The sequence below is a fragment of the Microtus oregoni genome, unplaced genomic scaffold, assembly GCF_018167655.1.
Source record: "Microtus oregoni isolate MIOR12 unplaced genomic scaffold, Mior012 000036F_ref0000092, whole genome shotgun sequence".
In the NCBI taxonomy this organism is placed as follows: domain Eukaryota; kingdom Metazoa; phylum Chordata; class Mammalia; order Rodentia; family Cricetidae; genus Microtus; species Microtus oregoni.
In genome coordinates, this window is record NW_024543095.1 from 24,011,887 (window position 1) to 24,156,065 (window position 144,179).

General features: G+C 44.6%; 1 protein-coding gene across 2 annotated transcripts; it reads right to left on the reverse strand.

The window, feature by feature from the left end:
• Window positions 1-5,655: 5,655 nt before the first annotated feature.
• Lifr (LIF receptor subunit alpha) lies at window positions 5,656-106,780 on the reverse strand. 2 transcript variants are annotated; one of them, XM_041631034.1, is made up of 20 exons: window positions 106,667-106,780; window positions 41,657-41,817; window positions 38,985-39,099; window positions 36,632-36,762; window positions 31,508-31,671; window positions 29,369-29,543; window positions 27,060-27,314; window positions 24,115-24,244; window positions 23,574-23,743; window positions 21,577-21,722; window positions 19,571-19,733; window positions 19,190-19,260; window positions 18,115-18,328; window positions 15,392-15,571; window positions 12,513-12,614; window positions 11,785-11,952; window positions 9,943-10,104; window positions 8,828-8,921; window positions 7,530-7,608; window positions 5,656-7,148 (listed from the first exon to the last, which is right to left on the reverse strand). In XM_041631034.1, the coding sequence occupies exons 2-20, from the start codon at window positions 41,793-41,795 to the stop codon at window positions 6,525-6,527; spliced, it is 3,282 nt and encodes a 1,093-aa protein (XP_041486968.1). In that variant the 5' UTR covers window positions 41,796-41,817; window positions 106,667-106,780; the 3' UTR covers window positions 5,656-6,524. The 2 variants fall into 2 exon arrangements, with proteins under 2 accessions (XP_041486968.1, XP_041486967.1); XM_041631033.1 differs by lacking the exon at window positions 106,667-106,780 and adding an exon at window positions 66,632-66,873.
• Window positions 106,781-144,179: the final 37,399 nt, after the last annotated feature.

Here is a 144,179-nt window from a genome sequence, read left to right on the forward strand (position 1 = left end):
AAGATTCAGTAAGCTGAAATTTTAATGCCTTCCCAGAAACTCCTGAAATATTTGGCTATCTTGGGAGATAAATTAAAATCCTTGCTTTAAGGATCAGCACTTTTCTCTCTCTCCTCCTCCTTTGCTAACGCTGGGCTCCCATTTTCTAAACATTAATTTTATTTATTAAAATTTAAGGTTCTCATTTATTAAATCTGTTTTTTTTTCTCTAAAAATATAAGCCTAATTTAACAGAGCAATCAGAAAGTGCAATCATCAGAATGATGATGTCATCATCAAATACCAAAATCACAGCTAGAGTTTATGTGACTATTTTAGCACCGCTGTGATTTTTATGAGATCAAAACAAAACAAAAAACAAAGTGAAAACCACTTTTCCTAGATGTTTGAGCACGAGAGAAAACACACCAAATCAATAACGTCCACATTTACCAGGGTAAGATGTAAGAAAATATATTTATTTCTTTCCATGACAATACTATGATAAAACTGTTAAATACATGCATCTTTTAAAAACAGACATAGGTAACATCTTCATAGAATTAACAGCCAAGCAATACTAGTATTGTATTTATAGTGTCTTAGTAATAGGTTATTTACATATTCTATGTTCTTGTGATAATCATGTTTCCCAAAACACGTGGAAGCTAAATTCTGAAATTAGGATATAAAATGTTCAAATTTCTCATTCTAACAGCAACATCATATCCAAAATTTCACAAGGCTGGAAATACTTTGGTTAGCAATCTCTGTGAGTGCTGTTTTATTCCATATGCAAGTCAGAATTCTGTGAGTCACGGAGACACACATCAATCTGGTTTGCTTCCCATATACGCATTTTTAAAAGATTCCTTAGAGGATGAAACATGACTTTAAGTATTGCACGTCATAACTGATCACTTGTGTGAACACAAAAACGTCTGTAGTGGTGGCTCGACAGGAAACGGAAAGGGGAAACTGAGGAAACTGTAAAGTCTGTCTTCTTCCAGCTACACAGACACACCTGACCAAACGAAAGTTAGTAAACAGCTACTATTTACAAAAACCTAAAACTATTCAACATAACACCATCTTGAAAAAAAAAAACATTCACTCTACAAACCTTAGACAAAAACTTCTATCTGTTCACAGTATGTGTATTTTGTAAACAGTAACGCACTGTAATGCAACTCTGAAAGGAAAAAATGGCAATTTCTTTAGTGTTACAGGGATAATGGCTTATGATTAACTAATGAAAGGTCTGGTTTAAAAAAATTGAAAAAAACCTCTTACTAAGAACACTGAGGACTTGTAGATGACTTACTTTACCTTTGAAGATGTCTGTACGTTGGAACCATCTCAGACTCTGCATATCTGCTTCTATCCAGAACAATCTTTTTGGAATGACTCTGAACAGGATGTAGTTCAGCAGTTGCTCCGTCTCAGGGTACCCCACCATCCCTCCCCCACCATAAGGAGCTGAACAGGGTTTTCTCTTCAATGCTTCACCGCGGTATTCCATACTTTCTTACATAACACATTGGAAGGAAAATTAAACAGAAGGAACAGTGGCTAATAATTGGCCTACCAGGAATGGACAGGTGACAGCCTGCGAGCCGACGGGAAGACTCATCTGAAAGCTGTTATTTTGTTCTGTGAGCACCTGCCAAAGTACCACGTTGTCCCTGACTTAAGGAAGACTGGATGATCACCTAAAAATATTTCGATATTTGAGGATATGCTACTGGAATATCTGGAAGCAGGTTCAGAAGTTGAAACTGCCCATTTGAAATGGAATAATTAACAGTAAAAGTGCATATAAGGAAACAGAATCACTTTAAGTAGTCACCCAATTAGACACACCCACTATCTTAGGCATAAGTACAGCAAAGAGTCTGCAATAGTTTGATTTCTTCTAAAGTTCTAATTGACTAGCACAAGGGTGATCTTGAAGACACATATGGATGTAATAAACATTCATTGCCTCATCAATTTTTCTCAGCATTTTTTTCATTTTTAAGGGATTCAGTTCCAGCTACCAGAAAGTAATATAAATTATTATGGGTTTATATCTAGTTAATGTGCAATCAGTTATGGTTTATTTATAATAAAAGCATACCACAGTTAAAATTTAACTTTGGCAAATTCTATTTACACCTTGGACAAAAATTATCATTCATGATGCAAGGAGAACAGGCACTACTCTAGTTAAAATCGAGGGGATCCAGTCATAATCTAATATCATAATTAGAAACATGTGGCTAACTAGACCAAATAACAACCCCAGAAACTCTAACAAGATGAAAGAAAACTTGATATTGCTCAGCTGAATGCCATTCTCCATCCTTTATGCCTGCATTTAGAAATAATTCATCTGTATTATAATCAGCATGAACATGATCATGCAATTTACCAAGATAAAAGCAGCAATTGAAAAGGAGTAAAAAAAAAAATGTAGCGACTCTAGTTTAACTGAGAGGCTTTAGCAGTATAAATAGCACTGGGGCAGAATCATGATTCAGGCTAAATGAATTTGAAGGCAATTCTAGGGTTATATCTAAAAGATTAGTGTCCTGTAAGTTTGGCCACACTTCTCCCCAGCCCCCGGCCTTTGGGTACAAGAGGAAGATAGGTATGGCAGCATGAAGCTGTCTCAGCAGAAATATCAGTTCAAAGGAAATGTCTGGAGATATCTCACAAAGAGAACGAGTTCTTCTGTTAATCAATTAAGCTCTCACACATGGCTCGCCGTAACATATGCTAGGTTGGTACAAACGCGTCTCCAGATGGAAAACTCGTTGGATAAAAGCAAACTCCACATGGTTCCAAGTATGCTGACAGTGTCTAAAGAAATACCTGCTGCTTTTCCTCCAACTGTGGGGCTGCTTCTACTGTGTACTCAAAGCGCTCAGCTATATGTGAGCTACATCTTAATCTTTAGCATCCTTCCAGACAGTTCTGCTGAGTTTGTAACACTCGGGAGGGACTCCATGCACACAGCCACTGGGCTGCCGCTGTGTGCCTGGCATTAGCAGCTAAGGACCCTTTCCCCATGCTTCTTCACTTGGGAAGCCAAGGATCACACTTCCAGAATCCTTTGAGAAAGCATTTCGCTAATTCTAACATACTTTGAAACAGGAAACAGCAAAAGTTGCCTTAGTGCAAACAAAGAAGTTTCACCAGATTAAATGCCTAACCAGTAAGAAACTTGGAGATAATACTTTCTGCATATTGACATATTAAGGGGTACTTTATAATTGAAAAAAAAAATACCACAACATTGATTTCGAATTCCCATTGAGAGGAGAAATTCTCTAGCCTTTCACTAAATTACATTCATTAATTAACACAGAAAGGACTGTGATATTTGATAAATTACTGGGACAGGGGAAATTTCTAACAAGACTTCAGCTCGCAAGGTCTGAGAATGTGACTTTCTGCTATTGCTGAGTACGACAGTGCTCCGTGTTCTGAATGCAAGCCTTCAGGTTCCGTGAACCATGAGAGCAATGCTAATATGGAAAACGAGCCTGACACTTCCTCCCTCCAGCTTCCCAATGAATGGCTGCTTCTGTTGCCAGCAGCGGGAACAAAAGCACCTCTATCACACAGCATAGGCACACACTCAACTTTCTAGATACGCAGTACAACCATCTCAAATCCACTGCTAGTTCAATAACTGGGAGAATTCGGAAGCTACAGAAGTGCTAATTAACGTGGCACACAGCTCACAGCTCTCACGCCAAAAGCCGAGTTAAGTATTTAAGACTAAATTAAAGATTGAAAATGGCCACTCCCAAGTATTATGATTCCCCCCCCCCCCATCCACTGCTCACTGGGGAATCGGAGTGAAACAGGCTTACAGAAACATGCCCTGCATGTCCCTTTCTCCCCTGTCCTCTCCCTGCCAGGCTTCTTCTGTGTGCACAACTCAGCAGGAACTGCAGAGATAACAACACCGCCTGGAGATGTGGCTATCTTCAATCCAATGGGAAAAGACAAGGGACATCTGCCTCAGCCTCAGTCCCCAGCCATGTTTTCCTAAAATGATCTGCGGGTACCCCCCGCTTCTCAGTGGCCTAGCGGTCCTGGAGACTGGAATTCAAAGGCAGGGTAGGATGAGCAGTGTTCTAAATGTCCCTCACGGGAAAGAGGCCTGTTTTGATGATAAGTCCATTTCCTTGTGTTCTCAGGTTGATGTAGTTCAGAAGGATGAGCTACTACCTTCCCTGACACTCACCCCCATTAGACGGAAGATGAAACTGATGAGCTTCAGTGGGGAATGAGGCATAGGCTGAAGGGGAGCAGAGCAGAGCATTAACAAGATGTGGCACGGGAGGAGGCAGCGTGGCAGGGGAGGTGGCAGCCAGGGCTCAGAGCGGCTGGGTGGAGCATCAAGAAAGGACCCAGAGCCGGGCGGTGGTGGCGCACGCCTTTAATCCCAGCACTCGGGAGGCAGAGGCAGGCGGATCTCTGTGAGTTCGAGGCCAGCCTGGTCTACAAGAGCTAGTTCCAGGACAGAACCAAAAGCTACGGAGAAACCCTGTCTCGAAAAATAAAAAAAAAAAAAAAAAAAAGAAAGGACCCAGAGAGGGAAGGCACAAGGAACAAATTAAACTGTTTGGCGATGACTCTAGCTTGGAATATTTTTTATTACTGAAAATTTCTAAGAGTTATTATCTACCTTTTATTTATTATATAAATGCATAACTAATTGATTTCACTCCACAAACCATCATATCACGAAGCTCCAAAATGTAGCTGCAACCTGGGGTTAAAAACAGGATCATGCACTCATTATCTGATTTTATCCCTTGTCATTCTGCATTTTTTTCCACATGACTTTTTAAAAGAGAAAATATGAGACCAGGCATGGTGGCGCACACCTTTAATCCCAGCGCTCAGGAAGCAGAGGCAGGTGGATCTCTGTGAGTTTGGGGCCAGCCTGGTCTACACAGTGAGTTCTTGGACAGCTGGAGCTACATAATGAGACTCTGTCTCAAAAAAGGAAGGAAGGAAGGAAGGAAGGAAGGAAGGAAGGAAGAAAGGAAGGAAGGAGTAAAAGTAAAAAGAGATTAAGAACTAAAAAAACCAATACACTATCTGCACAGTTTGGGGGACTTCAGATGATACAGAACAAACGCCTACTCAGGTGTTTCAAACTCACATACTTACACACTTGACAATAAAGGGCAGAGCAAACACAAACACACAGCATACACTTAGGTTTTTACTCTGCTTTTCTGAGACCCTCATTCACTGTACACATTGCTGATGAGAAACCAGGATAGATGGAGGGTGCTGTGCTCAGACCCGGCTCTTCACAGCTCACAGGGCAACCACAGCCACGACCCAGCAATTCCGTAAGCGTTACGACTTCTATTAAAGTCACCATTTACTAGCTGCTCTGGGGAGAAAGGATCTCCCTTTAGGTTTAGGCTTACGGATGTGAAGATTGGGTCTAAGAGGCTGGACCACTAATTGCCTGAAGGAGGAGGGGCTGGGGCTCGTGAGCAGGAGAAAGCTACCGAGAGACCCCAAAGATCATCATTCGCTACTGGTCAGGTGGACGGCAAACCTTCTCAGGGGAGCGGAGCCGTATCAGAGCTTGGGGTCAGCATGCACCAGTAGTTAGCTCTTAGTAGTCATCTTACATAGTAACTCATCACAACTATGTACTGGTGAATAACGCTGACTTTGTTCTTACAAAGCAGACACCATAACACAAAACAAAAATGCAGAGAAAATCTGGAGCTAGTTCTAGAAATTTCCAACATGAGGACAATGGGCTGCCCAACGGAAGCCAGCGTGCCAGCCACGTGACAGGAAAAAGGTTTTCACACCCTGCTAAAGCAGGACAGTGTGATTCTGATTCTGGCTGGTCAGCGTCACACTTGTTTTTCCAAGTTTGTACCCCTGAGACAACTGTTTGGTAACCGTTATACAGTAGGCAGAGAAATCAGCACGCCCCGTCACCTGGCATACCCGACAGGCACAGACATCGGTACACTCTCCCAAGCAGAACACACCAGATAGCGGTTGCTGCATGAAAAACTAGACTCGCTTTTGTAAATGCTGAGGATAGAGGCATCGTAAAAGTTTTAAAATCTGTGTTTGGTTTTCCTCTAGACCGCAGTAAATGTCAGGCGAAGTAGCGTTATTTTGACTTGTCCATTTTTCTTCCTGGCCTGTAAATCCACTTGGAACTCCATAACATACAAAGACGAGAAAACCAGTAACAACAGACAGTTGTTGAGATTTGTTTTGCATATACGAACTAGGCAGAGTTAGTCGTTGAAATCCTTCTGGAGGATTCTTTGGCTCAATCAAAAACAGCTTCAAATCTTGAGTTTCTGTGGCTGAGGTTTCCGAGTCACTGGACTTGGGCTTTTAGGGTACATTAAAAGCGCATTCTCGCTTCTAGTGTCACTTGCCCGGAGGGAAGGTCTCTGGTTCTCCACCTTCGCTGAGTCCCTCCAGGAATGAATGCCCCAGCTACTGCTGGGATGTTGAGATGGCAGACTGCATGGGCAAAGGGTGCCGGGTTAGTCGTTTGGTTTGTTCTGGAAAAAGTTTGTGAAGGACCACCCGCCTCCGTTAGATTTAGGGGAGTCATCATCTTTAGGAGGAATCAAAAACTGCCTGGAATTGATGGAGCATGGACTTCCAAAAGAGACAATTTCACTGTTGCTGTCTGTGGACCTTGGGGAATCCGGAGAGACCAAATTCCAAGTATTCACACTGGCCTGAGGTCTGTAGCCTGCAGCCTTATCGGCTTCGTCTTCCGCAGCTGTGTCCTCCACAGCAGAGTTAATGGGGAGGCGCATCTGCGGCTTATAGCCGGCCACCACCGTGGGGTCACTGTCCTGCTCTTCCTCTGGCTTGGCCTGAGGCTGGTACATGGACTGAACATCGATGTACACGACCTGGGAAGTCCCTCCTGCTTCGTCTGCTGTGGGGTTCGCTATTTCCTCCTCGATGATGGGTGGGCAGTAAGATACAACCACGTGGTTCTCGGGGTCCGGCTCAGAGCTCTCAGCAGGACGCTCGGCCACGGGGGAGATTATTTCTGTATCTTCTATTTTAGGAACGATTGATCGAGATTCCAGAACTTCGACGTTATTTGGAGTACAGGGGTTCATTTCCAATGTTTTGAGAGCACTGCTTCCCTGGAAGTAAGTTAGGAACAGTGGTTAAGACAGTACTACACGCTTCAGCGGGGCTCCTCTGACAGAAAGACTTGTATTTTACTTTTTCCCCCTTCACATCTGTTTATAAACACTAGCCTCAGCAGTTCTGGAGTTCACATCCAGAGTAAAACTACTTCTCCCCGCCCCCCCCAGGTCAATATTTTCCTTACTTTTCATAGTGGTTAAAAAAAAAGTGTGGTATAAACACTGAAGATGACGAACTCTGGACACTCAACAGATGCTGAAGCATGCTACCTTCCTCATACTTCTTTCTCAGGCTGACATCACAAGCTCCTCACAAAAGACAGAAAGAAGGAGCCCTCGGGTCCCCAAATGCAAACACATGGAACGAAGGGTTACCTCGCAGAGGCTCTTCTGAAACTGTAAGGCTTTACAGTTCTCTGGGTTGGGAATATCAGGGTAGAACGTCTCCTTAATCCTTCAAAGAAAGAACGAATCAGGTTTAGTAACTATCATGCGGCAACCATGTAACAGAATGAAGAAGTCATTTGGCTTGGCTGGAGACTGTTTTGGTGACCACGCCAAAGGGCACCCGAGACACAGATGGAGGCTCTCGACCATGGGCCACTCGCTAGTGATCCGACACAGGGCTCCGGTGTGCACGCTGTGGGCCACAAGACGGACCATGTTCAAGCTACAAGACCTTATTGGGTCAAGGAAGTAAAAGTAAATAATTTACAGCGATGGCTGTGATCATGTCTCACTGCCAAGTTTTCACCGTAAACTGGATGAAGCAAGGGACCTGTCGGCTAAGCAGGCCTCTCCTCAGCACAGGGCCTAAACTGGCAGGGAAGCGCTCAGCTAAGGTGGGGAAGCGCAGTGAGCACTTGCATTTTTAAAGCATTAATTCTATTTTCAGTTTTTGTTTTGTTTTTATTCGTTTGTTTGCTTGTTTTTGGAGGTAGAGCCTTAGGGAGCCCAGGCTGGCCTGGAACTTGAGGTACTCCCCCTGCCTCAGCACTCTTAGCCCTGGGATTACAGCCATGAGTCACCTATACCAGATTAAAAAGATAACAGAAAGTATTAAAGGTGACGGGCATGAGAGACTGGGACACTGCCTGCTGAGCTAAAGAAAAATAAAAAGGCTAAAAACTTCAGATAAAAATTCGACATCAGGGAAAACGAGGTTTGCTCAACATCCTATATTCTCACACTTAGAACTACAAAGAACGCCATCATTTGGAGTTCCTGAAGACCAGAGACTATGCGGACCAGTTCCTTGCTTGCCTGGCCTTCTCTCACTGCACTGTGAAACTTTTGAAGCCCAGGCTGGCTTTCTCATGGAAGGGGCATTCACACGTGATACGTAAGGGAACAAAAGAACAATTCTAAAGGGTCATCAGGACCTGTGCCATCTTAATCATTAGGGTCCATCGAATCCTGCAGATAGCCACTGCCAATTTCTGTGTGAAAATATCTTTAAAGCCAATCTGCCATTACTATAAATTATTAGTAAAGACGGCGGGTGGGGGAGGAATGTGCCTTTTTACTCTACGAGTTCTTAGATATTTTCAATCAAATGTCATATTCTTACTTGATATTGAAGTCTGACTAAAAAGAGCATATTTGACCAATCTGCGCAACATGATGGATAATGAATCTGGCAAACAAATGGGTGAATGCAGACGTTCCATTACCATTCTCGCTTCCGATAGCACAGGATGCTTGTCACCACGCCAACAATGACAGCCACGGCCACTGGGATGAGGATGGCGATAATTAATCCCACAGCTGAAAGGAAGCAGTTATAAATATTGAAAATCACCTCTGGAAGAATAAACTTAAATTAGGATTAAGTGTTATTTGAAGAGACAGAAAAAAAAAAATCTAACCAATCCAGGGACACTGAGAAACAGCAGAATTGCTCAACCCTGTCATTGGTAACACAGGGCCAGATGTTTCTGGTGTGAGGAGGGGAGGGAAGGGCTGTCCTGGTCGCGGTGGGAGGCTTAGCCACATCCTGGTCTCTACCCAGGAGATGCCAGCAGCACTCCAGTTACCGTCAAAAACACCCCCAGGCACTGCCAAGGTGTCTTCGAGGGGGCAAAACCACCTCCCACCGAAACACAGCTTTAGTACACCACAGTGTCATGGCGCTGTACTTCAGACCTGGATGTGAACTCCATCCTGGCTGAGGGGAACACTCAAGTTGAACCAGAAGCTCTCCCATGACAGTAAGGGCTACTTGTTGAGTGCCATTTCAGACGTACAAAGTGTGGTGTTTTACTAACCTTTAATGAATGTTCCTTACACACTTCCCTAGACATATTAAAATCAAACTAGCTGGGGAAAATATTTAAACTGAACTTAGAAAAAAAATCCACTATGCATTTACACTTCTAGATTTTGGGTGCTTCCCTAGATTAATTAATTTCTTATATATTCATTGGGAAATAGTTTGTTCAAACTGACAGGAAAACAAAACAAAAAGTCCTCTCGTGACTTTTAACACTCTCCCCATTCTGACATAAAAATACGAAGCCTTAAAGCAATGGTTCTCAACCTGAGGGTCGTGACCCCTCTGGCAAACTTCAATCTCCAAAACATATTTACATTATGATTTACAACAGTAGCAAAGTTATAGTTATGAGGTAGTAATGAAAATAATTTTATGGTTGGGGGGGTCACAGCACCAGGAAGGCTGAGAACCACTGCCTTAGGGCTCGGAACAAAGATGCCTGGGCAGCCCCCAGACGTTAGAGACAGTATCACTTCAATGGGGAAGGCATTTCTAGGGCATTGTGGAACTTACAGTTTTCCTTGGTCACCACAAACATGCTCTTCTCTGGACCCAGCCCTCCATGCGTGTAGGCTCGCAGGACCAGGTGGTAGCTGGTTTTCCCCTGAAGATCAGCAATCCTCAGCGTCTTCTGGGATATGTCAGTGATATTCTTCAGCTTGATGTCAGAATGACCTAAAGCGAAGAATAGTCTCACTCATTCTAAGGTCACTTTAAACACTCGGACATGCAACCAGGCACCCTTTGGAAAACAAGTCTGACTTCTGGCCACACCCAGACAAGGATCTGGGGCCACCTTCCGTTCTATTCCTGCCAGCCACACCATCTAAACTCTTTAAACTCAGGCTTCTCTGACTCTGCAAGGGAACAGCATGGCTTGGCTCCCAGCGACAGTCAAGTTTCCAGGCGTCTTCTTTAGAACAATGCCTGGCATAGGGCGGGCAACCCGTGAAAGTCACTTCAGAGAAAGCCCTGAAACTCAAAGGCACTCAACACAGGCCCTTAGGAAGCAGTGGCAGAGACTGGGCAGGGCAAAGGTGAAGGGCAGTAGACATGACCTCAGTCCTTAGGAAAGGACGCACATGGTGGGAATTCTCAACAATAGGATGCTATGAGGATGCTTTGGGATCACTTCAAAGGGAAGGGTGAAGATTGGTTAACTGTTTCATTCATGAAAGTCGCGACCAAAATAATGTAAGGCGAGAGCTGAAACAGCCAAGCAGTAATAAACAGTGACTGATGAAACGAACCAGGTCCTTCTGGCCCCTTGCCTCCACGGCCACCTAGAAATCAGGGAGCCTTTCTGTAAGAGTTCACCTGGATTTCACAACAGCAAGCTTAGGTAACCAGCTCTTAGCCTATGTTTGTTCAGAAAGGATGGAGGAGGTTTAGCTCCTTTAGACTCACTATCCTTGCCTGTCCCCTACCACATTCACAGAAAAGCATCACCATATTGGGTGAGGGAATTCAATGCTCACATTGCTACAATCACAGAAGATTGGTCATTGATTTTTTTTTAAAAAGCTACTTGGTATATTTGCATTTTTCTTTCCTATTGTAATTGCTTTCTGCCCTTCTTTTGCTTAATTGTTTTAAAATTTCTATGTGCTAATTTCTCAGTTCTTCCCATACGCTTCAGCGAATCCTCAGTACATTTTCCATGTATGGAAGTAACCAACCCTCAGGCTCCCACTTCCTCCTGATGGGGGCTGCTCTTCTAGCCCCTGTGGCATATGCTGCCCTCTCCACTGACCCTACCCCACTTCCCAGCTCCTTTCTGCAAGTTCCTCCTTCTCTTCCAGTCAGTGAAGCAGTCTTCCTTCTAGCAGATTCCAGAGAAAGGCAGTACAGGGGAAGGAAACACTCGCAGCCTTGTATGCCTAGAGAACCTTGGTCCTACCCTGCTACTGTCTGACAGAGAGGCTGGCTGCAGAATTTTAGGCTAAGAATAGCAGTCACCCAGCGTTTTGAAGACATTTCTGGAGTATCTTCCAGTACCCATTGACAGGCAAGTCTGCCACCATTTTGATTCCTGATTATAACTAGGGCTCGGAACCCCTTCTTTGTATTCATGGTTTTTCTTTTCTGCCTCTTTTGTTATTAAATACAAAACCACATTTTAAAAAATGAATAATATCCTATGGTATAGAATATGCCACACTAGCAAGAAGTGGACACCCTTCTGTGGGACTCACAAGGAAAGGATTCACAGTAAGTGATTCTGACTTTTGAAGAATTTACATGCCATTTATTGTACACCTTCCCAGACAGCCTTGGGAACGGTTATTTAGCTATGCATTAGACTTTTCTCTTCATGTGTATTTTAGCACTGTAACCGATGCCGCATTAACTCACCCGTCTCGAAACTCCTTGTCTTAGGTGTATCTCGCTCTCCTTTCTGAAAGTAAAATAAATACCCTCTTAAAAAGCCGCGGAGCTCTTCCACAGGGATGTCTTCCCATTTTACTAAGATCGAATCTGCAGAAGTATCTTCCACAGTAAAATTCGGTGCCACAATTGGAGCTGTCAAAACAAGAAACCACTTGCTGAAGGGTGGGGCACCAGCAGCTTTTGAGGGGGCTGACTTCAGAGACGGCGAACCGTGGCACTAAACTGTATTCTCTACTCCGTCATGAACCCCGCAGGCAATGGGCCAACACTTCCACACTGATGACCAGCGGAGCTCAGGAAGGAATCATAGCCTTGACACACATCCAGGGATAACCTGTGCCACATCTTTAAGTGACCACTCGAACAGACTTCATGCTTAGCCCCCCTTTTTATTTAGTCCTGGATACATTCCCAAGTTTAAGTGTCTATAAACACAAAGCAAGTATTTTTGACAGCCTTGATTTAGCTTTCTCAATGCCAATACTGAAACTGTGAAATAAACAAGTATATTTTTATTGGAGAATAAGTGATTAAAAAATTTAAATTTAAATTTGTGACAGACATTATTTTATCTTCCTTGATCTAAACAACTAAATCAATATATTTTGGAGACTAACTCTTGCTATTTTCCTATTCATAATTTCTCATGTTATCCAAACTTTAAAAAAAAATAACTCATTGATTTAACTTACCTAATTCTTCTATGTATCCAATTATAGAACGCAACAATTGATATCCCTGATGAGTGCACCCATAGAGGTAAAAATTATATCTCACTCCTGGCTGAAATTGATCTGTAGGATGAACAAAATCAGTGAACACTCATAAGTTTATGTAGGTAAGCAAGAATATTTATTCTAGAAGCATAAAAATGGACAACATGATAAAATTTCCCAATCTAATTGCAAACAGGTTTACTGTGAAAACATATTGGTACTTTTTAAATAAAACTGGCAAACATTTAGGAGCATTAAGCAAAACTTGAACACCTTCACTTCTATAGTAATAAAAATCTTCGAGATCGTGAGATGACATTTCTTAGAAGAGAAAAAACTATGACTGAGGTTGACATCTTGTTCTTGCCTCCCAGATGCCACCCAGTCTGTTCACTACGCAACTTCGTGGTCACAAAGTACTAATGAATGATTCTGCTTTCCTCTGTGCAAGAAACAACATCTCTCCCCTAGTCCCAGAGCACTGAAAACTCCACTCCAGCTCAGAACCTCAGGGACAAAGGAACCAGGCAGGCCTTGGAAGTTTGTTTCTCCTCCTAACACTCACTGAGCAGGACTCGCAAGGAAGTATCTTTGGCTTTTTATTATTATTAATTGTTAGGTTAGCACACAGAGTAAGCCATCACGGCATCTTCACACGTTCATACTTACACCTGGGTCTCTTGCCCCGCCTTCCCTTGTGTGCACCCCACCCCACCCCTGCTAGTTTAGTCTCTTTCTTCAACCCATGAAGCACCTTTTAATGTCTCATCAGTTACACAACCCAACAGAGCATGCAAGACGTGAGAAACGCAGACATTCACAGAGCCACATGCCCAACATGGAGAAGCTGGCAAGCATGGGGAAGAAACACGGGCAGGCGCCAACCATGACTCTCATGGGAGATGTATGGGATCTTAAGTGAAGTACCAATCAAGAACACGAAGATCAGAACAAGCCCTCTAAGCGACCTTTGAAGAGGATGGTGAAAAACCATGAAGCAGCTCATCTTGGAAGAGGATAATGCTTTAATAACGTTCTAACAGTGCAGGAGCTATCAGCTCCTGTGTGGAGCAACCATTCCAGTGTGGTTAACGCAATGGCTCCTTAAACCTCATGCCCAAAGAACACCTGAATTCCACAGGTCACAGCGAGATGGTCAACCTCAAAATAACATGCTCTAAAACTGGTTTTTGTCTCTTTTTAACTTTTCTCCCATCACGATTTTTTCTCAAGTGTTTGCTCTGTGCTTCCAAGTACTAAGCAAATACTGATGGAAAGTCAACTCAGCCCAAGTGCATTCTATTGGGGGCCCTTCTTCATTGCAGCAAAGGTATACTTCAGGCTATGGTTTTATACTGCCTGTAAACCCATGCCTTGTTTTATGTTAAAATTACATGCTATCGATATGTCACTTAAAAGGGACTGGAGGGTGGCACAGATATCATGACAGAGAGTGGAGAGCTGAAGGAGAGGAAGCTGCATTAAGAGAAGAACCAGGGAAGGGCCTGGCCCAGAAGCTCAGTAGGGAATAAAAGCCGAGAGCCCCAGCCTTCTGAAGCGTTGAGTAGTCCTGCATTTGAATTCGGGTACCACTACACTTGTCCGAGTACTCTGTGCCTTTGTGTCCTCAGCCACTGCAGAGACCCTGCTCACACACAGCAGCACTTATTACAGTGGCTTCTCCCCATCCCGAGGGACCTCAATCACACCTTGCTCTCCCAGAAACACTGACCATGATGCCCCGTCCCAGGGCATCCCACTTATTCTGAAATCCCAGGAGGGAGAGGAGAGAGCAGAGGCTCAGTGTGAGGCTCAGTCAAGTCAGCCCCACATGAGAGGAATCGGGAACAGGTGCCGGGACGAGGAGGATGGAAGAACGGAGGGCGGCCAGAGGAGAAAGGAAGCACCTCGAAAGACAATCATGACTTCAGTCAACTGCAGAAGTGCCCAAGCAGAAGGGAAAATATCTGAACTCACATGTGGTTAATCAATGAGGGAATTCCCACCCTTTGACAGAGTTTCCAAACAATAAACAAGAAGAACCTGTCTTAGGGAGAGAAGCAACTAGGGACCTCTCACTCTCCAGCTTGCTTCCCCAACAGATGAGGAAGGACCAGGAGCTGGTGATTCAAGAAGGATCATGACCTACAGACCCAAAACTGGCCCAAGAGAACCCCAAAGGTGTAGGCACACACTGGTTCAGCAGAAGGCACGGCAGTACCAAGGAGGGAGGCCTCTGCTTCCAAAGGAGAGCGGGGTTAGTCTGTGGGGTCCAAGCCTCCGTGGGTGCCACACTTCTCAGGCTGTACCTATCATGAAGGGTTGATTGTGGCAGCAAGGCCGCAGTGACCCGGGTCCTGGACAATATAAGGCAAAAAAGGGCACTGACTATGTCGTCTCCTTTCTTTGGTGGTGTTTTCTGTGCTGCTTCATACTTGACCTAACTGTTCTTCCTACTAAAGTCTATTTTATCAATACACGGCCATTTATTCCCTTATCTGCTACTTAGCTATAATTTTCAGATTACAAACAATGCTATCAAGAGCACTTTCGGAGCTGGGTGTGGTGGAGCACACTTTAAATTTCAGCAGCGGGTGAATCTCCGAATTTGAGGCCCTACCTCAAAACACAAAAACAGATGCAGATATACACTCCTCTTTGATGACATCTCTGAGTAAATCCCTGGACAAGGAAAACCCACCTCCAAGGGTTAGTCTTTCCCAGAGACACGCCACAAGCCACACTGAATTAGGATAAATGAGGTCATGCCTGCCGACAGTATCCAGTCACATCTGTGTGGCTTTTAAACCTCCCCTCCCCCCCGAAGGCCTGGGAGAGCCATGAGTTCTTCTTACCAGATTCTATTACAGCCTCGGTGCTGTTTGAAGGAACCTTTATCCAGTCCATGAGGCAGGGCTCAGAACGAGATGAGTTGCACCATTTAATGACGTAGTCACAGGTCATGTTGGGGTCAGAATGCCAGGTGAGGAAGATCCTCTTTCCCATTCCAACAGCTTGTTCTACTATGACGCCATCTTCAGCAAGGTAAGAGAGACATTTTATCGGCAGTCAGAGAAATACCAAAGGGCAAGTCTTAAGAAAATGGACGGTAGTTATAAAAATTATTTCACTGTAGATAATTCTAAAATAGTAGTTGAACTAGATGTCAATATTTAGCAAAGAAGTGTTGTAGTATTAACCTTATTGGAATAACGATAGCATTTACCTTTATCCAGAAAATTAATGACACAGAAGTTGAGGAGAGAAACTGAAAAGCTTCTAGAATCAGGTAGACGCACACTAGGGGCTAGGCTGGCACGGGGAGGAGGACCACAGCATGACCATGTGGGGTGAGAGAAGGAGGCAGGGGGCTGGGGAAGGGCCAGGGGACAATTAACTCTTGCTCTCACCGTCCACAGTGAGCAGAGCTCTATGGGAAAAGGAGCCGCACAGAGGAGGCAGACGGAGCACCCGGAAATGAAGAGCTGGCCATCTGCTTTCCAGGACTCACGCACCCCAACCCAAACACGGGGCTGAGGGAACCATCTAGGGGCAGCACAGAGGGTGGAGAATGGCTGAAGCAGCAGAGTTTGAGGTGGGATGACTCGTGTGGGCAGAAGCATTCCCAGAGACCATGAGATGCTGGGGTGTGGAGTGTGTGTGCACACACTGGGGAGCAAGGGTAGATCTGTGGTTGTGGGAGGATTACCTTACTTTCTGCTAGACCTGGGCCTAAGGGATAAGTGAGGAGGGAGGTGAGGTGTGAGGGACCAGAGTAGAGGGCAGCACAGTTAGGGCCAAGAAAGGGGAATGGGTTCTTACAGGGACACGAAAAGAGAATGACTGCTCCAACTCATTTATATGTAAGGGTCTGGTTAAAGAACAAAACAAACAAACAAAACAACCCCATATAGAGAAAGGATTTTCAAATAAATTTGCGCTCATAAAGCAGCTACTCGTCCGGACGTCAGACTGCTTTCGGGCTCAATGTACCTACAAAGCCACGGTGCAAATGTGAGCTGAGGCTGTGTAGCCTCTGACTCTGGGAGTGAGAACCACGGGCTGCTGATGTCAGTGTGTGAGCTGTGACACAGTTAGATCTGAAACCACCTTCTCAAAGACACACAGAATAGGCAGGGTCAGAAAGCTCCAGTTAGAGACAACACAGTAATTAAAGAGATACAACTGCCGTCTTTAAAATGCCCAGGTCCAAGTGAGGGCTCGCTGGACGCCTTGCTGAGCCCTGCGCCTGCACGTGCCATGCCATCTGCCATGCCCTCCACTGCCTAGGTTTCGGGCTGTGCTGTGGCCTGGGTGTGGCCAAGTCTTTGAAACGACCCTGCTAAACCTTCCTGCTTCATAATTCTCTGTGATCCCCGCCTGGGACAAGTCAATGAACCAGGCCAGTGCCAAGAAACCACCACAAGCGAGCGCTGAGAGACATGCGGGGGAAACCCAACCAGACTGTTTTTCTTTCTGTTCAGAGTGGGCCCATAAAAAGCTGTTCTCATACTGGGGAAGGACAGCAAATGAACTCAGGAAGTAACTGGAAGAAGAGGTGGAAGTGGCCATTTAAAACTCATGACTCAGAAAGCCGTCTAGCTTTGGGGGAAGAGGAAAGGCTAGCAGGTGGTGGGGGTGGGGAATTAGTGAAGGGCACCAGAGGTAAAGATGGTTCAAGTAAGTTATGTACGGATGTGTGGAAATAGCAAGCTTTGTGCTCTTAGTATATTCTTAAAAAAAAAAAAAAGTGCATGTGAAAACCAAGAGGGATTGTGGTGAGTCACTGGCAATCTGTGGCAATTTAGAGGCAAACACTGACATTTTAAAATTCCATCTGCTGGATTTTTTGGTTTTCAAAACCCTTACTAATGAAGCTTTCTTATCAATATGGAGAATTTCTATGTTGGGTTTGGAGCTGGACAATCAGGAGTTCAAGGTCATCCTTTGCTTCACAGCAAGTTCCAGGCCAGCCTGGACTATACAAGACCTTAGCTAAAAAGACAATTATAAACAATGACAACAAAAAAACACACTCAAGGAGAAAAAAAATTATCAATGACCACAAAGCTGCCAATTAAAACAAGTGCCTTTTTCTGCACAATGGGCTGCAAAAAAGGACAGACAACAGAAACCCTTAGACTTGGAAAGAGAGTTTTTAAAAGGTCTTTGACCAGTTTAAAGTATTGCCTCCCAAGATTGCTGCCCACGACCAGAACTCCTCATACTCTGTGACAAGCTAACTAGATACAGTAATTATTATCTTTCACACGTTTACAGGCTTCCAGTCAATACTGAGGATACCCAGGAGGCTGAGGCAGGAGACTCAAGTCTGGCCTGGTTACCTAGTGTGTTCGAAGCTAGCCTGGACCACATAGCAAAATCTTGTCTCAAAACAAAACAAAAAACTACTACCGACTGCAGCCCTCAGTGAGCAGCAGCGGACACTCCTGTACTTGGTCCTCTGTGTGTATAGACAGACATGCTGTCGCATGGGAGGAGCAGGCTCATGAGGGGAGCTGGCAGCACCCACGGTTTCTACTTCCATCCGCTCCTGTACGTTCTCCCGAGCACTCACCGTTCGGGATTTCCATACTGGCTATTTTAGAAGGTGGCGATGGGCCAGCAGAATTCTTTGCCACCACACTGATGATGTAGTCGTTTTTATCCAGCTGCATCTCTGCTCTGTGTTGAGGATCGAGGATCTCAGAAAGGGACTGGGTCTCCTCATTTGATGAGCACGATACATTATAGGAAAGAATCTTTCCATTAGCTTCACTAATGGGCAAGGGCTACAGCAAACGGAAGAACAAATTCTCTCATTAGAGCTTGCAAAAGGGTACAAGGCTTGGGCAAGGTCATCAGGCCTAAACTGGGCTAAGTTCCCAATAAAAAGTGAAAATAGACTATGAAGCTATCAGGAGTGTGAAACTTGAATTTTAAAATTCACTGATGCCATGTTTTTTTTTTTTTAAGGCATGAAAAGGTAAAAAAGAAGCACACTTTTTAAGTACCGAAAATCCACAGAAATGTAAACATTAATATAAAACTGTTCAATTTTTATAATTTCCAGAAGCAAAAATGAAAGACATGGCCCGAAGGACTGAGCCACTAGGGGAAACACAGCAGTCTGGCATGGTGTTCTAGCACATGTATTCTTTCCTCCTTTTATATATTACATGACTGCTACAAAATCACTAGAAAAAATACAAAAATTGAAGGAAAGGGTGGCAAGATGGCTTAGCAGCTAAGGGTGACTGCCGCCCAGCCTGAAGATCTAAGCTTAATCCCTAGGACCCACACAGTAGAAGAAAGAATCCCCACAAGTTTTCCTATGAGCTCTTCACATGCGTGGTGTTATGGGCCTCACAACTATGGGCTCGAGACTGAGGCAAGAGACCCTCTCAACGCTTGGGGAATCAGGAGTGATGGGAAATGCGGGCTTGGAAGACGGCAAACTTAACCAGTCTGGGAAGCCTGGGCTCCTTGTATAGATTTCAGTGACTTTGTATTTCATGGACCATTTACCAGTACAGTTGAATACTACGTAAGCAAGTACAATTGAAAGTATCCACAAAAACCGAGTTACCATTTGTACATTAAGCATTTAAATAAAAAAAAATTAAGCATCCAAGGAAACCATAAATATTTACCTTCCAATAAATAATTAAGTTTTTTCCATCGGAGCTCCACTCTCTCCAAGTATCTGGTCCCCTTAAAGGAGCTAAGAAAGAGATTTTCGCATGAGAATTTGAAGACACAGACTGCAAGGCAGTGGACAGTATCAGCGACTAAAATGGGGTGCTTGGACTTCACTCTAGGGTATCTAGAATTATCCATAAGATGTGGCTTCCATTTCTAAAGCAATGCAACCGAGAAGCACTAGATGAAGCTAAGCTCTCAACTTCTACAGAACACAAGGGCTCAGAGAATGGGATGAAAGCATCCTCATAGTCATGTGACTGCCGCCGGGTACCTCTCTTGTATCCTCCCTGCACCCCGTTAGTGATTAGCCGCACCATCACGTAACTTACTGGCTTCTGAGGTCAAATGTCTCTTTTCATTGCTCCACCTGCTCCACTTCCAGAAGGTTTCAGTAGAACAACGAACCCGAAAAGTGTACACAGTGTATGGATTTAATCTGTCCACAGCCAAAAGGTAGCTTGAATCCTCGGCTCCTTTGATTGTGGCACTCCGCTATTTGAAAAGAAGTAAATATATTTGGGTGCTAATGTGTATATGCCATGCGTGTATGGATATATAATATGTCCATGTGCATTATACTGTTGATATTAAATCAGTCTACACTTGTGATATAAACCAACTGAACATCACACCTGTTTGTAGTTAGAACAGAGTTCAGTGTTTTAATTCTCACGAAATACTACAACAATAGAATTATGTTCCATAGTGAATGAAAATGAGGACATGACCGACCGCTCCTAGGTATGGTTGAAGAGAAGGTTTTTATATTGGAGATATGAGGGGAGCACAGCCAGACTGAATAGACCAGCCATGGGGTTGGGAGATGAAAGAGAAAGAGAAGAGAGAGGGAACAAATCACACAGGAGCTCAGAGAGCATGGAGCCAAAACAGCTGGGTTGCATAGGAACAAGAGAAGCTTATGGCTGGGTCATAAGGAATAAGAGAAGGTGGGGAAGCTCAGGGGCTGGAGAGGCTTAGGGTAGCAGGTGGGGTATGCCCACCAGAGTGACTCTGTAACAGACACTTGTGAGTGAGGCCTGAGTGAGCCTAGAGGCTAGTATAGACCTGGATATGCTAATGGCTTCACAGACATACATTAATGGGGGAGCCGTATGTCTGTTTCTCCAGAGACAAAGAGAATGACTCTCTTTTAGCAAGCAGAAACTATCTCCTTAAATGCCAGTCTTTGCAGAAAGGAATTTCTTGGGACCTAACCAACACATAGCAGCCAATAAAATACTGGAATGCATATTTAATTTAATTATTGAATCTAAATAATAATTGTCAGTTAAATTATATAGCTATTATTGTGATAATCAGTTACAGTTAATAGCTAGTGATTATTAACTTTAACACAATTTGGCAATAAGAGACGAGCTTGGGGATGAAGACATATTCCACGGATAATGAAAATCACCCTGGCAGCAAATGGTACAATTTATGCGTGCATCTATGTCACGTAGGGCCTCTAGTATGGCACTGAATATTTAGAAAAAGACAAAAAAATGAAAATAAATAACATTAAAGTGAAGCAATTTTACACAAATTTGAGGATGAATGTGCCAGGAAAATATCTGAATTCTCAGCTGCCTTTTACAAAGTGGCTTTGCAGGTCATGCTGTGCACTTCTGAATGCTTTTACCGAAACCAGTGAATTTCCAAAGTAATGTTCAACGACTATACCATTTATTTCACAGTTACCACAAATTACAAAAGGGTACAGTGTAAGTCAATCCAATTATTTCAATGTATTAAAAAGTCCTCTTCTGACTTATAATTACCAATTAAAACTTGCTTCCACTGATACACTTAATAATTTTTTTTAATATTTATTTATTTATTTTATTATGTATACAATATTCTGTCTGTGTGTATGCCTTCAGGCTAGAAGAGGGCACCAGATCTCATTACAGATGGTTGTAAGCCACCATGTGGTTGCCGGGAATTGAACTCAGGACCTTTGGAAGAGCAGGCAATGCTCTTAACCACTGAGCCATCTCTCCAGGCCTACACTTAATAATTTAAAATTCTCTTCTACTCTCCTGTGCCACTCAGTCAAAGGCGACATACAGTCAAAGCTAATTCTTAATCACCCAGTTACACGCGAGTATTACAGACTAAGCCTGACGGAATTCTGAACAGCTAAAGTTGAAGTTCTATTCTTTACTGTCCAGTTTTATAATTGTTTCAAGTGCAAATTACAATGCTGCCATTACATTTGTATATAAAGTCTTTTTTGATTTATGAATCCCTGTAATACAGTTTGCTTAGCTGTTTTTGAATAATTTTATTCATAATAACCAAAAGAAAAAGTTTATAGGAGAATCTTACTTACCACTTCTTGTTCTGAATTAGCTTTGCAAATTTCAACTTGACACAAGAGATTAATCGTTGCAAAATTTCCTGGCAAATGCCAGGAAAGGGTAACAACTGTTGAATTGATGTCCTTCACTTTCAATGAAACAGGCACATGAGGAGCAACTGGAAACAGGATTATAAAGATTAATACCTGTAAATGTTCAGGGTGAAACGGTCTGCCCTAGTCAGACAAACTAGAACCAAAGGATGAGTCTATGCGGTAGGGGAAGAACAGCAGAGAGGTACTATTAATGCCTAAACCAATACAGTCTGTGGGACCCAGAGACCTTATTTTTACTGTTACTATGCAACCAGTGCTCTCAGAGAACCAACTGCGCTCAAGGTTGTTCATCCAGTGCTGGGAAAGTTAGGCAGTAGAAGAGCCAAGTTTAAGAGGCTCGTAGTGTTCACAGAGGGTGACAAATACCAAGAGGTACTGACAGCCGTCTGTCCGAGGTATGTGTGCGGTGATGATGCAACTGACACAGGAATTCAGTGTGGTTCAGGATGGGGGGAGTCTTACAACGGCTGTGAACTCTGAGGTCAAAGGAAGAACCATACACAGGGTAAACCAGAAAACCAAACCAAACCAAACCACCACCACCAAAAACAAAAACGAAGGTGGACCAATGCAAGCAATACCTTCAGCTACAAAACGTAGCCTTTTAACTCTGGGATGAAACAGGAAATGATGACAGGATGGAATACTAGATAAAAAAGCAGGGACTGGAGGTGGCTCCGTGGTTAAGAGCACTTTACATTCTTCCCAAGGCCCTGATTTCTGTTTCCAGCACCACACCGCTGCCCACCGTGGGCAGCTCACAACTGCCTATAACTCCAGCTACAGGGGATCTGAGTCCCTCTTCTGGCCTCTGCAGGTACCTGCACATAGGCGGCACACACAGCATATACCTACCCCCATAAACAATACAAAATAAACATGCATTTGGAAAAATGCTACAAAAGTAGCAATGAGGCGCTGGGCCCTCCACCATCCACTCGTGGATGCAGCTCTTGTTCATAGCCCTTTCTTCTGCTAATCTCTGTGAGCTTTTTGGATGTGGATGAGCCTGGCAAGGGATGGCTCATTTGGGCTGACAATGGGACAAACCACAAAAAGACTACACACATCTTATTTCTGTTCTGAGCTGTGTATCATTATTGTCCCCCAAAATAAAAAAAAAATCATTGATATAGGAAGAAATTAGTAACTAAAAAACAATTTGGATGTCTCTTGGGGATATTATGCTAAGAAATGCCAGCATCAAATGGTTATACACGGTGCGTTTTTATTTAAAATACACTCACAATGACAAAATAGGGGATAAAGGACGGACAGCTGTTGCAATCTGACAGAGACAAAAAGACAGAGCGAGAGGGTGTATCTGTGTAAAGACACCGGTAACCACCATCACACTGAGATCCACACTGCCCACACAATGCAAAGGAACTCCTCATGGAAGTACTTCAGCACGTCTGAACACTCTCTAGTGAACGCACACAAAACTGAGCAAAAAGAATCATCTAGGTTAGCGGCCTAGAGAACGGTATGCACCAGTCACCTTCCTGTTCTTGTTGTCACCTCTGGGGAAAGACAGGAAGGTTCACAGAGTTGTAATTCATTATTTTTACAATAACTTTCTGCATCAAAAAAATATTTTAAAGTAAATGTTCTTAAGAACTGTCCAAGAAAATGTTCAGAAATCAAGAATGAGTAGACAAAGCTATGTATAATTTCGCTCTAAATGACTCAAATTTTTGTTTCAATTCAAAATAATCAGCAAATTTAAAGTTATTCATTTAAATGCTTTAAATTAAGATTCTTAAAAAAATAATTATAAAATTGAAAAAAAACGCTAAAGAAAATAACCAATAAACACTCATCCTTATAGCCACCTTTCATGAGTCCCAAGGCTTGTCATGTGTTATTTTTATTGTAGTGATTTTAGACCCTGGCTGGCAATAGCGGCTCACCTCTTTCAGTTACGTTGATAAGTATTACTGATTCTGCTCGTCCCAGTGGGTTGTGACCGGTCAGGGTGAAGTTATAGATTTCTTGGTCGGGAAGTATTTGGAAGGTTAAACGACAGCTTTCATTTGTAAGTGTTTCAAATCTTTTCAGTACGACGGATTTTCCCGAAATGCTGTCAGTCACAAAGAAAAATAATTTCAGGACAGTAAGATGTAAATATAGTGGAGGGAAAAACGGGCAGATTTTGATTAATTTTTATAAAAAGTTCAGTTCTAGACTAATCACAAACTCAAGGAAATGGTGTGTGATACAGAAAATAACCAGGCATAAGCCACTGCCTAGACTATCTGGGGCCCTTCTGTTTGCCTTCAGACAGAAGAGGCATGGCACTGCAACCACACAGGAGCCAGCTGCAGTCGGTCCAGTCACATGACCCCAACACAGCATGCTGGCTTGCATGGCAGCAATGTGCCAGACTCCCATGTCACTCAAGGGGTTCTTGCGAGGTTCCTGCCACCAGCACTCTTTCCCGGGGACCATTACCTTTCAGATAAAATGTAGTCTGTATTTCGTGGGCCCACCAGCCCTGTTGGCCTCCCCGGATTCCAGCTGCAAATAATCTCTTTGAAATCATGCGTCTCACAATTCAGTTTCTGAGGAACATCGGGTGGATCTGGAAGGAAAAGGAGAACAAAGTAGCTCCGTATCTTCTCCCCCAAACTGCAGTTTTACAGGCCGTTAAGTGAGATTTTGCATAACTCTCTTCAAATCATTTGCTGTTTACACGTTTCCTCCTTAGATGGTGCGGCAATTTTCTTATCACTGCTTCTGCAAGCTGTGTTGTTACAGCTCGCACTGCATCAGAAATAGGGGATTAAAACACTCTAGAGAGTGACTTGCAACTCAGCAAATTCCCAGCAGCAAGGTGAGAAATGAACTAAATTTCTTTTTCCTTAGACTCTACTTCAAAGTCTTCCCAGCTAAGCCACCAGAACCTACAGTCTGGAACCACTATCACGTCCCATCTATTTACACACTGGGATTGAGAAAGTTCTGTACATGGGTAAGATTCCTGGCAGATGCTCACAGAAACTATCTGCTCTGCCTTTACTTTGGGGCCGAGGAAAAAGAAAAAGGTCAGGTCTGGAGGAAGATGCAAAAGCCGTAGAGTAAAATCTAAAATCGCCATGGTCCGGCACCTTATTATAGAAACAGATCGCTATAATCATGGGTAACCAAACACAAAGAGACACTGGCCTATCCTAATGCTGTATTTATATAAATACTTTCACTTTCTGTGAAAGTTAAAAACCATTAATCTGCCTGTTGAAATACTCTGCAAAAGTAATTTTGTTTTTGAAGGAAGTGAAGTTTTCAAATGGTACCCAGTTGTCAACCAAAATACATTTTTTTCTATACTCCTCCTAGAGATCCCAGTAATGCTTCAATTTTTATTTATTAATATTGCATGTGGGCCATGGAGCATGTGTAGAGGTCAGAGGACAGCTGGGTGGAACTGCCTCTCCCCTTTCATCTTTATACGGTTCCAGGGATCCCAGTCAAGTCCCAGGACTGTGAGACGAGTGTCCTTGCTTGCTGAGATTTCAGAGGCTCCTCCCATGACATTTTAGCTAATACTGAGGTTGACTAGTGAACTAGACAATTAGATAAACAATGGTGTGCTTATTTTGAAAACTGTTTTAAACCTAAGGCCAAATTACCCACCATTTTATTAAAATTACAAGCTGAAAATCTGGACTACATTTATAGTGATGATTATATTAGTATATGAAGTATGCTTATTAATCTACTTAAAGTCCAAATAATAAGAACAAATAAAAAAGAAACAGGAATATGATAGGAAGTAAAAAAATGAGAAGACAATCTTTGAAATGTACTTATTTTCTTATCAAACAAATTAACTTTTAAAAGAATTAAATTGAAATTAGGTAAATCTAAATATAAATCCCCTATTTTTAATATACCAGCAAATATAAAATACAATTTTGAAAATATTGTTAAGTGGGGCCACGGTGGGACACACCTTTAATCCTACCCTCTAGTGAATGCAAGCTTATCTCTGTGAGTTCGAGGCCAGCCTGGACTACCTAGGAATTCCAGGGCAACTAGGGATACAGAATGAGACAATGTCTAAAAACAAATTAACATAAGAAAACACCAAGTAGCAAGGAATAAATGCAAGATATCAGAGAGCCTGTATTGCTAGAATAGTTCACTGATAGAGAAATCCCTAGAACAGACTAAAAAAACATAAAATCCACTCAAACTGTCTCACACACCTTTAATCATGAGACCCAGAGACAAAACTCAGAACTTACAAACTCACAGTAGCGAAAACAAGGGCATCGTGGCCACAGGTGGTGCCCGCCATAGGGGAGGAAGTAGAAAGTTCAACATCAAAACTAAAAGTCCTAAGCACATAATAATCTGAGGTCATGCCACAGAAGCTGCATGGCAGGCCTGCCGGCCACCGCAACATCGAGGCACATTTTAGGCTGCAGGAGCCGTCAATCGCCTTGACAGAGGTCTCCCTGAGCAAGGGCACCCACGCTGTAACAGAGGTCTCCCCGAGCAAGGGCACCCACACTATAACAGAGGTCTCCCCGAGCAAGGGAACCCACGCTATAACAGAGGTCTCCCCGAGCAAGGGCACCCACGCTATAACAGAGGTCTCCCCGAGCAAGGGCACCCACATTATAACAGAGGTCTCCCCGAGCAAGGGCACCCACGCTATAACAGAGGTCTCCCCGAGCAAGGGCACCCACGCTGTAACAGAGGTCTCCCCGAGCAAGGGCACCCACGCTATAGGCAGACAACATGAAGAATAAGACTTCTCAGCTGTCGTACTGCTGCCCTCAACTTTTTTTTCTTCCTTCCTTCCTTCCTTCCTTCCTTCCTTCTTTCCTTCCTTTCGTTTGTTTCTCGAGGCAAGGTTTCTCTGTAGCTTTGGAGCCTGTCCTGGCACTAGCTCTTGTAGACCAGGCTGGCCTCAAACTCACAGAGATCCGCCTGCCTCTGCCTCCCGAGTGCTGGGATTAAAGGCGTGTGCCACTGCCGCCCGGCAACTATGCTACTTTAAATGCTGGGAAAGATACAGTGTGCTATTAAAATCACTATAATATTTAAACCTGGGTACTTAAGAGTTTACATTAGTTAAGCGGGAAATTAATATGTATGAAATTATTAGGTGTATACTAAGGACTTTGAATCAACTATGACGTTAGGAATTTAAACTAAACCTTAGCTGCTAGATGTCTTAACCTTACTGTGAAACTCAGAACTGACAGCGGAATAGGTAATGAAGGAAATGAGTTCCAGGCTCCCATCCAAGCGTTCTAGAGCCTCTGTTTAGTATCTGCCATAATGACAAGGAAATAAGGAAAAAACAGAACCAGCTGGCGGAAAAGAAATTAAGGTTGGAAAGAGCATCACAGGCTAAGAGGAGCGAGGTAGCACGATATACTTACAGCCTGCAAAGACAACCGTCCCATACACATTATCTTCTGTTGTGAAAACCACATTTGTTCCACTGTTTTCAGAAACGGAAATGTTCTGGATACGGATCGCAACGTTTTCCCCATAAAGATGGATAAGGGGACGGAATGTCTTGCCAATCTGTCCTGACAGCACTTTTGTTGGACTGACACAACAAAATGTTATGTCTGAGCCTGCAAGAATCACTTTGTCTTGAGGAAAAACATTGGTCTCGGAATCAGGAGTCCCTAGAAAGAAACAAGAGGAATCGCAAACATGTCAGATGTCTTTTACACAAAACCACCTCCTTACGACATCACCTCCTAGGATGATTTTTATTTTCATTTACTTATTTACTTACTTATTTTTGTCTCTATTTTTATATGAATGTGATCATGGTATGTAGGTGTGTGCATACGTGGAGACTATGAGCTGACATAGGGCATCTTTCTCAATGTTTCTCCACTTTAGTTTCTGAGATGGGGCTCTCACTGAACCTGGACCTTACCAACCAGCTAAGCTAGACAGAAGAAAAAGCTCCGGCCATCTGCCAACACCCACCCTTGGAGAGCCAGGGCTGCAAATGTCACCATGCCCAGCTTTAAGGTAGGTACGGGGGCTTGGGGTCACAGAACCGCTTGAGTGGCAGGCACTTTACCAACAGAGCCCCTTATTTTTTATTATTTTGAAACAAGGTATTATTCTGTAGCCCGCATTGGCTTGGAATTCACCAGGAAGCCAAGGCTGACCCAAAGATTGCAGCAATCCTCCTGTCTCTGCTGAATGCCACCACACTTGACTCTTAAAATGAGCTTAAACTGGGCTGGAGAGATGGCTCAGAGGTTAAGAGCACTGGCTGCTCTTCCAGAGGTCCTGAGTTCAATTCCCAGCAACCACATGGTGGCTCATAACCATCTGCACTGAGATCTGGCGCCCTCCTCTGGTGTGCGGGCATACATGGAGGTAGAATGTTGTATACATAATAAATAAAGAAAGAAAGATGAGCTTAAACTAGTTCAGTAACACATACTGTGAAATACATGAAGATGTGAGATAATGCAGGTCTCTTGGGTTTCAAAGAAGTAAGAGACAGGCAAGAATTGAAACCGTGGCCTTATTTACTTATCCAGGGACAGAAACAGATCACAGGTCAATGTCAATGGTCATAGGTTAATGTTATATGCACAAAGAAAACACCTAGTTTATTTCTTGGAAACTAATCTGTGTTTTTGGAGCGGATTTACATCTCATGCGCCAACAGGTGGGAGGCACCCCACAGCCTAACTAGCAGCTGGTTCTTTAATCACAGCTCTGCAGGTTAAGGTCAGGGACCCCAGCTCCACACCTAACAGCTGATCTTTATACAATGGCCTCCGGTCACCTTTCTACCCCCCACTCTTCTCTGCCATCTGGCTTCTACCTCTACTGATCTACGGAAGTGGATCACTGGCTCCATGTTCGATCCAGGAACCACTCCTCATTCATCGTCCAAACTCATCCAAACTCCCTGTCTCTTGGGTTCTACCACACTGAACTTTCTGGGCCACTCGCAGCCCTTACTTAGGCCACAGGTCTTTCTTCAGTATTGTTGCAGACAGGAGAGCTCCTAAGTGTAATCTTGGCCTTCAGAACGTAAGCACTTCAGATCATATACACATCTGCGATCCCCGAAGGGGCATCTACAGCGCCACCCATGTCTCTGGATGCCAGACTGGCATTCCCACCTCACCACTCGGTGAGACTGCACTTTCCCAGCCAACCGGTTCTGATAGTTTGCTTCTGTGCCAACAGTCTCTCCAGCTATCCAAAATAACAGACGCTGTTGGCGCGGCTTCTTTCCATAAGCACCCACTCCCCAAATCAGATTCTGCTTCTCACATCCCGTCCCCCTTACTTCTGAACTTAACTGTCCTGAGTTATATTTACAGTCTCTTGCTCAACTGCCACAGATTCTCCTTATTTACCCAGCTGCTTCCGCTCCTTCCTTATCTGATGTTGCTCCGTGGAGTGTCCGCCTGCAGCGAACACCAAACATTTTCTAGACCTCATTTATGGTCACTGACGGCCCCGGCCCCCACTCGCCCTGCCAGCACTGTTCATCCACCTGTTGGAAGAGGTCTGTCTAACTGACAAACGGTTTTCAGCGCAGCTTTCTGCAGCCCGTTTCAGAGTTTAATCCCCAGTCTGGGGTGGCCGCTTTAGAAGACAGCTGCTGGGATTCGGAAAACCAAGAACAAACGCTAACACTTACTCTTAAGTAATCTACCTCACGAGGAACAAGGGTCTGTAATAGTAAGCTTACAAGAAATGTTCTTCAGGAAGCTCCAGGCACTCCACTTTTTAGAGCCGGAGAAACGGTGATGGTTGATGTACTGTCTGATCCCCACAGAGTGAGGAGCGCATTCCAGGGGCAGGTCGGAGGTCCAGCTCCACTGGTGAACTGTATCTCTACCATTCAGTGTCGTGTTGAAGGACGCCTAAAAATAAACACAAAGTTATGCTTCCAAATAGCGGTCCATTCTGCGTGTCTCCAGGATAAACAGCCAGGAAGAACCCCACAGAATATGCGCAGTCAGCCACAGAGCCATCTTATGAAGGCAAAGGGGCTGCACTTTTGTAAAGTGGCTTGCTTTCTCTAGAACAGTGGGTTCTCAACCTTCCTAATGCTGTGACCCTTTAATACAGTTCCTCGTGTTGTGGTGACCCTCGCCATAAAATTATTCTTGTGGCTACTTTATAATTATAATTGGCAACTGCAGTGAATTGCAATGTAAATATATGATAAGCAGGATATCTGGTAGGTGATCCCTGTGATAGCAAAGGGGTCACAATCCACAGGTTGAGAACCACTATTATAAAGTATTAACAAGAAAGTTAGGCCAACACAAACATTACTCAATTATGTTCCCTGATTGACATTAGGTCCTACTGAATTACCATACAGGTGTTGAGACTCGTCAAGGCCTTCAATGAAGCAACTTAAGAAATATGTTGCTATAGAAATGATTTCCATATTTTCATAGAGGAGAACCTGTATCTTGAAGAAACAAAGCCAAAGAGAGAGGGACCACACACGCGCGCGCGCGCACACACACACACACACACACACACACACACACACACGAGATCAAAAGGCAGGTGAGAAATAGGAAAAATAAGGCACCAGAAGACTAGTCTGAAGATCCATTTTCTCAAGAAGAAAGATTCCAAGAAAAAAGGAAAAAACTAGAATGGGAAACCAAAGAAATAAAACAAGTTCCTAGGGAAACAGACGAGACCGAGACTGTAGTGCTCAGTGCTCAGCAATGCAGATAAAGCTATAGACGCACGAGAAAAGAGGGAAGCAGAAAGACAAAGCAGAAAGGGCTCTCATCCTCCACTGGGGCAGTTGAAAACCACTGCTGGAAACCATAAAGAAATAGCTATGTAAGCACGTTATTTGCAAAAATGGAGCTAATTAACGGAAAGAATCGGCTAATGGAGTTAACAACGCAGATGTAATCCTAGAACTAGGAAGACAGAGGAAAACGTACTGCAAGCTACAGCAAAGCCCTGTCTCAATAGACAAATACAGGCAGGCCTGTTCCTAAGGAGAGACAAGCGGGAAATGGGAGGGTGGGCTGTATGGACTGCTGGGGCCTTCTTCTACCCATCCTCAGGCATGTGGGACATCTTCTGGGGCTGTGTACAGCATGTGCCTTAACTGAAACACTACTGCCTAGCATTCCTCTTGCCCTAGCATCCGCGTGACACCTGGCCGACTTATCACACCTGTTCTTCTGTCTTAGAATAAGAATAAAGTGAGTGTAAGTCATACAAAACCACTGAAATATTGAGTCGGGGGAGAAAGAAAAAGTAGTGTATATAATGGTATTTCAGGCTGGTAACCTAAAGCTTACTAATTTCTCAATTATTTTATTCTTATTATGGTTAAATGTTTTAAATATTTATTTTATGTATAATAATAGACAAAGATAAAATAACAGATTGAGTAAAATAAACTGAAAAGAAGCTTTTATTTCATTTATGCAAGGACATGTGCATTTAAAAGGCTGGGCATTTACTGGATCCAACAGGTAGAATTGGGAAATAGTTCTCCCTTAATTTCTCAACTTTCTATTACAGAAGTGATTTTTTTAAAACATTATTTTTATCTTTTATGTTGCCGTTGTTGTGATCTGTGTGTACATGTAAGCGTGGCCATGCACTTGCCACGGTGTACACGGTGTACATGTGGAGGTCAAAGGACAACTTCCAGAGCTCGGTTCTCTCCTCCCACCATAGGTTCCGGGACCAGATTCAGGCAGTTGGACTTGTGCGGCTCACACTTTTACCCCCAAACCATCCCGCCATCCCGTTAATGTGGATGCCACCTTGAAACCTTTAAAGGCTGTGTGGTTTCTTGAGCATCATAGGGAAATGGATTTTTGCCCCAACTTACTAATTTTATGGGTTCCATACGCGGATGCTGTAGAACCTTAACTTCCCAGGTGACCTTCAAGGGGTACGGAAAGGCAGAGCCTTTGTCGGTCCACTTCAGGTATAGCGTGGAGGTCGCGAAGTCAGCAGACAAACTCAAAACCTCGGGAGCATCTGGAATGAAAGCTAAAAATAGGAAAGAAAAGTGAAAACGTTTAGTCAAATAAGCACTATATTTTTCACACTGTACTTCAATTTCTCACTGACTGCTAGACCGGAGTTGGGGGCAGGCTTTTATTTGTACAGCCAGCTCCCAGTGATTAAAGGGACAAAACGTCAGCTGCTTGTTTCAAAGACATATGACACATTTCCTACTGCAGAGAGCTGCAGGGTTCCCACAATGCTCTAGCATCACCTGGTCGGGGACCTGCGAGGAAGCGGTGAAAGGGCTGAACCTTTAAAAACAAGCAAGCAAACAAAGGCCAGCTGGGAAAGGGCCTCTGTGCTCCTGCAGCTTCTCACTTGTCCCCCAGCAGCCAAGCTCCTCATGTGAGGGGCCACTACCCATTTAAAGAACTAAGAGCTGCTCCAAGCTCTGAGTGTCATCAAACGACAGAGCCTATTCAGGTGATTTGGGCACTGAGTGCAGAAGCCAAAGGCTGACCGTGAAGGAGGATGGTAGAGACGGGGCAGCGTCCAGCACGGTGTCCGGGGGCCTGAGACAGACACAAGCCAGTCAGCTGGGGCAGTGATGGAGAAATCTTGGCTAGGTCAAACAGGGCAAAAAGACACTCTGCTCTGAAGAAATGACTGGATCAGAGGAATGAAGGATTCACCAGGAAAAGAAAGAAATAATCAAGATTTCTCCAAAGGGCCCCCACAAGCTCCCAGGAAGCAGCAGAGAGGAAACGGCATGAGAAGCCATGGGAAGACGCCAGCTGCTGGCTCCGGATACCAGCACTAGGAAGAGAGAGATGGGGAGAGCACTCTGCAGCCTGCCCTGTGAGAACAGCCAGCTGAATCAACGTGTGGAGCCCAGAAGAGCTTGTGCCACGGGGCTGAAAAAGGATTGTGGACACAGCTATAAAGGCTGTGTGCGACACAAAAACGCACCTTCAAGGAGCTGGTCACAACAGCAAGCATCCATAGGACAGAGCTCAAAGTCGAAGGAAAAGAGACAAAATGCAGGACCACTGGGCTGAGAAGGGGCAGGTGTCAAATAGTCCACATAAGACAGAGCTTAGGGACAAGGGATGTCAGGGGCGAGGGGATGGTTCTTTTGTATCAGTTGCTTTCGATTGCTGTGTTAAGGCACCACGGTCAAGGCAACCCAAAGAAGGTAGGGTTTGTGGGGCTTTCTGCAGGAAGCTTGGGAAGGCTGGGCCTCTGAAACTGAACTATGGAAAGTCAGCGATAAAGGCTGCTCAAGAACTCGGGCACTTGTAGAGGGAAGCTGTGTACTGGAAGGAGGTAGCAGGAAGAGTAACATGTATGTCTCCAAAACTCCCTACCCACGGGGCATGACCAAAAGCCTCAGATCAGTGAGAAATGAGGGACATGTGTGGCTTTATCTGTGAAGCATAGGCTTGCCAGTGGCAGAAGCAGAGCTACTGATGTTCTTGCAAGCTTCTTCCTCAAACGTTAGGCACGCGAGGATAAGTTAGAGAAAGTCCAGGACGAGTCCTTTCTGTTCTCACCTCAGTCATTTCCGGTGAAACTCAAGGGCCCCTAAATGAAGTCATGGTAAGTGAGAAACCACAGGAGTAAATAAATGTTCAGGGTAAGCTGGCTGGCTGTCAAATACAGGAAAATGGCAGAATAAACCATTATTCCATGTCAGTCTTGGAACCTAAAGATAAGTTTATAAACTTTGATTTTACCAAAATTTGCTGAATACTGTGTTTTACACCAGACTTAATATTTGGAGCTGCAAGTGATCTGGAAAGCGTGGATTTAATGTCTGCGCTATATAACAAAGTCAGCTGCATGTCAGCTATACAGGGGCATGGAGCACGCTCCATGGAGAACCCGGAAGTGGAAGCTGCATGAGAAAGCAAGCACATGGGTAATGAGAGGCACGAAGTGAATCTGGTGCCAAGAGAGGGCTGGTCCAGGTGCCAGCAATACCAGGACTGAGCTAGCAGCAACCGAGGGTGACTGAAAACACCATAGTGTAGTAACTTAAACACGATGAAATGGGCACCCTGAAATGTAGCCATGCTAACCCATGAAAGATGTTTCTTTCCTACAACTAACACTAAGAGCCTTTTGAAAAGCCATATAAAAACCTACTCCTGTATACGCTTCCTAAAATATATACATATATGAACAGAATTTAAATGGAGTCACCATTTAGTGGGAAAGAGAGAATGCCCCAACTAGACACATTGGGTCAACAAGTAAAACCTCTGATGCCAGAAATGGGTTATATCTTATTGAGTCATTGGTCAAAGAAATCCCACACCACCACCCCAAACATCACAGACTAATGTCAACACTATTGGCTACTCTCCATAACCAGATGGTAAGGCCCTATCACTGAAAACACAACCTCTTTAGGTCAGTGAGCATGGGGAAACTGAGCTGTACCCAGCTAGAAGCATCACCACCACTGAAGTATTTATGGTACCAGAAGATACTTTTGCATACTACTGGAGGAAAAAAGTAATCATACATTTCCGAATACAAGGCCTGTGACCTATAACAGCAAGCTACCTGCAAGATATGCTGGCACCACAGTGGCACAAATGTTATTGGAATAACCAAGCACATTTTGATTGGAATTTTAAGGCCTATTCCATGAGATGGAGCCCATACAGGGCACTCTAAACTGGGAGGCAAAGAACTTGAGACTAGCGAAGTCATAGGCCCTAGGGCAAAACCTACTACTATTGTTCTACTAAGGATCACAGCAATAAAACGACATTGCTATACCCATAGATCAGCGCATTGCTTGATAGTCATCAGAAAAGCTTCTTCTTGCCACTGACAGTAATTAACACAGAGACGCACAACTGGACAATGTTCAGAGAGTGAGAGACTTCGGAGCACTCAATTCTAAATGGGATGTCTTTATCAAAGCCCTCCCAACAAGAATCAGGGATCTATGCAGAAGAAGAGGGAGAAAGACTGTAAAGAAAAGGGGGCGGGCTGACTTGAGGAAAACACCATCTTCCAGACAAGACAGAATTGCAGCGTGTATGAACGCAAAGAGCCTGTGAAAAGCACGCAAGAGATCTGCCCAGGTTCAAACCAGACAGAATCCAGGTGGCAGGGGAAGAGAACACCAAGCCCCACTCCTAATCCAGAAGCTATTTGCAATTGATACTGAATGAGAAGGAGGTGACCCTGGGGACATCAACCACATCCCAGAGTAGGCTCCAGGTCCAGGAATGGTTGTCTGAAATAGAATGGCCTCCGTGTCTTTAGGGTTTTTTGTCTTGATTTCTTTTTTCTTCTGTTTGTTTGATTTTTGCTTGAGACAGACATGCAGGCAGACAGACAGAGAACAAATAAGCATGAATTAGGATGAGTAGGGAGGTAGGAATCTGGAAGAACTTGGGGAAGAGGAAAGATGACCAAAATACATTGTATAAAAAAGTATTTTTAAATAAAACATTTAATTATGTATAGCAAAAAGAAAGGAGGAAAAAAGAAAGAAAAAAGAAAAGAAAGAAAGAAAGAAAGAAGAAAAGATCCTTCCTTTCTTCAGAAACCCATGTAATTTACTCTTTAGCAGTGGGTGACTGCAAAACACAGGTCCCTGTTTCCATTGAGAGATGGTGAAGGCCATGATTACAAATGAAAGGATTTAAGAGACAAAAACCTACTGTAACTTCCCTTCTCTGCATAATAGCAGAGCAAGCTGCCCAGGGGCCGCATGGGCTGCAATCTGCCTGTCTTTTGAACTAAAACAGACATCTGAGGACAATTTTAACTTGCGCTCAAAAACTCAGATATATCCATACAGAAAGGAATTTAAATTGACAAAATGACCCAGATAGAGACCACACCCACCCAACCGCTCCCCCCCCCCTCACACACACACACACACACACACACACACACACAGATCAGCAAGCGTGTGCAGGTCAGGAGACAGCTTGTGGAATCTACTCCCTCCTTCCACCATGAAATTGTCAGGTCTGCATGGCCAGTGCTTTACCTCCTTCATCCAGCCATCGGGAAAGACTGTGTCTGGACAGTCTCTTCATTATTATTCTTTCAAACACCTAGGCTGACATAGATCTTCCCCAAGACATATAACCACTCCATGGAACTGTACAAATCAAAGTTAACTTCCTTTTCTTTCCCTTGCCTCTAAGTCAGTAACTTTATAAGGTTCGTCACGTTATTATGACGCCACTCTGTCACGGGTCACACACTAACAAACCTCTTAGCCACCATATGAAACACCCATGAACTGACGTTCCATCTCTGTCTCCCTGGGGTTGCCTCTGTCCTTCCTGTAGACTGGTGGCCAAGGTCCTAGATGTTCACTTAGGAGACTCTGGCCAAATGCCTGTGCACAGGGCAGAACACAAAGTCCCTGCCCCTTCCTTCAAAGAACACACTTCCTGTGGAGAAGACACAAGGTAAACATCTAACTACACACTGGACCGTGAATTCAATTGAGGGAAATTGCCACAAAGAACCACAGCGTGCCCAAGTGTGAGTGAACAGTGGGAGGGGGTCACCTCTGGGGCAGTCAGGCTACAGTCCGAGAACAAAGCACACCCGAGAAATGCCGGGACACAGGAAGGAATGGAGGCGAAGGGCGCTAGGCTAGTAACCACGTGAGGGGGGGGAACCTCAGCTTCATCTACTTTGACTGGAAGACACATTTGCCTCCTTCCTCAGCAAGGACGCTAAGTGAATGAAAGTGGCAACATAAATGAAATTCAAATAATCATAGGTTCGTGCCAGTTCCCCAGCACCACGATATTAACGGTGATTTCACTCCATTCACAATTAACTTCCAGGCGGCTTGGGGACGCACACCTCTAACCTGAATTCTCTGAACCTAAGGCTGGAAATCACAAGCTCAAGGCCAGCCTGAGCTACATGGCAAGTTCTTGTCTCGAAAACAAAAAGCAACTGCCAAGGTTAACAATGAATAAAGAAAAAATTTCTTTTAAATACTTACAAACATCTTTTTCATTCAGGGTGAAATTACTTTGGAAGCCATTCAGGTAATTTACTGTTACTTCATGATCGCCAGGTGAAAGGGCCGCAATTTTGATGTTTGTTGTCTCTAATCGATGACAAGAACGGAGCCTGTAATGAAAGAAACAGAACTTTAAATAGCATATAAAAAGACCGCCATGCTCATTAAAGCCTGATTCAGCAAAATAAGCACTAGACAACGCCATACGCCTTTGTGTAAAGTTGGGTTGTTGTACTATATGCTAAGACCGAACAAAGAGGAGCTAATGGTAATGGTGGGGTTTGGGGAGTAACCAGATTGCCAGAAAGTACAGAGCGAGCAGAGGTCTTAGCACTGCTCCGATCCCGCCTCAACCTGGCCAGAGCAGCCTCAGCTCCACAGGCTGCTCCCTTCAGCACAGAACATCAACACCCAGCGCCTCATGCTAGAGGCAGGCTCAGCAGAGGCTGGTGGAAGATGTCAAACTAGACTAGTGGTCCCTCTGCACATACCTTCTCTCCTTCCCCACAGCTCTGCCTCGACTTAGGGTTTTCTTTAACAAAACTTCATCATTTGGCTTTGGAAGGGCTTCCAGTCCCTTCTGGACCAAAGAGTCTCGCACACCACCGTGATTCTCCGCTCTGATTTCACAGCCCTTTGCTTCCCTATGGGCCATATTCCCAGTCTTATTTTCACTACTAAGAACTTGGCCTCTTGCACCGTAGCCCTCACCCAGGCCTGAGCAGGACTCCTGCTCAACATTTGCTTAGGACTTTGGGCTTGACCCTCCAGGCTCGCTTCTTTAACTTACATCCTAAACCATCGAAATTCTCCAAACCACACCGTTTCATTAATTCATCTTGGCTACAAAGTCTTGCTCTCTGGTCGCAAAGGAGATGGCGCTGTGTCTTCTGTCACACTCCGCGGTCTCCGCTCCCTTCTAAGTCACCTGACACTTCAGTCAGCCAGCAGCCCACAGTTACTGCGGGGACTCGTTGTGAGGCCCTGGTGAGCAGGACTTAAGTTCCTTCCCAGTGTACCACACCGCAGCCAGCCGCCATCCATTACCCACCCAGAGTTCCAGGATCCCCTCCCCAGGACTCTAGCTAAGACTATCCTCTGCCCCTCTGAGAACAAAGAAAAACCTGAAGCAGTCAACGGTTACACACTTCAGGAAGAAAGTCCCAAAAGCCAGCACAGGCCACGTCCCTTCTCTTCCCTTCTAACGACCTCCAAACACAAAGGGGTTTGGGGTGGAAATCCCAGCTAAGCCCGAACGTAAGCAGAAAACAGTCCTTCATTTTCATGAGCAAAACATAGGGGTTTGAAGACTGTTTCTGCGACACCCTCCAACTCCTCTTAACTGATAAATCATCCCAGTGCTTACAATAATACTTGGAAAATGTACCCTGAAGGGGCATAGCGGACTGTGTTTAAACACGTTATGTCTGTTTATATCAGGACCACTTGTTAGCCAACTGGGTCTTGTGGAGAACCTTGCTTTGATTAGCAACGCATTGTCCTGCTGGGATTAGGGGAAAGGGAGAGACACTGTGTAGGCCTCCACTCTCGGAAGATTTGCGTCATGCCCACCCAAGATTTATTCGAGCTATGAGGTGATGTTGAGGGCTCTCCCCATCTTCCCAAGGCTCATTTCAGTCTCCTCCTTAATAACATGGACCCGTTGTTTACAGGACATTGCCTCCCAGCTAGGCGAACTTATCTCCAAGACTCTTGAGGAGCCGGACTTATTAACATCTGAGACAATCTAGCCAGTGTCAGCCTAGGGGTTCTGTTGGACTTCTTAGGAGTCTTCTAAATAGAAAATCATTCCTTCTTGCCCTGCTCGCTTCTTCAAATGCAGGGCTACTCCTCATGAATCACCTTGAACCATGAGATTCCAGGCAAAAGATGCCAAAGGAACCAGACGGCAAAGACAGGCTCATCAATGGCTGTGCCGGCCCTGAGCTGCCGCATCCAGACCACTTCCCCGAGAGTCAACACCTGTGTGTGGAATAGCTGTCACTGTTGCGGGCATTTTCTGTGAGACACAGACTTCAATCTGACAGAGGCAGACACTGGTTTGGCTAGACCCGCAAGGCCCCCTGACCAGATCAGTACACTGTGGGCGGTATTCCACTTTTATACTGCATACAACCGAAGAAACAAACCTGTGGCTAGAAGACGTTGTTTCCATCCGGGCTAATGTAAAATAGAATTTTTAAGAAAGAGAAGACCGAGTGAAAACCTCCTTTGGACACCCCGGAACAAAACCACAAAACTGTCACACTCTACAGTAACCAAGAAGGACGCTCTGGATTACGGCTTCGGGCGAACCCCAGGGTTTCATTACCTGTCTCTAACGCAAACTTCTTTCACGGCTCCAGAGCTGAGCCCCGGGGGCTCTGTCCACGTGCAGTCCCACACCTGCATGTTGCTGGTCGTGCATTTCAGACTCTGAATTGCTCCTAAAGGAGGAAAAGCAGCACAGAGCACACATGAAGACCTCTCTGCGGCATCTGAGGGTCAGTGTCTCGGCGGCGAGACAAGTACTGGGGCCACAGAGGACCACCCTCTTCCATGAAGAAAGGACCCCACTCATAGGATGCTACTTTCTAGCTGTTTTTCTAACTCTGTTTTCAGTGGGTTTTAAAATGAATATATTTTTAAATTTCTTAAGATTATAATTCGACTACATCACTAACCCTTTTCCTATCCACCCTCTAAACCTTCCCATGTATACTCCCCTTGTTCTTTCAAATTTATGTCCCTTATCTCTTCAATTCTTGCTAGTTGCTGTTACATATATTTGTATGCTACATATGTATGTTACATATATTTATATATATGTATGCATATATGTATATGTGTGTGTGTGTGTATGGTTTATTAAGACAGTGTTTCTCTGTCCTGGAAATTTCTCTCTAGACCAGGCTGTTCTCGATCCTCGATCTCACAGAGATCCACCTGCCTCTGCCTCCGAAGTGCTGGGATTAAAGGCGTGCGCCACCACCATCTGGCTATATATTCCCAAGTAATAAGTGCAACCTGCTCAGTCCATGTAATGTTACCTTTACGTACGTTTTCAGGGCTGACCATTTGCTCTGGTTAGTCCCTTGGCACGCTCTTCCCCGGGTAAAGCTATTTCTCCCACTCTCATATGTAGGCAGGAAACAACAGTTCTCTAATTGGACTTCAAACCCACTCAACAAAAGGAAAATCATGCCTGGAACTCTAGCCAACTACCTGGGGCTACTGAACCATGGATCATGTAGGACGACTGACAACAGCCACTTCACTAAACCAGCACAATCCTTAACTACACTCTAAACATGTGTCCTTAGGCTCACAGAGAAGCATAGTTAGTCCTTATCCCTCATCAGGGAAACCTCTCTTTCTAACAGTTGGAGACCATTATAGAAAACCGCAACTGATCACAATGAAGAGCGCTGTGAAACCCAGTGTTAATAGATATATTTACAAAGCAACTCCTACACCTAAGGCTCAGGGATTACTGCAGAAAAAGGGGTGGAAAGACTTTAGAATCAGAGGAACAGGGGTTCGCTGTGAGACTGTTTCTCCTAGAAATGTCAGAAGCTACAGCCATGAGTTCTCATCAACATAGCTGCTTAATCATGACACCAATAGGCATGCTAACATGGCAAAGCGACAGCTGTGAGGTTTCAGCCTTGGACAAAGAACTGCAGTCAACTAAGAAACTGTGTGTGCGTGCGCGCGCGTGCGTGTGAGGAGGGGTTGGGATGTGCTTTGCTTCTGAAATTAAAAGGTAACTAATAAAAGCCAAGTAGTAGAGCAGTAGTAGTGGGGTTAGATTACAAGCAAACTCTTCACTTCCAGAGAAAAGAATTATTCCAGAAAAGCTCTAGGTGTATACCACATCTACAAACCTGCCTAGCTGGGGCTGCTTCCCTGTTCGCACCAGACTGCCCCTCCACGGGAACCAACAATCAATCACTATTGTAAATTACATTCAAACACCATGAACTCACGCAAGCCTATAGAAAATATTCTCTCATGTGTGGGCTGAACCAGTGCGAAAGAAACAGCTCAGAAGACGACAGTCCTAAGAGTCTGTGTCCACACCCATACAATGACACTGCGTGATGGAATATATGGGCAGGGGCATAGGAACCACACAATGAAAAGCCACCCTGGAATGGAGCTGAAAAGAAAGGAAAGGGGCATAGAAGATGGGAAAGGGTAGGAAAAAAGGGGAAGTGGGGAAAGGGGAGGATAGAAGGTGAGGGGGTGGATGGAAAGAGAAACACGAGAAAGGGAAGAGGAAAGCAAGGAGGAAGGAAAAACAGTCTGAAAACTTATCTCATACGCTATAATGTCATGAAAAGGCTTATTATCTTATGTATTACAGGCATGATACTCACTGCTGTCACACATTATAAATTAACATAAAAATCAGAAACACCTTAGAAATGTGCACAGTAGTAACCAGCAGTTACCACAGTCACATTATTTACTTCGTAATCTTGGGGAAGAGATCTTTTTAATTATGTAAACATTATAAAAATAAAGTTGATGGGCAGAATAGTAGCATCCTTCACAGAAATGAGCCAAGCGGTATCTGCATAAACATTCCTAAAAACGTTTTAAATAAGACACGAGAAACACACGAAAAGAGTTTCGATTCCGTTTAGAAAACTTTCTTCAGCCACAACACTTGGCTGGGCGGGGCGGGAAGGGCTGGCTACCGGGACACAGTGGGCATTTTCTGTGCTCTGGATCGCAGCCAGATCTTGATGGTGCCTAGCTTAGCAACTGCACATTGTCAAAACTCAGAGAACTGTATCCTAAAGGAATGCATATCATTGTCTGAAAATTATGCATTATTATTTGTATAGGGTAAAAGAATATTTTGATCTGCCTTTGGTAAAGAGGCTTTTAAAAAGAAACTAAAAACACAGAGGAAAAAGACTGCAGAGAAACAGGACTAGTTTAGAGTGGAAAGTAAACCAGCCTGCTCATTTGCTGCAAGGCTTCCATACTTACCCCTCTTCAGACTACTTGCTTGCACGGTCAGATGCAGAAGCATGAGTGCCGACAGGAGCCACGGCAAGTTTGGAGTCATTCTCCTTCTCTGACTGCCCACCATCCAGGATGGCTGCTTCCACCAGGAGTAAACACCCATGGTCTGTGCTGTGCCGTCAGTCCTAGGATGAGAGAGGAATACAGGGGCTGTCCAAATGGCTCAGACGACACACCTCCCTCAGGGTGCACAACACCAGAAGCTGTCAGGACATACAGCGAAGGGTGCTGCACTCTCCTGGGTGGAGAAGCCAAGCTGGGCTGCTCTGGCTCTCAGACATCAAAAGCTGCTTGCAGATGCTGCTTTGAGGTGCTTGCCACAGCCAGCAACCCCACAACAGGGTAAGCTTCCCGTTCAAGATTACCTTGAACACACATGCATCTCCACACTTCACCCCAACACTGCTAACAGAGGAAAGCTAACCAAAGCACGGACTGATGTAAACACAGCTTAGGTTTGAGCTCTAGGTATTCCACTTTCTGTGCGGCCCCAAATATACTCAAAGGGACCCCAACCAACCTGTGCCTAGGCACCCCTCTGCAAAGCTGAGGTGCAAATGCATTTTCCTACTAAGTTCATTATGAGAAGCAAGGAAGTATAAGCACGTGCAAAGCAGTTGAAATGTGCAAAACTCATGGTCAAGCTATCTGTTTATTGTATTGTGGGGGTGGTGGGGGAGAGAGGAAACAAGAATGACTCCTATTCTTAGTGGCTACCCAACGCATCCCTGGGTGCACGAAGAAGCAGGCAAAGAGATCAGAGGTACAAACTAAAGGACTCAAAGATCTGTTTTAGTAGAGCACTAGTGTGCTTCCACTCCACATGACAAACAGAAGCCTCCTCCCACAAAACAGAACACTGCCCAGGGAGAGCCAGGGCGGCTCGCACAGACCTGGCTGATTCTACTGCTGGTTCACTGGAGCAGCTATGCTCCTTCCCATTTTCCAACAGACGTATCTGACAGCCAACCAGACCCTCCACTGCACCGACGTCTGGTCAGACATAACAGTGCCCACCCAGCTTTACACTGCACAAAAAACCAAGGACCTAAAACATATGAACAATGTCTAAAACGTGAAAGAGGCTCAGGAGAATGGGAGAACAAAAATTATTCCAGAAGAAATAAGGCCAATATGGAAAGCAGCAAAATTCTAAAGATTACCTTTTTCTTTACGACGGAATGGTATTCCATTACAAACACACACACACACACACACACACACACGCATTCAGGCACCCCAAGTTTTCATCACCAATTTATCTGTTGATGGACAACTAGGATGACTGCAATTTTTTGCTGCAGTGAATAAAGCAGCAATATGATGCTGCAAATTCCTCTAAACTAGGGTACGGAGTTCCCTAACTGTGCAGAAGTTCACTGAGACTTCTGTAAGTTCTATAGACCTTGGTTCGTTTCTGTGTGCGGTGCTTCTTATTTGCAACGTTTCTTCTTTTTTATTGGAAAGTTAACACAAAAGGAAAACCAAAAACGTCACCAAGTTTCCTGTGAGCAAAGGGGACAGCCATAAGAACAAGGAGGGCATGCCAGGAATGCAGCAATCGGAAGCAAAAAAACAGTGCTAAAAAGGTATTAGACTGACGTTACATTTTTAAAGATTTATTTTATTATTATCATTATTATTATTGTGCATGTGGCTGCCTGAGGATACCAGGAGAGGGTGTCGGTCCTCCAGGACCTACAACTGCAGGACAGTTTTAAGCTACATGATAGTGGGTGCTGAGACAGGAACTCTGATCTTCCGTAAGAGCCATCAACACTCTTACCCCCGCCAATATTAAAAAATGAGCAATTGTGAAACAAAAATAGAAAAATGGATGAGAGATGGAGACCTGCTAGAGAAGAGATTCAGCTTCTCGGTGACCAAAGCCTGCGAGAGAACGCGTTTGTCACTGACAGCAAAAAGAACACTCTCTCCTTGGCTATAGTGAACACTGTAAAAAACACACAGATGAATCTCAGACACCTTACATAATTATAACCCAAGCACATTCGAGGTACAAGCACAGGCTTCTAACCTGTTTGGCTATTTTCTAGGTGAGTGAACAAGTTCCCTGTCAACTCCAATGTCACCGAGCTCGCTTATTAGCATGAAAATGTATTCATGGAATGTCCACAGCACCCGCTGCTGAGGTTACAGAATCACACAGCTGTGCCGGAATGGCTCAAATCAGCACAAACTATACCCGCCAAATGGCTCAACATATGTTGGGAGAACGCCTCACTACCAGCTTAGGGTTATTCTAGAAGGGAAACTCAGGTTGCACTGCCATGCCAGGAAGAAGGGATGAGAGGGGCTGGGAGGGGGTGGCCAAGGAAGGGCTCAGGACCAGGTGCTGCCAGACAGGGACTCTAATCTTGGCTCCATTACTAATTACCAGTGTGACTGAGGGCAAATCACTTAATCCCTCTGGCTTCAGCTTCCACCTATATAGCCCAGAGGCAAGTTCTGTTTACCGGCCCCAGCAGACTCTGAAGGCTCAGCGGCAATGCTCCTTTCCCGCCAACAGGAGCAAGCAGTGCTGAAGGGTGGGTAGCTGGCTGGCACAGACCTAGCCCAGGGGAAGCCACCTCCTGTGGACTCCTGTGCCTCAGGACGAGGTGATCCAGCAGAGAGGAACCAGCGTGGCATCAACAAGGCCTGCCCAACTTAAAACAGGCAGGGTGATAAAGAAGGCTTCCTTCGTCTTCATACTCACTTAGAACACTGGGATCAAGTTGTGTGGACACCATCACAAGATGCTAACAACACACTCAACTTCCCTTCCAACCCAGACTTACAAGGATCAGAATTATAGCATGCCTAGAACCTTCCAGTGCTTTCCCAGATAAAAATGATGTGAAGAAACATCTCTCTCCTCACTTCTGCCAGAAGCAACCACTATTAGAATTTACTTTGTGACCTGTGTGGTACCCCACACCCATCGCACCCCCACCCCTATTAAGAGAAGAACAAATTCTTACAGTATTTCAGGAGCTAATTTGCAAAGTTCAGAGTGCTAGTTCTGACAGCTACCTCTTGAAGCAGCCATAGGGTTACTGTAAGTATTTGCTGGTCAAAGCAGACGGCATATGGGCAGGCAGGTGGGAACCGCAGTCTCCAGGTAGCTTAAAGGAAGCAGCTGGCAGGCATGGTGTGCTAAATTCATTAGATTTTCAAGATAGGATAGGAATCTGGGATTTCTTATGAAATACTCAAAGTTTTGAAGATAGGCAACTGATTCCTATTTCTGGAGAATTCTAGATACCTATGAATAATATAATTATCTTAAAAGATTTTAAAATGTTCTTACACCCTTCTGTTTAGGACAAGTCATTGTATCGACATGGAAAGAAGAAAGTCTGTATTGCCCTAAATGCACATTCCTTAAAGTGACCCGAGCCTCATGCTCCCTCCCAGGAATATAATGGTTCTGTAAGCACCTCTAGTCTGCCTTGCTTTGCCCTTCGCACTGCGGATTCTGGCTCCAGGTTCGTGAGGTTTTGGACTCACTGCTGAGGCTAATGAGAAAAACGAACCGAGAAAAGGAAAGCGTAAGCCAGCAGCTATGGTCCTAATAGACTTGGTTTAGTTGGTTTGTTTCTCCTGTTTTTATCTGGGAGGCGGCGGGGGGTGGGGAGAGGAAGACAGAAAGAGGAAGCAGTGTGCCTGGACTGCATGCCCATACCTTGCTGGCATCGTGTGTGCCGTGGGCCTGTAGGCCCTTGACCCTGGTACTGCGGGAAGCATTTAGAACACCTTCTCAGTCCCAGCCAGGGAGTCTCCTGCCCAGAAGCATCTTCTACCTCCACCACAGTGAGATACTCCCTTGTGGATGACAGGAGAAAGTACACTGAGCTTGGACTCACTGGAAGGCAGAAAGGAGCACTAGCCAGTCACGGCGATCACAAGGCACCCAAGCGGGGGTGAGGGGGTGTGGGGTGGGGGTGGGGGTGGCTGCCCTCCTGCTCTAGTACTCTCTATGCAGAGACTCTGCTCTGTGGAGCTCATGGAGTGAGTCTGTACATACACCCTGCCCTGTTACCACAGGGACAGGACAGGACAGCCTCCAGGTGTACGCTCAGATGACAGTGTGCAGGAGACACCTGGACATGTTTCCAGAAAGACTGGTGGCAACACACATTGAACTTCTCAGCACTGAAAATTAAAAGAACACTTTTTAAAATACAAATGATTGCTTTCAGACTTCATTTAGAAAGATTGAACTATTGACTGTGGATATAGAAAGCACCGTCGGCAGAGGCAGGCAGATCTCTGGGAGTTCGAGGCCAGCCTGGTCTACAAGAGAGCTAGTTCCAGGATGGGCACCAAAGCTACAAAGAAATCCTGTCTCGAAAAAACCAAAAAAAAAAAGCACCGCCAATAGCCTCCAAAGGTCCATCTTCCATGACGCGTTCTTTGGAGGGTTCTGAAGAACAAAGTTTGCAAAAATGGGGCAGGGAGAGTGAGCGAGGGGAAACGGAGAAGTAGAGATGAGGAGAAGGGTGCTGAGGAAAACATGACTCAAAACTACACTCCATGCCCAGCGTGGATCTCATGCTTCACCAGAACTAAACACTGGAGCCAATGGACCTCTTGTTCTTCGCTGAATTCCCTCTGCATTCTCCTCGTGCCATTTTTACAAAACTCCTGGCAGGAAGAGTGACGTATTCATTGTCATGACTGAGTCCCTGCAAAAAGGGTAGCCCCTGTGTTTCCATAGTCACACCCCTGTCAAAGAGGCACAATGTCTGGCCCATAAGCATAATGACAGGCCCACACGCTGTTCTTATCCTTAGGCCATATGATATCCCAAGTGTTGCCCACACATGGGAAGCGACATTGGAGGCGTGGTTCCCACACCTTACACCAGGACACCCCAGGCACCAAAGTCAACTAACAGGGCTATCGGTGCCTGCCTACCAACTCTAAGAATCTCAGTCTGACACTACTCCGTTTCCACATTCTTTTTCCTTTTGAGTTGACACGCATGACTTCTCCAATCTGTTACTGAAGTTCTAGGTCATAAATACCTATTAAGTGGGTTTTGACCTAGCAATTTTGAATTGTTAGGTAACTTCTGACTAGGTCATTGTGAAAACATTAATAAAATACTCCAGGCATGAGAGTATTTAGGGAGTCCATTGTATCAGACTTTAATCAGCATCCTGCAGGCAGGACAACAATATTAAAATTTAACTTTTGCTATGTTATAAAACACATCCACCATGGTGAATGAATGTAGAATATTCGCCCCCCAAGAACATGCTAGTCTATGATTTAAATAGAATATTTTTATTTCTTGTCTTACTTTATCTCAGTTTCCCAAGAACAGTTTTTAGTACATGTCTTCAAGATTTTTATTTCTCAAGATCTTCCATGCCAAGTTGGCCAATTTTCATTCCACTGAGGCCCTTCTGTTAATTCAAAAGCGTCTCCATTTGTCAGCTCCAGAATACCAAAACAAGAATGCGTTCAAAACTCCTTTGAAGGCTTCTCGGGACCTCCACACACAGCTGGGTTCGTGTGATGAACAAGACCCTTCTAGATGCTTGGCTCTAGGCCTCTCCCACACCACAGTAGCTCCCTAAATACGACATATCCAATGGCTCAGTGCCTCCCCACAACCATGGCCCCTATGGGCATCCCTTGCAGTATCTTCTATGGTGTTCCCCATTCTTCCTGCCTTTCAGGGATGGATGCTCTCTCCCCCTCAAGAGCAATGTCTGTTCACTCATCATTCATGTTGGCAAGGCTCTAGGAGTGACTCAATAAGTAATAATTAACTAGTAAACAATGAACTTTCATTTATTACAGGAGTGAGATGTTCTATTATTAAACTCCCAGGGCTGGGAAGACAGCTCATTCAGTAAAGTACATGTCAAGCAAGCACGAGGACCTGAGTTCAACTCCCGACATCCCCTTAAAAGCTGAGCACAACGAGGCACTCTTATGCTCTCATTGCTGGGGGTGGAGGGTGGCAAATACACTAAGATGCCTGGGGCTTGCTGCCTGGCCAGTCAGCTTAGCCTCATCTGTGAGCCTCAGGTCCCACTGAGAGACAGACACTGTTTCAAAAAGCAAGGAGGCCAGGATGGCCCCAGAGGAGCAAAACCAGAGGTTGACCTCTGGCCTCCATATGCATAACCATGTGTGTGCACCTACACACGTTAACATACAATTAAAGAAACAAGCAAATAAATAACCCAAAGAACATCCTACCTACAAGTGATGTGACTGTGTAAGAAAGCTTGAGAAAGGCTCACATTCAAAACAACCAAGAGCAGAGCAGTTCCTTAGAACAAGTCCAGTCCTCCTCATCCAACCTGCTAGAATCTGCTAGGACCAGAAGTGCTTGAGAGTCTCGACTGTTCTTTCTTTTGCACCTTGGTACTTGCATAAGTACAATGAATTACCTAAGGGAGCCCAAACCCAAACCTCCTTTACACTTTACACAGTCCACGCACTGGGTAGTCTCAAAGTCATTTTGTACAATGGTTTTGGTGACCGGTGTTTTGACTGTGGACTGTCAGGTGCGGAATTCCCCACAGGCAACGTCAAGGTGACATTTTCAGCTACCCCGTCAGTACCACGAATGCCAAGTGCGCGTTAAATCTGCCCCTTCCCTTGCTGGCTCCTGACACCAGCAGGGAGCGCTCCTCCTCGGCTTGCTTGGTGACTGCTGGCTCTTCGCACTCTTTTCCCCTCACTGGGTATTATCCACTCTTGTGGCTTCAACCACCACTCATACGCTAATGACTTCCAAATCTGTTTCACAGAATTGGCCCCTGCCCAGCTACAGACTAACCATTTACCAGACAAGTGTGCGCTTATCTACACAAATCCACTCAAGTAGGCTCCCAAGAAATGTGAAAAAAATACTTGGATGCTTCATATGCACTTGGATGCCTCGGGAGTCCTCAAAACTCCAAAGGAAACACAAGGAAACTCACTTTCCCCCTAGGCATGTTCCCTCAGGCCACGGGCCAATTCAGGATCGCTCAAGACAGTCACTCTTGACTCCTTCTTTGTCCTTCCCATCTAATCACCAATTTTACTCCCCAACACCCCTTATTTTTCCCATCCTCAATTCCTCGAATTTCCTTGGCCACGACCCCCACCACTTCTAGCATAGGTGACTTAATTCATCTTTTAATTCATTTCATGTCTCCAACTAGGACCTCACCAATGCAGCTTCCTCGTGAGATGAAGGGCTTTGCCCAGAAGCTGCAGCTCCCACTCTCCCCTCCATCCCCTTCTCTCCATCCCATTCCCCCTCCATCTCCTTCTCTCCACCCCATCCCCCCTCCACCCCCTTCTCTCCAGCCCTCTCTTTCTAGCTCCAGAGAAAACAGCAGGAGGTTGGCCCACCCACAGGACTGATACTATAGCCAAAGTTACAATGTAATGTCCACACCACAATCTCCTCCACCCTCTCTTTTCTAGGGTCATGGATGCTTCTTGGTTCTGAAGCTAACCCTCTTATCTCAAGCAAAGCACTACCTGTAATTTAATATTCATTTTTCATGTTTTTCACAAAATATAGAGATAATATTCTCCCTGTTTCTACTATCTTTCCTATTGATTTTTAAACTCCTTGAACAGACCATTGCCTTATGACCCTTTTACATCTAAGAGCACTTTATATTCAAGACTTATTTAACAACTGGACCAAATGTATTCAAACGAAGTTCTTAGTAAGGACTTAGATATCTCAACTGTTCCCCCACGGCTCCTTTACATGCCAGAGAGTGAGGTAAACACATACATTTAGAAACAAAATGACAACCTTAGCTCAAATTGCTGTTAGTTTCTTTTCTAAATACAGAGATTAAACCCACTCATAAAGGGCTGCAGGAATTCTGGGAGGAAAATGCTATTACGCAATCATTCTGTGCATTTCCGATGCTGATTCTGGCTATCTCTGCCAGGCAAAGAGGAACTCTGAGTTTGCAGACAGTATGAACTGTATGTACATTATTCAGGGGCAGGCACCTTTATAAGTTCTTTAAATTCCCTATTGGGTTTAATTCTCATGACAGCTGTATGAAGAGTCATTCTCCTCCCTCGTTTTAGAGTCAGACACCCAGACACAGGGAAGGCCCCACAGCTGAGAGGCAGGGCTGGGAAATCTCAGCTCGGGAACACCACACGAAACTGAAATCCACAAGAGAAGAACCAGAGATCCCGAGGCCGGAGTCCAGGGCTCCAGCACCTACTGTCACTAAAATGGTGGCAGCAGGGACAAGACCAAAGACAAAGCTGGACGGTTAGGTCTTAGCTCTCGAATGGCAGGCCTCTGACTCAAGGTTGTCCTTACTTTACGTGCTCCCGGAACAAAGAACAAAGGAAGCAAACACAACCCTACAGGGGCTGTCCTCTTAGGGCACCTTGTCGGTTACCTCGAGCACCCAGCAGCGGCAGACCGTGCTCTCCTTCCACCTTGTTGAGTTAATGCTGTACGAGGGGACTCGTCACCTGCTGCTGCGAGCCCTTGATAATTTACACCCTGATTCGAAAGTCTGCGCCAAGGGGATGAAATGGAAAAATCCGTCTTAGCGGTCCCCTTCCGACTCGGAGCATACTTTTGATTAGTTGAGCTCCTCTCTGAGCAGGTGCAAAGGCGAACACACCCGGAAACCAGACAGCCAAAGTGGCTGTGAGTAGCCAATGTAGTGCGGCAGGGGTGAGCTGCAGCCCCCAGCCTGCACCTCGGTCTGCTTCCCACCAGAGATGCACGGGGCGTCCTATAGCTATGGAGCTTCCAGTGTTTCAAAATCTGAACCTCTGTCTTGTCTCACACAGACTCAGAAGGAAGAGGGATGAAGAGCTGCTGTCCACAGCATAGGCACCTTCACCTACGGACACTGGAGGCCTATCCAGGCTTTCTCCATTCTTGATTAGAGGAAGGGCTTTGCTACTTAAAAAAAAAAAAAAAAAAAGTGAAATCTCCTTATTTCTAAATGCCATTTAGGGGGGAAATACCGCAACACAATTCGAGCCAAACAAAACACACTTCCAGGCCAAAACACTTCGTAGGGAGACAATTAAATGCCTGCCTGAAAATGAAGTGGCAAAAAAACCCCTCTCATCTTAAAATGTAATTGTTCTAATATTTGTATTTCAAATGCACACATACTGTCCTAAATGTGTCTTAATGTTTTAGTACTTTTCTAGTCAAGAATCTGAAATCTTTTACCCCCAAAGAACTCTGTTTGTTTTCCTTTTATTCTCAGACCTCAAAATCCTAGGCATCAGCTTAGACTATGAATGCTTTTCAAAAGAACAAGAGGGCAGGGAAGGGGAGAAGAAGGAAGGGGAAGAGGAAAAGGAGGAGGAAAGGAGAAGGGGAGGAGGGCTTGCTCCACCTTAAATGTAAGAGTGGAATAGAAAAAAAAAAACCCAAAGATTTAGAAGCAATTGGTATTTGGCAGAAATCCTTCAATGAGGGTCATTTTGTCAAGAAGCAGATTGCATAACTGTTTGTGACCAAAGAGGTGACAAGAAGCCTGAAGGCAGGGCCGGTTTATTCTGGCTCCTGGTTTGAGTGTCAGACCAGCAAGGTAGGGAACTCCTGATGGCAGGAACAGGAGGCTGCTGGTCACATTCTGTCGCTAATCAGCATAAAGCTAAAGTTCTCCTAGTCTCCTTTTGCTTCATCCAACCTGAACGAAAACCAGCGCATAGTGCTGCATCACTCCCTTCACAGCGGGTCTGCCCCATCACTTAAACTACTCTGGAAACAGACACAGGCACGCGCGCGCGCACACACACACACACACACACACACACACACACACACACACAGAGGCGTGCACGCACGCACCCCTGAGGTTTGCTTTCTAGGTGATTGTACAGTCCATCGAGTTGAGGATCTGGATTAAGCACTGGAGTGGCAGGGATCTACACCCCAGGGATCCATAGGCCTGATATTGATCATGAATTTGACTACATGCACAAAGTATTGAGAAAGTATTGATCTGGAAGAGAGACTGGGTCACAGTGGCCAGCTGTACCCCTGACCTGACAAACTCTTGGACTAGGAGACCAAGAGGCAGGAAAAGACATAAGGTCTCTTAGGTGAATGAGATCTTCCCTAAGGTCCCAAGGGTGTTTGAGAACCAGACAACTACTCTCAATAAACAGAGCTAAAGACTCCCTTTACCAGCTGACCAGCTTACTTGGAGGGCTAGTTAATGATGCCAAGCAGGACAGAAGGGATAAACAACTGTGACAGATTTCTGTGTGTGTGTGTGTGACATCTTTCATCAATGTGCTGGATAAAGGAAGCCCGCCATTAAGGCTGCGGAAGGAAAACAATGTATAGAAGAGCAAATCCATTCATCGCCTGATGAAGGTTAATATTCCTGAGGATGCCTATGTGTTTGTCTTTGGATTCACCTTATTTAGCTTCTCTAGGAACATGAATTATAGGCTCAATGTCCTTTATTTATGGCTAGAAACCAAATATGAGTGAGTACATCCCATGTTCCTCTTTTTGGGTCTGGCTTACCTCACTCAGGATAGTGTTTTCTATTTCCATCCATTTGTATGCAAAATTCAAGAAGTCCTTGTTTTTTACTGCTGAGTAATACTCTAATATGTATATATTCCATACTTTCTTCATCCATTCTTCCGTTGAAGGGCATCTAGGTTGTTTCCAGGTTCTGGCTATTACAAACAATGCTGCCATGAACATAGTTGAGCATATACTTTTGTTGTATGATAGGGCCTCTCTTGGGTATATTCCCAAGAGTGGTATTGCTGGATCCAGGGGTAGGTTGATCCCGAATTTCCTGAGAAACCGAAACACTGCTTTCCAGAGTGGTTGCACAAGTTGGAGACAGAGACAGAGACCCACACGGGAGCACCGGACAGAAATCTCAAGGTCCAAATCAGGAGCAGAAGGAGACGGAGCATGAGCAAGGAACTCAGGACCACGAGGGGTGCACCCACACACTAAGACAATGGGGATGTTCTATTGGGATCTCACCAAGGCCAGCTGGCCTAGGTCTGAAAAAGCATGGGATAAATCCGGACTAGCTGAACATAGCGGACAATGAGGAATACTGAGAATTCAAGAACAATTGCAGTGGGTTTTTGATCCTACTGCACGTACTGGCTTTGTGGGAGCCTAGGCAGTTTGAATGCTCACCTTACGAGACCTGGATAGAGGTGGGCAGTCCTTGGGCTTCCCACAGGTCAGGGAACCCTGATTGCTCTTCGAGCAGATGAGGGGGGGGGACTTGATTGGGGGAGGGGGAGGGAAATGGGAAGCGGTTGTGGGGACGAGGCAGAAATCCTTAATAAATAAATAAATTAAAAAAAAAAAAGAAGAGCAAATCCAGCACATGTGGTAAGGAAGATGCCAAAAAAAAACCCAATAAGTTAACTCAACAGAACACATGTAACACTGGCAATTTCAGGGTACAAATGAACACGACAACGGTGGTAACACATGGGACACGAACAGATACAGGTTAGGGAAGAAACTGTAACTTAGTGGCCCACACTGTACCATGGCTGCCAAAGTAACAGTCCTGTCCTCCAGGGGTATTAAAATTGGAAGATTCTCTTTTAGTCTAAAGAATAATTACAGATAAAATGCACAAATTATTACCCAAATTATTATACTGTTACTTTGGCAGCCATATTACAATGTGGGCCCGTGTCCTTTATATGAAGCTTCTTGAGACCAGACATAGGGAAGAGCCTGTCCCTGTGGAGTTCAACAAAAACCTTACTCTTAAATGTTCTAATTCATCTCTTCACTCCCTATGTAATCCATCCTAAGGATCGTGGGTAAGTAAGCCCCGAGAATCTCCAAATCACATGCCGAATGGTTCCCCACTACTCCAGTCTCATTTTAAGGACAACATAATTACTGTCTCCTTTGCTGTCACACTGGTACTGGAGAAATAAGACAAATGCCCAGGCTCAGGCTTGCCGAGGCCCTCTCAGCCCTCATTTGCTGCAAGATCCCAGGCAAGTCCCCCAGGGCACACAGTCAGTCTTCCCTGGCCCTGAGGAAGTCCCAGTCAGAGCGTGGCACAAGTTCTTTGCCATTTCCTACCAGCTTCACTCCCTGAACCCCAGGTTTCTTCCACCCCTTCCTCTATGGCCCATGACTCAAGTCCAACAAACACACAGGACTCTGTCTTCCTCTGTCACTGCTCCACCGGGGACATCCTTCCCAGATCTCCTTTTCCATCACTTGTCCATCAGATCCCAGCTCATGTTCCCTGAATCCAACCCTCCGGTGCTCCTGCAGCTTAGTACATACGCCTGCTACAGTCGACAGAAATAGCTCACGAAACCATCTTACTCAGCAAACTGGATACGTTGATGTTTCCCTTAAGGAAAATGTCATCTAACAAATATGACAGTTTTGATATACAAGAACACAGAAATGGGCAAAACATAAAAAGATACTAAATCAGAAGTTAAGAACGCACAATTTAAACACTAAGAGACGTTAATGGACAATAAATTGTGCATATGATGTGCGATGCAGCCCCATGATGGTTTAGACAGTGTTAGTGAGAATGAGGCCAGCCACCACGGGGCCAATGAGGAGAGGCTGAAACCCAGCTCCATTTCTGACAGCCTCTCTTTCCCCCACAGAGCTTGGGGGCAGGGGGATGTCTCTCATGTGTTACTCAATGAGGAAACAAAAGGGTCAAGAGTCTCATGATCTGTAAAGAGCAAAGTCAGAAATGGAACCCGGCTTGTGACCGTGACTCCAAGGTCTGAATTCTGAGTCACGTTATGATGCAACTTTACTTGAAAGCCTTTGACTTGACGATGATGATGGCGGTGATGGTGGTTGTGGTAAGAATGACAAATCATTCTGATAAATCTGATAGGCATTTATTGATCGTTCACTATTTGCTCAGTTCAGTGCCAGGTGTGGTGGCACATGCCTTTAGTCCTAGCAGTTGGGAGGCAAAGGCAGGAGGCAGGAGAATCTCTGTGACTTTGAGGCCAGTTTTGCCTATATGGTGAATTCTAGGATATCCAGGACTACACAGACAAACACTGTCTCGAAACACAAAAATAACAACAAAACAACAGCAACAACAAATCTAGCCATTTCTAGAAACTTTTCTGCAAGGGATATTGGACAAAATGGCAAAGATGTTCCCTGTGCACCTGCACTGTCTATGAGAAGACCAGAGTGCGCATCATGTGGAGACACGGAAGGTCCCACCCCTGTCAGCATTCTGGCCACCTCTTGCAGCACTCTTACGAGTTTCTTAAGAACGCATGCTAGTTTAAGTAAAACCTGCAAGCATTGCTTTTTAAATTGTTCTGACTTTTCCCTAGATGTCTGAAGAGCTCCCGCCTGCCCTCTCTCCAGAAACACAACTTGTTTCTTGCCGGTCTCAGACAGTTTGAGCTCACGCCCCACACAGATGCTTGAGTCACAGTCCCCCAACTTGTTCTCCCCTAGTCTTACCACTATCAAAAAATGGTACAGACACTTTCGAAAAGCGACTTGCAGAAACCACAGGCCAGGCGTGGTGGTCCCTGCCTATCATCTCAGCCCCTGGGAGACTGAGGCAGGAGGCAGTTCAGCCAAGACTATACAACAAGATCCTGCCTCAGCCTTCCCCAAAACAAAGCAAAGGAAAGCGCCCTAGCACTTCTTGATCCACCCCTTCCTGCATGGGAGCCTCCACCTCCTCTGCACACCAGCCTGGTAGCTACAGCCTCATTCATTTTGCAACCAAACACTGCCCACTCTGCTCATTGCTAGTCCCAGTTTCAGCCATGCAAGCCTCTTGCTTGCACTGTTATCCGTCTCTGAAGCAGCCATCTCGCACACTCCACCCTTGCTCCTCACACACTCATTCTGCACAGAGCAGCCATGGTCACCATCCAAAAATAGCCATCAGACCCTGTCACTGTGGATTTAAAACTGGGGCCAAGTCTTATAAACACACTCCACTTTCTCTCCCATGACCCTGGCAGGCTCCGTTCCCCTTCCACACACGCCTCTTCCCTTTCAGTCACCATGGCCTCCCTCCTTCTGTTCCTCATGTGCAACCAGGCCCGGTCCCCCTCAAGAACATGCATATGTTACTCCTGCTGCACGGAACCTCTTTCCCTGGACCTCTCTATAGGTTCTATGTATTGCTCAGGTCTGACTTGGCATTCACCTGCTCAGCAAGCCCTCTGGCATCGCCTAGGGAAAAAAATGGCCCCTAGTGACCTCCCACAAGTCCTGCCGCCCACCCACACAGTCCTCACCCTTCACCACTGAGCCCTTAGAGTACCCATCGGTATCTCGGCATGTTACTGCCTGGTTTTCCCCAAAAGACAGGCACGTGTCACCGAGTGAGAGAGGCCCAGCTCACTTCCTCAGTGCTGAAACCCCCAGGAGTTATAAAAACTCCCCAACACACAAAAAGGTATGGAGGAAATATGTCAAATAAGCCGAATAAATGACTTTGTAAATGTAACATTATGCATAGTTATGCATCATGGAAGACGATTAATTTAATCTACATTTTAAGTCATATTACAAAAGAACTTGGGGAGGAAAGGGTTTACATCACTCACAGTTCCATATAATGGTTTTATCATCAAAAGCATTCAGGACAGGAACTCACCCAAGGCAGGAAGCTGGAGGCAGGAGCTGATGCAGAGGCCATGGAGAGGTGCTGCTTACTGGCTTGCTACCCTTGCTTACTCAGGCTGCTTTCTTATAGAACCCAGAACTGCCCAGCCCCCAGGGGTGGCACCACCCACAATGGGCTGAGCCCTCCCCCAATTGGTCACTGGTTAATAAAATGCCTTACAGCTAGATCTTATGAAGACAATTTCTCAACTAAAGCTCCTTCCTCTCTAATAACTCTAGCTTGTGTCAAGTTGACATAAAATTAGTCAGTACAATGTCTAAATATGCACAGAAATCAATCTATCATCTATAATATCATATGGAGTTACCTCTGAAGGCTGAGACTGAAACCTTAAAAGAATCGGTCTCTAAGTTTCCTCAATTTTTATTAAGTAAGTATATTACCTGTGTCATTTTTGAAGCTTTTTCCACTTTTTTTTTTTTTTTCCTTGAGACAGACGCTCACTATGTGGCACTGACTGACCTGGAGCTCACGATGCAAACCAAACTCACAGAGATCCACTGATCTGCCTGCCTCTGCCTCCCAAGTCCAACTGGGATTAATGGTGTGTCTCCCACACTCTAAAGACAGGTCACTTTCTAAAAACGCACAGATGCATAATAACAACAAACAACTCCCAGTAGAGAAACAGCGGCTAATAAAATGAGCAAGTATTTTTTCTGAATTCTCAATTATGGAACAAAATGATACAAGCTACATTAAAAGTCTTTCATTTCTGACCCAGAAAAGAATTTGCAAGTTCCTGGTAGCTGTGTTTGATGGCTTATGTCCCCCAGGGGTCCACTGTGCCGAGTTCTAAGGTCCTTGGGGCTGGGGATTAGAGAAGAACTTTGAGAGGTGGAACTCAGTGGAGGGTCTTTGGGTCATTTTAGGCGTGTGCTCAGAAGGAACTGTGGGATCCCAACCCCCAGGGGACCAAGCTTATCACACAGATGACAACGGAAGGACATTAATGTCTAAATCACATTTCAGGGGCCATTTACTTCCCAGAGCACCCTGCTGTCTTTCTTCTTGGAGAGTTAAGAGGCTCATGCAAAGCTGGGTGAGGTGGCTGAAACCTGCAATCCCAGCACTTGGGGATAAGCCAGCCTGGGCTACAGAGTGAGGCCCTGTCTCAAAAGAAAACCAAGCAAGCAAACAACAGCAGCAACAACAACAAAATCTAAAAAAAAAAAAAAAAAAAAAAACAACTCATAAAAAGCGCTTTTGATGACCTCTGTCAAAAGCACAAAACAAAAGGCAGACCTAGCTCTGTAGCTTCTTCCACATCATTGTCCTGTAAGCATTTAAGTCTGACCCCAACAACACAGCCTGTGGCACACGGTAAGACAGCGTGCACGGTGTCTCGAAAACAAACAAAGAAAGACAGGGTTCAGGGCTTTGACTGCTGTGAGCTGGAAATGTCCAGAACAGAGTCCTCTCTAGCTTCATTGAGCCTGGCCTTCAGGAAACAGTTGGCTACGTCCTGAACTTAGTCCCGAGTCGGAGTCTTCATAGCGACACAACACAGCTGGCTGCCTACCTGCCATAACAAACTCCTTGCTTCTCACAAGGAGAAATTGTAGAAAGTGACCCCACCCCCAAGGGAAGCAAGCTAACTCCTCTGTTTCCAGAGGAGGAGCAGGGAGTGATATAAGCTGTGGGAAACTGGCATGGATAGAAATATGATATATGATAACATGTTGACCTTGCAGGAGGCCCCTGGATATGTCTATAACCCCCATGAGGACTACAGAATTCACGATGCATAAAATGATCTTCTTTTATTTAGCTATAAGAGGAAATGAAATGTAAGGCCAGCATTTGCCATGAAGGTGACTTCTGTGACTGCTGAGGCTCTGTGCCATCCCAGAACCTATGTAGGTGCGTACTGCGGACCCACAAATTGCACGTTGGTCACAACTGCTACCAACGTTCAAAACTGTCACAGTTCATGAGAGGCAGTGCAGTTTCACGTACTGTCGTGAGAGGAACAACTGCCCTTGTCTCGTGGGAAGATGGCATGCTGGAATTTCTCACTCAGAATACACATACATCCCATGCATCCTAGATTTACGAGGAAACTTATTACCCAAGATAATCTCACAAAAGCATGCACTCTCCCTCACAGTCACAGAAGGTGTGCCCTTCCCAGGAGATGTAGAAGCAATTTTCAGCCTAGAAGCCCAAGAAATTGTCACCTAAGTTTAATATAAGTCATCTGTAAATGTCAACAAGGTGACGTAATGGCGCGGCTGCTCATCCAGCAGGTTGAACAAGCAGACGACAGTGTTTGTGTTCACTCAAAAGTAACATCACGCGCTTCCTTTGGAAAGCACAGGACGGGAGGCCAGGATTTGCGGCTTGCTACCTTGCTACCTTCCTCCAGTGACAACCACTGACTGAGTGGACCTCCTGGCTCCACGGTGCAGTGGTTGCTCCTGTGTGTCACTCAAGGGGCAAGGGCACCTGAGTCCGGGGGCACTGGGGCCTATCCAGTGCCTGGCAAAAACAGACACACCCGCCACTGAATGAGTCAGCTCTAATCTTGAAGAATGTATCATAGGACTGTTCAATACAACTAGAGACGGAAAAAACTCGTCTTCAATTTAAAAAAAAAAAAACGACACCAATAACAAAGACCCAAGGCTGATGGCCTGAATTAGATCCCTGGAACCTTCTGGGCGGAAGGAGAAAATGGTCCCTTGGCAGTTGGCCTCTCCTCCACACCTGCACCGTGGCATGTGCCACCACACATGCGTACTCACACGCAAATACATAAATGCTTTACTTTTAAAAACTCAACAGCCGGGCAGTGGTGGCGCATGCCTTTAATCCCAGCACTCGGGAGGCAGAGGCAGGCAGATCTCTGTGAGTTAGAGACCAGCCTGGTCTACAAGAGCTAGTTCCAAGACAGGCTCCAAAACCACAGAAAAACCCTGTCTCGAAAAACCATAAAAAAAAAAAAAAAAAAAAACCTCAACATATTTCCCAGTGACCAGGAACAATATTGTGTCAGGGTGCCCTGAAATGGCCTTCGTGACCTGGGTAATTTATACAACAACACATTCTACCTAGAAATTCTCTGGTATTAAGAACACTCAGTTGTCATCACCCTATCAGGTTGGGGTATATTTGGCAAACCTTCTCTACTGGTAAGCACCAAGAGCAGGCAGCATCACGGGGACCCGAACAGATAAAAAACGTACTCAAGTTCACACCACGTTGGGAACGGGAATGGGATTTCCTCCCACCCTATAACTGTACCACATGCTCTCAGATACTGGGAATTCAGGGGACTTAAAAGATCAATGGCGCTTCAGTTGCTCCACACAGAAATGATCCCCCTAGCGTCTTTCTATAACGTGGCATGAGACTGACCACACACATAAGCATGCACACACATACTCCAACGCCAGAACTCAGACTGTCCTACACATGAGCATGCACACACATACTCCAACGCCAAAACTCAGACTCTCCTACGCATGCCACCTTGTCCTCTGGCTCGTAGATGATGAGTTCTCAGCATCTGTCCCCACTACGTCACTGTTCCTCTGTTACATGTGAATATCACAATCCATCCTATCACTGAGCATGGAAGCTGTTTCCAGTGTGTAACTTATATAAACAACGTAACAAAATAGTCCGGGCAAATCACGGGGATGTTCTAGGGTGTATATTGTGGGGGAGCAGCCCCTCAGCATCTGTAGGCAACCCCCCCCATCTCCCTTCTGATACATGCCACTAACTTCTTCCCGCCAAGTTGGTGACCCCTGTGGGAAAGACTGGGCTCCCAGCTGGAGCACCCACTCACTGGCGGGGTGAGGCCAGACTATGGCTGAAGCTGGTTTCTATATACATGCTTTTTTTTTTTCCTTCATCCCCTCATGGTTTAAATTCCTAGGGGTAGAAATGCCTGACTAAGGGACAGGGCACATTTTTGAGGCTTTTGATGAGTAATACAAAATTGCCCTCCTGGAAAGTTACAACAACTCAAACATCCGCCAGGAGCATCATGAAACGACAATTTCCACAGCCTGCAGGGTTTGCTAGATTTGATTTCAAATAGCCGAGTTCTGCCCAGGCCATAAGGTTCTAAACAGCAAAATCGCTGATAAGATACATTTAGAAGAAAGGTAAACAATTCAAGACACAGCTACTCAACCTCAAAAGTACCTATGTTTTCAAACAGTGGAGACAAAATGCTGAGGGTACCAGACACCAGCAGACTGACAGGTGACTCCAGGAACATCCAGTGTACAGCCAGGAAGAGGCATGGTGCAGTTACACATGCCGAATTGGACACTGTTAGGGTTGGGAGTTTGGGCTTTAAAACACTCTATTGTTTTTTAAAATATTCTATATAATAGAGTAAAAAAATTAAATGAGAAAGTACATATTCTTTCATATTGTATAAATGCTCTCACAGCTAATGTACCAATCTGACAGGTTCAAAATTCTTTTATATATTTATTTAGCAAATACGGGGTGCCACCAATGGACACTACGCCAGTGCTGAGGACACATGGAAATCGACAGTGGTGAACCCCTCAGGGTGATGCTACTTTAGAATCCTAGGGTTGAGTGAGAGTTAGTACAAGCAGGTTGAGATGAGAGCCGCCAGTGACTGTTCCCAGGCAAACCGTGGCACCTTTAGGGCTCAGTTTCTTTACCTATCAAACTCCAGACACCATCTGAGGGCCCTCTGCTCCTCTCAAGGTGCACTAGGTTGTTTGAACCCTGAATTTATATTTTCCCAAGAGCGTGCATTTTCCTCTCTATCTAGATCTTACACAGGTTCTGCCCTAAAACCATCTGTTAAAACTGCAGTAAAACTGGGTGACCCAGGTACCCTAATGTAAACACGGAGTAAAGTTCCCTGGAGAAGCTTCTCGACTGTTCTCACCTTATACACGGCTATGCTACAAACACAAAGGCATAAAGAATGGCAAAGCGGTGGGTCTCCAGAACTGCTGTGTGGAAACAGCTGGCATCTTGTCATCTGCCTCAGTGTTTACGGTGGCACTCCAGTTGGCCACAGGGGTTAAAGCATGTAGCTCCTGGCAATAGATTCTCATCTCCTTCCTACCCCCACTGGAGCTCAACCAACCCACATAATTCTGTCGACAAAATGATTGCAACTCAACTGCCCCGTTAGCGTTTTCTAATATTAGACGTGGGAAACACTACATCTGTCACCACTTGTCATTTTCCACCAGATGTTCCTGCTACCACTCTTTCAACTGTCCTCCGACCTAGGGACTCCTTGCCGAAGTCTGCTCTGGGGAGCCGACACAGCACCAAGCCACACACACACCTTCAGGAAGTAACACCGCCTCCTAGTGGTCCTTCGAGGCACTACCACTTAGCAAGATCAGTCTCAACTCTAGCTGTGTGTGCTGATTCCAACGGGTTCAGCCTTATAAAACCAAAAGAATAAATAATAGCCAAGATTTTCCCCACGATTCAAAAGTATACTGGGAAACGAAACAAAACAATCCACCAGATAGTTTCCCTCACCTTCCAACGCTAAGTCGCAGGCTTTTGAGCACCTACTTGAGTTTCCTTTGGCTGCAGCCAGAAGGAGCATATGTGGCCATATGTGCAGTCACTCGAAACAATGGAAGACAACTGGAATTCCTGTCCTTCTGCAACCCGTGGGGGACTGCAAGGCAACTGCTTGAAAGTGCTTTGAATTTCTCGGCCTCTACACTCTCCATCTCTCCACCCCCAGCATCGGCTATTTGCCTGCAGTGCAAGCACGAAAACGACCAGAGCTGCTGGGCTAAGACTGAGGCATTTCAGAGTCCATCCTTTTCTTACTGTCTGCACAGCTTGAACCCCAGCAAGTAGGGAAATACAGTTATCTTATGTGGAAGCAAGCTGCTATCATCAGGAATCAGTCAGTCCGGAGGGGGCATTTAAAAAGAAAAATCAAACTCTCCTTCTGCAAGGGTGAGAGAACTCCTAATACCGAACAGGAGCCCAATCGTCAATCTGCAGAGAGACAAGACTCTTGCAGAGAGACACGACACTTATGACACGGCTACAGCCATTGCTTGGCATCAAACCCACTTCCCAAGCTTTCAATTAATATAAAGGAACATATATTTAGAAAGACAAACAGATTAGGAGTTGGGAAGAGGAAATACCACAAGTTCCTGCTATTTCCCAAAATAGAGCAGGCACACACACATTCCTCCGGTGAGAATAGAGTACCTGAGTGAAACACACACTTCTGAACAGCTCATTAGCGATCCGCACACCCGGAGAACCTAAACAGCCACACACGAACAGGCGCCAGAAACTCTTACTCCCATGCAAATGGCATTTCACTGGGGTCAACAGTGAAAATTCGGGCTAAATCTCTCTCGGAAATCACTATGGTTTACTAAAAAGGGCCTTGTTTTGTTTTGTTTTTAGCATTTCCGACTTGGATTTCGTGGCAGAAGAATGAGAAGCAACTGGCTTAAGGCAACAGTTTCAGAGTGTGTGAACTATAACAGACGTGGTAGGTCAAGGGTCAGAACCAAGGTGGAGAGCTCAGATAAAGACTCCTTCCTGACTAAGAATTCTGACTAGTGCTGGATGGTGGTGGCGCATGCCTTTAATCCCAGCACCTGAGAGGCAGAGGCAAGTAGATCTCTGTGAGTATAAGGCCATCCTCGAACCTCGAACACAGAGAAACCCTGTCTCGAACCACCCTCCCCAATAATAATAATAATAATAAATATAATCTTGACCAAAAAACAGGCAAGATTATTTTTTAATATCTTTATCACTTGTTCAGTTATTCAACAAATAAAGCCCAGAGTAGGTGGTGTCTTGGCTGCACATGCAACAGGAATCAGCAAGACCTAGCCCTGAACTCCTGACGCCACCAGCCCATGGAGGACTCTCCCACAGTCTGCTTCTGCCACACAGCTCTAAAGAGAGGCAGCACACCAACCCCAGCAACGTTCTGGAAAACTCCCCTCCTCCCTGACCCCCAGCACAGCACCATGGTGGCCCTAGGTCGCCTAGGTGCCCCCGGCCTGAGCTACACCTCCCCATTCACCAAAATCCTGCTTCTCCTGAGAATTCAGTGCTCAGCTCCAACCTTCCTACACCAATGAGGATCCTCTGGCCATCGCCCCTCAGGCTGCATCCTCACCCAGCTCAGCCATGCTAGTCCATCAGTCCTTGCCACTACCTGGCATCGTCTTCACTGGTCCCCGATTTTAACTCATCTCCACAATCCAGATGGAAACTCATGACAGCCAGGTGTTTAACCTGCACACAACTAAATCTCAGTTCCCTGAAAACTGCCCGGAATATTAACAGAAGGCATATGAACACCCGTTTACGAAGAACAAATAGGGACAGTAGTAACACGTTTGTATTGGCACCACAATGTTAGCTCCCAAATAACAAAGGGAAAAAAGCCACGCCCTAAGTACTAACAGAGCCAATTGGGTTTCAATTAAATTTTGATAGGATCCTCACAGCTTCTGGAAGAAAAAAACAAAACAACAACAACAAACAAAAAAACCCACGGCCTCCACCTATGATCACATGAGGCTACTCAATGTGGTAAGGCTCCAGTGCCAGCATTAGCACCACCTAAGCTCGACAGTTCATTATGCTTCAAAAAAAATCACAAGAGATGCCAAGGACAAATATTTTCAAAAACATCCTTCCCCTAAGAGTTGGCAGTAATCCTTTCCCAGCCTATAAAGGTGTGAAAGCAGTTTATTCACACTGAAGTAGAAGACGGCGTGATCTACCACAGAAAGCACAGGTTTTAACTTAGTGGCGAGCAAACTTTCTGAAACATAAAACCATTCTGTCGATTTAATAAAAGGCATGAGCATTCAATTCATATTCTAAATCATTTAAACTCGTAAGATTGAAGAGAAAAAAAAAACAGGGTCTCATTATATAGCCCTGACTTGGAACTCTGTGGCCTAGGCTAGCCTAGAACTCGCAGAGATCCATCTGCCCCTGCCTGCTGAATACTGGGATTAAAGGTCCCACACCTGCCTTGGTGAATTATTCTTATAATTACACATTTGTTCCTTTCTGTTGTTGAAACAAGGCCCAAGCTGTCATTAAGGGAATGACTTTAGGTCCTACCCATCAAAGCTCTCCTTTCACAGCGAAGATGCCACAAATCCCTGTGGGTCACTCTGGAGTCATAAAAGCAAAGGATATGCACTGGGTAGAGCAGGCATCCACTTCCTGCAAAGGGAAGAAGCAACTCACTGCTGTCTTTGGGCCCTGGGAATAACTAAAATCCACTTAAAAGCCTCAAAAAAAAGTACTTTACAATAATTTCACAGCAAGATATCAGAAAGAATGTATATACCTATCACGAAAAGAGAAACGGAAGTGAATTACGGTTTGTCCTTAATGGAGTTCTCAGCTGCTGTGAGAGAGTGAGGCGGCTTTTCTTCCGGGACTGATGGCAAGGGTCAGGATGTTGGACTCTGCAGGGGGAGGCTAAGCTGGCACAGAACAGGGCATACAATGTATCCCAGTCAGTCAGAAGACAAAGGAGCAAAATGTTTGCAGAGCACTGGGCTATATTCGGAGAGAGAAAGCCAAGGGTCTGGAAGCCTGGTTCTTACTGATGCTATGGGGGCGTGGCGGGGTAGAGGTGCGCTTTTTACTCTGACCTTTCTGTAACTACTGAGTCTTGTCAATATGAAGAGACATCCCCCAATGAATATGACATCTTCACGTGATCGTCTATACTACTACTAACAATGCCCCCAAGAATGAGTCTTCAGAACCAAAAGTTTCTTTAAAAAAAACTCAGCAAAGTTTCACTTGGTTTAATAGCACAGTGCCCGGTTCTCATTTCCCAGAAGAGAATCCAAGAATCCACTTAATTAGCGCCGAGAGCCTTGTGAGCTCACCTAGTACAAAGCAAATACACCTCCGTTCAACTCTGGCAGAGCCAGCAGCTGCCCAGGCCTCCTTGAAAATATACCTCCTACTTAAACTGAGCTTAAAGCTCTTCAGAGAAGCCTCCAAAGGGACACAGTTTCCACCTGGATGTAAGACAGAAAGGAACAAAGAGAACAATGTGGTGTTTTTAAAAGCATGGGCTATGCTGAGTCGGCTTTCCTTGGAAAGCTTAAACTAGAAGCCTCTGCTCCTAGTGCAGTACAAAGACTTCAGGTCCGCATCAAAATAATCGTGTAAGGGGAGGGGAGAGCATCAGCTGCAAAAAAAAAAAAAAAAGCTTTAGTTTTTCATGGTGGAGGAAGGTTGTTTTAAATATAATGTGGACACCACTTTTGCTGAAGGGATTTTTTTTTTTTTTTTTTTTTTTTTTTTTTTTGAGACAGGGTTTCTCTGTGTAACAATCCTGGCTGTCCTGGACCTCTGTAGACAGGCTGGTCTCAAACTCACTGAGATCCACCTGCCTCTGCCTCCCAAGTGCTGGGATTAAAGACTGTGCACTGTCGCAGCCACCGCACGACCTGGGTACCACTTTTGAACCCCTGACTAAATAGTCACATCAACTTGACTCTGAGCAATTTTGTTGAATTAAATATGCAACTGAAGACAAATTGAATGACAAACTTTAAACTGAAAGTTTTGCTGGGGAAAAAAAAAAACCACCGTATTTAAGGAAACACAAAGTAAATGCAAAGAATGTATTTCTATGTAAATGTCAGTCAATAAAGGCACACATGTCCTGTCAATATCTCACTGCTTTAAGCACACATACAAAAATGGTCACAAAGATAACCCAAGTGTAAATGACAGACTTGTGGCAGTTGAAGACGGGGCTGGAATCACATTACTCAGGCTCTCATGTTAAGTTCACAACACATTCTGTGCAGTTTTCTACGCGTCTGAATTCACGATCTGTGCTTTTAGAGAACACATCAGGAATGCCACCAATCACGAAGCCTAACGTTGCTCGCCTACACTTTAACTAGGGGTTTAGGAAGTTTAGCGCCTTCGGACACAAGCACCTAGAAATATAGACAAATCAGTCAAATGCACCATAAAAACAGAAAGGACGAGGAACTACTTTGCGGAGGCACAGAGGCAAGAAATCATCTGGCAGGTCCCAGTTCCAGATGGGGAATTAAAGGTCCTTCCCGTCCCCCACCAGGTCACCTCTGGCCTTGGAACTCACCGCCCTTCGCGCCGCACAAGTTCGGCGCGGTGCAGTCCGCGCCCACGCGGACAGCACGGTTGACCCTCGGCTGGCACGGACGGCGCGAGCCCGAGCAGGGCTGCCCCAGAGCCGGGGACGCGCCCCCCCCCCCCGCACGCGCTCCAGGCTGCCGCGCCGCGCCCCCGCACTCACCCGCCGCTCCCGCGCCGCTATCTCGCCATCCCAGCCGGCCGCCGCCCCGGGGCAGCACGGACCCTGCAACCCGGGACTGCAATCGCGAAGGAGCCGGCCGACGACAGCCACCTTTCCGGTCTCCCTGTCCCCTCGCAGGCAGGCTCCAGAGGCCACCGACGACGGGCCGCCGCTGCCCTCCCAGAACCCCAAGAGCCACCGCAGCGCCAGGCGACGGTAACGGCCGCAGCCACAGCCGAGACGCTCCGGCGCGGACTGCGCGCCCGGGGGCGGCGCCAGCAAAAAAGCTTGGCGGGGGGCGCAGCACCCAGGCCCCGCCCAGGCCCCGCCCCACGCGCCCGTACCCCCTCCTCCCCTCGCCGGCCCTGCCGCGCGCACCGGGCGCGGGCCCGAGAGGGCGCGCGTGAGTCGGAGCCGCTCGGTCGCGCGCGGGCCCAGCGCCCAGGGTGGTGCCTCTGCTGAGACTCGGGTCGCGCCGCAAGCCTTGCAAGGTCACTGAGCCGCGGGTGAGAGCGCGGCGGCCCTGCCGGTGCAAAGCCTCAGGAAAGGCCCGTGGAAACCAGGCGGCCCTGCGGGAACCAGCGCAGCTCCCGTACGTCTGTCACTGCGCTTTGCAAACCTTGCATGGAGGAGGAAACCGGGGTCGCCCCGAAAATGTACACAGACACCAGCCTCTGCCTTAGGCACGTCTGTTGGCTAGATTTCTTTTTATAATTTTGTGTATTACCTAAACTGCCCCGAGGGCCAAGGCGCTGCCGTTCAGGTCTCCTTCCTTCTTGGTGCGGGATCTCTCAGCTCCTGAGGGCCCGCGGGGGCATTCTGAGAACATCCTGGAGCCATCTAGTCTTGCCTCCGAGGCGTGGTGGGCTTATTTGTGCAGAGAAGAAACGGATCCCTTAATGGGGTGAGATTTTTCCTCCGTGCATTGTTCCTATTTCCGCAGTTTCACTTGGCCTCAGTGTTCCTCCTGAGTAAAGCACTAAATGAAATTAGTTGGAGAGGGTTTTGTAGCGCAGAATTGTGGTTTGAAGATGTTTACGCTCTGTGCCGGACGCGTTTGATGGTGTTCTCTTGAGCACAATTAATTTTTGCAAAGTTCCGAAATGTGCCGGACAGGAGCCACTGGCACGCTGTCACAAGGCTCTGCAGACACACCTTTCAAGGGGAGTTTGTTTTCCTCTGTGACTTATCTGATGCACCAAGGCCAAGGACTTTGTGAGAGACCTTTGCCTGAAATTCTAGACTCTAGAATCTAGAGCAATTTGCAAATTGGCAGGATGAAGTTTATTTTCTAAAGTAAATATTCCCTCTTTATAATTTAACTATCAAATGGGCAAGAAAACCCCTGAAAAATGCACTGCGTTGGAAAATAAATTCCTTAAATAATACTGTCTTCCAGAAGATGATCACTAAGAGTGTCCGAGTGGCCACCTCCATTAAATTGTGTAATCTGAACACAAACTGCCTCCTGCTGTCCATATGCCTATTTCTAGTCTGTACTACTCCCGCCCCCACCCCCCACATTTAAGTTGTACCACAGTTGCTTTTCTTTATCCTTATTCTTTCCCACGGCTTGAGAAACTTAGTACTCATATTGGCAAATCCTGTCTTTTCTATTAGACACAGCTCACAGAACTTCTAGGGCCCAGCAAAGGTATTTTCATTTGTTTTGACGTCAGAAGAAGGTTTTAATATACATTGATGTATATGCTCTCTTTGTATTTAAGGCACACAAAATACAAGCATCTCAATCTGGAATAACTATAGAGACTCAAAGATAGCTAGAGCCCACGAAAATCATGGCAAATCCTTTGTTGCCCAGGACTGCGGAATCCTTTTCCATGGAAAAAAAAATTAAAATCCAGACAACATAACAGCCTTATGCTCTTCACCTTATGTAAAATGCTGACCCCTGTGGCCTCGCTTTCTCTACATGTATTCGCTATTTAACCTTCACAATACACCTGTGAACTGGGTTCTGTTCCCACTTGTAGGGGCGGATGCAGCTTTTCACGGGGCCTGAAATGTGTGCAGTTTGGGTGGTCCTCTTAAGAGAGAAAACCAAACAAATCAGCACATCTAACCTGCTCCAGCAGCCCTTAGCACCCGGTGGACATCCAGCTGGAAAGAGACCTCTGTTCAGCCCATAGTGGTTAAACTATCTTACTCTTAACAAATTGTACAAAAATAAAAAAAAAAATTTTTAAAAACCCACATGATCACATAAACACATTGCCAAAGTTTTCTTGTGCAGGTGTAAGAGCTACCCAGAAGCTCGTGCACCACAGAAAAACCTGCCTTGTATGCCCATTTCACGGGTAAGAACTTGGGAATTTGTCACAGCTTGGCAGGAATACCAAGTACCTGCATTGTACTGAGGAATGGTTGGGAGAGCTGCAGTGTGCACACTTCTCCGTGAGAGATCACGGGTTTTATGTTTACACAAAGTAGTAGATAATATTTGCTGTAAAGCAACTGCTTTAGAAATGCGTTAACAATTTTAGATATGGCCAATCCATTACTCATTTGGGGGCATTTGATAAGATTCTGCAATCAGCAATGGTCGGAGTAAATTCTTTTCTATGTGTTGCATAAAAATGTGAATTAGCCAGTATGGATTCTTAATGGAATCACAACTCAGTCGTGGGTGCCGTAGACGGGCACCATTTTTATAGACCTTTCCAGGAGCCAGTTGGTTTATAAATACCACTCCGTATAATATCTATCATTTGCTCTTTCGTGAGATGCTATATGTTTGCTCTTTAAATTGTATGCTACAAAGGGCCTGATGCATCTCCATAAATGTCCGTCAAGTAAATAGTGAAACAGAGATAAATCACATAATTAGAAGTAAAAACGCAGGATATAGGGCAAGCTGAGATTGGATAGGAATGCGGTAGTGAGATACTGAAGTGTAAAGACTCGCTGAAATCCCTCTTATTTAATGACTTTGTTTGAGACTCATACCCTTCTGCCCAGCAGTTGTCTTCTCTGCCCATTCCTCTTCCTCTCTTTCCCCTCCCCGCTCCCCACTCCTCCTGTCTTCTCTATAGGAATTTCCTTAAAAGCATTATGTCCCCCTAATGACCATCCTGGGTCTGGAAGGCTTTGTTCTTTGCAGTGTCGAAAGAGCAGCAAAATTGAGACGCTGGGGGTTTGTTATTGAATCACAGCATCTTGGCCCTTCAGAAGGCGTCTCTTGAAGAATGACCTAATGTGGATAGTGTTTGTCAATCCGCAAGATAAAGGATGCTGTATTCCTGGAAAAAATGTTGGAACCAGATAAGAATCTACAAATTAAGCCCAGTTCTTCACTGGTGAATGAGCAAAATGGGTGAAACCATTCCCCATTGTAAGCCTGACTGATAAATGTGGATTTAAATTGGTTTATTTTAGAGCACAGTTTTGGACAAGATTCAAAACTTTAATTAGATCCCAGTAAGAAGACATATGAGAGTAATCAGCTCATTCGCTCCAGATTTGATATTCCGTCCCCAAAGTGGTTTGGAATGCTATTTAAGGGACATGAAAAAAAGTGATAAACACCATGTAAGAGAGGCTCTTCCCAGAACCCTGTTTCTAATATATTCCCTTTCAGATAAAGGGTTCCAGGGGTGTCACATAACACACTGTGGTTGGTCATCACCTCTCTAGCATGGCCCTGAAGGCATCGCACTTTGTTGTCCTTTTACTGTTTAGACTGTGCTTTCTTCCAGAAAGGACTTAAAGTGGCTTACATAGAAAAAAATATTAAGAAGTATAATAATAATAATAAGCACCTGGTTCAGGTAAAATAATAGCATATGAGCATGAAACTAAACCCCAAGTTTCCCCATAACCGTGAAGTAGGGGAAGTGGGAATTTTCATAATTCTCATATCATAACTCTCCTTGTTGAGTGGAAGAAATCATAATGTCATTTAAGAGAAAGTTATTCCTGGGCCAAATCTGTAAGGAACCCTGTCAAAGGGATTCTGTATACATAATACATAAAAATCTAAGTTAAGAGGTACTCAGTAGCATGAATAATAAAAACCTAGAGACAGATATTGGAGTCCAACCCCAAAACCAGAAAAGCAAAGCAGCCAAGCCACTAGAGAAGTCTTACCTCTACCAAGGCTGGGCGACTGCAGACTAAGCAGACCAAGCAGACTAAGCATACTAAGCCTCTCTTCTCATTTTATATTCCCTCGCGTGCTGGGATTAAAGGTGTGTGACTCCCTAGTACCAGGATAAAAATGTAAACAAATCCACCTGGATTTATTTTTGCGTTGATCTTGTGTAGCCCAGGGTGGCCTTGAACTCAGAGATCAACCTACCTCTGTCTCCCAAATCCTGGGACTAAAGGTTTTTGCCACCACTGCCTGACCTCTAGTGGCTTCTCTTTGTCCTTCTGATTTTTAGGCAAGTTTTATTCACTAAAACACAAATAAAATATCACTATAGTACTCAATCCAGCATTTTGAGCCAATATTTTATACAAGCAGAACAAATGCGTGCACACGCACGCACGCGTGTGAAGGCGCGCACGCACTCACAGACTCGCCACACAGACTTCTGGTGAAAGGCTTAAAATTGGTCTCCTACAGTTTGGTTTTGTTCTCACACTGAAACCAGACAGAAGATATAAATCAAATCTCAGTTTGTCTGATTTCCTTTTCTAAAATGAGAGTAACTAAAAGCAACAATGTCAGAGCGTTGCGAAAAAAAAAAATCAAGTGACTTAATTTCTGTAAAACCGTACATGGCTGTGTCAGCTTTGCTACAGTTTCCTTGGCTAGGTATCGTCCTCTACCCCCCATGCATGGCTCCCACTGTGCACTGCCTCAAACTCCTTCTATAAAATCGACACGGCATCTGTGTCTCGCACAGGCAGTGATGTAGGCTGTGAATGCCACTGTTATTTTCATCTGAGATAAATCCACAAAGGTGATAGAATGCTCTGTTGTCCAGAGAGGGCAAAGTTTGAGGAGTTGTGAGGACTGAGTATGGCTGAAATATCTACAGAACCTTCTCTCCCCACTTCCTTGTGCTGCTACCCAGCACTGGGAGGCACCTAGAGACCAGTCTCTATCAAGCGTCCTACGGCTCAGCTGGGGAAAGTTGACTGCCTCGGGTTATTAAAGCCGACTTCCTGAGACTAGGATTGAGATTCATGGGGGTGGGGGAACACGACACTGAAAGAATGACGGGGATAACTTGGGAAATAAACCCCGCCTGTCTGTCCCCATCCACTCTTTCTTCCCTCAGGGTTCCAGTGAGCCCTGGTCTGATTGGAGTCTTCGTTTCACATCCCCCCCCCACCCCAGTTCTCTCACTTAGCAACCTCGATTTCGGGGTTGCCTCTACACTCACCCCGACATCTGTCTCCTCTTTCTCCTCCTCTGCCTTCCTATTCCTTCTTGGCCAATACCTTCCCTCCCTTTCCCAGTTCTCCCCACCTCATATTCTTTATCTGTTACCCTGAGTCATTTCAGGGCAAAGCCCAGAATGAAAATGGATGCTATCTTACTCCTAACATCAATCATACACTCAGAATCCTGTGCTAATATTCTCAGTCAAGCTAATGGATCCCACAAAAGAGCAATTTGCTCCATTCTCGGTGGCGATATTAAGTCCATTATTTAATTTATTCCTACAGCTACTGCACTCAGAGCCTTGCCAGAGGCGTCTCTCTTACAGACAGAGCAAGAAGCCAGGAGATTAAAGGATTGAACGGAGGTCCAGCGAGAGGTAGTAGGGTAGGTATAAAACCTGACCCAAATTCCCTAAATCCCTGACGATAGTGTTCTAACTAATACAGTTAATTCACAGACTTCACTATTCTGTGTAAAACCAGGCACAGCTGTGAAAGGGTGAGCTTTTGTCTGCAGTGTCTGACCGTGGAGACTCTTTGGTGGTTCCGCGTGTGCCAGCAGGCATGGCTCAAGGTCACTGAGACACTGGGTAGGTGGAAAATAGGCATGAGTTAAATAATTAATTTAAACAACAGGAATGTCCCTCGGGATTTCTTCAGGTACCTAATGGAGTACACCGCCTGGTCCCCTATCGGAAAACAAAAGTGGCCATCACTATGACAGCTCTGGTAAACAGGGACATTTGTGTTGTGGGTTTCCCCCACTGGACCGTAAGGTAACTGAGGTCACTGTTCTCAAGGGACAAGGCTGCAGCTTAGAGTCTCTTTTCTCTCACATGCCCATGATACTTTGTTTAGTCGCTAAACCTTATGCTCAAACTGTGGACCACGCTTGACTGTGCGCAGAACTCCATTCGGATCCACCAGTCTAGCCTTACTGGCTTTAACTGAGGAAAGAAACACTGCTACAGGGCTGACCTCAGGGTGAGAGGTCACTGTTCCCTTATTAACCTGGCATTCTCTTTCTGTGATAGATTTGTCAGAGGTACCATGCTCTTCCCTTACATGAACAGTCAGTCACGAGCTCCCAGAAATAGACGGACAGAGATTTATACACAACAATCAAATTCTAGTACCATTACTATCCACAGTAATTTAGAGGACGTTGGCTAACAGCGGGTCTCAGGCCCTAAGTTGCTGGATAATAATAAAGAGCATTTAATAACAATAATGAACATTTATGGGGCACTTGTGGCCCTGTTAGGTACCAATTCATCCCACCCTCTAGCCCTGGGGTGACTTGTAGGAAAAGTTATCATCTCTTTTGTTCTTGTTTGTTTGTTAGGTGCTTCGTGGGGCAGGGTGTTGTGGCTTTTTTCTATTTTAATTTCGTCACAAAGGTGAAGATGCTCAGTAACTTGCCTGAAGCCACACAACTGCTCAAACCACTGTATTTGTCCCTAAAACTCCCCCTCCTAAAGCCTCCCGAACTCTACCCCAGGAGGTAGAGTGATGGCTGTTATGGCTGGCCACTTGCTTCTCCTGACACTTCTAGCTTCTTCTGGCTCTCCCAAGCAGCTACCTGTACAGGTAAGGCTTTGATGAAGTTGGATTCTGCCTTTGCTGTCCCCCCCCCCAAAAAACGCTCAGAATTCCTTTCCGTTTATCCCCTAGTCCGTGTGTTAATTCCTTGTCTCATTGTTGTGACAGAGCAGCCCGAGGAAGGAAAGGTTTAATTTAACTCATAGTTTGGGGGTGCAGTTCATCATGGTGGGGAATTTATGGCAGCAGAATGCCCAGGCGCTTGTCACACTTCATCTGCAGAGAGTAATGAATGTTCCTGCCCAGCCCATTTTCTTATCTTTGTGCAATCCCAAGACCCAAGCCCAGAGAGCCAGAGCCTACATTCAGGCTGGGTCTTCTGGGTCATCCCACTCCAGCTGACCAATCAGCAAACTCTCTCACAGACATGCCCAGATTGTGTCTCTAAGGTGGTTCTAGATTCTGTGAAGTTGACAATACCAACGGTCCACAGCCCATTTTCTTCTTTCTCTTGGCCTCTCTTGGTACTGCTTTCTCTTGTGCATCCCTGCTTCAGGTGCAGGTGAGTACATGTGATTACATGTTCGTGCAGTGCATGCATGTTGTGTGAGAGACAGAGGTCAACCCTAGGTGTCATTCTGTCTACCTTACTTTCTGAAGCCAGGTCTCTCACTGTGATCTGGAGCCTGTCAATTAGGCTGTACTGGCTACCCGTTGAGCCCCAGGGATTCTTCTGCCTCTGCCTCCTCAGTGATGAGATTACATGTACACACCACCATACTTTATTTTTCCCCACAATTTGGAGTTTTTCGTTATTGTGGCTGTTGCTACATGAGTACTAGCAATCTGACTGAGGTCAGGTGAGGTCCCCTCTTGTACATGGCAAGAACTTTACAGACTGGGCTCTCTCCCCACTCTGGGTCAAAGAGTCTTAAACATCAACGTAGGTGGGCCGCTATTTCTTTGAGTTCAGCACTGTTTCTCTGTAGGACCTCCCGGCTTCCCACATCCATGATTGGGATTTGCCTGTAGTGTGTTCCTCCCTTCTTCAACTTGAAAGTGTCTTTATACTTTGCCCTCAAAATCTGCTCAAGCTGGGGGCATCTCCTTGATGGCTCATCACCTTTAGTGAACTAGTTTGTTCTTCCTTTATGGTGTTTTAATATTGTTATTCAAGTAAGAAGAAACATGAAGGATCAATCCCCAAAATTAACCTAGCATCAATCCCCCCGACAGAGCTAACACAGCAGTATATATATATATATAACTTGCCCTTTCTCCTTTTCTATTGGTGTATCCTGGTTCACTCCTTATCAAAGGAAGTGGGAAGTTACACAAAGTTTTACAAAAAAGTAGCTTTAATCAAAGATCAGGTAACACTGAGAAAACAAACAAAAAACAATTCATAAGCTCTTCCTGTAAGCGGCCTGAGGTGACCTTTGAAGGTGGTTTGCTACCATCTTGACCCAGAAAACCGTACAAAATCATGCAAATCAAGAGGCTCAAACCTTCAGGTTCACGTTAAGAACACCAGTGAAACTGCCCAGGCCATCAAGGGTATGCATATTAAAATCCACCAAGTATCTGAAAGATGTCAATTTAAAGAAACAATATGTGTCATTCCGTCGGTACATCGGTGGATTCAGTAGGTGCCCCCAGGCCAAACAGTGCGGCGGGACACAGGGTCGTGACCAAAAGAGTGCTGAAATTTTGCTGCACATGCTAAAGACGCACAGAGTGATGCTGAACTGAAGCGTTTAGATGTAGACTCTCTAGTCATTGAGCACATCTGGTGAACAAAGCACTCAAGATGCGCTGACAAACTTACAGAGCTCACAGCCAGATGAACCCATACCTGAGCTCCTGCTGCCACACTGAGATGATCCTCGCTGAAAAGGAACAGATTGTTCCAAAGCCAGAAGAGGGTACACAGAAGAAAAAGATAACCCAGAAGAAATTGAAGAAACAAAAACTTATGGCACGGGAATAAATTCAGCAAAAGATAAATGCAGACAAAGTAAAGGCCTTCTGGTTGTCTCTATAAGCATGGTCTCAGATGGCTTGCAAATTGACTCTGGCAGGGGTGTGTTTAACATGATGTGTTTATTACAGTGAACAAGCAGAGAAACAGACTTGTTGGACAACAGCTAAGCCATAGGAAAATGTCTCTAGTTTTATTAAATTAGCGTTTACTGGACAGCTGCCGTGTAGAAGACTATAGGTACAACATCTTAGGTATATGATAAATCTGCCTTTAGGGGTAAGGAAATCTTTACAACTGATCCTAATTAAGCCATAATATTATGCTTAGAATGGTTAATGAGTGGCTAGGAAGGACAATATCCAAATGTTAAGCTATAGAAGTATGTAATTTTAAAAAAATATTTAAGTTGTGTGTGTTACTGCCCATTTTAGACATGTTTAAAATCCTACTGATTTGGGAGGGAGAGACATATCACTAAGTGGTTTTCCATCATGTACATGGAGATAAGCTGTTTTCAGTGCCCTTGACTGGCCTCTGAAGACTGCCCAAACAGGCATGCATATTTTTTTAAAAGCCATATTTTTTGAAGACTGGAGAGAAGGGTCAGCAGTTAAGACTGAGTACTGTTCCTGCCGAGGACCCAGATGACCTCTGACTTAAACTCCAGGGCCTCTGACACCCCCTCTTATTGCCTCCTTGGGTAGGCCATACAATATAGACACATTGGAGCATAAACAAGCATGTGGTGGGCATTTTCTAGACCTGTCAGAAGAGGCTAGCTGGAGCCTAGGAGACATCAGGGGTTAAGGGACATCTTGTTAGCATGAGAATAATTTTTCTTTTCTTTGTATGCCAGGAGTGTTTGAAAGATGAATCCCTCTGGTCCATCTATAAAGAATGGACTATAAGGGTGTGTAAAAGAAACCATTGAGTTCCTGTCACAGTTGTCTGAGGGAGAGTTCGTGCTGGTTCTAATGAACATATTTCTAGGTCCCTTGGAACAGCATCATCATGACTTAACCCCACTCTTCTCTTGTTGCACCCCAGTCTAGATGTCTGTCTACCTGTGGGTTTTGTTCCTGTGCTATATATTATAACTCTTCACAGGCAAGTGGAATTTCCTAGGACATAGTTTCTGAGACAGAAGCTTGGGTAGAGGGTTCCTAGAGAATGTTCCCAGTGGAGACTGTCCTGGAGAAGGGAATGGGGCCGGACGGGGCTGAAAAGGTTCATCAGCAATAGGCAGAGTCTTGAGTTTTACAGCTGAGATGACCCTTAGAGCTGTCCTGGGTCGTGATGAAAGGCAGAGTCCTTCATGCCCCAAACAGTGATCAATCATCCAGCAAAACCCTCAGAGGAAGAAGGCATGGCCTTGGGTGAGGGGAGTTGACAGATGAAGGATCTTTGTTGGCAGCCTTCCCAGTGACTTGAATAGTAAGACCATTATTCTTGAAGGGGAAGACTTGGCATCCATATCATGGCATCTACCACACTGCCACTTTTTGGATTTGTCACTGAAGCTATCCTGGTTTAATTTCTCATTCCTCTCACTTAGCCTGCAGCCTGAGATTCTATTATCAGAGTCACACCCTGTGGTCAAAACCAAGTGGTTCTTTATTGCCCACAGAATAGCAACAAAGTTTATGCTGTATAATAGCGTAGCACTCAGAACCTTCTAGTAACCACACACCATCCACCTAATGCCTGTTTTACAATCTGAACAGGCAAGCTCATTAGCACACCCTAAATTCCCGTGTCCAACCTGAGATTCTTTCCTCCTATTTTATTTAGCAAAATCCAATTCTTTAAGTCTAGCTCAAACACTGCCTTCCTCTTTTGACTGAGCTTCTATTGAATTCCTTATTGCATTTTACCCAGTGTGGCTTGTTAGTTGAGTAAGAGCAGCAACATGTCCGTGTTATTTAATCTTCCTTAGTCCCTAATCTCACAGCACAAAGCAGCCTCTCAGTACAGCAGCTTGTCCTGGACCATAGCATTTTATTTCAGTGTCTACAAGATACCCTAGGAGCGTTGGGAAGGAAGAATTCTAGACACAAACAATTTAGATTCAAATTTGGCTTCATCATTTAATGGGTCTAGAACTCTAAGCAAATTAAACATGTTTCATCCTCCCACCTCTAAAACAATGGTAATAACAAGAGTTGGGATCGAATGAGTTAGTCTAAGTCAAATAGTAAGAGCAATGGTTGCCCTTAATGAACATAGACATATGTTCATTTGTCTATATAGACAAACACTGGAGCAGGGCTGTACCTCGAGAGTACTAAAGGTAGAACCCTTCAGTTATATAAAGGGCTCGCCAGTGTCACCAACAGCTGTAGTCACCCACGGTCTCACCCCGAGTGCTGTTGTTGCTGAGATTCATGACCTCAGTGAAGGGCCCTTTCACAGCTGCTCTGTGGGGAAATGTGCTCACAGGGTTCTTGTTTTCTCTCAGGAACATTCCTTAATGAGCAAAGATATTCTTGCAAAACACTCTGGAATTCTGTGCTTTCCTGGGGCCCTTTCAATCTGGACAGAGACCTGGTTTTATAATGAAGATTATGCAGTTTTCCAATGTGGAAATTTTTTGAAAAGCACAAAGCATCATATTTATAAGCGAATAGACCCACAGACCCTTGCAAACTGAAAACAACCCTAGAGATTTCTTAGTCCAGGGGACAAGAAAACAAGGAGATTAAGTGACTTGCCTAACTCAGACTAACTTGTCCAAGTTCTTGAAGGACAAAATTACTCAATAACATCCATTTCAGCCAAAAGATGCTATTTCCCTCAGTATGTATAATTCGGACCAAAATAGATCTAACTTGTTAAATCTTGTCAGAACAAAAAACGGAATTTTGTTTATGCCTAAGACTTATTGTTTCATTTAAAATCCGTCCTGATTTGGCATAACGTCTTCTTTTCACATGAGGACAAATAATTACCACAATTAGTTATCCAGTTATACCTTTAGTAATTTACCCAAAAGAAATTTGAGCAGATTGCCTTTTATGCACCACACAGTAAGCAAGGAAATGGAAACTTTTTGAATGAATGAACCCCAGCGCTCTTGCAGCAGAGCACATCTGTAGACTCTCTGTGTCTACTGGGTTGTTCAAGTCCAAGGGACGTTAGAACATGGGTTCAGGCTAGGACGTGATCTTCAAAAGATAAGCATTAACTATTATTAGTCACAAAATCAGTGATCAGGTTCGGAGCCTGCTTCCCATCTCCATAGCCAGTTACCATAACACAGAAAATGTTCTCAAGAAACAAATAAATATGGGTTGGAGAAATTGCTCAGAGGTTAAGAGCACTGACTGTTCTTTCAAAGGTCCTGAGTTCAATTCCCAGCAACCACATGGTGGCTCACAACCATCTGTAATGGGGTCTGGTGCCCTCTTCTGGCCTGCAGGCATACACACAGACAGAATATTGTGTACATAATAAATAAATAAATATTTTAAAAAAGAAACAAATAAATAGTTAGCTCTAGTCTCCTTCTTCTCTCCTTCGCCCTTGGGGTTGAGTAATACACAATCCAGGGTCAAATATGAAGCACCACAATTTTGTAGCATAGTGTTGTGTTATGATGTAATTCTAATGAATATGTGGAGATGTCACAATGGTGTATTAATTTGTGTTGGTGGGGGATGTCATGATCGAACATGGAAAGTTTAGGGGTGACACAATGTTAAAAGTTCTTCTAACCTACTTTCCCTGAAACCTTAAATGCTTGCAGGGCTTTGCCCATGATTTCTTCAGACCAAGTTTAATTTTGTGCCTGTAGTCTATCATAAACAAAGCACTGTTTTGTTTGCTAACACATTATTTTATTGCTAGAGGTTAAGTCTCCCTATCTTTTATATTATTAAAGGGAATAAATTATTCAGGCCATCTATGTATGACTCTTATCTGTCCTTGATAACATCTATTAAAGTGCCCCTCAACATCACTTTCCCAAGCAGATCTGAAGGGAGCTCAGATCCTTCCCTTCTGCATTAAGAAACAATTCAGTGCATTTGCCTGCCACCGAGACCTGTACATTTTAGCTCCTGCGTTCTCCTCATCTCCGCTCCCACCATTCCTCTGTAGTCTAGCCCTTACTCCACAGCTGGGTTTGCAGTTTGCAACCTTAGCCTTATTAGTTCACTGGAAGAAAATGAAACCCTAGAGACTGGAGTCATACAGATCAACCCACGAGAGATTAATGTGCAATACACAACTGACTTATTCATTCAAACTAACCAGATGTTTGTGTTGCTTGTCTGTGACCTCTTTTTGGAAAGGCAGTCATTCAGAACTTGTGAGTTAGAATCTGTGCCCAAGCTTGCTAACTGGGTAGACTTTCTAGTGTCTATTCCCCAACAGAAAATTGGGGCTAATGATAAACTTTACCCTCCTGGGTCATTGTGATGACCGTTAAATGAGAGAATATGCCTCTTGAATATTACTTAGACCAGAACCCAGCACACAGTAACCCAGCAGCCACTATTAACTATTGTTTCTAGAATGGAAATCTTCCAAAAGAAGTATAAAGGGGAATTAGTGTCACACATTTAATTTTCAAGATGTACTAATCTTGTAAGTTTACACTAATAGCTTCATCCATTCAATAGTTACTCACTGAAGTAAGTTTGAACATTACCAGAGTTTCTTGGTAATCCCACATCCTATCGTGTGGATATGCAAATGAATACATGGACGGACATGGAGATGCAAAATCTCAAATCCACCTATATTTTCACGCTTATCCAATTTTCTCATCACTCCAGTCTCCAGTCCTTCCCCTGTCTTCAACTTAAAATACTTCACAAGTAATCAAGACAAAGTTCATTGCTTCAAAGCTCTGCCTACCCCTGCTGTCTAGTCTCCCCCTACATGCAGTTTTAACCATATGTCTTCCTCACTGCTACGGGATTAGAGGTTCACGCCACCACACATGGCTATTACAGCTCTTTTTCCTCACGCATACTAAACTCTTCATCTTCCACAGGATTCCCTCAGCCTGTTTCAGTTCCTAGAATCTCTCCCACCGCCTCGCTCCTGGTCCTAATTCCAATCTACTGGACTCAAAAATTCCTCCCAGAACCCTAGGCCTTTATCGTATTTACAATCAAGCGATCCAATGTTACTGTGTTTTTCTTTGGTCAAATCATGCTGAACGAGCAAGAGGACACGGGCCTTTCTCTTTAGTTCACCCAAGGGCCCTACACTTAGGCAGTTATTCAATCTATACTCAAATGGGTAGATTTAACCTACTTAACAGTTTGTGCTTTCTGTAATATGAGGTACAAACTGAATTGGCAGGTGACACACCCCAGTGCACAGTCACATGTGGCAGAGTGAGATTCAAACTCTTGACTTCTTCTACCACTATGTTCTAGGCCTTCTACCACCACCTCCCCAACAGGCATAGACATTTCTACAACCGGCACGTCTACCCCCTGTATTCTCCTTAACATGAACAACTATACCCATCTCTACCCTCAGCCACAGACCTTTCTATCTGGAGCTCTTGATTTTTCTTTATTCTTGAACCTATTCTAACCTTCATTTTATCATATCTATACACATTATTTTATTGTTAGCTTTAATAACTTATTTTTCATCTTATCAAGACATTCCTTCTCTTTCTGTCTTAGATATATATGTCCAATAAAAATGTAGAACTTCATCTCTTGGTATCTGATAGCAAATTCTTCCCAGATCTCCTATAGAGCCCTAAGTCCTTTATAAAAAATGGCTTAGAACTAGAGTGTACTGTGTGTGTGTGTGTGTGTGTGTGTGTGTGTGTGTGTGTGTATCCTTCTGGGCACTTTATATCTCTAGATTGCTTATAATATCTAAGGCAATGTAAATTTTATGTAGATAGTTATTATGTTATTGTTGTTTAAGAAATAATCATCAGAGAAAAGATAATATATTTTCACTACTTCAAAAAAAATTTCATGCTTGTCAGATGAGTCAGTATATTAAACTAGGAAATGCATTGTACCCCATGCCTCTGGATGCCATCTTACTTATGCATGCTCTCCAACTACAGGCTCATTCTGCCCCAGGTTCTGAGACCAATGCTGTCCTTGGGAGAAGATTAAAGCCTCATCTTCTGGATGTCTGAGTGGTCCATTCCCATCACTTTCCCCGCTGCATCTGAATGACTGAGTGGTCCAGTCCCATCACTTTCCCTGCTGCATCTGAATGACTGAGTGGTCCAGTCCCATCACTTTTGCCCGGGCATTCAGAGTAGTAGACCTGGAGGGGAACTTGCTAAGTCCATTTTCCCTTCTCTGGCCTGAACTTATCTCTGTGTTATTTGAGTTCACTTCAGTGAACACAGAAGTTCAGAGGAACATGAAAAGGGAAGAGATGCAGAGCACACACCCTAACCCTGGTCTCTCAGTTCTACTACCTGGTAAACTTCCTCTCTGAGCCTGCCTCCCCATCTCTACTTCAGGGATAATACACCAGGTTTAAGGTTGTGAACATCCAAAGAGCCTCCTTCTGGTCTTAGTCACCACTACTATCCACCCTGACCATCCCCATTTTGACTTATGACTTATTCTGTCTGTTCTTAACCGTCTAGGGCACTCAATAAAAACCTGTTGAACAAACGAATGGGTGAGTTCTATATAATAGCTCAGGCCTGATAGGCTCACAGGAGATGGTGGAGGAGCACAGGGCCTTCTCCTCCTGCTTCCAGAACAAACACAGTTGTAACCACATTACCTCAATATTTAATCACTATACTTTCATTTTGCAGCTCTTTTTCCAAGTTCAGCGCCCATGGTAAGGCCTTCCCTTCCTATCAGATGATGTCATGACTTCCATTGGCTATACTTTTGTATTTTTTAAAATGTCTTTTTATTATGAAATATTTAGTGTGTGTGTGTGTGTGCGCGCGCGCGTGTGTGTGTGTGTGTGTGTACGTGTGTGCATGTGTGTGTTCATGCTTTACTGGCTATTGAACCCAGGGCCTTGTGGAAGCTAGACAAGTGTTCTACTACTGAGCTCTGTCACTTCTTTAAAAAAATAGAAAATCTGTAGAGTACGAAACAATGGGTTTGATTATGACGTTGAAACATTTTTTTTTTTAACATCCATTTACTTGTGGGGGACAATACCTGTGTGCTAGGGCAAACATGTGGACATCAGAGGACAACTTGCAGCAGTCACTTTTCTCCATCCGTCCGTGGGTTCTGGAGGTCAAACTCAGCTCATCTGCCTTGGCAGTGAGTTCCTTCACCTGCCTCCCAGTCTGTTTAGCCCTCATTATGACATTTTAGTACAGAGGTGCCATTGTATTTTGCTTTTGAGTCTGACTACCCTACTCCTTCCCACCACTCCACAGCCACCGTCAGTCTATCCATCAGCCCCAAGTTGTCTTAACTTCCTGGTGCTGACTTCTTGTGTGAAACACCATTTACCTGTCTCAGACTTGCAGTCATTGTTACCATCCACTATCTCCCCCCAATCCCACTGGGTCTGGATGCCACGGCGAGCCTCCTCTTCTAACAGCAGTGCCTCCGTACAGCTTCTCCCCAGTGCAAGGGTCAGCACGACCACTGGTTCTAACGCGATGGGGCCGACATCCCAAGCTCCACCACTGCTTTCTGTCAAAGCCTTGGGAAGAGCCAGAGAACTTGTCCCTCCCTGTGCTCTGTTCATCTACCAAGAGACCTGAAATTGCGACAGGCATATCTTTCCATGCAGGGCTCGCTTGAATTTTCTTGCTTCCACTTGACTGTAATATGAGCCAGCACTCGGAGCCATAGAAACAGGACACCATTCAATAAGCAAACAACGGTAAGTGCCAAGAGTCAACACACAGCGCAGCCTCCAGAGGAGGAGGCTGGGCGTCCAGGTTGGCCATCATTTTTAACACACTGACGTGACATCAGTTTCTTTGGCATGTACTACGGTACCGTCGTGTCGGCAGAGACTTATTGAATACAATAGTTGTCTACGATAAGAAAAGATCAGTAACCACTATTTCTATCTGACATTTCCCTGCATGCCTCAATGGGGAAGTGACTTGAAGTAAAATCCAGATGTAGCCCAAGGCTCAAACTTGTGAAACGTAATAAAGCAAAACTCTGAACACTCGGTTTTTAACTAGAAATGGATCTCTGGATAGAGTCCCAAAATGCTTCCATAAGCAAAACAATAGATTGAACCACAATGCATTTGTCTGGGATAAAATTGAAGCTCACTCATCAGGCTGTCAGGGGAATCAATAATTTGAGCTGACACTGATGATATAAACAGATACTCAAGGCTAGGAGAGTTTTGCAAGAAGCTCAAAGCACTTGAAAACACCAGTTGAAAAGACGATTGTGATTTTGTTTTTTGGACAGTTGGCTATGGTATCCTGCCAATTCTCTCACCTTCCTCTTTTTTTCTTCTAACTCTGGTTTCTAGAACTTTTTTACATGGCAAAGCAAGGGAGAAACAAATCATAGGAAGAGTTAATCATGGATGAGCTTCTCATAGCTCCGAACATTTCCGACTGTATGATGGTCATCTTTTCTCCCTTTCACAGAGCCAGTAGGCCGCTGAGGGCAAGGCCGAATTGTCTGGCTTCCTGGTTGCTTCTGTGTGCTGGATAGTTTTGTGTCATCTTGACACAAACTGGAGTTACATGAGAGGAGGGGACCTCAGTTAAGAAAATACCTCTCAAGACTGGGCTGCAGGCAAGCCTGTAGGGCATTTTCTTAATTAGTGATGGATGGGGAATGGTCCAGCCCTTTGTGGATGGTGCCATCCCTGGGCTGCTGGTCCTGGATTCTATAAGAAAGAAGGTTGAGCAAGCCAGGGGGGCAGGCCAGTAAGCAGCACCACAACAACCACGGCCTCTGCATCAGCTCCTGCCTCCAGGTTCCTGCCTTGTTTGAGTTCCTATTCTGGCTTCCTTCAATGATGGACTATGATGCAGAAGTTTAAGCTAACTTCTTAACTTTTCATTCCCAACTTGCTTTTTGGTCATGGCATTTCACTGCAGCAATAGAAACCCTGACCCAATCAGTCCATAATCCTTTCTTCATTGACTTGGATGTGAGCCGAATGCATGAGACCATATCTTCCTTGCAAAGGAAGAAATGAGAAAGGGCAAAGAATGCTGATGTGCATGGTCACACAAGTTGTGTGTGCATTGTATCCACCGGAGTTATTTTTCTGGACATTCATATGTTGACACTTAAGCTCCAACAACAACTGTGGAGAGTTCAGCATCTTAAACAGATAAATAAACCTCACTTGTGTCCTACTTTATCTTTTGAACACTGACAAAGGCAGCTATTATATTTAGATTCAAAAAGAGGAAATCACATTTTCTTTTTCCAAAAGAGCGGTACTAATTTACATTCCGATCAATGGTGTGCAAGAGTTCCTCTTTCTCTGAGCCTTAGGCAGGGTCTCACATGACTCTGGCTGTCATTAAACTCACGACATAGCCGCAGTGGTTTGAGTAAGAACGACTCCCAATCAGTTCATACATACATTTGAATGCCCGGTCTCAGTGGAACTGTTCTGGTAGGATTAGGAGGTGTGGCCTTGTTGGAGAAGGTGTCCATGCTGTTCCCAGTTAGTTCTCTTTCTCTGCCTCGTGCTTGTGCGTAGGATGTAAGCTCTCAGCTACTGCTCCAGTGCCATGGTGGCCTGCCTGCTGCTATGCTCTCAGCATGGTTCTCATGGGCTCACCCTCTGCCACTGCAAGCTACTAAGCTAAAAGCTTTCCCTTATAATTTACCTTGGTCATGGCAATTGGTCAAAGCAGTAGGAAAAGAAATAAGACAGTAGCTAAGACTGTCCTGGAACTTCTCAGTCTCCACCTCCCAAATGCTGGAATGAGATGCTATATCATTGTGGGTTTAATTTGCATTTTTTCTGTTTGTTTATAGAAAAATATTATTACCCTTTAAAAATGTACTGTATTTTAGGTGTGTGTGTGTGTGTGTGTGTGCGTGCGCACGTGTGTGTGTGTGCACACATGTGTGTGTGAAGTGTGCTTGTGTGTCTCAGCAGAGGTTTGGAGGTCAGAAAACAACTTTCTAGAGTCAGTTCTCTCCTCCTTCTGCCTTGTTTCTACACCATACACTCTAAGGTAGCTGGGCCTCAGGCATCTGGGCAATTCTCCCATCTCCACCTGCCTCTCTCTTCTCTTAAAAGTGCTGGGGACACTCATGAGAACCGCCACATCCAGCTGTTCGCATAGGTTCGGGAGCTTGAACTCCAGTTGTCAGGCTTGTGTCTGAAGCTTGGCGAGCTGTCTCTCGGGGCCCACAATCTACGGTTCTTTGATGGCTAGTGATGTTGAAAATTCATTTTCATATACTTGGACATCTGTCAGTATGTTTTCTTTACTCAAATCATTCGCCCATTAATTTTTTAAAGGGACACACTATGCACATATATAGAATTACCACTGTTTTGATTAAAGTTTTGAAAATATTTTTAGAAAACAAATCCTTTAAAAAGAAAACCACCTCATTTTATGAGACTTCCCAAGTTGCTGATAAAATACCTCAAATATCTAGATCTTCACAGAGCCCCAAGCTGCCTCATGAATGGCTCCAAGGAGTTCCCGTGAAAGCACAAGACACAGCAGGTCGCTCCTGCACCAAGTCACAAATTAATGAGCTACTTCACTTGTCCCCACCTCACCCAAAGTTCATTTCACTGTGACAGGTAAGAGGAGCATGGGCTACAGATAGAAAGGCTGGGCAAAGTTAAAAGTGCTTTCCTAGGAAGAGACCTGCTACAGAGGATCTTGGTTTAAAGCACCAAAGTCAACACAAATCACAACGAGGTCTGCCTTCCTTGGTGGTATTTTTAGAAGTCTTGGTGGCAAACTAAAGGTTCTGACCTTTAGTAATTGACTCCAAGGGACAAGAAGTTGCCAGCGTTTTTCTCCTTAACATTTATACATCCGAGAGGGGAATCTGGCTTCCATACAAACCAAATCATTGTGAATCTAAAACAAGGTTAATATGTATACACATTCAGCATATCTGCTGGAAAAAAGTCATTAGCCACCCTGAAGTAGAAAATGCAGCTGCCCATGACTGCAATTAGCTCTAATTGCAGTCTTTAACAATAAGTTTTCTCTGGTATTTTCCCCAAAAGGGGATCATTTCTCTGTTTTAATTTTTGAGATTATAATATAATTATATATTATAAAAATATAATTATATCATTTCTACCTTCTTTTTTCTTCTAAACCCTCTCATATACTCCTCCTTTTTCTTTTTCAAATTCATGGCTTTCTTTATTTATTGCTGTTACATATATATACACTACATATATATCCTTAATACATATATATTTCTAGATATAACTTGCTCAGTCTGTATACTATTACTTGTATATATTGCCAAAGCAGATTAGGGGAAGCCCACAAAGCCTCAGCCCTACACAAAACTACAATAAAGTAAGGAATGTTGAGAGCAGGGGAAATAGTTTTTTGGGAAAGACCACATGAACTGATTTTCCATTACCAAATGGTCAACCCTGAAAACATGCATGTGGGATCATTTTTTTACTTTGGGTAATTTAGAATAGCTTTTTAAAATTCATCTTACAGAGAATCCTTCTTGGAAAGAGAGCATTCATATGCTTTCCTGCCACATTGCTGATCCAGATAGGTGTGCCGTCACGTCTATAATGAACACCACGCTTACTTTTCTCTCTTATCTCCTATCTTAGCCCATTTCTCTGTTGCTGTAACAAAATACTTAAGATTGGGGAATAGAAAGAAATGAAAAACTAGAGGAATAAGAGTTTATTTGGCTCATGATTTTGGAGGCTGGAATGGCTAAGACAATGGTACCAGCATCCTCTTAGACTCAGAAGGCAGCTTGGTTCTCTCTTCCTCTTATAGAATCACTAGAACCTCATGGGAAGGTGTTGTCACGGCCTCCTCTTATCCTGATTACCTCCCGAACTACTGTGTGAATTTGGAGAGCACATTTCTGATAATTTTGGGGTTTACATCTGAGCTAGAGGAGTCATTTCTACGTAAAAGAGCACCACGATACACCGTAGCTCCGTTCTTCACATTTCTGTAGCCACACTTCTGAGTCTATAGGGCACAATTGGCCCCATTCTGGTCAATATATAGAACATTGCTGGCCTCAGTGATTTGGTGAAGATTGCTTTCGGTCTGAGCCTAAACAGTGAGACCTTGTAAAGGATCACTAACCGCCGTGACTACCACACCTTCTTGCTCCCGTGGGAAAGTCTACAAGAGGATGACACTAGTGGACGACCACAGGGCTAGAGATAGAAGGAGATGCTTGAAGCCATCTTTCGGCTGATTAAATTCAGCTGTGATTGAAGATCTGGTTTCAGCTGGTGACTTAATTCAGCCCTACCTCCCTGCTCCCTATACCCCTGGGTCACTTCCTGCACAGCTTCCCAGACTTCCCTTGACCACACTTAGCACTTCCTAGTACAAATCACTTACCTGGATCATCTCTTGACCACCTGCAGACCATCCGGGTAGTGCACTGTCTGCCTGGTCTCTCTCATATGAGGACCTACTTGCCTTCTCACTTACCGATGGCATCCCCCTGCATAGTAGTTGGACCCTACTACATCCGGCAGGTCTTCCAAAGGTATTTTATTTTATTTTATTTATTTATTTATTTATTTATTTATTTTTGTTTTTCTCTGTAACTTTGGAGCCTGTCCTGGAACTAATTCTTGTAGACCAGGCTGGTTTCAAACTCACAGAGATCTGCCTGCCTCTGCCTCCCGCGTGCTGGGATTAAAAGTGTGTGCCACCTGGCTCCAAAGGGAGGTTTTATCTGTCCTGCCCATTCATTTTAGGTTTTTCCCAAACTGCATGTTTAATTTTTCTCACCACATAGTGGCTTTTTAAGGCAGTCTAAATTGAGTTCCTGTCACTTGTAACGAGCCACTGATCAGACTGAGCAAGGCATATTTAGGAATATATGTGTGTATACATAGACATGTGTGAATATAACAGCAAATAATAAAAAAGGCCATGGATTTGAAAGAGAGAAGTATAAGGGAGGTTTTGAGAGGGAAAAATGTTGTAATTACATTATAATCTTAAAAAATAAAGAAATGATAAAAAAAAGCAGACTGATTTTTTTTTTGGAATGAGTGAAGGACTGCTTTTAAAAATTTCACAGGCATATGTGTGTTGTTTAAAAATATAAAAATATTTTATTTAAAATGTTTTGCACCAAAATGTATTGACTATAAACCAAAATGCTATTAAAGTGAATTATATGCATATGTCGAAGAAAACCCTTCCTAATGCCTCCTTACATCCAAATGGCACCTATTCAAATGCTGGCCTCCTTGTGCTTGTCAAGCAAATGAGTGGCTTTAGAACAGCATTCCCACAGTGTACTCAGCTAACAATCTGAAGTGGTAGTGGCTCTACAGGTGAAAAATATTTAGTTTAAAATTTGCATTCCTTGGCCTTGATTGCAGCTCCACTGGAAGAATGCTTTTCTAGCTATCACAAGCCTGCATGCACTGGGGCTGGTGCAAACCTCTAATGCCAGCACACTGGAGGTGGAAGCAGTATGATCAGAAATTCAAGGTTATCCTCAGCTCCCCAGCAAGTTTCGGATTGACAGCCAATGATACATGAGAGCCTATCTCAAAATAATATTCATATTCTTTGGACTCATTCCAGGACCACTGAATCATCATGACTATAAATTGGGCCTTGGAATATCCACTTTTGACAAAATTCCAAGTACCTTCAAGGCGTGTAAGACTTTAAGCAGCATTTGTGTGTGTGTGTATGCATATTCTTTATGTATAGTATACTTATTCTTTTTCTTCTAGTTTACTTTAAAGTGTCTGATTTAGTTTAATTTTGTTGCTATAAATACTACCCAAAAGCAATTTAGGAAGGAAAGGGTTTATTTAAGCTTATAGACTACAGTAAATCATTGAGGAAAATCAGGGCCAGAACTAAATCAGGACTTAGAGGCAAGCCTGTTTTCTATTCTACATCCCATCCCCTCCATCCAGGGATCGCACTTAACAACTAAGAGGTACAGCAAGAATAATGGAGAAAACCATTTCTTGGTTGGCTGGAGGCTAGCATATACTCAGCTAGCCTCCTTACACAGATCAGGACCACCTGCTTAGCGATGATGCTGCCCACCGTGGGTTGGAGCCTCCTACATCTATCATTAACAAAGATGATCCCCAACAGACGTGTCTACTTTGATGTAAGCAACTTCTCAATGGAGTCTTTTCCTCCCAGATGACTCTGGCTATGCCAAGTTGACAGGTAGACTAACCAGGATGCTGTCCTAACATAAAGAATGGACGTTTCATCATTTAGAGACAGAATGTAAACAGCTCAGGTTGTTTAGAGGTTATTTGCATTAGCCAATGTTGGCTAATATACCTGTGATGACAACTAGCTCAAAATATTAGTGGCCAAAAACTTCAAATGTTTCTTTCTTAGGCATGCTTATATTTCCCTTGTTAGATGGTCTAGGATGAAAACAAAACAAAAAATTAGAACACAGCCAATTTGGGAGCAAAAGAGACAAAGAATAGGTGACCAGTGGCTGGCTCTTGAGGTGTCTACTCGGAAATGGCAGCAGTTTCCTACAGTCACCTTACATTGATCAAATTGGGTCAGCTGACTCTTGTGTTCAATGGAACAGGAACCATAGATAACACTATACACAGAAAAGGGTATACCAGGAAGGAAGAGAAAATATTGTGAAGAGAAATGTAATTGATATCACAAGACTTATCATAAAGTAAGGGGGGGGGATCAACGGTCAGGTAAGTGTAGGACCAGTTACACAATATATTATCGCCAGAGTTGTTGTATGTAAACAAACACAAAAGGCCATAGTCCTGCATTGGAGAAAAGGAAAAATAAGCTTGTTAAACCCTGGGTGTCCTGTTTGTTTCCACTGGATACTTCCAAGGAACACCTCATTATACCCCAACAATGTGAGCTGCTCCAGACTCGGTGTTAGACGCAATGCTGCCTTCTACGAGTAAGTGTTATTGGAAGTCTCCAGCAGTATATCTCATCATAAAGTGTAGCTTTGAGTCCCTCACATCTTAAAAGAAATGTAGCATTCTGATAGGTTTTCTAAAAAGCCTGGGGAATTCTATGCAAATATCTTGAGTATGATGCTAACTAGTTAGAGGCTGTTGAAATTTAATAGCGTTAACGGGGAGCTCAGATGAGGTGAATCTAAAAAGCCGGTTCTTCCGGGTAGGTGAGAGTTCCAGAAAAGATTTTACTTTTAAATCCCTTTTATTACTCTGTTTGGAATTCGGCGATTCCTGTAAATTAAAGCAGTGCACCTTTGTTTTCCCCATTTATGGGAAACTTGACTTTAAAATGCACAAGCAGCTCATAGTTATAAATAGGCACAGAACAGCACTGTGCCACTGACTTCCTGGGTGCTCGTCCTCTGCTTTTGTTTCCCTCCACCCAAGTACCTCCTTACAGCTCTTCTTCTGAAGGTCCACGATGCTTAGTGTTGCTGCTGCCGTCTCTTGGTCTTGTTCTAAAGTTTTGGCCTCTCAGACAAAACTTCCCTGGGTTTTTCTCCCTGATCTACTCTTCAGTAATGAGTTCCTCTAGCATCTGCCCCTGACGCTCTGATGTCACTCTCTGCCTTGGCCATAGTGAAGAAATTGGGTCTGTCTCTTACTTGTGGCTCTCAGACCTCGTCAGAGAAGTCTCTTGGTGCAGCAGGTAGGGCTTATGGGGGGAGACTTAGAACTGGTTGGAGTGCAGAGAGTAAGCGTCCGTGGAGCATCTCCATCACATCTCTTTCTCAAGGCTCAGGACCACGGAGGAAGAGGAGGTAGAAAGATGACATGAGCCAGAGATCTGAGAAGACCAGCAAGGCAGTGGCCCTGCACATGGCAGGACCACTGTACTCATGAGCTCAGCAGCTGTGGGTGTGTCTGCACATGATCAAGACAGTCAATATTGTAGTATGGAGGAGGAAGGGGTTTATGACCCCCCGATCCTGAGGCGCTGTGGGCAGCTGATAACATCCCAGGGAAGAAGTCCATTTTCTTTGAGGGTATGGCTCTGGATAGGTTGACCGTGCTCCAGTGGGTGACCCTATACCCAGGAGCTTGTGCGCAGCCCAAAATAGAGTTGGTGAAGTAGATGGGTTATTTAAAAGAAAACCATGAAGTTATGAAGTTGTGGGGTTGCTAGGGAGGCAGAGTGGATCTGAAGGGAATTAGGGGGCAGAGTGTAGGATGAACATGATCTAAATATGGTCTATTAAACTCTCAATGAATTAATAAAAACATTGAGAAAGAAAAAGGAAGCATTACACCATCTACCTCATGGACTGTTGAGGGGATTGCCTTGGTAAACACATTTGAAACACCTGGTTACAAGGTACGTGTGCAGTGCACAGCACTTATTACTGTTGTAGCAATGTTTCAGCTGATTCTACCATCCTGGTTTATTTTTACTCCTGTTAGAGTTGTCTTCCCAAGACACAAACCCTGCAATATCACTCCTTGGCTTCTGCTACTTTCCTACCATTTAAAGAAGAAAGTTCAAGGTTTTCAGCAGGCTCTTTGGACTATTTAACATTCTATTCCCCAACTACCTCTGGTTTATATGTGACTGCGTACTCACTCTACACCAAATTTATTCTCTGGCCCTCAATCAAATTTCTCACTGTCTTCAGATCCTCTTTGCCCTGCCCTAGCTTTGGGTCTTTGCACTTACTGCATCTATTTCAGTCAGCTTTCTTAAGGCATACTGCTATAATAACCATCCCTATTTCTCTTCTCATGGGGCTTCAACAGAAGAGGTCTAGTTCCTACTGTATCAATCACACTTCTCCTGCAGGCTTGCCTTAGCTCTATTTCACAGTCTTTATTCTGGGAGAAAAAAAAAAGGAAGCCACCCCTTTCTGAAATGGGTTTCTCCTATAGCAGAATGTTCCTAACAGTAACATTGGGTTGTCTTGGTAGACTTTGACGTTTTGTTTGGGAATGCACACACCTCTTTTAACTGATATTTTGTTTGTCCTAAGCAAGTTACAGGACTAACCCTGGCCTTGGCCTTGATCAGGGGTAGGAAATCTAAACCTATCGCAGAGAGATGGAAGAAATAATTAGGAACAATGATATAATAAGCCTCCCAAGCTTCCCGTGCTTGAAATGCCACTGCGTGTCCCTCCTCTGTTAACACTAAGGTTCACTCTTGCCAGGAGGCGCAGTTATCTCACTTGCCTGCATTTGCTTAGGGTTCTGGCCCCCACTTCTAATAAAGTGCTTATCACACTCCACTAAGAATATCTGTTTACATCTCTCTTGTGGGCAAGGATCACTCCTTGGTTTGCCTCTTCTCAGTTCCAAGCATCTCAGAACATGTTGACAGAATGAATGAACAGGGCGGCTTGTGACTTTATCAGGCGAAGCAAAAACACTCTGTGTAAGCAGATGTTTGTGAGTCTGCCCGTCTTTATTCAGGCAGAGCAAAGATACGGAGACTGGAGAGGAAGGCAGTTTGCTTCTTTCTCTCCACACCACCAAATATAGGTGTCATTTTCTTGTTTCCCCTCAAGTCTGTTGCTATGTACCAAGAGCAAACACCTTGGAAAGGTACTGTTTATGCAGATAGCCCTGGGCTAGAAGTATACACTATTCAAATGAGGACAGATGTTGATTCAAACCTGGCTATAAATCAGAGGATTTATGAGACAGATAAGAGCATAAAAATTATCTCAATGAATCATCAGTATCTTGTCTGGAGAACTGGGTTTTTGTTTTCCTTGAAAATACTGCAGGAAACTGCTAAAGTGCTCTGCCTCAAATCTACTGCAAAGTCATCTCCAGCCGGTCCTCCATCCAGTGCCTGTCACTCTTCCCAGAACTGTCCCTGAGCTCTCTGCTGAGTTTCCCCTGAATGTCCTCCTGATCTGCTCTGAGGCTCCCTTTAATATAGAAAAATTTTTTTCTATCATGCATTATCTATCCTCTCTCTCTCTGGCCCTTTTGGCATGGTCCCTGACAGAGTACGGTCTCATCCCACAGACAAATCCAAACTTATGATTGCTTTGCTAATAATTTTTTTTTTACTTTATGATGATATGACAAGCCTTCAGGAGTAATCACACCCCAAATTTTGAATTTTGACTTTTTTCCCGGAGGAGAATAGCATGGTGCTATCCCAAGGCAGAGCAGTGGCGGTGAACCACAAATCCCAAGTCCCAGTGGATCACTAGGGTCAGCAACAGCGGTTCTGCAGCAGGCTACGTGGCCAATGCACAATGCTGGAGAGTTATGTGAGTTTTCAACTTAATGCAGGCTTATAAGACATAACCCTGTTGTGCACTTGGGATCACCTGTGTGAAAGACAACATCACAAGTTCTTCCTTATATATGGAATCTGAGGTGTGAAGGCCACATGCATACATAGATGATAGCATATGTCTAGACGTGGGATGAGGGACAGAGCAGGAGGAACTGGGAAAACATAGGTCAGAGGAAACAGTGGAGCGGGTGAAGGACAAACAAGCATCAAGGGCTAACGTACAGCATGAGAAATGCTGCTAATAAATCATATTATACATGGGAATCGTAGATAGCAAACCATATTATAGATTTTGCTAAATAAGTAGATTTGAGCTGCTACCATCTAGCAAGAGAAAATAACAATGTGGGATGATAAATATAGTAAATTTGTTTCATTGAAGCAACCATATTAACATGTACATATATCATATAACATCGTGTTGCAAATCTCAAATGTAAATAATGAAAATTTATTACATCTTTTTTTTCAGGACAGACATGATGGTGCATGTCTATAATCGTAGAACTCTGGTGGTAGAGGCAAGGAGATCCAGGGTTCAAGATCACCCTCAGCTACGTAGTCAGTTAGAACTTGACCTGTTCTATGTTGGACTATGTTTCAACAAACAAACAAAAGCCATTTAAAACCTGACAACAACAAAAAACGTTAGAAACGTCTCATAAATACTGGATTTCAAAGGAAAAGTTACAGTTAAGTATTTTTTTTTTAATTGTTGGTGCAGAAAAGCAAACACACCAGTCAGATTCAAAGCTCCAGGAGAATTTTAAGTTCTATATCTTAGAAAAACTATTCCACATGCTGATTTAACCAGATCCTCTGAAGGAGGAAGCCAAGTGCACATTGCTCTATTTAATTATCTCAAGGAGGAAAATTTCAGTCTGGTTACTGTGCTACATGTTATGTAAGAGACCATGAGTATCAGAGAGAGAGAGAGAAAGGGTGAAGGAGGTTGCAATTAAAATAAACCTTCCCAGAGCCCTGGCTCACATCAGGGGCACGGCCAGAATAAGCAAGGCTACTGCCTTTTGCCAGGGTCGTGTTTGGAGGTTGTTTTTTATCATAGCCTTTGCTTGAAAGAATCATAATTTCAGTACATAAGGGCTCCCAACGCGCACTGATCTCCATGTGCTTCCCATTAGGGGCAGAAGAAAATGCTGTGGTGACTCCTAAAAATTGGGTAGGGATTTTCAGATCTTCTTCCAACTTGGCAGAAGGGTTATGTGCCAACCTAGACATTGGGACGGCCTGGGTCATCCCAAAGAATGGGGACATGGTCACACAGAGAATAGTGATTCTCTAGATTGATGGTCCTCTCCCCTCTTCCTGCGTCTAGCTGACCTTAGAATGACTGTCTACCTTATTCAACATAGCAGCATATTGGCCATGAGAGCTCTTGCTAGCTGATCCACTGTGGTTTTGAAGTACCCTGAAAGGACCTATCAATTCTCTTGTTCATTCACTCCTTACCAAGGTAGAATCTTTGATTTAACCCAGTTCAGTGAGTCCTCTCTGGACCTCCATCTGCAGCCAGGGAATCATGATAGCACCAAGTTAAATATAACATCAGTGTTCGTTATTCATCCAATACACCTCCTGTTTTCTCACTAAACACTAAATATTCACATCCTCCATGATGATTTATATAGATATGTGCCTCATTGCTCTCTGGTTTAAGTCTTTTATTTCCTGTCAAAATGAGGCAGGATCATCTGGAGCAAATATCTGGAAGCGTACTGGAAGACAGGACACCGTGGAAGGCACAGCAGAAAGATTTCAGCACGTTCTGTAACAGTGCTTGCAACCATCTCTCCCTTTTCCATACCTTGTCAAAAACAAGCCCTGTTTGCTGAAGCCATGGCTGTTTGCATCCTCTGCTACTTGTATCCAAGCACATACCTATCTCATCCACCAAATCTGCTGAGGGAGGCTCCATCAAGGACACTCAGAGAAAAGCCAGGGTTGTCCACTACCAGAATACAGGAATAAGGGTTTGGGAGAGGTAAAAGGTATTCACATTTTCTTGTTTCTTAAGTGCCCCATTATTACTTCTCACGCAATTGGGTAAGCTTTAAAAAATGGAATTCAAAATTTCCATTTCAGGACATCGGTGCTGACACAGGACACACCAACATTATAACTTTATTCCTTTGACCTATGAAAGTTCTAGCAACACTAAATTTTTTACTATCTATCCTACCTTGGTTAGATTTTTCAGTAAAGTTTTGGAGACTATTAAGCCAGGTAGCAGTGCTGATGCCTTTAATCTCAGTACTCAGATGACAGAGACTGGCAGACCTCTGTGAATTTCAAGCCAGCCTGGTCTACAAAGAAAGTTCCATGACAGCCAGGGCTACACAAAGGAATCCTGTCTCAAACAAACAAACAAACAAACAAGAAAAAGAATGTCCAGTTGAGAAAAAAAAATCTCCTTGATATACAGTACTTTGCAGGGCCTAATAGCATAGGCCTATAATCCCGGCTATCCAGGAGGATAAAATGGGAGTATTGAAAGTTTAAGGCCAAGTCTAGCCAGGCATGGTGGTACATGCCTTTCCTGGCACTCAGAAGGTAGTGGCAGGTGAATCTCTGAATTTGAGGCCAGCCTTGCCTATAGAGTAAATTCCAGGACAGCCAAGGGCTACATAGAAAAACCTTATCTCAAAAACAAAAAAAAAAAAAAACAAGCAAAAAGTTAAAGACCAATCTAGGCAAATTACAAATTCCTGTTTCAAACAAAAAAAGAGCAGGAGGGCTAGATATGTAGCACAGGGATAAAGTGTTTAGCAGCTTGCTCAAAGTCCTACGCTCAATTCCATTCCTACAAAACAAATTAATGAGAGAAAATACAGTTTGTTATACCAAGATCTGCATTACCTGGCTCCCAAGATGAAAGCTCTAGCCTAGAATCCTAGCTGTAGACTACTTGCCTCTGGTTACTCAGGGAGAAGATTTAAACAAGACTTTCAAGGGGCTTTTATAATTATCCTTTGCAAATTGCGCTTTATATAAAACTTTCCATAGTCATTTTCCAAGTGCTAACATGCAGGTTCCTATAGGCATAGCCCTTATTTCTGTTGAAAATGGAGAAGCAAAAACTCTCCAAAGTGGTAACATCTTCCTGATGGATAGGTTATGGATGCTTGCTTCTGGAGAATGGCCAGGCTCCAGGCTCCTGCAAACATGCAATTACACTGGGCCCATTGCATCAAAGCCGTTCTGTGCTGGCTCCAATTTTAGACTGGGTACATAGTTTCATCTCTTCCAACACCAGAATGCAAATAGTTCAGAAGAATTGGGTTCAAAAGGCAGTGCATTCATCTTCCTTTAACGATCTCGTTTAGAAACATTCCCACTAGACAGTATGGAAAGGGAACAGACTCATCACGTAAGCATCTACTATTGATTTGACAACAGCCAGCACGGATGGAGTTATTTCTGAGCACTGTGAACACACCATCTCTGTTGGTCTGCACCAGTATCTGAGGTTGGATATTACATCCTGATGAGAGAACGTCAAACATTTAGTGAGTTCTAGGATCATCCAGGGGCCAGACTCTGGGAATGTAGTCACAAAAACCCTACACTTCAGGTCCCCTAGTGGCACCCAGTCTCAACGTGTCATAGGTATTGAAGCCTCCAAAGTCTGGTGGAATGAGTACCATGGTAACGGAGTAAGAGTTAATCAAAGGAAACTTAAGTGCATGTAGGAGGCCCTGGCCTGGATAAGGATGGGGGACAAGGCCTAAGGAAAAGATGTTAACCCCAGCTATTAAAAGTTATAAAGGCACCAGCTCAGGAGATGACTCAGCTGATAAATTGTTTGCTAGGCAAGCCTAAGGAAGTTGGGATCCCCAGTAACCATGTGTAATTGGGATCCATGTGTAAAAAGCCAGGTGCTTTCAGGCAGGTGTTTGTCACCCCAGCACTGGAGATGGGGTCAGAGACAGGCAGATCAATGGCCATTGGTGAACTGATGACCTCCAGGCTCTACGAGAAACCCTATCTGAAAAGGGAAAGCAACGCAGAGTGTGATCCAGAAAGACATCCACTAAACATCAGCCTCTGACTTCCACACACACCCACAGGAGCACACGCATACACTACAAACATCACACATGCACCCAAAGAGCTGTCAGATAAAGAGAAATTGGTACTGCGTGCATAGCAAAAATCTTCCTAGGCAGAGGGGCAAGATACTCTACTGGAGGTAGAGCCTCTGAAGGGCTAGGCTCTATTGTCTAGAGCTAAGAGAAGGAATGGGAGATAAGGCTGGTGAGACCAGTCTTGGGCTGTATCTTAAAGACAATGCGATGTCATCCAAGTTGATGGTGGCTGTGAATATGTGTGTGTGTGTGGGGGGGGGCTGAGAAATTAAGGAACTTTACATGGAGACACTTAAGAGTTGTGAAAACTTAAACTCAGGGGCTTGATTCCTTCTTACTGTTTTCCTCTTCCACACACTTCCATCTTCTTCTAGTCTGAGCAGCTTCATGCCCCAGGCCCCTTCTCACTATCACAACCATTGAAGGACCATCCCAAAGCAAGCAGGCCTGTACCCCCACTAGAGAAGGGGTTTCCAAGGATCCTGCTCCTTTGTAGTGTTTATTATAGAACTTGGAATCTGTACCCTCCCATGTGTGTGTGTGTGTCTGTCTGTCTGTGTATACAGGTATACACATGTTTATGTGGGCCAAAAATTGATGTTGAACAATTTTTCTATATAGCTTCATTCTTTCCTTCCTTCCATCCTTCCTTCTTCCCTTCCTTCTTTTTCCTCCCTCCCTCCCTCCCTCCCTCCCTCCCCCCCTCCCTCCTTCCCTCCCTTCCTCCCTCCCTCCCTTCCTTCCTCCCTTCTTTCCTTCCTTCCTTCCAGCTCACCCATCCAGCAACACTAGCTAGCTGGGAAGCTCCAGGAATCTCTCTGCTTTCACCTTCTCAGTGCCAGGACTAGAAGGTTGTGCCACCACAGCTTTTTCTGTGAGTGTTGAGTATCCAAACTCAGGTCCTCGTAGGCACATGGCAAGCATTCAGTGACTGAGCTATCTCTCCATCTGAGGAAATCGTATTTCTCACCCATTTCCAAATGTCCCAGGACTCATTTTACTTTTCATCTAAAGCAATATTATATAACAGTGACATTTTTTTTTGCAAGTGGGAAGCTGTCTGCCTAATGAATCCCTATTGCCTGGCTGAATGCTGACAGTGTTTACCCGATGTCAGAATCTGGGTACGGATTAGTAGGTTCTGAAGAATAAGGCGCTAGTCCAAAGTTGCCCAAGTACAAAGTTCTAGGCTGAAGGGCAAGAATCTGTTCCCTTGAATGCAAATTGTCAAGGCTCCCCTTGAGCAGTGTCCTCTGACTGGGTACCTGCTCCCAGCAAAAGGAAATAAAAAACAGGTTAAGAAGGGAAGGACCTTAAAAGAAACAAACTTATCTTAGAGAAAACTCTTCTCTTGGGGTGACATGAGACTGTAGCGTCAGTCTCCATGGTTTAAACATTCTTCTGGAACTTGGCATTTATCAATGTACATAGATACGGCTTTCAGAAAGACAGTTTCATCCGGGCGTACACATTTGACCACAGTCACCCCGTGTCTTCCCGTTTGCAGTCACTGCCTCACTGGTCCCCTGCCTAGCCTCGGTCTCAATCCTATTCCCATGTCACATGTGCGTGCAATCCTACGTGTTTACATAAAATCTAGGGTGTGTATGAGAGAAAATGTGAGATTTGTCTTTCTAAACATGACCTGTTTCACCTAACTGGGTCTCCAGTTCCGTCCATTTTCCTGTAGATGGCAAATCTCTTCTTCCTCCCAGCTGAGCTGCACACATATGCTGCACATTTTCTTCTGGGCTAATGTGCCCACTCTTAACAGGGCCACGGGGAGCATAGCTGTGTGGCTATCTCTAACATTCTGACCTAGATTTCCTTGGGTGTATTCCCGGGAGTGGTTACCTACCTCACCATTAAAAAGCCCCATAAAAGTCAATGTGTCCGAGAAAGAAAATCCATTTTTCAGTTCCAGCTCAACCTCATTTCTCTCCTCTACTTTTTTTCATTGTGTTTAGAGCTTTTTATTAAGATATCAAATTTTACTCAGATTTAAAAAAAGTAAGAAACAAACTCTAACAGAAGATTTAAGTTCTAGTGTCTCTTTAGAGCCTTCAAGGTGTTTTAATGAGGCGGCTCTTGGCTTTTCTCCTCTAAAGCTTACTGCATTTTTGTATTGTGTGTGTTTGTTGTGAGGGGCCATGCCTTGGTGCGTGTGTGGGAGTCGGAGGGCAATGTTTGGGCATTGGTTCTTTTCTTTCACCATCCAGGGCCTGAGCACCAAATTCTGCTCCTCAGAATTGTCAGCCAATGTCTTTACTTGCTGAGCCATCTTGTCCTCTGGATCTTGTCCTTTTTCAATGCCCAGGAAAGAGTCACTCCCAACAGAACAAGAGGCACCCTGAGATCTGCCACTGGAGTGCAACAGCTTTCCTTTAGAACTAGAAAGCATTGCTTTTAAAAGCGCTGCAAGAGTCAGGCAATGGTGGTGGACACCTTTGATCCCAGCACTTGAGAGGCAGGCAAAGGTGGATCTCTGAGTTCGAGGACACCCTGGTCTACAGAGTGAGTTCCAGAGGGCCAGGCTACATAGAGAAGCCTTGTCTCAAAAAAAAACAAAACAAAACCAAAACCGGAATCAACAAACAAACAAACAAACAAACGCACTGAAAACTGCTCTGAGCTTTTATTTGTTTCCGAAGCTATCAAACTACGATTTCTAATGCACTGTTATGGATAGGACGTTATCATTGAGGGACCCCCTGAGCTTGATCTCAGTCTGGAAATTGTGTTCTTTGGAATGCTGACTGCACTGTTAACTTTTTCTCTCACTTTTTTTAGAGGTTAGCTTTTCATCTTGTTAGATCATGTTTAAGCAAGAGACATCAAGGCAAAACATTATATTTCAAAGAACTATGGATATAATGACTTCCCTTAACTCTAAAACACAATTAAAAGGGGTTAAAGTAATTATGCATGTTAAAGATAATTCAATTTTACAATAGTCAGTTCTCAAGTAAATAACAAATTATTTAATTTTCAAAGGCCCCCAAAAAGTCTGTTCCTGAAAATGCTATAAAATTTAAATATTGTGTTATTAAATTTTTAAAAAGTGAGGCCGGGGTTAAGGATAAGATTTCACAACCTTATTCCATTAAAGAATAGTATATGACAAATACTGAAGGCGAGTCACAGCTCTATAAAATTTAATTTACTAGTTAGAGTTGGCATATCCAAGGGTCAAAAGCAAAGAGAGACAATACAGGAGGGGGTAGGAGAGTCGGAGACAGAGAGCTCCTCTTTCTTCCACAGCCTTTCCAGGAAGGAGGCAGACCCATCCTTTTATAAGAAAGTCTGCAGAGATAGGGGAAAGTTCCTTGTCAAATCTCTGAGGTCAGTTTGGAACCCAGAAAGGGCTGAGTTTTGCAAACAGGTGTTTTGGGGCCGTTCTTGGTGTTGTGCTGAAACCTCCCACCCTAGCAATTTAAAGAAAAAAGACTTTGTTTTGCTTCGTGGTTTGAAAGCATGGTCAGGCATGGCAGCAGGAGCTCTGGACCACATCGTATCTGCAATCAGGAAGCAGAGAGAGATGAACATGAGTGCTCAGTTGCCCTGCTCTGCCTTCTCTTCTCTTCTCTTCTCTTCTCTTCTCTTCTCTTCTCTTCTCTTCTCTTCTCTCTTCCTCTATTCCTTTCCCCTCCCTTCTCTTCCCCGTTCCCCTTCCTCTGCCCTCCTTCCATCCTCTTCGCCCCATCCCCTGTCCAGGATTGCAGCTGAGGCAGCACCACTTTGGTCCAAGATGTCTACCCTCTGCTATACCTCTCTGGAAATACCTTCAGAGATATGCCCAGAAGACTGAGTCTTAGGTGATTCAAAATGAAGTCAACAATGAAGTTTAACTGTCATGGTAGGAGCAGAGAGACTATCACTTTTCACTATTTAGGAAAATTCTTTTAACTGGTCCCTTTTATATTTACCACATCAAATTCTCACTAGCCCAGAAGGTAGCACTCATATTAATGATTTCTCAGATACTGGTAATTTTTGGTGACACAATTCACCCATTAATTTAACAGAGGTGACTTTGTACATACAGGATCTAGAATTAGTCTGAAAGACTTCCGGTGATTCTTTTCTTCCTTCCTGTACTTGGGATACAAAGATGGGCTTCAGACATTCATTTTCTACTTATGAATTACGTACACATGAGAACAGATTTCATCCTTTGACTGTGACACATGGAGCCAGGTCTTGCACAGGACTTAGGAACTGTGGAAGGATGGGGAAGACTGACCAGGGAGTTGAAAGGATCACACAGACAAGAGGGGAAGTATGAGAAGCTAACAGGGATGAAGGGGAAGAGAAAACAGCTTGAAATACCACATGTATCTCATTACCCTTTCTCCTACTTCACCCATAAGATCTCTTCTTCCCTTTTAAAATCCCCTTTCTACTTTCATAATCTAAGCACACAGATGTACACACGCACACACACTCCTCCACACATGCATGCGTAAACAAACTTTTCAATCTAGGTTCTGCATAGAAAACACGCAGAATTTGTCTTTCTCAGCCTTACTTATTTTGCCCAACTTAATGGCTTCCAATTGCATCTATTTTCCTGCATGTGTGGAGGTTTGACTTTTCTTTATGGTTGTATAGAATTCCGTGTGCAACTGTTGATGGATACATTGGCTGGTTCCATTTTTGTGTGTTGTTGTGAGGAGTTCAACAATAAACACGATGTCTGTGTCTGTCACTGTGTCTGTGACAGGAGTTAGGCTCCTTTGGGTATGTAACCAGGAATGGTACAGGTGGACCTTATGACAGTTCCGTTTTTTTAAAAGGACTTTTGCTGAGGAACCTCTACACTGATTTCAATATTATCTACACCATCACATTTCCCCCAGCAACGACTAAGGATTCTTGTTTTTCTACAACCCCCACCAGCACTTGTTGACTTTTTTTTTCATAGTGATAGCTATTCTATCTAGAATTTCAAAGCAGTTCCATTTGCATTTCCCTAACAACTCAAGCTAGTGGCCATTTGGGCTCCTGCTTTAAACAGTTGTCTATTTATTAACCCATTTTGTTGACTTGTTTGTTGTTTACCTTTGTAATTCTTCATGCATTCTAAATATGAACCCCTGTTACACGTGTGATTAGTAAACATGAAAGTGGCAAGGAGGCTTCAGGATGGGAGGAAGGAGCCCAGCACAATGGAGTCGAAGAACAGGGAAGGACTGTGGCAGAGGAGAGGTGAATAAGAACAACCTATGGGAAAATGCCGTGATGAAACCCATTACTTTGTATGATACAATAACTTACAAAAATAAATAGAACAAACTTTCCTTGTGCTCTAGAGACCCATGTGCCACTGTGTAAACAACCGGATGTCACCTTTTTACCAAAGTTGAAAGTTGGCCTTGGGGAGGAAAGTTATTTGTTGAAGGAGCCCAACCCAGTGACTGTAAATGGCCAACGTGTGTCATGCAGAGGCTTCTGTTGCATCCCTACTATGTGCTGGGCCCTATGAGAAAACAGGGATGAGATGCTGAACAAATGCTCAGATAATTCCTGTTTGTCTGGAGAGAGAGTACTCAGCAGGTAATGGAAGATGGAAATAAATGTTTAACCTTTCGGGGTCTCTGAAGGATTACAGCACCCCCTCCTCCAACCCCACCTCTGTACATGTGGAGTGGGTGGGGAACCTGTTGTGATTTCAGTTTGCCTTCATAATAACACTGCTCTTATTTCACGCAGGGGCAGGAGAAGCAAGTCTTAGAGAGAGAAAGATGAAGCCTTAAGTAAGCAATTGGTGACAGATTGTTGCTCAGACCCCCCAAAGTTGGGAATGAGCCTTTTCGCATTTGGCTGTCACATGTAGCTGCAGCACGCTGTCTCCTTCCACCCAGCTCACACTGCTCCTGTGCACAGGTTTTCTGCTCCTTGCAGAAGACAGAGAGCTGACAGCTCACATGGGCACGCCGGCCAGAGCCAGGCCGCCTGCACTGTGGACTCAGGCTGTGGCCTCGAGCTATGCTTTAACTTCTCATTTGCTCTGTGGGATGGAGAGCCTGGCTTACCAACCGTGTTTATTTCTGTTCAAAGCCTTGGAAATAAAAGGTTTGTGCAGATGTTTCCAGGTTACCCTATAGACTCTTCCCCAGTGTCTGTGGTCAGGGTAGCCACCAGAGTCAGGAGCCATGACTCACCCTAAACTGGATGTTACTGCTTCTTAAAATATTGTCTTGGTCTCAGTCTCGGGAAAGTTGCTGTGCTCCTCACAAACACTGCTAGGCAGGCCAAAGGGATGGCAGGCGTGGGTGGGATTCTGCGAGCCATTCTGTGCGGCCAAAGTTTGTTTTAGCTAGTTTTGTTTAACTTGTTATTTTTAAGACAGCCTTTGACCTCAGGAGAGTTTCAAAATGGAATAAGTATATGCATATGGTCGGAACTTTGCACTTTATAATGGGTGAACCTGAGTCCCCGAGTGGTTAAGTACCGTGATCTACATCAGTTGGCCAAGGGTGGGTGTGTTTAGAACCACCCCCAGCTGTCTGAGTTACAAGCCACAGTTCCTTGGCTCCACCCCATGCCAAATCTTGGGTTCAAATTCTGAAACTCTTCTGCTGTTACGGCTTTTTCCCTTCTCTTCTATCCTTTCTATATGTCAATGTGGTGTCTCAGCCATCTAAAATGAAATGCTATGGCCTTCTATTTATTACCAAAAGTATAGTTACATAACTCTACTGTTTCCTAATGCTATAGCATTTCAAATAGAAATGTTCAAGAGAAGAAACCACAAGACAGGTGTAGGAGAGTACCTTTGGCCTCACATGTTAAAGAACTCCTATAAGACACATTGCCATGTGTGAAAACAGTAGTACATGTGCCCACCCGATATAGAAACAAAACATGGGAGCTGCTTTTATGGTAGATTTTGGAGCAATCGTGTACTTTCTAAATAGGGAAGATTTGAGGGAGGTGGAGGAGATCAAATATGAAGGTTGGGGGAAAGTTTGTGAACTCTATCACAGCATGGGAGGTGACAGAGTTAAAATCTTAAGCTTGAATTGTCCAGTAGAGCAGCTGCTTGCTATGTGAACTATTTAGACTCAAACCATTGCAGTGAAAAAGAACTTAGCAATTAGCTTCCGAGCATACAATTTGTGTGTGCCTAGCAAGTGCTAGGCTGGGCTGCACAGGGATGTGGCTAAGATTCAACCTTGAAGGAAGTCATCTAGAAAAGGGTTAGAGAAGAAGCGTGGTCCAGAAGGACGAGCCCATGGAAGGGGTGCATAAGGCGACTGCTGCCTCCTAGGATCACAGGTTCGAGTCCTCACTACCAAAATGTGATGATGCTAACGGGTGTGACCTTTGGTGGGGGATGATTGAGAAGTAGGGGGCCCTCACAAAGAGGATCAGTCTCCAGAGAGCACTCCCTCTCTCCTTTCTATGAGTTTTGACAGAGAGAGAAGATGGCCTTCTATGAAGCTGGAAACAGGTCCCTCAGACACTGAACCTGCCCAGTGCCCTGATCTCGGACCTCCAAACTTCAGACCTATGGTTATTGTGTAAATTATTGAGCTCATGTTTTGGTTATACTTGGGCAGCAATGTTTAGCAAGAAAAGGCTGTACTTGGCAATGGGGAGCAAGAGACCTTGGCTATGCTGGATTGATCTTTGGGAAGATCCTGAATTGGGTTGGATTGGGAATAAAGACCTTGGCTATCTGCTGTACGCCTTTGGGCAAATCTTTAAAAGTGAGGCCCCTCTGGGCAGAAGCATCCCCGAGACTTGGACTGGTAGATGCTCCTTTTTTGGAAACAGAAAGTGTACCTTTATCAAAACAAGGGAGACAGTACAAAGACCAATGGTTGCCCGGGCCTGGGAAAGAGAGAAAAAGAAGGAAGCGAGTACTAAGTAGAACACACTGGTCTTTAGGGTATGAATTATTCCATGTGATTCAGCAATAGTGCACGCCTACCATCATACACGTATCCAAACCCGCAGCAGGTACATCACAGATGAATCCTAACGTGTACTGTGACCATTGGCTCCAATGACTGGATCACACTATCACAATGTCCCTGCACGTTGTCATATGCAAGCTGTGAAGAGTTCAAGAACACAGAGGTGGGGTGGAAGGGCAGACGAGGACATATGGCTCTTTCTATGCTTTCTCTTTCTTTTTTAAAGGCTGAAACTGCCCTGAGTGGTCTATTAATCACAAATGGCTTAACTGTTTCCCATCAAAATTTACACTTCTGCACAAACAGTAGCATGACAGCAAGATGCAGTAATTCGGTACCGACTGATAAACCTGACATCATCACTTACGGTTGTATAAATATTTGTCAGAGGAAAACACACCGAAACAAAACAGTGCCCTTTCCTTCCAGGTGTCCACAGCCCAGTGTCACTCACTCACCCTTGTGAGCAGAATGCACGCTGGGCTGTCATTTTCATTTGCTTCCTCTTGAGCTCTCTGTGCATGGCACAGACTGTAAAACTGTGTATAGAACCAACCCCCACCTCGTATTACTATCGAGAGTCTCTCTATCCCAGAGCTGTGGCTATGGTGACAATTTCTGGGGAACCAAGGAATGATTGGAGAAAGGGACTGCTTAGCAACACTTACCCCTCAAAGAATACAGTTCAGGACGAAGAAGGAAGACCCACCATCAAAGCTCTGAGATGCTCAGAACTGGTATGCAAGTGTAGATAGAAGTCCAAAGGCAAACAGAGAAGCAAAGACCAGCATAGCATACCTAGAAGGTCATATCTGCAAGGCTGAGTTCTGGGATCTGGAGTTGCTGGCCGTCTCAGGTAGTCTGGTCCTAGGCAGCAAAGGGCTAGGATCCTGCAGGACAGCAGATCTGGGGAGAGGCCGAGGACTAGAGTAAGTTACAGGAGCAGGCTGTATATATGGCAGAGCCCAGAAGCTGGAAGGAAAGAGGAGAAGGGAAACACATCCCAGCAATGACTGGAATGCATCAGCTATGCAAAACAAAACTCCTGGGAAAACCAAACTGAGTCTTGGATTGTGGTTCAAGGAACAAGCCACGGGATAAAGAGCTTTGCCTTTCAGGCCATCGGCTAGCACCCAGCCCAGGTTAGGAGTTAGCCACGTGTTTCAGGTGTCATTGTGAGAGGAGTGGCTGGGGCCAGCCTAGCCTTCTAGTAATCCCGAAAAGAATCACCTGCCACAATAGGTAATCTTAGCAGCCTGATTCACAGAACAAGTGGAAGGGATCTCTGCATTACGATACCTGTTCAATCACAGCCATGCAAGGGAGTCAATCCAGAAGGGCACGGAAGTCATATGGAAAGTTTCTTCTACTTGCAGATAGGCCAGGGCTTCCCAAGCGTATTCTTTGACCACCTGCCTCTGAGTCATCTTGGGTCTTGTTACCCACACACATTGCCAAAGTCCACCTTAGACCAAGTGAATCTGTTTCTTCAGATTGGGGTCTGGGATTATGAGGAACTATAGGGGATTGAGGGCTATGGGAGTCTGGGGAGCATGGGAGCCTGAGGGGTAGGGGAGTCTGATGACCAGGGAAGCAGAGCTGCTGTGTGAAGAGCCATACTCTCTGTAGTGGGGGAAGAGCATCAGTATCACCTAGAGGCCTTGGGCCAACACAACTATCTTACTGTGTCTTATTGTAACTGGCCTGGCAGGAATGAAGACATTCTAAACAGACACTCCTTCCCTTCATTTTGGTTATCAGACCATTGAAACAATGGACTCCAAGAAACTGGGATCTCCCCCACCCTCCCTCCCACCCACCCATGCCTCCCAGGAATCTCATGTATACAGAAAGGAAGTCTAAAGCCCGGGATAGCCAGAGGGGAAACTTTCCCTCAGAAAGAGATTTGTTGAATTGTTTGAATACCTTACGAGGGAGACAGCGGGTCAATGGTGGACGGGACCATATCTTGATTGGCTCTGTTAGCTATAACCCTGGCCCTCTACTCCAGAGTTTCCAATTCAATACCTAGGGTAAGGTCTGAGGACCCACGTTTCTGAGGAGTTCCCGGGAGTTCCCATTGACCCAAGAGCATGCTCTGGGAAAGACTTGATTTAAAATGCTTCTCTTTCCCAGGTAATGTCTTAAACGCTAACATCCTACTTGCTCACACGCCTCACTGAGTTGGCTCCCACTCGCCCTGTTACTCGGATGACTAACAACCATGACCTCTCTCTTACCTTGTTAGATAACCTGTCATTTTAAATGGACAATACCCGAGAGGATTTCACCTTGCCAGGATGAAACCTTGTACATTGTTCTGGTTCCAAATATTTACATTCTGTCGGCCCTGTCCCCCTGTTTGGCAGTGACAGCAACCTGTCCTGTGACGTCTAGGTTCAAAAACTAAAACCCGGCCCTTCCTTTGCTTGCCCTAAGAGACAGTGTGGAAAAATAAAATGCATTTACGAAGAAAGAGGAACCTGTGGATATTCTGAAATTTAGAAAGTGTTATTTTGGGGAGGCTTTCTGGGACAGGATGTCCCCACATCAGCTAGAGGAAGCCAAGCTTTTGATAAACACTATTTTGACCTGCACAGATCAAAGAGAGCCATTTATTCAAGGAAGGGATGGAAGGATTTGATGAGGTCCTTCTGCAGATACCCTGTAAACAGGATAAACCCTATCAGTGAGAGCTTAATCCACAGCCAGGCCACATCCCCAGGAACAATGGAGCGATCAGAACTGTGGGTGTCCAGGAGAGAGGTTCAGTCCAGACAAGATTTTTTTTCTGCCAGGGGAAGACTGTAAACAGGATTAGGCCTAAAGAGATTATCAACACAGTACCAGCAGGCCAGGGATGGAGAGCTTAGTGTTCTATAACGAAAAAGACACAGAAATAGCTTGTAGGGTGAGAGGATTGCAATGCAAGAGGTAAGGATTTTCCCACCTAACTTCCTTCCAGCCAGGATTGAATTGCTCCTTGGATCAGTGGTTCTCAACCTGTGGGGTGCATATCAAATATTTACATTACAATTCATAACAGTAGCAAAATTACAGTTATGAAGTAGCAAAGAAATAATTCTATGGTTGGGGGAGTCACCACAACGTGAGGAGCTGTATTAAAGGGTCACAGCATTAGGAAGATTGAGAACTACTACCTTAGATGGAAAGATATCACAACTATTGCCTTAATTAAAGTGGGAAAGCCAGGTCTTAAAGTTCTCCATCAGGGACACTGCAAAGCCTGGACACACTTTGTGTCAACAGGGTGGGAGGGAGTTGCTAGTATCTAAGGGCATACAACAGGAGCATTCTTTCATAACCTGGGACATCCCTGTCCAACAGATTTCTTCAGCATCCCCACCCTCTAGAGGGATGAAGAAGGAATCCAGCCAGAAAATGATGCCCAGCAACAGGTGGCTGGGAATAGACGAGCACTGTTGTTGGACACCAAGCTGAATGGATGTTACCAGGTCATAACTCCCAAGAAGCTAAAACTGGAACTTAGTTCAAGTGAAAAAGAATGAAGAGTATATGCATTAGCTACAACTATGTGATGGGTAGCTTTAATTATCAGCTTGTCACAAGCTAGAACTACTTTGGGAGTAGAGTCTCAACAACGGATTGTCTATTGTGGATATCTCTATAGGGGACATAGCCACAGTCTAAGGCTTCTCCTGACACTGGCCAGGCAATGCTGCTTCTCCTCGACTCATCTGGAAGTGTCTTTGGTCAACTCATTCACCCCAGGATGCTTGTTGGTTGTTGGTCACCTTGGAGTACCATGTGGTTTCTCCTGGGGCAAAAGGGCTTACTTCTGGGACACAAGGCTGCCACTTTGCTGAAGTAACCTATTCTCTTGCTTCCAGAGAACTCTTGAGCCTTTGTTTATTCTTGGTACCACCCTTAGTACATGCTGGACCCTTGTGACAGGTTTGTCAAAAGCATGAAGAAATGTTCCAGGAAAACCAGCCCCTCTGGGGTAACTATTGATTTTGTAACATGAAAAAGGTGTGGGTTTCAGAGGAGGAAGGATAGGATCTTTTTGTACTTGGTTTCTTCTGAGTCTTGAAGCTCACCTTGACTATGTTCATATAAGGAGTGGGCAGGCATCCCCCCAGGAGCTGAGACTCTGGGAGAGCACACTTGGCAAATGCATGATGGACAAAAGGCAGTGGGAGCAAGTGTGTCATTATAAATGCATTTTAAGTACTTGATTGCCACCATGGTATTTATGGAGCAAGATTTCCTACTGCCTTCTAACCATAAGGATTCCGCACTTAACCCACGACTGCAGTGTCTATTAGCAAACTTCCAGAGAGTTCCACAATCCTGCATACACTGGGCCTGTTGTGCCATTTCTGTGCTATCTGGCACTTTGAAAATCATCCTCAATTTACTCTTTCATCTTCTTTTCCCATTAGGTATCTGTAGCTCTCGAATTTTTGCAGCCTTCTCGAAGATGACTTTTGGACTCCTCGCTGACTTGTGTTCTTTGTTGCGTTCCCTCACAGTTTTGTTCTGCTTTCCCTTCATCCCTCTCCTTCCCCTTTTCAAAGTCTACATTGAACATCAAATCTGGGCTCTCAATTATGGCTGTTTAAAGGGTAACCCCAAATGTAACACACAGTTCAGGAAATCCTTCCTAGTTTATTTTTAGCTCAGTCCTTTAGAACTTAGGGAGGACCATAAGCCAAGCTACCATGGGATAAAGTAACAAAGCGCCCTGGGTTGACGTAAGATGCAAACACCGGTTGACATGAGAGGTAGCATGGGAACCTGCAGCAGAAACCGAAATCAAAACTGAGCTATGGACTGGTTTTCTTCCTCTCTCCAATTCATGTATGGAAACCAAACCCCTTCAAGATGGCATTCTAGTTTTTTGTTTTGTTTTTCCAGACAGTTTCTCTATGCAACAGTCCTGGCTGTCCTGGAACTCACTTTGTAGACCAGGCTGACCTCGAACTCACTGAGATCTGCCTGCCTCTGCCTCTCAAGTGCTGGGATTAAAGGTGTGTGCCACCACCGCATGGTTCCCAGCCCTTGTGGCATTTTGAAATGTGTTAAGATGAGGAAACAGTCAAGCAGGACACAGTCTGGAAGGTCTGCGGCCAGCTGGAGAGAGACCAGGGCCAGGTGCAGGGAGATCTTTTGGCTTCTCACGAACTCTCTCCTTGATTCTGATGGATACTACGGCATTGCCTGGGTCAGTGCACTCCTTATGGGCTCAGTCTTGATATGTATGTGCTGATTTCCAGACAGTTCCTCCATGAGCGAAGCAAGAACCCACGAACGTCTAATAACCAACTTATTAAGGGGTACAAGGAAAAGACAAACTCAATGATAAACAGCAAATCAGATGCCACTGCTGATACAGCTGTCTTCCTCCAGCCATTCTGCCCACGGGTGAAGAACACCAACTGTGCTGCCTCTCTGTGGCTTGTTCTCTCTGACCTACCATGCCAAGACAGTGAGAGAGTGAGAGAGAGAGAGAGAGAGAGAGAGAGAGAGAGAGAGAGAGAGAGAGAGAGAGGGAGAGAGAGTCCTCATATCAGCTTTTAACCTGTCCCTCACGCAGATGAAAAAAAATTCCTTTGGCTTGAAATCCCACAACACTTTACTAGATCTTTCCAGGGAACCTTCTGGCTCTTTCCTCTGGGTTCAATGGAGATTGCTCTCCGTGGTCCTGCACCTGACTCATTCTTTGTGTTTCTATGGATAATATCACTGTATCCTTGGGCTTAATGAGGTCCTTTCAGACTGATAACGCCCAAATCCTCATCTCCAGTTAACTTCATACTTGAAAGTGCATCTGTAGATCTTCCCAGGTACCCAACTGAAGCTGGGCTCTTCACACCAAGTCCAGCTGCTCTACTCTCTCTGCTGGATAACAACGCCATCCTCCACTCTGTTATCCCAACAGAAACCCAACCTTGGGGTCCACTTACCCTCATCTGCTTTCTTCCATCAGAAAGTCAATATCGCCTCTGACCACCTGTGACTTCACCTCCTCTTCAGTGCCCATTTCTTCTCGTCCCTTGTCATCTCTCCCTGGGACTCCCCAGTAGTTTCCTACTCGGTCACTTATATACAGTGTGGCAGCCTCCCAGTTGGTCTTCCAGGCTATTCTAGAATTTTCTTTCTCAAAATAGAAGCTGAGAATTTTATTCCATGGCTCAAGGACTTCTCATTGCCCACAACTAGATACAATTTAAACATTTGCCTGGGACACACCCTCCTTCACTATTCGCCTTCTGACCTCTTGGTCTAGGTTGTTTGTTGATGCTTCCAAGTTCTAGTTCAGGCTTCACTACCCAGGAACAGACCAGCTTTTCAACCACACCCTCTGCCTCTGTAGTCCCTGTTTGTCCTGCCTCTTCCTTCATCCTAGACTGAAGCTGATATTCCTCTTTTTCTCAGTGTACCAAGCACAGCTGAGTCCTTTCCATTTTATCCGTGGCCGCAGAGGAACAGCCCCACGTAGCCAGTAACCAGACGCTGTGGAGTTTTCCTGCAGTTTCTGGGTCTAATCGTTTGCCGCCTCTTTCCAAAAACTAAAGGATAATCTAGTTCTCAGAGCCATGGATGACAAGACGAGGGCAGGCAGCCTCTCTGATGCCTACACTCAACACATTCCTCCTCAGAAAGCCAATTGTTTGAAAGATGTCGGACTGGATTTCCAGAGGTAGATTCTACAGAGAGTGACTGTCCTCGTTTCATGAACTGGAATTCTGCCTTCACTCCTCGACGGCTTTGTGATATCGGCAAATCCTTTGACCTTGCTGTGCCCCGGATGTCTCGTTTGTAAAATGGGCGTGATCACTCTCAGGATACATCTCTTAGGATTCTTATGAGTTAAATGAGCCACTGTTTATTGTAGGATTTGAAAGTGTACCTGATGTGATAAATATAGAGAAGTGTCTGTGAAATCAATACATCCATCAAGGGATCCCTATTCATTTTGGTGTTGGGGCAGAGCTAGGATGCTGGGCTGGATAATGCAGATAGTGAACTATCATCTAGGTATCTAGGATGCTGGGCTGGATAATGCAGGCAGTGCACTCTCTGGGTATCTAGGATGCTGGGCTGGATAATGGAGATAGTGCACTCTCTGGGTATCTAGGATGCTGGGCTGGATAACACAGATAGTGCACTCTCTGGGTATCTAGGCTATGAAAAATTGCTGTCCCTGATTTCATGATTCTTATTTTTAAATTTCAAACTATTTCTTAAAGTGAGGACACAGAGCGATGGCTTCCTTTGACATCTTCATAAGTCTTACTTATCCCCTCCCCCATTGCCCTCTCTCCTGTCCCCGCCAGCTGGTTCCCTTTCTTCCTTCAGTTAATCCCAACTCTGCTTTCTGAATACAAGCATTCCATTAGCGTTTCTATTTCTCACCTCCCTTAGAATACCTTCCTCTGCCCTCACCACTTTCTAGCTTATTGAACATTTATCCAAACTACTTTAAGTTCAAATACATAACACACCACACCACACACACACACACACACACACACACACACACACACACACTTTCAAATCTTGGTCCCACCTATAAGAGAAAATATTTTGTTTATCTTTATAAGTCTGGCTTAATTATAAAAGAAAACTCATTTATTTTTGTAAGCCTGACTTATTTTGCTTAGCAAATTATCTTCATTAGCATTCCTTTTATTGCAAAGTCATAATTTTATTTTTCTTCATGGATGTACAAACTTCAGTTCTGTGAGTGTATTACATTCTTTATATGCATCTATCTGTTGACATGTAGGCCAGTTCCATTCCTGGCTGGTGTGGAAGCTGCAGCAACAAATATGTGTGTGCAAATATCTCTGTGGCAGAACTTGGGATCCTTTGGGTGTTGCAGAACCATCTTAGGCTTAAAGGCCATCTTATAGAAAAGCCAAACTAGGTTCATTCCTGTTTATCATTAAACTTCTGTTTTTCAAGGACTGGGCTATGCCCAGTAACCTTAACTACAAATGATTCTATACTGCCTGTGCCAGGAATGGCAATCTTGTCTTTGTTTCAAAAAGTTGTTTATAATCATCCTGCAACCCTATTTGTTTTAAAAGGTTATGTGACCACCTATGACTACCTGTTTCTGACTCCCTGTTCTGCCTACCTTGTTTGGACCACCTGTTATGTTCTGCTCCTGTAACCCCACCTATTTTGCCTGCCACAATAGGGATCCCCCTACCCCTGAGGCATAAAATCCTTGCTTTTTTCGTATCCAAAGCTGACCCCTCAAACCCTTGCCTTAAGGAGAGGCAGTCCATGTATACAAACAAAAGGTTTGCTTTAATTAATTGCTTACTTTAACTAATTTGGCCAGAGTGATTTTGAGTTGGTGGTCTTTCTCCTCTCATCTTTAGGATAGGAGTATTTGTTTAGGAGAGGTATAGGTGAATCTTACAGTATTTCTATTTTTAGTTTTCCTGAGGAGGCTGCATACTGATTTCCGTAGTGGCTGTGTCAGTTGACAGTCTCACCAGCAGTGAGTGGGGGTCCCACTTTCTGCACATTCTGGTCAGCATCTGCCATTATTTGTTTTCTTGATGATAGCCATTCTGACTGAGCGAGACGGAATCTCACTAAATGCTGTCACTCCTGTTATCTGTCCCATCCTACAACGAAACCGCAAGATAGGTACCATTTGCACACTTTGCTGAGAAAAACAGGATCCAGGACTAAAATGCTCAGTGCTACATATCTTCACTCTGGAACCAGGCTGCAAATTGCCATGTGCAACCTCTCCCTATGAAGGGACATGTGCTTTCACAGGGCAAGTGTGACTTAGGAATGACCAAGTGTATCCCTGTAACATACTGGTTGGAAAGTGGTCCATACACACCACAATTCATAGGACAGTCGGCATGTGTGTTCACAGCCCTTAGAAAATGAAATTGACACGATTCTCTCTTTTTTTTTAAATTTATTTATTTATTAAGGATTTCTGCCTCCTCCCCGCCACCACCTCCCATTTCCCTCCCCCTCCCCCGATCAAGTCCGCCTCCCTCATCTGCTCGAAGAGCAATCAGGGTTCCCTGACCTGTGGGAAGCCCAAGGACTGCCCACCTCTACCCAGGTCTAGTAAGGTGAGCATCCAAACTGCCTAGGCTCCCCCAAAGCCAGTATGTGCAGTAGGATCAAAAACCCACTGCCACTGTTCTTGAGTTCTCAGTAGTCCTCATTTTTAACTGCAGTAAACAACCAGTCTCTGTCTTCCCTTGTCCTCTCCACACAGAGTCCCACTTCCCACACTGTCAGCAAATACTCCAGAAATGGTCTTAGAACTAACTTACAGTCACCTTATCACAATCAGTATTCTTTGTTTGGGCTACCTTCCTTTGATTACTTAACACGCATCCAAGCATTTTAATTCAAATGCTCATTTCTTTGGATCCACCTTGGGAATATCTAGTGATAGGTTTCCAGATTAGGGTCTCAACCAGCATCAGTGGAGCCCATGCCTTTATCTAAGGAACAGCTCTGCAGAGCCTCCAGGGTCTGGGGGAGATGTGGAAGGATAGGGAGGAGTGGGGGGTGGGGAAGGTCAAGTCTCTGGCTGCAATTGTTGTCTTAGCACCTATCAGGATTGTCTCTTTAAACAAGGATCTCAGTAGCTTTCCTGAGTTCCCACTTCCACCCCTGCTTTTTAAATTTTTGAAATTTAAATGCTATCCCCTTCCCCATCCCCACACACTTACAGCTCGTTCTTTTGCCTGGCCCTAGAGCAGGGAGCACGCCTATATATTCCTACTCTTAGCAGGCTAGAGACCTTTATTTGAAGGGAGTAGGACAGTGGGTTAACACACACTGTTGACTCATTTTGACTATTGATTGCTCTGGCAGGAGGCCCCACAGGTGACCTACTTCCTCTGGTGCCTTGGCCAGACAAAGGAAACAATGCCCAGAAAAGATCAGTAACTTTCCCTAAAGTTCAATGAATGCCAGCTTCTGAGACAGCATTGCCTGAAGACAAGCAGGGCCAAGCATACAGGTACAAGGTTATATGCAGGGGGAGGGAAGAGTTTGGAATCTCATTGGAGGAGGCAATGAGGATGTGTATGCTAGAGTTCAATTCACCTGTAAGATATGCCTGTCTTGAGAGGATGCTCTCTCAGAGAGATTCTATATATTTTTAAATATTTTCTTTTTGAAATACATAAAAACAATCATATTGTCATCGTGATATGAGCTTCAGTGCCCACATCCCCAGGGCACAGATGAGGAAAGGGAGGCAGAAAGGGAGCCATTCACCGCAGCACCTTCTGGATGTCGACTGGGACTCCTGCCAGTGTCCATCCAGTATTATTACAGAGATCTCATTGTTAAGAACGTGTTCTTTGAGTTTCCTGCTTATCGCGAAGCTTAAGAAAATACAGGCTGGTTTTTTCCCCTTTCCGTTTGCTTTTCCAACCTTCAGCGTCTATGACCTTAAAAAAAAAAAAGTACATGAAAGCTGAACTGATCTAAAAAGCAACCTGTTTGCAACCCGATAGGAGACCTGGAATGTCACCAGCTAGACAGAGGTGTCGGGTTCTCTGAACACATTTCAACAGTTTTTTCCAAGTGGCCACTGGTTCATTTCCACTGAGACACCTGAGGATGCTGGATGCGTGGTACATTTCCTAAGCTGGCAAAACACTGGTGGTCGTTATATGCCTCAGTGGTAGAAATGGGAGCGTATAGAGTCTTCCTTGGTCAACGCTAACTCAATCCTTAAAGTCCTTTGCATTTAGCTACATGCACAATAAGAGTTGAGATGGGGCTATGTGCCATGCTCAGAGGTTATAGTTCTTACTAAAGTAGATGTCTGATGGACCAGATAACATCGGGCACCACTTTCTGCTTTAACATTTATGAACTTGTATAAAGGTAATAGTTGAAGGCATGTGAACGAATTCTGGACAGCATGTCAGCATTGTTTTGAGAGGCTCTGCTATCCATGTGTTTAGAAAAGATTTCCTATCTCATGTTTGGCCAGGCACCTGACGTCTTTTGTTGGGTAGACACAGCCAGCGTCTGTCTGTAGAAAAATACGGTAGAAGAGGGCAGGTGCAACGCTGGCCCCTTCCAAGTCTAATGGGGAGAATTATGTGACTTAGATTGTGGAATAGTGACTAATCTCAGAGGCTTTGGAAACTGCCGCCTCTCATCCTCTCTACCCTCCCTTTCTGCTTCTATTGAAGAGCGAGAGAATGCTAGGTAAATATGACTAGGTTCATCCTCTTAAAGTCTGGTCTTAGCATCTACGGTGATGGAGCTGCTAAGTACACTGTCAAATCGATCTTGTCTTTGAGAAGAGCAGAGCTTGCTTGCCTGTGTTTCCTCCCCTCAATTTAAATATTTACTTTATTTTTGAAAGTGTGTGCATGTGGGCATATCTCTGCATGGGAGCACAGGGGCCCGCTGAGAAGTGTTGGATCCTCTGAAGCTGGAATTACAGGCAGTTTTAAGACTCCCAGCATGGTGCAGAGAACCGAACCCAGGTCCTCTGCAAGAACAGCACCTGCTCTCAACTGCTGAGCCATCTTTCCATCCTCGCTCTGTTGATTTAATGTCCTACTCCGTAACTGTGATGGTGTTCCCAGGAGCTATCTTCAGCAGTCCAATTCCAGATTGCCAGAAACCCCTGTTCTCCATTTGACCGGTCCCTCAAAAGTGGGGTCAAGTCCTTTCACAATCCTCTGCCTCCCTAGGCAAGGGAGCGTTAGGCAAACTTTGGTCCAAATCTTTCCTCTTTATGGTATCTCTGCTGATGCTGTCTTCCTCCTTGTCTCCAATCATCCTGGTATGGTCTCTCCATCCAGAGCCCTAACTGACTCGCTAAGACTGTTCCTGCCATACTCTACTGGACTACAGATACTTACTACCTTTAGAACCATGCTTGTTGATGGGGCTCAAATCACCATGTTTTCCTCAGCATGGCCCTCCTTACCTAGTTTCCTTTTTTTTTTAATTTATTTAATTTTTTTTTTCATGTACATTGGTAGGAGGGTGTCAGATTCCCTGGAACCGGAGCTGCAGACAGTTGTGAACTGGCATAGAGGTGCTGGGAAATGAACCCGAGTCCTCTGGAAGAGCAGCCAATACTCCCAGTCACTGAGCCATCTCTCCAGTCCCCCGCCCTGTTTGCTCAGAACCTTAACCTCACTATCAATCCCCAGTGTTTTTACCTTAGAGACAACATGAGTTCTCCCCAAGGGTAATTTCTACCCTTCAGCCCAGGAGACACTGACAATGCCTAGACATATTCCTTGGTTGTCACAACTTGAAGAAGGAAAGCTCCTGGCATATGGCAGGCAGAAGACAAGACTCCTGCTAACCAGGTTGTATGGCTCAAGACAGCCCCAACAATGACCCCATACCCAACCCAAGGAGATACTGGAGGCCTTTTCCCCTATCTCTGGAAGAAAGACAAACAGAAGAGAACAAACACAATCTGTCCCCCCCCCCCCCCCCGGCACAACCCTAGATCCCTTTACTCACATCCCCACTTCTGAACCAGTGCTGGAAGAAACCATTGCTCATTGCTAGCACACTGCATGTGGTCCCCTCCCCGTCCCCCGTCCCCCCCCCCCCCCCGGGAAGGATGGGAATGGATTCTTTACTTAAGTAGAAGAACCACTCCTGTGGGTGGTTCTGAGCCCTAACTGCAACCAGGTCTGTGACATTTACCATTTGAAAAACACTCAAAATACCAGAAGTCAATTTGGAGGTTCTTTTCAAATCTAAAAATCGAACCACCATATAGCCTGGCTGAACCACTCCCAGGTACAAACCTGAAGGAGTTTATGTCAACATACCACACAGATACATGGACATCCGTGTCTACTCTTTTTACAATAGTCAGGAAATTCAATCACCCTAGGTACCCATCAACAGATGAAATGATAAAGAAAAAACGGTTTATATTTACAGTGGAATTTTATTCAGCCACAAAGAATAAAATTATGTCATTTGCAAGGAACCAGATGGAACGTGTGATCTTGATGCTAAGTGAAATAAATCAGATCCAAAAGGACAAGTATCTTATTTTTCTCTTATATGAGAGAAATGAACACACACACACACACATACACACACACACAACATGAAAGTAGAAAGGAACTTCCTAGGGAAGAAGGAGTGATGAAAGGATGAGACAAGAAACTTAATGGGGCTCAATGATCAAGTCATAATTGTTGTTCTTTTTTAAAAAATGCTGCAAGATCCCCGCAGTAGGCAGCAGAAATGCTGTAGGTCCCAAATGGTGGTGGTGGGCCATGTGGTGGCAGGCAGCGGGCCCTGGGAGCAGCCAGTCCCAGGCAGAAATGGCTGCCGGTCCCAGAGTGGTGGCCAGAGCAGTGGTGGCGGGCCATGTGGCAGCAGGCAGTAGGCCCCAGGCATAGATGGCTGCTGGTCCCCGAGCAATGGCTGGTTCTAGGCAGGGAGACACACAGCAGGCGGGCAGAAGACAGAAACATGGATAGACACAACATGCAGGGTGAGGTTGAATGTTTATTCAGGGGGTTATGGAGGAGGAAGGGTGAAGGGGGGGACAGAGAGAGAGGGAGAGAGAGAGAGAGAGAGAGAGAGAGGAAGAAGAAGAGAAAGAGACAGAGAAGGGGGGAAGCAGAGAAGTGGGGAGAGAGGCAGAAGCAAAGCTGCCTCTCTGAGAGGAAGATGGAAAAGAGAACAAGTTCAGGCCGGAAGCTGAAGATCAGCCTGCCTCAGCAGATGGGGAGGGGAATGGGTGTGGCTTGTCTCTTAAAGGGACCAAAACCATAACATTCCCAGGTCTTCCTTATAATAAAAAGCACGCACGTCAAGGAAGCAGAAAAGGAAGGGCCCAAGATGGCTGCGGGCAGGTCAGAGGTAATGGGAGTGGGCGTGGCTTGTCCCTTAAAGCGACAGGAAAGCACAACAATAATGAGCCCCACAGTTTTATATGTCGAGAGAGAGAGAGAGAGAGAGAGAGAGAGAGAAAAGAAAATCTCTGTATAGCCCTAAAAAATACACATATCTGGAACTCAAATTGAATAGGCCTAAGGTGAGGCCCTGGTGGTCTCTGTCTTAATCCCCAGAGAAGAGTGGTACAGCCAGAGCTAATAGCCCTGCGGCCTGGCTATCTGCTCAGTGGAGTGTGGAGGGGAGACCCCCCCCCCCAAAGAACTGACATTGTCCTTCTTAGTCTTTCTTCTGTTTGCCCATTGTTTCAGACTGTCAGCCTTCAGCAGGACCCTCAGTTAACTTTGTAGACTAGGCCATCTAGGAAAGCAGGGCTCCGTGGTTCAGGTCAGAGTCTTCCTATCTTGAACTGGGATTGAGTCTAAATCAATATTTACCAAAACCAGGACCAGAGAGCAAATAAACACCTCTAGCTATAATCAAGCAAACTATGCTAGCCACTTAATTAAAAAAAAAATGCTTCCTTTTTTCCTTTAGAAAGAGAAAAATAATTCCAATTTGAAGCTTTGAAGTGATTTGCGACCTGTGAACACTAACGGGATAGTATAATAAATCATAACCACCACCTCCATGAAATGTGGCCACTCTAATTCTGCATGTTGATCCCCAGTTCCACACAATGGAGTCTTTACAAGGCAAAATTAATCTGGCATTGACCTTGCCGTCATTCCTGCTTTGATGGACGAAACCGACAGCACGAAATTCCTCTCCACAGCCCAAGAATCTCCTCACCTTTAATAACCTCCCCACAACCACATCCATTGCCTCCTGTAGCGAAATAAGCAAGGGACTTAAATCTGAGCAGCCTGGATTCCAGTCTGTGTATAACACTTCCTTAGGAAATGTGTAACTTCCCTGATTTGTGACATTTTTGCTTCCCTAGGTTGCTTCTCCATAGGCAGATTGAAGAGGTCCTTTGGGAGTATGTGAGTTCTTTCCCATTTAGGAGTTAACAAGCAGGAAGATCACCCATCTGACAACCTTTCCTAGGATGAACTGCCCGGCTTTGTTTGGCCTGTTGTGTGGGAACATGGTCTAAGCGGCTCTGTTGACAGTCACTGAGCACTCTGCAAGAGAAGACAGTGCCACACAGTCATCCAAGAAAATGATGAAAGAATGTTATTGAAAAGATTACTACTTAGTTGGGGATACTCGTGGTTACATCAGAAAACTTGCAAGTGCCAGCTAGCATGTAGTTCCACCAATGAACATTTTTTGGCCACCTGTCAAATGGGGTGAGCCCCAACACAATGGGTATCATGAGTAATGCTCTTGGTCCATCAGGGGAAAAGCTGGGCTTTCTGTGCATAAACACAGTAAAAATGCTACATTCACACTTAAGTTCATGGCATGTTTTAAGGCTGCACTTCGTTTTTAAATGGAAACCCTGAATTTTCTGAGCTCAGGCCTTGCAGAACCTGACTTTGGCCATGGTGGGGGGAAACTATGGGTTAGAATGTGGAAATAAAATGTGACCATGCCTTGACATTCTGAGTTGTGAGTGCTGGGAGCCAACGCCAGGCCCTCCCCAAGAGAAATAAGCGCCCTTTACTCCTGAGTCCTCGCTCCTTACCTGAAAGTTACTTCTTAACCAATCTTTGTGAGAAACTGCATGCAAGCAGCAAAGAAAGCAAAGTTGAGCCGCAGCTCGTCCTTACACAGAACTCTCCAGGACACACTGGCTGCTGGACTGACACAGGTTGAAAAGCAGGGAGAAAGAATAAAAATGATAAGTTAACGACTCACAAACGCCAAAGGACCCAGGTAAAATGGGAGTGTGATGTCCTTGTTCAAATGATGTCAAGAATTTCATGGCAATGACATGGGTCCTTAGGAGCCTTTGAAGCACACAGCTCTGTCTCTACAGGTCGACCCTACATAGTGTCAGGCCTGAATAGAGGGGGAGGCCTAGAAAGGATGCTCTGGTTACTGTCCATGAACTCTATTCCAGACTCTGCAAAACCCATCCACAGGTCAATCTCTGTGAGCAAACTAGAATCAATATTTTGCAGAGAAAAAGAAATCTCAAGAAGTTTAGGCTGTTTGTATAAAATATACAATAGTAAGTCTGTGTTTGCTGAAATGGAGGAGCAAGGGGAGGGAGTGAGGGAAGGGACAAAAAGAACCAGGAACACCGGCTTCTAGTCTAAGCTCGTTTACTAAAGCCAAAATATCAAAAAGGTCTCATTACTATTATAGTGAATCACAATTGAGGCCATGAATACAAACTGAAAAATACCTTTGTCCTTTGTCATTTCCTTGAACCATTTTAGTTCTGTGCTTCTGAAGGCAGGTCTTTATTGCTTCAAAAGCAGGCTCATTTGGAAGCTTGTAGACTCTGTCCTTGTATCTACTGGGTTTGGCACGGGGCTAAATGACTTCTTCTCTGTTTGCAATTTATTTATATGAGAAGTGAAATGTCAGGTTCACCCTGGGTGAAGTAAACTACTCTTTATAAACATACAAACAAATGCAAACATTTGCTGCCAAAGTGTCCAGAAAGACCAAACCAGAGACAAGAAATATCTCAACTCCAACTGCCCAGATCTTCCACCTGGCCCGTTCAACAGATGGAAGGAAATGATGACGGTCAAACTAAACTCAAGTGAATGCGACTTCGACAGATTTCACAGAAGACACCAAGTGAAGGGTATTCCTACCCCCTGATCACTATGGACACCAACATTATAAAACTGAAGGGAAAATGTCATTCTAACTCTGGAGTGGAATCTTCTAGAATCTTGCCAGGTATCTTTAGTGTGACTTGAACATTGTCATATTTTCTCCTGTGCTCGTTGGTTTCTTTGCATCTGTAAAGCATAACTAGGAATCACCTGAGAGACTAGGGATATAGCTCCTTTGGAAGAGTGTTAACCCAGCAGGCATGAAGCCCCAGGTTCTACCCTTAGCAGTCTATAAAGCTGGGGAGGTGGTGGACACCAATACCGTGCACTTGGGAGGTAGAGGCGGGAGTTTGAGGCCGCCTTGGTCTATGAGATTCTATCTAAAATAAAACAATCCTCTGATTAAGAAGGAAACTATTTTTTAATTGAATGTTGATATACCTACACTTGATTTGTTCATAATCCCCAAATGTCCCAGGTCTCTGAACGTGTGTGCTGTCCTAATAAAGAGGATAGCAGCATATCTGCACACTCTGGAGACTTTGAAAGTACTGTGGCTCTGGCATTATTGATGGTCACCAAGGAGACAAGGTCTTAGATCAAGACAAGGAATTGGAGTTGAGCCCGCAGTGTGGCTGTGCCAGCCCAGTGGCCTGGAGCTGGCAGAACAGGTTTGGTGCCTACTTGGATCTACCGCATGAAACTGGGAGGAGACTTTATGGGACCTTGCGTCTGGTGTCTTTCCTGAGAAGAGAGAAAATGGAAACTGGTGTTCTTTCTTTCACTTCTCTCTATCTCCTCCATTCTCTGTCTCACATAGAAATAAACAGCTGAAAACTGCAAATTGCCCTGTGATAGGATGCAGTCCCCTGTAAATATGGAAACAGCATGCATGACAAATGCCTGACCCCAAACCCAGGACTGACGTTATTGTCACAGTCGCGGCCTTATGCTAAGAGTAAACTTGAGATAAACCCAGAGAAAGGGAAGGGAAAACCCAGCACTTCTTCAGCAAATGTCAGAACATATAAGTAAAGCCCATGTTATTCCAATAACTCTGAATTTATTAGGACACACAGTACAGGTGGCTTCGCTGCAGGGAAGGAAACAATGAATGAGTATTTCTTATTGTTACATAAGATAGGGCCCAAATACCTTTTCCATGTCTGTTTCTGTAGATCAGTGGCTCTCAACCTTCTTAGTGCTGCAACCCTCTAATACAGTTCCTCATGTCCTGGTGACCCTCAAACATATTTTTTTTGTTGCTACTTCATAACTGTAATTTTGCTACAATTATAGACTGTAATGCAAATATCTGTGTTTGCCTATGGTCTTAGGCAAACCCTGTGAAAGGATCATTCAGCCTCAAGGGGGTCACCATTCATAGATTGACAACTACTGTTTTAGACTGTCATCACCAATGACAGGGACATATATAGCAACGGTATAGTACCCAGAAGACCTGCCACCTATGTTTCAGTGGGGGAGTTCATTCTGAGCTTAAAGTCGGTGGTTTGGTTCAAATCTCACCTCTCCCAGCTTGTCATCAAACTATCTCTGAGTCTCAGTTTTCTCATCTCTAAAGGGAATCTCACCCTCTGCAGGCGCTGCTGGCTCCCCCTCAGTGGCAGTACTGTCTTTCTGCCTTCTAACAGTATTGTGACTTGGTCTAGTTCAGGGGTGTTTCCAGTTGGAGGCACTCATTGCCCAGACTAGCAAGTCATGTGACCTAGTTCCAGCAAATGAGCTACAAGCAGGTATCAAGGAGTGGGATCAAACCAGGAGAGACAGAGTCAACTAGCGTGTGCTTTGCTTTTCACCTTCCCTCCTGCTTGGAAGCAGGCAGTGTGCCCAGACATACCATACCACTAAAGCCTACTCCGTGAGCAGCTGTATACAATGAGTTGCCCATTACTGCCACATCCATTGTTAAATGAGGAAAAGAAGAAACCTATTCAATGGAACCCCACAGGTACAACCAAAGGCAAACCTCCTGATGGGCTGCCTAATAAAGCTGGGCATGAAGAACTTATGAGATGTGAATTACTAAGCACACAATGTAACCGTTTTTATACTAACTTAGCGGTAGCAAAGAACTATTAGTATATGTTAGCTTCCTGTTACCGCGACATAATACCTACAGGCATACATCAGCTTCGAGGAAGAAAGGCTCATTTGGCGTTGTACTTTCTGGTGCTTCTGGGCTAGTGATAGGCCATACATCACAGTGGAAGCACGCTGAAGGGAAGACTAGTCACCTTCGGAGACTAGGAAGTAGAGAGAGTGAGAGTAAGGAGCCTGGGACAAGATACAGCTTTCAGAAGTAAGCCCTCATGATCAACACCTCCCATTAGGCCCCACCTCCTGGTCTTCGACAATTCCCAATGGTGCATCAAGCCAAGAGCTCAGCGGTGGACTAGTCCCTGAACATAGTTATATAGGGGCTTCAACACTTGAGCCATTGGAGGTATCTCTAATTCAGATAAACATAGAATGGAGCAAAGTGACGCTCCCATCCTTACAAGTACAATCCCCTGCTAGGGTGGGGATGTCTGCTGGGGTGCAAGCACTGCGAACCGGCTGACCTGACCTTCAGGCTGCTGTTCTCTTGCTGCATTTCCCCTCCAAGGCCTCAGGAAGACCTTCCGTGCTCTACTTCCTCAGTGGCTGCAAACATCCTGCCCTTTATCTCGCCTCCTGACTGCCCTCAGCTGAAGCCTCCTTCAGCATCATTCCAGAACCCAAACAATCCTGGATCCCATTAGCAATCTAGTCTGGTTTGTTTTTGCTGTAGTTCATGGAGGATGCTAATGAAACCCTCGAAGAAACCAGATATGGCATGTGACTGAGGCTCATGGCCCAGAAACCCATCTAGAAATTAAGTTTATGACTAAGGTTCTCAATAATTTCTACATGCAAGTGTCAAGAATAGCAGTGTTCCTAGGAACAGGGAGATTCTTCAGATACTCACAGTACTAAAAAACAAGATAGCATACATATATGTATGTATTTGCACATACACATATACACACACACACAGCATTCTGCTTTACATTCTATTGCCATGATAAACACCATGAGCAAAAGAAATTTGGGGAGGAAAGGATTTTTTTGGCTATAGGTTCTGAGAGCCCATCAAGGGCGTCAGGGTAGGAGCCTGGAGGCAGGAAATGAAGTAGGTGTCATGGAGGAACGCTGCTTACTGACTTGTTCTTATGGCTTGCTCTGACTGCTTTTTGGAACTTACCAACAGACAGTAGATGAAATAAGGCTTGAAGCAAGACTAAGACCCATAGCAAGGTGCAAGAAGGAAGAGATTAAAAATGGACAAAAGAAAACTTCAGAGCATGAAGCTTGTATACTCATTAGGTTGTTGTTTGATGGTTCCGCATGTATATGTGTATATATGTGGGTTGGAGACTTGGCTCATTGGGTAAGAGCACTGCCTGCTCTTCCAAAGGTCCTGAGTTCAATTCCCAGGAACCGTATGGTGACTCACAACCATCTGTAATGAGATCTGATGCCCTCTTGAGGAAAAGACCAGGTCAGTTGTCCTCATCAGCATAGACCGTGAAACCCAATACGGACAAGTTCAACAGAACCGTCAAATATGGGCTGCCCATGCATGCTTCAGCATTGCCAGGGCATAAATTTCATTCAGTTTCATGTGTATATATGTGCTGGTTTGTATATGTGCAAGTCAGGACCCAGTAATGGCACTACCCACAGTGGCCTAGAAACTCCCCACATCAACTATCAATCAAGAAAATGTTCCACAATCCTGCCTATAGGCCAATCTTATGAAGACAACTTTTAAATTTCGGTTCCCTCTTCCCAGATTACTTTAGCATGTATCAAGATGGGAAAAAAACCCACAAAACCACATTTATTACGTATGTGTGTATAATTTTTTTGTCTTAACTCAATTTAGTGATGAATTCACGTTTGCGTCAGTAATCCATTTCTTGTTGCTAGGTAGGATTCTACTGAATGCATAGGCCATGGGTTATTTTTACCCTCTATGGAATAGTCATACTATTTTATAAAATTGTGATACCACTTTATTCCTAGGAACTCTGTATAAGAGTTTTAGGTCTTCCTATTTATTTTGGGATTTCCAGTTGCCCGCTTCTTCATTTGTATGCCAACACTAAATGCTGTATCACTGTAGGTTTATACTAAATCTTGGAATCAGTTGCCATATGCCCCAAATTTTCTGTTATTTTAATTTTGAATTTCATTTGCTCTTTTTCTGCTATCTCGAGGTAGATTAATTAATTAATCCCTGTAAAGCCTGACTCAACACACCCTTCCCCTCTGATCAGTTCAGTTAACATTTCTGTTCATCCCATAATTCTCTTCTCTTGGCATTCGTTTTTCAAACAGGGTCTCCCTCTGTATTCCAGGCTAGCCTGGAACTCGCTGTGTAACCCAGGCTGCTCTCCTGCCTCAACCTCCCAAGAACTGGAATTAAAGGAGTAAGCAATCATGCCCAGTTTCAACATATAGCATGTTCTAACACTTTTGATTTCCTCTTTGACTCATATGTCTTACCTAATTTCATAAATTCTTACATGTGCTACATAATCTGCAATATTTGGGGGATTTTGGAATATGATTTTAGTATGTGTTAGGTGGGACTAGAAGTGCTCGGTGTTCAATAGCAAGAACTAGTTACTGTCCGCCACTGAGGTGAGACCCATGTGTTGTTCCAGGAAATCCCTACACATAAGAACTATTTCAGCATATATTATCAGAGCAGCCCTGATTTCTGGCCATCTTGCAGACATCTTACCGAGGAATGCTACTGTTTCTTTTTTCCGTGGGGTTCTTTCCCAGCTGGCAGCAGTCCCATGGACCTCCTCTTCTCCGTGGCATGCTTACGCAAAATGGAATTCTCTTTCACGTTTGCCCTCTGTGGCTTACTCCAGAACTCTCTCCTGAGACACTAGCCACCGAGGTCTGCTCCGTCATTTAGTCCCTTCCTGTTGAGTAGGGATGGCTGCTGGACTCACTCTGTTTCCAGTCTCAGTGACAATGAGTTCCTTGACCATGAGTGTTTGTGGACTGGACTTAAGGTTTGGTTTTAGGAATGGAGGCAATTGTGATTTCTGTCATGCCCTCCCATCTGGAAATAGAAGTCTGATCTGGCCATGGCAAATGCTCATTCTTCCTTTTTCCTAAGTATATGAGGATAAAGGAGTACCCTTGGCATATGGAGGTGCATTAGGAAAAAAGGAAAGACTCTGATTCCCTCCCCCCAGCCCGGGCTTAGGATTTTATTTTCACAATCCCACCCATATTTTATTTCTCTAAAAATTCATTTTTTTTTTTTTTCGAGACAGGGTTTCTCTGTGGCTTTGGAGCCTGTCCTGGAACTAGCTCTGTAGACCAGGCTGGTCTCGAACTCACAGAGATCCGCCTGCCTCTGCCTCCCGAGTGCTGGGATTAAAGGCGTGCGCCACCATCGCCCGGCTCTAAAAATTCATTTTTTCACCCTGTCATTGGATTTCTGTCACAGGCTATCCCCTTATGGCTTTGAGGTCCCAGATAAGCTCAAATCTTTTGCTTAGAGTCTATAACTGAGCTAAAGCCAGATTGTGGCATCACTGCCTCAGATGCTAATCTTTCTTGGCTCTTCTCTGTGAGGCTCAGTGAAGAAGCTGACTCACCCCTCCTAGTTAGACCTAACCATTTGTTACTGTTCAACAGGGCCATTAATATGTCACTGGCAGCTGTGTATAAATCTTTCTTTCTGGCTGTGAAAGGAATGCTGATTAGTTGGGTACCAGAATCCAATTAGCTTTCCCTCTTCCCATTCAGTTTTTCAATGCAATCATGCTAATGGGGATGTTAATAGGGATTTGTGGTAATAGCATTCCTTCACCTTCTCCTGTAACCAGACACCTTCCCCGGGAGGCCAAAGTACAGCAAGAACTCACTGCCTCGCTCAGGCTTTCATTCTTCTTCCTTTCCTGTTGTAAATATTTCTGCGATGTTTTCCGTCTTTCACTTTTAATCATATTTACCAGCGCCCCACTCCCAGGCTGACTCGGTGCCCTCTTCACGTCAGGCTGCAGAAAGCCTGTTTCCTGGAAGGATCATTCTTGATTATCCTGGAAGGACAGGAAGTGCTCCACGTAGGCACTCCGAGAACCATGTCCGCCCCCCCCCCATGGCCGGAGGGGGTGGGGGGTGGGTCACACAAAGTTATGTAACCCAGAAAGTTCATCAAGCACTTGGGGCAGGCCAGAGGGAGAGTATGAGCTTACAAACAGCTTGGAAACCTCTGGAAGCGTGACAGTATATTGATAAGCATGCAAGATTACACATTTTTTTTTTTCTGTCCTGGAATTTATCCTGAACCCTGACACTGCGTTAATGATACACTGCTTCTACCGGTCATGAAGATAAGCACAAAACATTTACCAGAAAAAATCGTGCGGCAGTGTGGGAACCGTCCCTCTCCCAAAGATCGAAAGACAATTCCCAAGCCACCCCCAGCAGAGGGAAGCGGCTGCATCTGGACACAAGAGGAAGCATCTTGGGGCTCCAGGCATCTGACATAGAAACTCCTCTAGCAAAGAGCCTGTGTCCTGGACCCTGACTATCTTGGTACAAACCCCAAATCTTTTGCTTTGCGTATTTGAGCAAATAACTCACCCTGCCTGTGCCTTGCTATTCACTGCCGTAAAACTGAGAAGGGTATACCTCTGGGTTGCTTTCCTAGGATGAAACACTTAAAAAATTAGTTAGCTAGCAGAGACACAGTCAGTCCCTAACACGTACTTATGTAACTGCTATTATCATTGTAAACTTTTACGGAGTCTAAACACGATGAAGTATTTCATCGTAATTTTGTGCGGGAGATGCATGTGCATGAGAAGGATGGCAAAGCAGGACCTGGGTGTGTCAATGCCCTCCGCATTATTCCCTGTACATAGAGCCTCCCACTTAACTGCAAGCTTGCTGTTTAGGCTAGCCTGGCTGGCACTGAGTTTGTGGGATCCCCCTGTGTCTCCTTTCCAGTGTTGGGGTTATAGGCACAAGCAGCTGCACCCTGCATTTTTTTTTATGCAGATGCTTGGGACTGAAACTTGGGTCTGCGAGCTCCCAGAGCAAGTGGTCTTAATTTATTGGACCATCTCCCCAGCCCTTTGATCACAATTGTTGTAATAATAAATTTAGAATGCATATTTAGATGATCAACCTGAAGTACAAAGAACCCCAAGCAAACAAACAAACAAACAAGACCCCCAAACTAAGACTGCAATGACCTCATTCATTTTAAGACTACCAATTGCACTTAAAATAATACTTTGGTTAAGTTAAATTAAATAAAATATACTAAAGTTATTTTCTCTCGTTTCTTTTACTTCTAAAATATAGCTACTAGAAATTTTCAAGTTAGATGTGTTTCATATAATTGTACAACCACAAGCAGGATTACAGGGCATTTTGTTTGATAGTAAAATACCTGAATTTTATCCTGGAGTAAGTAATGGCAAGCGGCAAAGGAAGAAATGGGGCGTGATTTACATAATTCCCATTACAGATGTACGAATCAGAAGTATTGTCTTAGTAGCTGCCAAGGAAATGGATTTGAAAGGGAAAGACCCGAGTCTTTAGGGCGCTCAAATTGTTGCGAGATACAGGCAAGAAAAACTCCTGCCTGTATTGAGGATAGCAGCATGCATGGACAGATTCCTCAGCAAGTAATGGTGAGGGTGGCCACGCTGACTCCTGGAGACTGGGGAGCTGGGAGGATTAAGAGCCTGGAGTCCCAGGAACTGAATGAAGGTTATGTCTTATATTGGTTATCTTCCCGTCCCGACAGTGAAATTCCTGAGGTGGGCAGTGCATGAAGGAAACATTGTTTTGTTTTGTTTTTGTTTTCCCCTATAGATTTAATTATTTATTAGGTAATTATTTATGTTCCAAAATACTTAGCCACAGTGTGGCAAGAAATAGAACTGATCCAAAAATAAGAGAAAATTTAAATAGAACTTTGTACATTTTAAAAGCTAGCTAAGATTAAGAGAGAAAACTTGGCACATGCCTTTAAGCACTCCAGAGACATAGGTAGATTCCTGTAAGTTCAAGGCCACTTCGTCTACAAAATAGTGGATCTACGACCTTCAGAGCTGTATAATGAGACTGTATCAGAGAGGAGGGGAGGAGGAGGGAGGGAAGGAGAGAAAGGGACAGAGAGATGGCCCATCATCCGTGTTGAAGACATGTACCAATAGCCTACAGACTTCCTGTAAGGTCCACAGCATCTCCCACAGCATCCCCCACAGCATCCCCCACAGCATCCCCCACAGTATCCCCCACAGTATCCCCCACAGCATCCCCAACCAGTGCCCTAGGGATCAAGCTTTCACATATGGACCGTTGGAGAAGCAGTCCATATTTGAACCACAGCAGGTGTCCATCTAAGTCCCTCTCAGAAAGCTCCTCCTGATTTCTCCAGCCCAATTCACTAGATCAGAGCCTTTCACAGCTAATACTATTTCTACAGAAAGCGAACTAGCTTAGTTCTTCCCAAATTCAATCTTCAAGTTAAAAACACAAAACGACAGGTAGAATCTCTGTCTCTGCCTCTCTGAGTCTGTCTGTCTGTCTGTCTCTCTCTCTCTCTGGGTGTGGGTGTGTGACCCAGGTTGAACTTGAACTTGTCGCATAGCTCAGGCTAACGTCCAACCTCTGCACAATCCTCCTGCCTCAGCATCCCCCCTGTCTCTTTCTCTTTTGAAACAACAGAGCGGGCACATTCCAGTGGTTTCTCTATCATCTGGTAAACATTAGCAGTCCTGACTTGGTGCTCAAAGGGCTTCCAGGAGCCATGGTTTTTTCTTCACATGGAGACTAAAGTGGCTTTTTATCCTTTGGACTCGCTCCTCTTTCCATTCCCTGGAAAGAACTCTGCTCTGCCTCCAGGCTCAGTTGCCTCTGGACTTCACTTCAGCCGCTTTTTAACACTAAGCCTGGGAATGAAAATTCCTAATCAATATGTGTGGAATTCACCAAGTTCGCTCAACTCCTCCGGGCCTCCATTTGGAAATCTGTATCATTAGGAGATTTTTCTTCCTGTGAAAAGTTGTTCCCTGATGGGATAATCTTGGATAAGCCCCAGCTGGCCCTCAGTTGTTGTTGCTCAGTAAGTGATAGCATGGGTTATCATTTGGAATAGAACACAAACAGGATGGAACTACTTGTGGCATATTTCACAGACTCCTGGGGTCCACTGTGCCTTCAGACATTGGCTGTGCACATTTCACAGACTCCTGGGGTCCACTGTGCCTTCAGACATTGGCTGTGCATATTTCCAGGGCTCTGGAGACATGGCTAAGACACAATCTTGAATCTTATCTTTCTTTTTTTTTAAATTTCTCCCTTTATTTTTTCTTTTTTTATTAATTAATTAATTTATTTTTTAAGGATTTCTGCCTCCTCCCCGCCACCACCTCCCATTTCCCTCCCCCTCCCCCAATCAAGTCCCCCTCTCTTGTCAGCCCAAAGAGCAATCAGGGTTCCCTGCCCTGTGGGAAGTCCAAGGACCACCCTCCTCCATCCAGGTCTAGTAAGGTGGGCATCCAAACTGCCTAGGCTCCCACAAAGCCAGTACGTGCAGTAGGATCAAAAACCCATTTTAGACCTGGATGGAGGTGGGAGTTTATTGGACTTCCCACAGGACAGGGAACCCTGATTGCTTTTCGGGCTGAGGGGGGGGGGACTCAATTGGGAGAGGGGGAGGGAAATGGGAGGCGGTGGCAGGGAAGAGACAGAAATCTTTAATAAATAAATAAATTAAAAAAAAAACCCATTGCCATTGTTCTTGAGTTCTCAGTAGTCCTCATTGTCTGCTATGTTCAGTAAGTCCGGTTTTATCCCAGGCTTTTTCAGCCCCAGGCCAGCTGGCCTTGGTGGGTTCCCGATAGAACATCCCCATTATCTCAGTGTGTGGGTGCACCCCTTGCGGTCCTGAGTTCCTTGCTCGTGCTCTCTCTCCTTCTGCTCCTGATTTGGACCTTGAGATTTCAGTCCGGTGCTCCAATGTGGGTCTCTGTCTCTGTCTCCTTTCATCGCTTGATGAAGGTTAATATTCAGGAGGATGCCTATATGTTTTTCTTTGGGTCACCTTCTTATTTAGCTTCTCTAGGATCACGAATTATAAGCTCAATGTCCTTTATATATGGCTAGAAACCAAATATGAGTGTGTACATCCCATGTTCCTCTTTTTGGGTCTGGCTTACCTCACTCAGGATAGTGTTTTCTATTTCCGTCCATTTGCATGCAAAATTCAAGAAGTCGTTGTTTTTTACTGCTGAGTAGTACTCTAGTATGTATATATTCCATACTTTCTTCATCCATTCTTCCATTGAAGGGCATCTAGGTTGTTTCCAGGTTCTGGCTATTACAAACAATGCTGCTATGAACATAGTTAAGCTTGATATGATCCTAAACCCAGGACTTCCGCCATGAACACTAACCTTCGGCCTTCTCTCCAGTGAGCCTCTAGGCAGGGCTGTGGCACCACTAACAACAGTGTCCTTTCTTAATCCTCCCCTTTTCCTTCATGACCCTGGGGGAGAAATCTTAAAACTGCAACCTGTAAAAGGAGTTAGCAAAAGAGATGTGGTCCAGGACAAAAGACCTCGGGTTCCCAGTGACCACCCCCAGCTCTTCTGGTAGAAGGGCTCACTGATTTTGTTAGCTGACAATCACCATTCATCCTGTGTTCCTTTGCATTGACACAGAGAACAGTTTCTAAGGTTGGTGCTTTTTCACCCTCACAGCTTATACAAATGTTTGTGTCTGAAGTAGGTCCTTAGTCCCCTCTGTCTTTTAAGAGCAAGGCAGCTCTTCTTCTCAAACATTCTACGAGGAACAAACTCTCACCCACTGGGCAAGAAAAAAGAACACCCAAAGAGTCATTATGCAGATGAAATGGCCAAGAACCGAAAAGCCTGCCCACATGAGGACACACGTGGTGAGTTTGAAAGAAGAAGCCAAGTGCTGAACTTTCCATATACCAGAACCCTGAGGCAAGCAGGCTTCCTGCGTCTTCCCATGCCTGCCCCAGGGGAAGACAGTTAGAATCTTTATTCCACAGCCCTTGGCGTCTGAAAGAGGGACGATATACCTTCAAATCAATGTACCTGGCCACATCATATTGACTCTATGTAGGCAGAAGTTTCCAGAAAGGGGACTCAGCGGCCTGGTGATGCTGAGAGGGTCTGTGTGAAGAAATGGGGTTAAGCTAGAGGATGGGGGATTAGTTAACATTTCAGCGGGAAACTGAATAAAAGGAAGGCATTGGGAAGTGATAATATATTGGTTAAGGGAAGTGGGGAGGGGAGAGAGGAAGGAGAAGAGAGGAGAACAAGTGACTGGGCGAAGTGGGGGGAGAGAAAGGGAATAGATGAATATAAATATGTGTGAAAGGTAAGAAACTGAGGATGATTAAGATATACTCAAGTAAGTGGCAATCAAGTCACTCAAAACCTTTATCCTCACACTGCATTTCCCACAATCCTCTGCTTCGCTGCCCTCCTCCAACTCCCACTGGAGAATTCCCTTTTGCTATATTATTCTTTTCTCCCATCTCATATTCCATGCCTCCACTGAGACACAGCGCTCAGATAACCTCCGAAGTTCCACACACAGATTCCCTTCCCAGAAGTCCAGATTCTCCTGAGTTCCCAGCACAAGGCTGCTCAGTAAATATTACCCAGTGGCTGCAAGCGGGTAATTTCCCTCAGTGGCAAGGCGCCGAGAAAACTAAAGAATTCCATGACTGTCCTCTTGGCATCATAAAGAGAAAAACACGAAGGACCAAGACGTGGGTAGGGACTGAAGACAAACCTTTGAGGAGCCTGAAGAGCTGAGATTGCGGTGTCCACAGCATGCTGTTTTTTGTCTCTTGTCTTTCTTCCCTCCTCCCATCTTCAGAAATTGTCACAAATGAATCTATTCACAGAGAGAAAGGCAAGTTGACTATAACACCTTTCACAAAACGGAGGCCTCTGGAAGCATTGGTCTGGACTGATGCCTGTGTCCCTGCTCCTGTCCCTGAATCACTCCCTGTAATTTGTTCAGCTTGATTCTAGCCTGAGCGTCCAGGCAGTGGGTACCCACAGTCCCTCCTCAGCCATGAAGGAAAGACAGCCTTCCTCTTCGCCTCCTCTTGCCGCTCTGAGGTGTTTGGCTTGCTGCCTAGCTATGCCAGAAAGCGGCGTGACCACCAGCAGCCACTGTGGTCAGCGCGGGAAGAAAATCTGGGGTGTTCACAGCTAAACTATGACTTGAGAAACACTGGCGACTGAGGGCTGGCTAGGGAACAATCAAGGGGAAGTGGCAGAAGTGTGCTCTCTGACTCTGCCCCACCCCAAAACCAGCCCCCAAAGAACCCCAGAGAGCATCATGGTGGTCATGGCTGGACTTGGCACAGTCCTTGAGTGAAGGCCAGTGAAGACCCCATAAGAATTTCCTACAGGACCCCAGTGAGGGTAGTCTAGGGATTCTCCAGGCTCATCCCATTTGTTAGTAACAGATGGTCTGCTAAAGGAACCGTGCCAGGATTACACTGTCTCGCTCAGATTTGAGGTGTGTCTCCCTCGGGGGAAACAGGACCACACTGTCCCCATTGCTGCAGCTCTCCTGCCACAGGGACACATCTTGGTGAGACCCTTGACTTCGCACCACTAAGTTGAATAAGTAATCTAGCTTAGTGGTTTGGATGTCTTCCTCTCCATCAGTCCTTGTGGGGAACCAAGCATAGCACATGTCTGATGTCAGGGGCCATGAGAGTTACAGCAGGTGACAACTAGTGTTCTGATGTCACACACCAGAGGAAGGGTTATCTGATGGAGGTTAATCCTGTCCAGACAAGGTCTGCAGGATCATTGACTCTGGAAATTATTGTTCACTTTTGCTAACTCAGCTTGGTGTCTCTCCAATACCTGCATTGTAGTGTGTTATCTCATGTGATGTGTATATGTATTCTCTTGATTACATCTCATTCTTATGGGCACATACAACTATGGGTGGTCAGGAAGATGAGCAGGTAACTGTCTACCTCTGGCCACACACTTGGCCTCTCTATAACTTGCTTCTTCTGTTCTAACTCAACACCTTACTTTAAGCCCAATGATTTAGGAACCAGATATGAGAGTTTATTGCTTTATTCTTTATCTTTTCTTTGAAATAAATAGGCCTGGGCCATGTTTATTGCAACACTATTTACAATAGTTGAGATAGGAAATTGGGCAAGATGCCCAGAAACAGATAAACGGTGTAGGACATGTATATATCCACCACGGAGTATTATTCGGTCATAAAGAAACAAAAAAGGAATCTGTCATTTGCAGCAAAGTAGGTGGAACCACAGGGTATTGTGTTAAGAAGAATACGGACCCAGAAAGACAAGTGTTACATGTTCTTTCTCATATGTGGAAACTGAAAAATAAAAAAGTTGATCTGAAAATAGCTTCGTGATTACTAGGGATTGAAAAACGTACTATCAGGGAAGGAGGCAGCATGGGTGGAAGAAGGAGGATGGCTAAATATACGCGGTGCATGTATGGACACATCACAATGACTCTCACTAACATGTGCAATTAATATGTGCCAACACATAAATGTTTGTGGGCATGAGTAGACCTATCTGCCGCAGATGATATACATTGGAATTGGGGTTACATGTTAGTAATTTTTAATTCACTTCAGAAAAGCAGAAAAAGCCCAGGAGGTCCTTAGGCCATGAAAATTAAATGTGGCAGCTGAAACTGACATGAGCAAGCGCAGCTCAAGGAAGCTGGCACTCGGCAAGCAATATGGTTAGAAGGTGCTGAGGTTGCTCGCACCACCGAAGAAAGCCTGGAGAGAGGGTTCAGCGCTTCTCATGGTTACAGACTGTCTTCCAGCTGGGGAGGCAGGAGGGCGTTCGGCTTGTTAAAGAACATTTAGGGTCCATAGATGGCATTTCTTCCCAAAGGCGAATGCTCTCAAGAGCCTCCTTTGACAGGCTGATTGCAATCTTATTTTTAAGCAAAGCCATAGAAACCTTGGTTGCAAGGATGCAAAGCGTAATGAAAAGATTACAGCCCAGTCACTGGGTGCAAATTGGTCTGGGCTGTTTACTGCAGGAGGAATGTTCCCCAGTCCTTCTCTCCCTGTGGCAGATCACAGAGGGAAAAAAACAGACACCTTCTGATGACCCCTGGGCCTGCTGCCCAGGGCTCCCTGCAGTGTGGACCTGCCCTTGGGAAGTGGGGCTCCACACTGGGATAAAGGCAAGGTGACAGGAACAGGCTCTCCGACACAGACTTGGGTCCTGGCCCTGCTCTGCAAAGCTTTTCATTTTTTTTTTAATATTTATTGATTTATTATGTATACAATATTCTGTCTGTGTGTATGCGTGAAGGTCAGAAGAGGGCACCAGACCTCATCACAGATGGTTGTGAGCCACCATGTGGTTGCTGGGAATTGAACTCAGGACCTTTGGAAGGCTGGAGAGATGGCTCAGAGGTTAAGAGCATTGTCTGCAAAGCTTTTGACTCAGAAAGTGGGTTGCTGTTAGCCCTTCCCCATGAGCAACTTGGAGTGCTCAGTTCTCCTCTGCAGGCATCTCCTGCCTGGTCAGGATATGCAGCCTGAAAGGGAAGCGAAACATTTATTTCCTCCTTCATTCAGATCAAAATTACATTTAGATCTTCAAGTGCAAGGTCTTAGGACCCCCACCCTCCATAGAGGAACAGTGTGCACCTGAATGCTTCCTTTGTGACTGTAACAACTAGGTACAGAATTCAATCCCTTGACTAGGAACGAAACAGATTCCCCCTCTTCCCCCCCCCCCCCCCACCCCAGGGCAAGAGATAGGGAAAACATAAGTATTGCAGAGCACAGGACAGCTAGCGAGAGTTATCACCCCCCCACCCCGCCCCTCCGCCCCCAGCGAAGAGGCGAAGAGGGAAGGGGAGAGGAAGGTAAAGGGCTATCCGCAGGAAGCTGAGACCACACCGGAAATGCAGTAATGCTGAAAGTCACTCTCCAACTTCCCGCCTTGCTCCTAGAGGCCTGCCTGAAGGGGCCTATCAGCTTGGGTTCCCTTTGTTCAGGGTTGGTTCCCTCCTACAGTCAAGAGCCAGAAGCCGGGCGATGGTGGCGCACGCCTTTAATCCCAGCACTCGGGAGGCAGAGGCAGGCGGATCTCTGTGAGTTCGAGACCAGCCTGGTCTACAGAGCTAGTTCCAGGACAGGCTCCAAAGCCACAGAGAAACCCTGTCTCGAAAAACCAAAAACCAAAAACAAAACAAACAAACAAACAAACAAACAAAAAAGAGCCAGATGAGGCAGAGAGATGTGTCACAGCTGGCAGACAGAATGGAAGCAGTGTGGAGGGGAGGCACCACTCAAGTGCAAACGGGTCCCGCTGATCTTGATGGGGATAGACTCAGAGACCCCTTCCCAGTCCCCTCAATTCACTTGGTGTGCTCTCTTCTGAACCCACAACCTACTAATTCCTACTGATAGTTCTCTTTCTGGAAAAACACAAAAATATATTATACAATAATTTGCTTGAAGAGACTGTAAGTCATTCAGGAACATACTGGGAAATTGACTAACAATAAATCCATAAACCATAGGAATCACAACAAGCAAAATACTGTACGGCACCAGTGTACGACAGCAACAATGAAACCGGTACAGTCACTGTGAGCTCCCCCACCTCAGCACAGCTAAGATCTAGACAGGGCATCTGCTCCCACTGCCCCACTCTCTGCTCCTTGTGTGTGTGTGGGGGGGGGGGGGGGTAAGTGGACCGCACATCCCGGTCAAGTCATCCTGATAGGTCGGCCTTCATCTCCCCTCTTTGTCTTCACTGTGTCATCTGAAGAGGGCTCACAATTTATACACATCCAGAACTTGGAAATGATTCCAAAACAACCACCTGAAAACCATTGATTTTTCTCATTATTATATGGTTTAAGTCTAATGACTTTTTCAATACGGGCAATCATCATTGTAATGATATTCTAATTGTAAATGAAATATTTTTATAATAAAATGTTAGGGACTATTATTTTAGCCCTAGAAATTATCTGAAAAATTATGATGTCATTGTGCTTAAAGAGCTCTTTCTTCGACATTGCATTCCTTGGTTGGGGTCTTCTTGCACCTTGAAGCACTGAACACTATGATGGTGATTTTACAAGTACTTCACACTTGTGTTCACGAAAAGTTATCTAAGCTTATGATTGGTGATGCTATTCCTAAATAATTACTAAGTTCTGCCAATCTGTACTCTGAAAGTAAAGAGCTAAACTTGGCTCAGTGAACTGCAAAAAGAAAGATATTCATGGCCTCTTACTCTTGGACACATTGCTGTTTGTTGAGAGAAAGAATTCTGACTCATTCTGAGCCCATAAGGACTTCACAAATGTACCAAAAGACCCAGAAACTTCCAAGAGAGTCAAATCTTAGTAAAACTTTCCCCAGCGCCCAACAGAAGCAACAGAAGTTTTTAACCTAGAAACAAAGACTTTCTAACATAGAAGAGCAAACCCTTCTTCAATGCGTGGGTTAGCAAAGGACCACAAGAAAAGGGGAGAGGCCAATGTCACGGTTCAGCACTTCAGTGGCTTGGAAGAGTCAACACCAGCTATAAATAGGATGCTAGCTCTGAGACACCCTCTCTCCCGGCCAGCTAATACCACATCCCCTTGACTGAGAAATACCCTTTAACCCAAGGCTGTAATTCATTTCCACAACTACCAACAAGGCAAAACAAACATGCTTCTACCAATAGGAGCTGCATTTGTTTTAAAGACTCACAACTGATGCCTATCATTTTGTGAAGGTAGGCATTGTTGGTTTAAAAGACTTGTCTTCAGCTTTCATAGGACAAACGATGTGTTCTGAGTTTGGCTTAGGTAGATACAAGAACCTAGAAGAATGAGATCTCCCACTTCATTCAACCCTCCAATAAGTGAATTTATTGCTCATGTAGGTACATGCTAGACAATGGGAAAACAGACTCAGCAAAGTAAGTCTTGTCTTGAACTCAAACAGCCATGGCAACAGAATTGAAATGTGAGTTGCTAGTGCCAGTGATAGATACACTTAGAGTGACTGGGAGAAAGTCTTTGATGGCTAAGATGAGTAAAAGAATGTGCTCTAAGCAAAATCAATAGCGTATTTTAAGATGCAGAAACGAGGAGTGCAGTTTGCTTGTGCCATTGCCAGCAGTCACCAGAATTTCTATGGAGAGTTGCAAGGTAGCTTAGGAGATGAGGCTGGGAGTCTGGTCAGGGCAGGCTGAGAAAGACCAAAGCAGGTTTACTAGGTTCACCTTGAAGATGGCGAAGAGATTGTGAAGACTTTTAAAGGACAGAGAAACAATTAGATGTGTTTGGAGAAACACACACACAAAGCAAGCAAGCAAGCAAGCAAGCAAGCAAGCAAGCAAGCAAACCTCTAGAAATAGCAAAGAAAACTTAAAAGCAGGCCCCATGCCCAGCAGTTAATGACCAACACAAAACAAACTCAGTGATATTTTTGTATTTTTTTGTCTCATATTGCTTTGCTTGAGTATTTTGTATTTTACTGGTCTTTTGTGGGTGTATTATGATTTCTGCTTTTGTGTTTTTTATGGGTTTGGTTTTTATTTCTGTGTGTATGTATTTCTTATGCTTTTTCTTTCTTTTAAAATTCTTGGTTTGGAGGTTTCTTGTTTTGTTTTTACTTGCCTGTTTTGTTTGTTTGTTTCTAAAAAGTGAGAAATAAAGCAGGGAGTTGGATGGGCAGGAAGTCAGGAGGATCTTCAAGGAGATGAGGAATAGGAAACCATGATCAGAATATATTTTATAACAAAATATTTTCAATAAAAATAATGTTTTTGTTTTTTGTTTGCTTTCTTGCTTTTTTTTTTAAATAAGGCTAAAAATTAATTAGAATGGTTCCCTAGGGAACTCTTCCATTTTTAGAGGAAGTAGAGACAAGAGGGTACAGACACAGTAGCCAAAGAATTGGAAGGAAGTTAGGCAGAGAGAACAATTGTGGGGTGGGAAATGAAGACAAGAGTGTACCAGGCTTTTTCTTTTAGACCGCCAACCAGCTACCAAATCATGAGATGGAGACTTACTATTAGTTTTAAATACTTGGCCTAAGCTTAACTCTATTCTTGACAGTTCTTATAACTTAACCTGTTTCTCTTTATCTACCTTTTGCATTGGGGCTTTTAACCTTTTTTCTGTATATCTTATGTTCACTGCTTTTCATGTATGGCTGGTGGCTGCCTGGCTTCTGGCCCTGGGCATGTCATGTCTCATTCTCTCCATATTCTTCTCTCGTTCTTCTTCTCTCTTTTTGAGCCTCAATTTCTCCTCTTATTCAGTCTTTCTGCCTGCCAGTCCTCCCTACCACTCTCCTGCCTAGCTATTGGCCATTCGCCTTTTTATTGGACCAATCAGGCAAGGTGAAACAAACGCAGCCCATCTTTACATAATTAAACACACATCCTTACATCATCAAACAAATGCAGCAGAAACAGATGCAACACATCTTTGCCTAGTTAAACGAATATTCTGAAACACAGGAGCATTCAAAGTCAGGCCAGCCAGTTGAATGAGGGAGTAAAGCTACTTAGTGTCAAGGCTGACAACCTGAGTTCAGCCCCCAGGACCCACTTGGTAGAAAGAAAGAACCATCTCCCAAAAGTTGTTCTCAGACCTTCATGTGAGTGCCATAGCATGCTCATGCCCCTCCCCAATAAAGGAATGAATGAATGTGCTAAAAACTTGAAAAATACCAGTGAAGGAAATGGACTTGCTAACAAAGGTGAGAAGAAACAAACAGACAGGCAGACAGACAGACAGACAGAGAGCTTCCCTCTTCAATGTCCTTTATACGGGATGCCACCAGAAGGTGTGGTCCAGATTAGAGGCAGATTTCCCACCTTAGAAGAACTGGATTAAAGGTGTGCCTTCCCACCTCAAAGATGCACATTAGAAGTATCTTCCTACTTCAAATGACCCAAATTAAGCCGAAAGTCCCTCACAGGAGTGCCCAGTCATGGGGAGGGGGTTAGTTAATCACAGGGGTAGTCATTCAGGTTAACAACTAAGAATAGCCTCACAGGTGGGGAATTTAGCCCCTACTAGAAAATATTCCTGAAAGTCGAGGACAAATTCTTCTTCCTTGGGTGCTTGGGGCCCAGGGAAAGATGGATACAGATGGACACATTGGGTAGGGCAGGATCTGCTGGAGTCGTTGGAGTTCTCCTCTGATGCCTCTCATAGTATCTGCTACTAGGTAAATAAAGCCCTTTGTGGCCTGCGGGGAAAGGTGTTGATGGTTTTGAAGACTTGGAGTTGTGTAGGAAAGACTTACATAAGAATCACGAAGGCTGAGAGAGAAGAAAAGGCAGTGCAAGAAACACAGTAGGATTCTGGCATTAAAATGAGAGATTCCTCTCCTTATCTATGAGAGGGAAGATGTCTGATTGCTGGATTCTTGACATGGGGCAAGGCTGGTAACTTCCCAAGCTAGCCTATTCATTATGAGTTGTCTTTGAGGTTCTGGAAGTTTTAATTTTGAATGCTGTTTCTTTTCTACTCCCTTTGTGGGAGGGGGAGAGGGGGAGAGGAAGTAACTATACATCATTCAACTGGCAGTATGTCACAGCTAAGGGAGATGGGATTTCCATTCATGTGTCTGAGAAAACAAAATGACTCAGTTCTGGTATACTAATTAGAGTACAGTTTACTTCCATGGAAATAGAACCTATTGTGCCATCTTTATATATTTAAACACTTAGTGACTACGCATCTTGGGAGGCATCCAGAACAAAGCAGGGAGGGATGGGGGGCTGCTTTGATTGACAACATACTTGTCTTCTAAACACAGGAGACTGCTCCTTCCTTTTAGTTATCTCCTAACTGGATGCCCTCTATGTGTGTGCGTATAAATACTTTGTAAAAATCTGAATTAAAAGCTTCCATTTCGGGGGAAGATTCAAATAATAGCTGTGCTACCTTTTGTGGAATTTTATGGCCACACTCATGGTGCAATTTTTAAAGTTTGAAATTTGATCATTCTTCCTTTCAGAATTCTTCAAGAATTAAAGAAATATATGATCCCAGCCAGCCTGTGCCGACACCCACTGCTCACTCTGTCCAATGATCACAGAAATAAAATGGGTGAGGGCCTTATGAATTATTCCACGGGGAAAATGAAAAGAAAAAAAAACCCTTCATCTCTCCTATCTTGATTTTATTTCTGACTTCATAGAACCACTGGGCAGGAGTGGCCCTTCCTTTGACTGGATTTGTGGCCATTTCCACTGAGAGTTAGGGTCACTCGTGCCCTTCCCACCATCCCTCTTGCATTTGACAGCCAACTCCCCAGGGAAGTAGAGCAGATCATATGGTTTGTGGGTGCTGAGTTGAGCATCCTTAGCCCCAAAGACGGTCATGGTGCCGCCTTCCAACTGAGGTCAGGCTAAAAAACGGCCCCTTGTGCTTTGCTCTTCATGGTGACTGAATTCCATCATCTGGGCCAGCGTCTTTCAAACTGCCATAACCACATGTGTTTGGCCACACTACCTACCTCAGAGTCCCAGTCAAGGCCTTGGTGGGTACTGACATGCTCGGCTCAGAGGACAGGATAGCTCTCTTAGTCCCTCTAGACTCCTGAGCAAAGACGAGAAAGACCTTATTTCTGCTCCCATCACTTCTTGGTGCTTTGGGTGATGTGGGTGATGACATAGAATGATACATCTCAAGCCAAAATATTACACATCCAGGTCATGTTCCCCACTAACAGAGTCTCAAGAGATCTTTGTATGTGTGTGCAAGCATGTGCACGCCTGTGTGAACACGTGTAAAAGTCAAAGGAAGATCTCAGACATCATTCTGTAGGTGCTGTCCAGCTTGTACTTTGAGACAGGGTCTCTTAATAGAATAGAACTTGTTAATTTGGATCGGCTGCCTGACCAGTGACCCCAGGGATCCACCTCTCTCTACTACCCCTGCACTGGGGTTACAAGTTTATGCCACCATACTTAGTTTTTTTTAAAAAAAAATAATATAAATTCTAGGGATTTAATTCCAATTTTTAAACTTCAGAGGCAAGTACTTTACCTCTATTCCTATTAATATAAGAGCTATTCCTAGCCATCTGAACTACTTTTTAATTTTTTTGCATCATTTTCCCTTCCCCTTTCATACCCCCAACCACTCCCATGTACCCTACCTCCTCTCTCTTTCAAATTCATGGGGCCTCTTTTTCTTTAAATGTTGTTGTTGTTACTAGTGTGTGTGTGTGTGTGTGTGTGTGTGTGTGTGTGCGTGTGTAACCCATTTTGTGGGGATAGGGAAGTGGCTCAGTGGGTCAAGCACTTACTGTGTAAGTGTGAAAAGCCAAGTGTGGACCCACAACATCTACCAATGTAAAAGCCAGCTGTGGCATCCGTGTGAGGTGGGGCTCACTGTGCAGACATTGTTGCTCTAAGAGTGGACTATAGATTCACTGGGAGACCCTTTTTCAAAAAGTAGTAGAGACAGATAGTGTATGATGGCCTGCCTGCACAGGTGAATGAGTGTTCCTGCACGTGCACATGTGTGCACACTCTTATTACACATACAGCAAATACAGTTTTTAAGAGAGTAGTTTAGCTAATGGCTCTGCTTAAATTTCCAAACTCAGATTGTGATGTTTCT

What these genes read in the sequence shown, in the direction of transcription:
- Lifr (XM_041631034.1), bottom strand. Translation starts at nt 41,795, where the DNA reads ATGGGTGTTTACTCCTGGTGGAAGCAGCCATCCTGGATGGTGGGCAGT. An exon ending in CTAATTCAGAACAAGAAGTG is followed by an intron (nt 19,734 to 21,576) that starts GTAAGTAAGATT and finishes CTTTTCAAATAG; the next exon opens with CGGAGTGCCACAATCAAAGG. An exon ending in GACAAGGAGTTTCGAGACGG is followed by an intron (nt 10,105 to 11,784) that starts GTGAGTTAATGC and finishes TCTTCGCTTTAG; the next exon opens with GTCATTCTGACATCAAGCTG.